The sequence below is a fragment of the Megascapheus bottae genome, chromosome 18 (assembly GCF_031878675.1).
Source record: "Megascapheus bottae isolate mThoBot1 chromosome 18, mThoBot2.hap1, whole genome shotgun sequence".
NCBI classification, from domain to species: domain Eukaryota; kingdom Metazoa; phylum Chordata; class Mammalia; order Rodentia; family Geomyidae; genus Megascapheus; species Megascapheus bottae.
The window spans coordinates 13,385,894-13,530,072 of NC_143526.1; the positions used below are offsets into that span (position 1 = coordinate 13,385,894).

The 144,179-nt window shown below is 39.2% G+C and overlaps 1 protein-coding gene, 1 non-coding gene and 1 pseudogene across 4 annotated transcripts; 1 reads left to right on the plus strand and 2 right to left on the minus strand.

Annotated features, from left to right (window-relative positions):
* Window positions 1-3,476: 3,476 nt before the first annotated feature.
* Kiz (kizuna centrosomal protein) lies at window positions 3,477-87,083 on the minus strand. 3 transcript variants are annotated; one of them, XM_090351919.1, is made up of 14 exons: window positions 86,889-87,083; window positions 79,867-79,929; window positions 76,709-76,871; window positions 69,544-69,636; window positions 62,196-62,841; window positions 60,277-60,541; window positions 35,410-35,503; window positions 27,710-27,875; window positions 26,303-26,368; window positions 18,731-18,787; window positions 14,841-14,945; window positions 8,986-9,082; window positions 4,315-4,358; window positions 3,477-3,626 (listed from the first exon to the last, which is right to left on the minus strand). In XM_090351919.1, the coding sequence occupies exons 1-14, from the start codon at window positions 86,996-86,998 to the stop codon at window positions 3,520-3,522; spliced, it is 2,076 nt and encodes a 691-aa protein (XP_090208045.1). In that variant the 5' UTR covers window positions 86,999-87,083; the 3' UTR covers window positions 3,477-3,519. The 3 variants fall into 3 exon arrangements, with proteins under 3 accessions (XP_090208045.1, XP_090208046.1, XP_090208047.1); XM_090351920.1 differs by lacking the exon at window positions 18,731-18,787; XM_090351921.1 differs by lacking the exons at window positions 76,709-76,871; window positions 79,867-79,929; window positions 86,889-87,083 and adding an exon at window positions 72,311-72,371.
* Window positions 35,750-36,523, minus strand: LOC150050130 (large ribosomal subunit protein uL30 pseudogene; annotated as a pseudogene).
* LOC150050131 (U2 spliceosomal RNA) lies at window positions 61,867-62,055 on the plus strand. The gene has a single exon (XR_016538792.1). It is a non-coding gene; the product is annotated as a U2 spliceosomal RNA (small nuclear RNA).
* Window positions 87,084-144,179: the final 57,096 nt, after the last annotated feature.

Sequence of the window (144,179 nt, forward strand, 5' to 3'; positions counted from 1 at the left end):
GCTATTTAACACTCCCAGTCCTCCTCCTTTTTCTTCCTCTTTCTCCTCCTCTTCTTTTTCTTCTTTTTGCTAGTCCTGGGACTTGAACTCAGGGCTTGGGTATTGTCCTTGAGCTTTTTCAAGACTAGGGCTCTACCCCTTGAGTCACAACACCACTTCCAGCTTTTTCTGTGTATGTGGTACTGGGGAATCAAACCCAGGGCTTCATGCATGCTAGGCAAGCACTCTACTACTAGGCCCCAGTCCCGGCCCCACCCCCCGTCTTATTGACATGATGACTTACCTACACAGTACAGTGTAGAGTACTCCTTACAACTGTGTGCAGTTGTGGCTACCACGACTATTGTCCCACACATGGAGAGGGAAGGTTTTTTTTGTCAGTCGTGTGACTTGAACTCTGGGCCTGGGTGCTTTCCCTGAGCTCTTCAGCTCAAGGTTACTTCCCTGCCCCTTGAACCACAGCACACTTCCCGTTTTCTGGTTGGTTAATTGGAGATAAGAGTCTCATGGGACTTTAGTGCCTGGGCTGGCTTTGAACCGCAATCCTCAGATCTCAGCCTCCTAAGTAGCTAGTATCACAGGCATGAGACACCGTGCCTAGCTTAAAGAGGGAATTCTTTATGACAAGTCACTAGCCTGTATTCTTATCATCTAGGGTTGAAAAATCTTAAGTTAAATCATATGTTAAGGAGTGCATGTTTGTGTTTACTTTACGAATGTTCTTTGGTGTCTTTGATCCCTGCACATGCCATTTCCTGCTTAAGAGGCCTTCACTCTCCCCAGCCTCCATTCCTCTCATATAAACACATCTAGTGAAACTTCTCAAACCCAGAGTATTTTTTTTTTTCATTCACTCCCTGGTACTTGAGGACATACTCATGCTGTAATGTAATACATAGGATGCACCTTTTCCAGCATTGTTGGAGATGAGGATGCTGAGGTCACTTTGTTAGACATTTTCCCCAGTGACTAGCCCAAGAATGCCCAAACATGGAGGAGTCAGAAAAGCCTTGCTGAGTATTACAGTTGTTATCTTAACTATTTAAGAGGCTGAGAATTGGAGGATCATTGTTCTAACTAGTAAAACTATAAAACAAACTGTTCAGGTTAAAAGATAAAGGAATATGGGCACTGTAATCCTAGCTATTTAAGAGGCTGAGATCTGAGATTTGTAGTTCAAAGCCATCTTGGGTAGGATAGGTCTGTGAGCCACTGGTCTCCAATTAAAAAAGCTAGGGCCGGGAGTCTGGCCTAGTGGTTAAAGTGCTTGCCTAGCATGCATGAAGACCCGGGTTCGATTCCTCGGTACCACATATATAGGAAAAAAAAGCCAGAAGTGGTGCTGAGGCTCAAGTGGTAGAGCTTTAGCCTTGAGAAAGTCCAAGGACAGTGCTCAGGCCCTGAGCTCAAGCCCAGGACTGGCAAAAAAAAAAAAAAAAAAAAAAAGCTGGAAGTGGAGCTATGGACTCAAGTGATAGAATGCCAACTTTACACAAAAAAGCTAGGGGACAGAGCCTAGGTTATGAGTTCAAGCCCCAGCACTAGCACAAAGTAAAGAGATACAACTCAAAGCCTCCAAGTTTTTGAGCCAGGATATGTGAAAAGCAAGAGAACATAAAACAAAAGGAAAAGGCTAATTGTTTGTCTGTGGGGGTGTGTAATTGAACTCTGGGACTCAGTAGGCTTGTACTCTGCCATCTAAGTCACAACTTCAGCTATTTTCTTCTTGGCTATTTTTTGAGATGGAATTGAGCTTTTCTGCCAAGGCTGCCTCAAACTGCGGTCCTCCTGGTATCAGCCTTCTGAGAAGCTAGATTAATAGGTATGAGCCTTTGGCACTAACCTTGGATAAAGCTGCTTAAAAATCATACAATTTCAGACAAGAAGAGAACTTAGAAGAAGCCAGAGTAGTCATATGAGTAACTTCAACCCCTAGCTTACCTGAATATGCAGCCTTTTATGGAACTTTTATGCCTCTATATTGAACTCTGCTTCATACTCTCGACTTTCTTGTTACAGCTCGAACTTTACCACTTGAACCACACCTAGTTAGATTCTGCTGGTTAATTAGTCAAGGAGTCTTACAGACTTTCCTGCCAGGGCTGGCTTTTGAACTGCCATCCTCTAGGTTTCAGCCTTTTGAGTGGCTAGGATTACATGCATTAGCCATCAGAGCCTGGCTCATAGCTAACTTCCGATACTGACTCACATGACTTTTAAAATGTGACAAAGGGCTGCACTAAGTTACCGATAGATAACTCTTAAATCATGTATATGTGTGTGTATTTTTTTTTTTTTTGCCAGTCCTGGGTTTGAGCTCAGGGCTTGAGCACTGTCCTTGGACTTTCTCAAGATTAGAGCTCTACCATTTGAGCCTCAGCACCACTTCTGGCTTTTTTTCTACGTATGTGGTACTGAAGAATCGAACCCAGGTCTTTGTGCATGCTAGGCAAGCACTCTACCACTAGGCCAAACTCCCGGCCTCGAATCATGTATAATTTATATGCCATACAACTTGTCTGTTTAGCGCATAAATTCTATTATTTCCAGTCTATTTCTCAACTCAGTCTAACAACCACCTATCTTTTTCTTTCTATGGATTTTCCTAACCTGGATCTCGACACTCTTCTCCCCTGCCCCCACCCCACTTCTGTCTCCTTTTCTTGAGCCTTCCTATCCATTTATTATCTATCTATCTATCTATCTATCTATCTATCTATCTATCTATCTATCTATCTATCTATCTACCTACCTACCTACCTACCTACCTATCTCTCATTTTCCTCTCTCCTCTTCACCCCTTCTCTTGTAGGTAGTGTGTTGCTAAGGCTGGCTTCAAACTAACCATCCTCCAGCTGAGCCTCCCAATACTGGAATTAGAGGTACATACTACCATGCTCAGCTTACCTTAGACAATTCACACACATGCATTCAGCTTTATGTTGTATGTGTAGTATATAAATAGCTTATTCTTTTTTGTGTTGATACTGGCACTTGAACGCAGGGGCTGGGTATTGTCTCCTAGTATTTTCACTCAAGGCTGGTACTCTACCACTTGAGCCACAGCTCCACTTCTGGCTTTTTAGTGGCTAATTGGAAATCAGAGTGTCACTTTACTGCCTGGGCTGGCTTCAAACCATGATCCTTAGATCTCAGCCTCCTGAGTATCTATCTAGGACTGTAGATGCGAGCCACCTAGCTAATAATTCTTTTTTAATTGAGGGATACTTGTTTGTATATACCACATTTTATTGATCCACATACCAGGTAATGGACATTTGTTTCCATTTTTTCTTTTTGTGGTGTTGAAGAGTAAACCTTAGGTCAGCATTTTGGAGCTTCATCACCAATCTTGCTAGTTTACATACACATCATGAAATTTTACTTGGTGACTGGTTCCAAGTTTTTCCCTTAGATAGTAAAAAAAAAAAATTAAAAGGATGTATTTATGTTGGAAATCAAATAAAAACACTTGGTTTCAGTCTGTTTAATGCCTTTATTTTCAACAGATGTTATAGCTCATGTGTCATAAAAGTCATCAAAGTCATCAATGGATGTATTGTGGTTTTGGGGACGTAATGCAGCTTCAATTTCTGAGTTGCTGTCATCAGACTCCCCCCAGAAGGCTGGAAGAAAAAAATATATAACTATTTAACATTTCCATGTTCTGATTACAGTTTGTGCAACAGCCCAGTAGGATTGGTTACTTAAGGCACCATTCTGCAAAAGACCTAATAGGAATACCAGGTCATGTTCCAGATTTGGCGTGGCAGAAACACATGTCATTACTGTACAAATTTACACACTTTTACCATGTGTCCTCTGCAATGTCATTGAAAAATCCATGCAGAATACTTCCTTTCCCTTCTGATGTGCCCAACTCCTCATTACAGGATGGTGATTTAAAATCAGGGTCAACACAGAAATTCAGGTTACCTAAGCTATTCTACCAGGCCTCTGGTCTTTGCAAGGGCAGAGCAGAAAAGGATGGCAGTGACAAACTTGCTTAAAGTAGCACCTGGATACAGTATCATTTCTTTGGGAGGTGATCTTAGGAGCCACAGAGAGCGATCTAGGATGGAGAGGAAGCCTATAAAAGGTGTGTTCACCAGTGCGTGCTGGCAGTGGACACCTGGCATCAAGTGTGCTGAGGCCCCTCAGAGGACCTGTGGAGAGCTCTCCTCATATTGATTGTCCTGCTGAAGCAAACACTTCACAGTCCTCACTTGAGGACAGAGGATACTAATATGTGTCACAAACAGCATTTTTTGTTTAAATGTAAAATAAAACTTGGTGTCTGATTATTTCTCTTACCATTTGACTTTAAGTTGGTCCTTAGCTTCTTTTCATTTTCATGCCTATAAAATTTAAAAAAAAAGGTTAAAAAATGTGACAACCAGGCTGAGTTGTTTTTCTTTTTTTTTTAAAGCAAGAGCTGTCAGGGAAGAAGGCAGAAACTATCCTTCCCAGATACTGACAGCATCGAGACAATACAAATGCCGGTGGTACACAGAGGCACTTGCTGAGGCATTTGTGGGAGCACTGCTACTGCAATAGCATTCCTTGAGTCCCCTTGTGTGTTCCCTTGCCAGGCTCTTCCCAGGTGCCCTCTCTCCTGGGTATGTATGCCCTCTGTGCTGTGGGTTCCGACTAGAGGATGATCACATGGTTTGGAGGCAAAGGACAACTTCCACTAAGCAGTCCTCTGGAAAACACTGTGTGAGCTTTAGTGCTCTTAGGCAAGTGAAAGTGAAATACTAAAGCAGTGGATTCGAGATGCTAAAATGCAAGGAGATTCTGAAAGGTAAAATATGTATTCACTTGAGGCAGCAATACAAACAGTTTAACAAAGTAGTCCACACCAAACGTGCTGGAAAATTACAAGTGCAATGGACACATACATTTACCTTTCTATCAAACATAAAAACTGTAGCGTCTCTTGATATCTGGTGCTTGCTGACACTCTGCTAGAGATAACAGACTCTGTGGGATGGGATTTCTCAGTTGCCTTTTCAAGAGTTTCTGCGATTTTAGTGTATTTAAAAGCCCTATCTGGGACTCACTAACATTTTTCATTAGTCTTAAATTCTCCAAGGCTTCTGTTGAGGGATGAGGGGGTCAAAGGAGACATGAGGATTACTTGTGTTATACCAGGCACCACAGTAGTCTTCTCATGGCTAGCTACAGCCTTGCTCCTCTTAAAGTAAGAGACTGCACAATCATCTATCCCTTTCTAGTGGGCAGAGTCTGGCTAACCTGCAGCTGGAAGAACTACTGTTTTTTTCATAGTGCTATAACTTACTTTGGGGGTGAGTAGTACACAAACTCCTAGTGAGGTACCATTTTCTAGGCCCAGAATCCCCTTGTAACTTAGTGCCTGCATTAGTAGTGATAGAAGATTCCTTTTACCATCTGAAAGGCAATAGCAACTCTAGAAAAGAAAAAAAAAAACCATGCATCTAGTGCGAACAAATCTCTGTACACTAATTGCTATGTTTTAAAGGCAGTTTGAGGCTGCTTTAATTTGATAAAGTCTGAGCGCCCCCTCATGGTTAATTCTGGACCCTACAGCAGATGCCATTTTCAGCTGCTTAGGTCAACTTGTTAACTTCTCATCAAGTAATTAAGAAATTGTTCTTATGCAAACGTGCTCTATGCAGGAAACACACACACACACACACACACACACACACACACACACACACACACACGGTATGATGAAAATAATACAAAATGTGAAATATTTAGGAAACTACAATCTCAGGAGAACTTATGACAAATGAAAATTTGCTAAGCCAAAGATGGAGATGGGCATTTTTATAAGGAAATCTAATAAACTTCCAGGAAAAACTCTATTTCAGTGGACAATAAGTTTCTCTTGATCTTTATATTATCCTAGGGAAAACAGGATAGGCTAGAGAGGATATCACAACCCCATCAGAACATCAATTGCAGGTTGGCGCCCTCGGCTGGCAGCTCCCATGGTTGCAGGGCTGGCAGTAAATGCCACCCACGAGGGCTTGCCAGGGTGTGGTGGCTGAGTAACTATTGCTACTTTTCCCTCAGGCATTAAAGTTGCAAGTACCCATTCTTGTCTTTGGCAAACATATTATATCCACTCAATGCTGAAGTTACAAGGCAGGAATCTATAGGCTAAAGTTACAAGGCAGGCTGCTAAAGTATACTCTCCATTGAATAAATGGACCTGGGAGAGTAAAAACTGCTTCCTGAGGAAGGTAAAGCAAGACAATGTTTGCAGAGGAGAGGAAGCTCTGGCATGCACCCATGAACAAAAGGGAACAAGTGGTCTTTACTCAGAGGACAGCTTCCTATTAGAACTCACTCCTTCGTACATTATGCTTTTCATCCCCACTCAACCACAAAATGATTTTGCTGAAGCAAATACAATGGTAGAAAAAATTTACACTGAAAGAATCTTTAATAATAAACTGTTGCCGATCTGCCTACTTGCCCGTGATTTATAATACAATAAACATCGGATTCTTTATTACGGCTTATACACTGAAGCCGCTGCTCTGAAAACTGGATTATGAAAGCCCCCGGACCCTACTACTACCACCACAATGAAATGAGCATGTATAAATGTGCTAAGAGTATCTCTTTGCATCTTTTATAGCGTGTGTGTATTAATCTGTAACACTTATTAAGAAAGTCATTGCTATGCAAAGCAGCACCCAATCCCTTTCTCTGGCTTTTCAACAGAGTGCACTGTTTAGCCAATAGGACGGACCCTCTGGCCCTCATTCTGCATTCATCACAGGCAACATTTGCACAATGTATCTCTCAAAGGCGGCTGAAAAGAAGGCCTTAATACTCATGTAAACAACTGCAAACCAATTACTTAATGAATCAGGCCCACACATAATGAGGTGCAGACAAAGAGCTATAAATGCATTTTTGCGCCCAAGCCGCTGCTTTAAAGTAAAATCCCTCAGCTGTAGTTTGGGTTTAACTAGCACATCATAATTATTGTCTCTAGGACATCAGAGGAAGCCATGTTTTTTTTTTTTTTTTTAGTCCACTAGGGTCTTTTTTTTTTTTTTTGAGATTGCTCATCAGCTCACTGACAAAATAGAGCAAAGAAGAATTTTTAAAAGTGCTACAGCAGCGCTGCACTGTTATGTTTATTCTCAAGTACTGGGTTTCGAGACCACTTGTAAAAGCAATAAAGCACAAGGAGTGACTGCAGTAAGTGGGATCCTTAAATGTAAGCCTCTAAGAAATTTCAGCAAAGCCAGGCACAAACAGCAAAACCAGAGCTCTCCAAAGCCCAGGGTGGGGTATGAACAATACCAAACCCAGTACAAGAAGCGAGCTGTGGCCAATAGCTCGCCAAATCATGTACTTGATGCCAGACCTTTCACTACTGGGTTATTATCAAGGGTGCCTGGAAGACCTTTTGTGCTTTTGCTTTTTGTTTTCTTAAAGTGGGTGATGAGATTACTTATGAATTATTAGGAAATTAATTTCATGTAGAAACAACAATGACAAAAGGCAAAAGACCTCTGCCTTAATTTAGTAGAAAAAAGTTAAATGTTAGTTTGGTGAAATATGAAATTACTAAACTGAGAAAATTCTACAAAAATAGAATCACTTTTTTCAATGTATTTAAAAATTCAAGGAATGTGTACATGTGTGTGTGTGTGTGTGTGTGTTTTCAAAAAGAAGGCCCCTAAAAAAGATGAAGATGAACTTGTTTTTCTAATATCTCTAATGATATGAGACAAACATTAAATAACACATTCCTTTACAACTCCTCATATTGAGCCAAATGATACCATTAAACCTTGAACGCTAGCTGTAGAACTGACTGGCCTTTAAATTAAAATTCTTTTAAAAAACAGTCATGACAACGTGATACTTCAATACTTCTGAATCTAGTTATCACCCACTTTCTCCAACAATATGGATGGAAAGCCAGGCATTGAAGATAATCATTTCTGATAATTAAATAAAGATTTTGGATACTCATCAAGTTTCTAAAAGAAAGGATTTTATAAGACCAGCCTCATTTTAAGTGTTCTAAAAATATTGTGATGCTTTTATAAAATATAAATGAAAGTGTTTCTCCCTCCCTCATTTTCATTTCATTTCAGTATAACATTTCCGGATGAGATCATTTAATGTCGTAGAACATTACATGTACCATTAAGAAATGTAAAGGTCTTGTTTAAAGATTTTCTCAGGGTCAAGTAGTAAATTCAAATGTAATACAATCATCTAATGCACATCACTTTAATGAGCAAAATATCACAAAGAGAAATTTACTGTGCTGTTTTAAATGATATTTAGCCCAAAGTAAAACAGTACATTTCATCAGATGATTGTGCCCATACCATCTCTAAATTCTTTCTCAGTAGCTTGAAGGCCACTGCATGATTAGTATTGTATGTTGCTGGCAAGTTCAGCACCCAAATCTTAAAACCCAATGCTTAAAACATGCAAGTACTATAGTTTAACAAATATGAAAAGAAAAAATTTGTTCTTTAAAGGCATCAGAAAAGAGAAAGATAGCCTAAATACTTAGAGAAAAAAAAAAAACCCAAGAATACAAACACTATATCCACAATTGCTAGTTTCTGTATCAGTCAACACAGAAAGAAACATAGCACTTTATTTCTTTTAAGGCCTGATGTTTTCTCTCTGCCCTTTTACTGACAACCTCCATTGTGCCGTCTCTAAGCAGCCCTACTGCGAGCAGCTGTAGACGCTAATTTGTGGTTCACTGAGGTGTCAATTGAGTCTTAAACCAAGGAAACAACAGCTGCAATACAATACTTGGCTCTGGTGCAAATATTTTCAAAGGTAGACTAAAGTTTCAACTGCTTTTTAGATAAACAAAAAAAACCCAAATCATAACCCTCCATCAAGTAACACAAAAAATAATACACAGCCAGAGTTTAATTCATTGTGGACTGACATTACTCATCTTGTTGCTATTCAGAAAGGCTTTCAGGACTTTACCTTGACAAAGGACTTTCTTCACTACATGAAAAACTAGCTTTCGGAGCAATGCTGTTACTTGTCTTTGTCTTGAATGTGCTGCTGCCAATGTTCAAACCTGTGATAAGCACAAACAGGGAGGAATGAGAGCAATGAAACAAATGGATGAAATGTGGCCTCCCAGGAACTTTGGTAAAACAAAAGCCAACAGAGGAAGATGCCACAGAAGGCATGGGAGCTGGAGGCCAGGGATGAAATACTGACAGAATACTAACAGGAAATGGTGGGGTTTTCTTGTGGTACTTCAAGAGAAGCAACATAGAGTAGAAAATGAAATCAGACAAGCAAGATGCACCACACACACACACACACACACACACACACACACACACACACACACACGCATCTTTAAAGTGGCACAGGGTACAAGATAAATCGTATTGTATGTTCTACAGGCAGCAATGGTTCACCAAGATAATAGGTCCTGAGAACCAAGTGTCAGAAATAACTGACACTCTCGGATGACAGTAACCCACTCCACCACCCTTGCACCCCTTTGCTAAATCCTCTATTTTCTACCCCACAGAAGAAAATGAATTTCCATTGAAACCCATCAAGGCTACTTTCCTATCCTGAAAAGGGCAAGGAAGAGGACTCACAAGAAGAGGACTCACAATATCTCTTTCCCTCAGGGCTTGGGGGACTGACCCTACTGTTTCTAGTTAGTGGGAGATTCCCAGATCTCTGCTTTTTGACTAGTTTTAGCCTGGAGTGTTTCTGCTGTCTGCAATCAGCTTAGGAGCCAGATAGAGTACATGGCAGTTTTGCAAAGCTTCTAGCCTGTATCCAGTTTGTCTGCATGTCACCTCTGCAGCAAAGAAATTCTCCAAAAAATTCTCTAGAAAATGTCTCCATATGTTTAAAAGATCAAGGGCTTTGGAATATGAAAACTAAGGTTCATGTATAGTCTAGATGCAGAGACCTCAAAGTCTACTCAGAAAACACATGAAGCATGCAATGCTTAATAGTTAACTGTGTAGGGAGGGAGGAGGATCCTAAATTTGGAGTGCACATCTCCACCACTAACTTTTAATGAAGTTTCCCTTCACTTTCCCAGTTGGCTTCCTAGTTCTCTCTGCAGTTTAAAGAAGTCTCCAGGACTAGACAGTTGAGGTGGAAAGAAAATGTACAACCAAATTGAAAGCATTAGAAGTATTTGTGTGATTATAAAGCTAGAAAATTTGGGATCTTTCAAAGCATAGTTTCATTTCAGTATGGAATAAGGGAACTGAGTCTAGGAGTGCTTGACTATACAAGCTGTAAAGTATCATCTCACTTATGAATAAATTAATGATTATTATAAACTAATTATTAATAATCATCAATAGCAATAGATTTTAAAATTTATAGTACTCAAATTATGTTGTCTACGCCCACATGCTCATGGGGTACTGCAAATCAAAGGAACATTTTTAATAAAAAATTATAGAATATTTAGGCATGAACAATTTGAAAGACTTGTGTAACAAAACTTATGGGATGCAGATAAGTCAGTAACTAGATGTAAATTTATAGCTTTGAAATATACTCTTGGAAGAAACAAAATTGAAAATAAATGGTTTAAAAGTTGACTACATGCCCAAGGCTAGGGGCTTACAATTGTAGTCCAAGCTACTCAGGAGTCTGAGATTTGGAGGATTGCACTCAATCTCAGTTCCCAGGGGCAATCCCAGCGGAACAGTTCAGTAGATTCCATTTCCAAAATAACCAGAAAAATAAAGCAGGGCTGGAGGCATGGCTCAAGTGGGCAGACCACTAACCTGGCAAGCAAGAGACCCTGAGTTCAAATTCCAGGACTACACACAGACAAAAGTTTAAAATAATAAAAGCTAGTGAAAAGAATGAGATAATTCATTGAAAGATTTTTTTGCATAATTTATGTCCCACAATAACTAAAGGGGAGTATAGATGTTTCTCAACTTACAGTGAGATTTTGTCCCGACAGACTCATCATAAGTTATAAAATATCATCAGTTGAAAGTGCCTCATATATTGAACATCATAGCTACCCACAGACTACACTGTCCATTACTGGAGTTTACCCTCATGTTGGCATAGCTGACTGGGATTGGGAGCTCACAGACACTGCCCCGCACTGAGAGCGCATTGCCCTTCATATTGCTACTCTAAGAAAAGATCAAAGTTTCAAGTACAGGTTTTATAGAATACTTATACTTTTAAAAATTATGTCCATTGTACAAATTTAAGGAATATAGTGTTCTAAGGTGATCCACGAACACAGCGTGTAATATCAAACCCAGGGTAGTTAATATGTTTATCTTCTTTTTTTGTCGGCTGTGGGGCCTGAACTCTGGGTCTGGGCGCTGTCCCTGAGCTCTTCAGCTCAAGGCTACCACTCTACCCATTGGGCCACAGCGCCACTTTCAGTTAATTGGAGATAAGAGTCTCATGGACTTTAGTGCCTGGACTGGCTTTGAACCCTGATCCTTAGATCTCAGCCTCCTGAGTAGCTAGGATTACAGGCATGAGCCACCATCCCCAGCATGTTTTCTTCTTAAACAATGAAAATTAGTATATAATTGATTGTACGTATTTAGGGGATATAATGCAGTATCTCTACATATACATCTAATATATAATGATGAAATTAGGATAATAAACATTTTCTTTGAAGCTTTTGAGTATCTCTTCTATCCAACAAAATGTATAATAGATCCTGGTGAGCTATAGTTACTGCTCTATAGAACAGTGGAACTTATTACTTCTATCATATTTAGTAACTTTTTTGTTATTCCCTAGTCCTAGCCTCCTGTAGTCACTATTACATGTTCTCATCCACTTTTTTTTTTTTTGCCAGTCCTGGGCTTGAGCTCAGGGCCTGAGCACTGTCCTTGGACTTTCTCAAGGCTAGAGCTCTACCACTTGAGCCTCAGCACCACTTCTGGCTTTTTTCTATGTATGTGGTACCGAGGAATCGAACCCGGGTCTTCATGCATGCCAGGCAAGCACTTTAACCACTAGGCCAAACCCCCGGCCCTCTCATCCACTTTTTAATAAAATTTCCAGATATGAGTTTCTCACTCAGAAAGAGGAACTTGTCTTTCTTTGCCTGATTTATTTCATGTAATATTATGTCTTCTAGTTCCATTGAGATTGTACAAATAATAGAATATCATCCTTTTATGGCTGAATAATATTCCTTTCTGGATATATAGCACATATATGTCCATCTGTCTGCTGATGGGCATCTAGGTTGTTTCCATATCTTCACTGCTATAAATAGTGAATGGTATCATTTTTATGCCATCATGAAGTTGGAAAATCTAAGCTGAGTCTGTAAATTAGAGGCCATCTATATTTAATAAATAGAAATTGTAATAGTTGTTATTAAATCCTTAGTTTTTTGTGACAGGGCTGGGGCTTGAACTCAGTGTATGGGTGCTATCCTTTAGCTTTTGTGTTCAAGGATGCTCTATCACTTGAGCCACAGCTCCATTTCTGGCATTTCTATGGCTAATTGGAGATATGTTTCATGAATTTTCCTGCTCGGGCTGGCTTTGAATTGCAATCTTCAGACCCCAGCCTCCTGAGTGGGTATGAGACACCCAGTATCTGGCTCAATCCATTTTTAATTAAAAGAGCTTTTCCTCTAATATTAAGACTTCATAAACAAGGATGTCAAATGTCTGGGACTTCAAAAATTCATTTTTTGTTTTCTTGAGACAAAATCTCTTCATATATCAAACTTGTGATCTAGTTGTGATCTCAGTTCAGGTATACTTTGAACTTGTGATGTTCCTTCTGTAGCTTCTCAATTACTGGGATTATGTGCCACTATACCCAGCCAGAAATTAATTTTTAAATAGTTCTGTATAGTCCAATATTCCAAACAGATACATTCTCTGGCCTAGGTTGATCTCTTCTGCCTCTATGAAAAATAAAGATATTTTTCCAGCCACTGAAAGAAATAGAGAAGGAACCAAGAATTCAGCAGTGACATGTCATACTTCAGAAGCTAAGTCCCTGGAAGACCTTACTAGCATTTAGGTACCCTCTTTTTAGCAGAAAGCAAAAATTTCGACAAGTAGGGAATACCATCTTCCGCAGGAGTGCTGCTGATATGTTACCTCCAATACTATTCTTCAGAAAAGAAGGCATGGCTTTGGACAGATTCCTGCTATAGAGAGTCTTTTCAGTGACCGCACTTTTGAATAACAAAATACTATTGGAAGGAATATCTAAAATCCTCAGAGGAACTCAATTTTATTTTTAGATTAGTAAGTGGATTGCTTTGTAGAATTTGTTAAAAAGGCAGCTAAGATACCACAGTAGTATATTATTAGAAACATTTTTGATTTTTCTCTCTTTGTCATTTGAAGTTCAAAAGCTTTGTAGCTTTTTTTTTTTAATATCTCACTTAGAAAAAGAAAAAAGACAACTTGGTTTTTGAGATTGACTTTTTTGGGGGCATATGATTATGTGTGAAAGGGAAGAAAATGAGTAAGGCCCCTTTCCCTGACCCTCCTGGTAAAGGCCACCTGGGGAGAAGGGAGCTGCTCACACTAATGTCTGCTGTACAGTGTTCATCTTCGGATGACCTCTCTTGGTGCCAGGGGTCTGAGGACATGGAAAAATGAGGTATCTGGAACTACTGTCTTCCTGGACCTGTGAGTGGCTAATTGCCTTGTTCTTTCTAAAGATGCTGGACAGCTCCCAAGTGTACTTCTTGTGAGGGACTGGTTGTTATCCACGTGAAACAAACCTCTGTGCTATAACTTGCCCTTGCCATTTATTTCCCCAACATTCATTATGGTCAGAGGGGTTTCTTTGTCTCCCCCTTTAAAACAAATGAAAAAACTATACACAGATAAATGATAGGAGGAAAGAACACATTCTTTGGGTTTTTATTCACTGATGATGGGGAAAGACTTAGGGGAGAGGATGCTTAAGAGTTGGCTAGTGTTAAATCTTTTTCAAGTGATGACTTCCTTTTTAGGACAGAGGCTCTGTTGATACCTCATCAAACTATGATGACTGTATTTCCAGGGCTTAAGTCATAACCACATAGCATGCGCCTCCCTGAGAGCTTTTCATTCCTAGGCCCTGGGCTGGGGCAGCAATAGCTCACTTCAGTCTCAAAACAATACAAATGAGTGCATTTTATAGCAAAAAAACCATACCAACAGTACAGGAATTTATCTAGGACTCTGTTCTCCAAAGTTAGGTAGTTCTGATGCACCATAAATACGTCCCTTAAAAAAGCTATATGTTTAGGGAGGAAACTTTTTCTTTGAGAAATAGTATATTTGAGACTATTAAAAATCTAAATATAGACCGGATATTATATGATTTTAATAAATGTACAACAAAGAGTATTAGAAAACAAAATCATAAATAAAATCCTCAAAGAGACTACATTTAAGGTTTATCATTTAGTTTTCCTGAGACTTACAGCTTTTTCACTGTAAGAACTCAAACTCTTCCCAACATTCTAGTTGAAGGAGATCAGTTTGGGCACAGCTCTGCCTCCTTGATGATTATGAAACTAAGAGATGTAGATTCGATAGTAGATCTGGGGCATTTGTGGCAGTGGTTAATGAAAAGTCTTGTGACAGCATGGCAAGTAAAATCTAGGGGTCTCTTAGGGCTATGCCACACTAGGCCCTACAGAAGGAAAGGCTCTTCCAAATGCTTGTTCATCCTTGAGGATGAACTCACTCATTTGGACTTAGGGACAACTTGTTACAAAATAAGCTCTAGAAACCTTTGAAGGATAACAGCCTTTCCTCAACACAGCAATGGCTGGTGCCTGTCCCTAGTTACTGGGATTAAGTAATGAATAGGCTCTTACTCACTTGAAAATTGTGGTGCTGAAGCATAGTCCTTTTGAAATTTCTCTTCAATTTGATTTGAATTATCCAGAAGGGTAGATTTCTTCAGCAACTGGTAGGTCTTTGTTTCTATGTATTAACAAAAAACAAAACATAGAAATATTGAATTTTTTTCTGCTTTCATATTACTGTTTTAAAAGCCATAATTACAATAATACATATGCCATATCAGAAAAACAGGGATGCTATATTTTTGTGTTATTGAAGAGCGACTCATACAAATATTGAATTTTGTACTGCTCAAAGAGGTTTCTTAAAATCTCTCCTATGATGCTTAACACTTTTTAAATGAATGGAAATTATTTCTGAGTTGTCATGTTTTTTTCAGAAATTCTGAAAATAAAAGTCAATGCATGGCCAGGAGTTTGGCCTAGTGGTAGAGTGCTTGCCTAGCATGCACAAAGACCCAGGTTCAATTCCTCGGTACCACATATATATATATATAGAAAAAAGCCGGAAGTGGTGCTGAGGCTCAAGTGGTAGAGCTCTAACCTTGAGAAAGTCCACGGACAGTGCTCACGCCCTGAGTTCAAGCCCAGGACTGGCAAAAAAAAAAAAAAAGTCAATGAACATAGTAGGCTTTAATAAAGATGAACTGTAAGAGTTTATCTGAGAGAGCAAATTTAAACCTATTGTTTAAAAAGTCTGGATAGTTTCCCTTCTAGGCCTTGCAGTTCTAGGAATAAACAAACACTTCATAGTTGTCAGGTCATTTAAGGGCACTCCTTGCCCCTGCTCTCCAGCTCCCACACTACAGTGCTGGTCTCTGGGGGAGGGCCAGGTGAATGATGAGAGGATCAAGAAGCACAGCAGCAATAGGGTCAATTCAGAGTTCCACAGCTGATAAGATCTAACCCAATGGGAAGAAAGGGAGTGTGTCTGCAGAGATCAGATCCAGATACCCAGTGAGATCAGCAGCAGATATTCACAGGGCCCTCTTGGACCTGAAAGGCTTCTGATAGTATCTGCTGTAAGCTATTCTGTGGAAGTAAACAAATTATGTGAAGGGCTTGAATGACACAACTTTCCTATCAGCATAAGTCTTGAGGATACCTGGATGAAATGGATACTGGAGAATTCAAGTCTTAGTATATACAAAGCAAAACAGTATCCCCATCCACATCTTCAACATGGCCTCAAAAAGAGCCCTGCAGTCAACGTGAGAAATCAGTTGAATTTCTGCTTTAGCTAGCTTTATTTAAGAATTTAACTATGGGTTGCTTAATACTGGATATTCCTGTATCTGACTTTAGTATCTGGTGTATTATATATACATTTATTTGCTTATTTGAATTAGGGAAAGGAAGGGGAAAAAGAAGATGATGAGACAAAGGACAAAGGGTGAACTAATGTAACAGGGATATTCATAAGACAATATGTTGGAATGAACTTTAAAACTTGGGGGGGGAGGAAAGTGGGAGAATAACATGGAAAGGGATAACAATGTTTAAGAAGTAATGTACTTACTACCTTACAAATGGAACTGTAACCCTTCTATACATGACCTTGAAAATTAAATAAGAAAAAAAAGAAAGAAAAATTGAGGGTCAAAAATACATAATTGAGGGCTGGGAGTTTGGCCTAATGGTAGAGTGTTTGCCTAGCATGCACGAAGACCCGGGTTTGATTCCTTGGTACCACATACATAGACAAAAGCCGGAAGTGGTGCTGAGGCTCAAGTGGTAAAGCTCTAGCCTTGAGAAAGTCCAAGGACAATGCTCAGGCGCTGAGCTCAAGCCCAGGACTGGCAAAAAAAAAAAATACATAATTGAATTTATAAAGTATCACATACAGTGCATACAGAAGGGCGACTACTATTTTTGTGGTCTGTGTCTATGTCTACAAAGAATACAATGTAAGGACTTGTCTAGGAAAGAAAGTGCTTCCTGGCAGAGGAATGGTTCCCAAAATGCCCTGCAACACTCCCAATTAATCCTACATTCACATTTTTCAGATGTGTTGTAAGATGACTTGGGGGGAAGGAGAAGGTATTAATAAAAGCAAAGATGAAGTGTCTGATTCTAGTGGTAAAGAATCAATATAAAAGAGGTGAAAAAGTTTTTCTCCTTTTCCCCTTTGAGGTATTTGGGTTTGAATTCAGGGTCTGCATTTACTAGGTATCCCTTAAGTGATATCTCTGGCCCTGAAAAGCATGATCCTATTTGCACTTCCTTGTAGTTGGACCGTACCACTAAGACCAGCTTTTGCTTTCCCACTATATCCTTTTCTTGGGGGAAGGGGTATTTTGAGATGGAGTCTTGCTGTGCAGACTAGGCTAGCTTCTATTTCTTAACCCTGCCTCAGCCACTCAGGTGCTGGGAATACAGGTATACACCACACTTGGCTCTTCCTTTCCTTCCTACAGGACTTGGGTTCTACCATTAGGCTTTCCTTCCGAGGCTTCACAGATCTATATTCTGCTAACCAACAGTTTTGGAGCATGACCAAAAGAGGAAGTGACTCTGGCTAGGTGGTTTGAATGGGAAGGGGAAGCCCTAGAGGAGGTTGGGGAGCACACTCCTGTCTACAGAAAACAGTTCATCTCTGGTGGTAGGCCACTGTTGCCAGGTAGGAAAGTAAGCTTGATCTTGCCAGACTTTTGCCTTTTTTTTTTTTTTTTGCTTTACATAAAGCACAGTACCCAAAAGAACATATTTGTATCCTAAAAACTAGACGTTAGAGAGCAATTTTTGTGTTTACTGAAAGTGGCACAAGAACACTTGTGGGAAAACTGTAAGCAAAGAATAGAAGCTAAATGCTAGGAAAGCTTTCTCACTGAAGGGGGTTGAGACCCTGAAACATTATCAAGGGAGGCAGCAACAGTTGCATGAAGATTTTAAAGTAATGGACTAGGTTTCAGCCTCTTTGGAGGCAAGAGTGTACTTGCCTCTCGAATAATTCTGACATCCTCTTGAAACTTCCTAGAAGACTTAAGATGCCAACTTCAGAGTGCAAAAAAGACAAACTGGTGGACATTTTGGGGGCAAACTTGTGAACTACTTGTGGTAAAGGATGATGGGCCATGGTTCATATGTTTTCAAGGAGAAAAAAATTTAGTCTTTTTAGCTACAAGTAAGCTGTAAGTCTGAAATTTTGAGGACTGAGTAGTGGTTAAAGGCTTTATGTGATTTTTCTAGCCTGTGTCTTAGAACTTGAAAGAAACACTTCTTCCTGCTAGTAAAATGTTAAACTCTCGGAAAATTATTAGGTAGCAAAAAAACGATTAGACAAAGCAAGCACTTCTGAAGAATCCAATTATTTTCAGCTGGAAAGTTCTTGTATATAAAAACAAATACACATGCATTCTCAAGTTTTCAGCTTTGAATCTCAGTTAAACATCTATTATATATACAGATGTGTCAAGTCTTAGTTCAAAAAATAGAAAATATTGCAGTTTGAAACATAAAACAAGGCAAAGGGTTCCCCTCTGTGAAGTAACCAGCTCTAAGAGATTAAAATTTATCCTGTCTATTAATTCCAGTCTGAGGACACAATGAAATCAATATATTTTCCCCTACTTCATTACATAGCTGCCAGAATCCAATCATCTATCTTTCTGCAAAGTACTGAAGGATGACTAAGACTATTTTTTTTTTCTGATAAGCGTTTTGTGTTAAGAAATACTGTAGACACAGCTAGAAAGAAAAAAAGGAAAACATGCTGAATAAAGAGAGGTAGGAGAGAGATGAGGTTGAGAAAAAAAGAAAAAGCCTCAACTTCTTATCTTTTATTCTCTTTTATATGTAAATGTACACCTGCTAAAATACTTCTAAATCTACAAATAAAAAGAAAATATCTGATGAACAAGTTCTTTTAACAACCCATTACAAGAGCCAGATAAACATGTGACTCACCATCCACTAAGGGTTGTCTGGTGACAGGGAAATCTGCCCATTGCTTTTGCAGAAATCCTAATGAAAAAAAAAAAAAAGACTTGAGCCCAGAAAGGAATAACAAAGAAAGAAGCCAATAGCTAGAAAAACCAACCTTGAACCTACAAAGAACAGGGCATCTTCAAGTAAGGAAGAATAAGCACTATTCTTATATGAAGTGGGCAGAAATTTTTAAATTAAATTTTAAAAGAATTTTTTCATGCTATTACTTTTCATATATTTCTACACATTAAAAATGTTTTTTTCACATTATATTAGATGCACTGCTGATGTGTCAAAAACCAGTTGCTTCTGTAAAAATCATATGATTTATTTCTTAAATTAGTAAAAAAAGGCAAATGTTATAATTTCAAGTCCATAAATCTAGTAATCTGGAGGGAAAAATAAGAAAATATTAGGATATGGATGTTTTTGCAGTCTTAAAAAACAGCAACCACAGAAAATTCATCCATATTTAGAACTTAAAAAAACAAAGGTCACAAGTCTTTGTGAATGTGAGATATGCATAGGTTTTGATCCATAATGAGAATTTTCATATCCAGATTTCTTTTTTTTTTTTTTTTTTTGCCAGTCCTGGGCTTGAGCTCAGGGCCTGAGCACTGTCCTTGGACTTTCTCAAGGCTAGAGCTCTACCACTTGAGCCTCAGCACCACTTCCGGCTTTTTTCTATATGTGGTACCGAGGAATCGAACCTGGGTCTTCATGCATGCTAGGCAAGCACTTTAACCACTAGGCCAAACTCCTGGCCCCTCATATCCAGATTTCTTATTTTAATTTAACTCTACTAGAAGACTCAGGCCTGTAAATCTACTGCCAAAATTCTTCTTTGTGGTCTCACCAAGAGGGCTGGAACATGAGAAGAAAAACTGAATTCACATGAGCTGTATAGTCTTAACTTCTATGAAGCAACTCAACAATTAAACCTGAAAGCAATGCAAAGCCTGTAACTAATGTTTAATGAATGTTCCTAAGATGAACTAAAAGTTTTATGTTTTATTTTTATTTATTTATTTATTTAGTTTTGTGAGTCTTGGAGCTTGAACTCTGGGCCTGAGCACTGTCCCTAATCTCTTCAGCTCAAGGCTACCACCCTACCCCTGGGCCTGGGTGTTGTCCCTGAGCTCTTTAGCTAAAGGCTACTACCCTATCCCTGGAGCAACAGCTCCACTTAATGTTTTCTAGTGGTTAATTGGAGATTAGAGTTTCAAGTTCTTTAGTGCCCAGACTGGCTTTGAATCTTGATCCTCAGATCTCAGCCTCATGAGTAGCTAGGTTTATAGGCATGAGTCATCGGCCAGCTGTCTAACTAAAACAGTTTTGAGGGTATCACATTTGGCTTTCTCAGCTTCTCATCTACAAATCCAACCAGACTGCCACTGATAGAAGGGAGGGGGCCTAGGGGATATATGTTTGTACTGTTGTGCTATTTTCTTTGTCATTATTTCTTAAACAATATAGTATAATGACAATTTGTATAGCACTTAAATTGTACTAGGTATTATAAGTAATCTACAGATGATTTAAAGTATTGTAGGAAGATTTGTAAATTATTCATAAATACAAACCATTTTATATATAAGGGGCTTGAGCTTGAACAGATTTTGGTATCCAAATAGGTCTTGGAACCAGTCCCTTACATATACTAAGAAATGACTATATTTCCTATGAAAATTTACAATCAAACTGCTTCTCATTTTGCACTGTTTAATCATGGGAGGTGAATTTCAAGTCTCAAATTCATGGAACATGTAATGCTTTAAAGCTTGAGTAATCTTGATTAGAAACTATGTTTTATTAGCATAATTATATAGCTTCTGTTTTTACCAATGATCAAGTGTAAGTCCCATGCATGCTAATAAGCATTGTGCACTAGTAGTGAGCTATACCACCAGTCCTCCATAGTTCTTTTTTTTTTTTTTTTTTTTTTCAGTAATGGGACTTGAACTTGGGGCCTGGCCACTATCCCTGAACTCTTTCTGCTCAAAGCTAGCATTCTACCACTTTACCATTTTGAACTACAGAGCCATTTCCAGTAGTTTTTTTGGAGGTTAATTGGAGATAAGAGTGTCACAGACTTTCCTGCTTGGGGTGACTTTGAACCATGATCCTCAGATCTCAGCCTCCTGTGTAGCTAGGATTACAGATGTGAGCCACCAGTGCCTGGCAACTAAACAGGCTTTTGAAAACAATATTTTTCACAATTGGGACTTGAGAATCCATATAACAAAAAGTATTATGAATAATGACACTAGTATTATCTTTATCATTTATAGTAGGACAACTGAGGTCAACTGAATGCCAGAAATGTAAAAGAGGGGGAAAAAATCACTTTTATCATCCATAGTGAGTTGTATGCCCCTCTCATTCTGTTCACCCAGAACCTCAAAATGTGACGTATCTGAGATAAGTTCTTACAGATTGATTAAGGGGATCAAGATGAAATCATTCTGTATTTACTACTAAATGCTTGTCATGGTCTTTTGCCTGTCATGAGCTTAAAGTCAGGGCCTGGGAGCTGTTCCTAAGTTTTTTTGCTAAAGGCTAGTGCTCTACCACTTGAGCCACAGCTCCACTTCTGGCTTTGGGGTGGTTAATTGACGATAAAGTGTTTCACAGACATTCCTACTGGTTTTGACCTGCAATCTAGGATTACCATAGGAAGGATTACAGTTCCATAGTTCTGAAACCTGGAATTTCAACTGGATGTGTTATAAAGTCCCCCTCGCCCCATCTCCAGATCCTATCTAACTGATTAAGTGGCTTAGTCAAAAGAACCCACATGGGAATCTACTGTGCAATCACTGTGGACTCTCAGTATAGATAAATTCATGTTCTTGAATAGAGAATTCTCTAGTCAACAGCAGTCCTGAGAAAGGCCACTTTAAATAAACTTTGCCACCCTACAATGTAATGAGGAATTCTTGCTACTGTAGGCAATGAGTAGCAGGTCCCATGAAAGAGGCCCCAGCAGGCTGACCTCTATCTCAGGTTTAGTGCCATATGTACTGTGGTGGACAATTCTGCAGCATACAGTGGTCCCTGGTGTTATACAATTTGAAAGTTCTCAGTCTAAAGTATAGCAGATAACAAGTCTGTATTAATTCTCATCAATAAAGCAATTCTGGTACAAAACAGTTGAAGCACATTCATAGTAAACTCTAGGTACTTGCAATGATACGTCACTACACTTTGATAAACCAAAGTTGTCACTAAAGTCTTTCTTCCCCAAGATAAATCCAGCCATTAAGAACAACTTGGCAATTGTACATTTTCATTTTTTTGTCAACTTGATATAAAACTCTAGCAATGATTATACCAGTGTAGTGGCTCAAGCCTACAATCCTATTTGGGAAACAAAGATAGAGGATCATGGATCAAAGCAGAGTGGTCATAAAAACTCAAGAGACTCCATCTCAATGGCTTGGCATGGTTATGGCTGCCCTGTTATCCTAGCAACAAGGAAACCATAAAGGCTGGGCCCAGATCAATCAGTATCATGAACCTGTCATCCCCAGTTATGCAAGGAAGCACAAATAGGAAAAATGTAGTCTAGGCTGGCTTAGGAAATAAGTCAAGACCTCATCTCAAAAATAACCAGCAGAAAAAGGAGCTAATGGAGTGGCCCAAGTGGTAGAATGCCTACCTAGAAAGCCTCAGGAGCCAAGACAACCTCCAGTACTTTCAAACAAACTCCTCCAGGAATAATGATAGTATTTGGGGGGCAGTTTCTAGACTCCACGTGACACCTTGCAAATCTATGTTGACCTCCTGGAAAGATTCTCTATGGAACTCTGGAAAATTTCAGAGTATCAGCGAGGAATGGCACAGTGAGGCAACCACTTTCAACACAGCTTGACCAATAGAACTGGTGTCAAAAGAATGTGACTGAATGGACATTCTTAGAGGCTTAATCCTCTTGAGATAATAGCCAAGAGCCCTTTTCACATGGAGCTTAAAGAGATGAATTTTGCCAGGGTGGGCACGTGGGATGGGAAAAGTGGTAGTGGAGTGAATGATTAAAAGCGGTAGCATTCTGGATTGAATCAACAAACATTTAAGAAGAGTCCTTAATGTCCCCATTTTTATTCATTTGTTTGACATATTAAGTGTCTACTGTGTGCCAGATACTGTGTCAGTTCAGGATTTTTATGACATGCAGTATAAGCTGTATTGTTAGAGAAAAGTTAAGCCTAGTATTGAAAGGTAAATTTAGTGTTAAATAAAAATAAAATTGCCAGTGCAGGGAATGTCACCTTGTGGGTACAAATTGCTCAAAGGGAGACCTTCTCTTATCATCTTGTGCAGCACCACTTTCCTCCTGCCCTGAATGTTTTAACTGGCACACTATCATGTGCATATGGTCTCAGAGGCCCAGGCAAGTCAGGTCTGCCTCACTTTACAGGGCATTCCTTTTAGTACAACCTGCAAATCTTAGCAGAGAAAACTTGTCCCCTTACAATGATGACTAACAAAGCAGACCTTTGGAGGAATAAACTCTTTAAGGATGAGTTGTGCCTACAAGACAAGTTTGGGGACACAGAGCAGATAAAGGGATATTAAAACATAAGAATGCTGATATATTTGATTCCTTTGGGACAGAACAAGAATCACAATCTCAGCAGTGGAAGAAATGTCAAGTCCCAGAAAAAAAATTGCTTTCACAGTGCTCTTCTTAAGAGACTCATACCTTGAAGATACTTACCTTGGTTTGGCTGAAATATAGAACTAGAACATTATTTTGCTGCTGTACTACTCTCTATAATTACATCCAGCCTTGTATGCTGTAGCCTCTCAAAATCTAAAGATAGCTACTGTACCTTTCCTAGGTTAAATGTTCCCCCAAAAGTGTACATTCAGAGCTTCTATCATCAACTTCCTGCATCTGCCCTGCATTTCACCTCAGCTTTCCAACTTCTCTGAAATGGCTACAGAGCAGACATATAGAGGGACCCACAATGAAGAAGTGACAACAATTTTGAGTTGCTGAACATTACTTCTATAACCCTCACTCAATTCCTGGAACAGCTTTTAGTAAGTAAGTGGCTTTCAATCCTAACATATGGGTGCAGCCACACAAGCATAACCCGAAGTCTCAATTGAATGCAATCTCCTCAAGCCAGGTGTGGTAGCTCATACCCGAAATCCTACCTACTCAGGAGGCTGAGATCTGAGGATCAAGGTTCAAAGCCAGCCTGGGCACAAAAGGACCTGAGACTCTTATCTCCAATTAACCACTAGTAAACAGGAAGTAAGGCTGTGGCTCAAGGGATAGGGTGGTAGCCTTGAGCTGAAGAGCTCAGGGACAGTGCCCAGGCCCAGAGTTCAAGCGCCATGACCAACCAGTGAAAAAAAAAGAAAGCAGTCTCCTCCTGCTTCTTTTCTCATGAGTTTACTTTGTGAAGTTCCTTTTGATTACATGGTACTGATTTAGAAATATTAGGGATTGTGTGACCAGTACAGAAGATCAACAATGTTACTAATATCCACATATTATTATAATACATTAAGGATGATATACATCTAGTACTTGTTTGGAATTTTTTCAGATGCATAATCTCACTTACACCTTAACACAATCTGTCAGGTAGTACAGTTGCTTCCCCTATATAGAAGGGTGGAGAAACAAAGCAGGAGGTGAACCAGTGATGCTGATGCCAAAGCTTAGGCTCAGCTCTTAACACCCCAGGGGGATAGCCTCTGGAACAGTCTTTTCCTTTGAAATATTATAGAAGAAATGCAACTCATACAAACAGAAATGTACCATGCAAACAGGAAACTCAAAGAGAACTAATAGAAAGAGATGGGCAGACCTTAAGTCAATTATCTACTTGCTTTGCCCTCCCCCAAAGCCAAGTCTCTATAATTATGCCAAAGACAAAAAAATAATAAAAGAACTTCAGATATCAAAGTAGCTGCAATGATAGACGCAAATGCTATTTAACAGCAACCGTATTAGATACAGCAAAGGTATACGAGGCCTCCCAACATGAACATCAAAGGAGGTCAAGTGGTGGAGGGGGACATGGAGGGCAAGGATGGAACAGTAATGTACTAACAAGGAAAGAGCTTTACTGAGTTTTTTTTTCATGGTCTTCATAGTTATTTTTTTGTATGTCTGATGCTTTGACACACAACAGATACGAAATATTATCCTTTAAAGTTTCAATAGGCAGGTTGCTGAAATTACAATTTCTTTAAAGATCTTGTCACCAAATAGCTCTGATTACTCCTAGGCACACCACCATTTCTGCATGAAGCAAAGGAAGGTTTAAAACCTTATACTGAACTATTGTCTCGCTTAGCGTTTGCACTGAGGTTGGGAATGCCACAGCAAGGAAGATTGTGAAGAATACTGAAAACAGAAGTAAGAATGAATAATTAGGTAATCTTAAGGTTACTGGCATGAGTTTTTAAATTGTAGGCTCACAAGGAATAAGACTAAATGAAATAAATTCATAGGCCACTAGATACTTGTACATTCAAAGGTAAATGCAAGGAAAACATAGCCAGATGATTTGATTATCTGAAGTTTCGGAATTTTCTATATTTTTCCTAGTAATGAAAAAAATCAAAAAAGAGACTCATATAATAGTCTCATAATGATGAATACAAACACAAGTAACATCAAAGAGACTTTTAAAAGAAAATAAAATCTCTGTATTTTGTAACAAAATATTATTTGGCACACATAATACATATAATAATTGCCTTATAAACCTCCTTTTTCAAAAGTAGAGTTTATTACAGAAATTGAGTTTAAAAAACTAATTATCATGCCATGAATTGTATTGTCATATAAGCAAACCACTCTTTTCTTATAAACAAGAGCAAATTATCACATATGCAGATGCATGTCTCAGTACCTCCAGGCAATGCTGTATTTACGAGCATAAATATTTAAAGTCAAGCCTTTGAATTTATAATGAAGTAGCATGGCACTTTACAAAATAAGGTACTACTAAATTTAGATGTACAACAAATAAGACTCTGTTCAGAATACTAATTACTGCTGTTGATATTCTAAACCTAAAATTAGAAATGGTATCATTCAGATTCCATCTAAACATACCTAATACATGCATGGAAATCTTAATAGGTGTTGATGAAGCCTGACTGGTACAATTCTTAAATTAACCGAGGCACAAGAAAGCTTTCTGTGTGGCACTTTGCTTTCCCCTGCACATACCCTCAATTACTACAGGAAAGAAAAAAAAAGAATAAAATCAGAAGCATCTATGATTTGTCATATTCTGCCTGGGTGTTCACTGGCAGACTGACTATTCCCACACAGATGCAGGCACTGAAAGGCTGTACTATGAAAGACATTTACAGGTGTAACTGTGTAACACCAAGAGGAAGAGCTCATGGGTCACTGTAGTGTATGTTAAGGTAGTTTCATAACGTATGTATTTCTTATGATTCATCTCCTGCTGTAGTATGCAGTTGTTAAATATACTAGCTCTCAGTGGACCCCACAAGCCACTGAATGTTCTATTTATGTACTTTGAAATGATCAGGCAACAATAGCTTTACCTGTGATTGGAACTTCTGCAGAGATGCTTTCTTCCTTGCTCTCATCTCCACAGTCACTTAAAACATCTAAAAATTGAACACATGATTAAAAAAAAGATATATCCAAGTTATAAAACAGATTTCCCCATCCCCTTGATGCTAGGGAGCAAATAGAGAGCCTTACAAAATCAAGGCAAGCCCTCTATTACTGATAGACACCTCCAGTCTCATATTTGAGAGTTTAATAGCCATTTCTTTTAAAAAAATTTTACTTATTGTTATGATAGAGGTCATGTGCAGCTGGATTACAATTACATGAGTCAGGTAATGAGTACATTTCCTTTCATACACTGTCTTCTGTTCCCCCATTCTCTCCCAGACCCTGCCTGCCATCTCTACCCATGAGTCGAATAGCTCACTTACATAGGGGAGCTTCACTAGTGCATTTTTTTCACCCCTTTCCCCTCAAGTTCTGTGCTCTCCTTGCCATCTTCCAGGAGATATACACATGAAGACATTACACATAAGGTAAAGAGACAGAATCATCAAAAACTAAAAACAAACAGTCTTTTGTTTCATATCTTGGAATTCATTTCATTTGTATGTCATTGCATATAATATGAAAAGGCACTTAGGAATTGTACCTCTTCTGGTCTCACTGTGTGTGAATATCTAGAGCCCTGTATAATTTGTCATATCCCACTGCACATCTAACTTCTGTATATTAGAGAAAACATGCACAATTTGTCTCTATGAGCTTGGCTTACCTCACTTAATACATCTAGTTCCTTCCATTTCCCTGCAGATGACATTATTTTATTCTTTCTAATGCTGTGTAAAATTCCATTGTGTATAGGAACCACAGTTTTTGGATTCACTCATTTATTGTGGGACATCTGGGCTGTTTTAATGGCCATTTCTTTTACTTTCAATGTCTCTCCACTTATTGGGTTTGGTTAGTTCACTGTCTGAAGAGTACTGCCAAGTGATTAAGTTTAAGATTCATAACTTTTAAAAATTATTTTATTTTATTGCAAAGCTGATGTGCAGAGAGGTTATAGTTACATAAGGTAATGAGTACATTTCTTGTAGAACAGTGTTACCCCTCTCCTCCATATCCTCCCCACACCCCCACCCCAGACTCCCTTCAGCCCCAAGTTGAACAATTCATTTCCAACACAGTCTTGTATCACTGTGCACAACTTAAAACACTTATTTTATTGGAAATACAACAGGACTGCAGACCTACAACTAGGTTTCTCATTCTAGTTAAACAAGAACAGAAATATCTATTGGAAGGTGGCATAAAACAATATTATACATCTCAAAATCAAAATATCCTCTAGTTATAGGTAAGCCTTGAGAAAGAGGATGTTGTATTGACTCTGAATGCCTTTTGCTACGGACAGACTGTTTAACAATAGTTACCTTGTTCCCTTGTAGGAACACTGCTGAGCCTCAGAGGGGGTTTTGCTTCCTTTATTGCACTATTGTCATTCAGAATAGATGGCAAGCTGCAAGATGATTCATTACTATGAATAGCTGACCCATGGTCACTCTCTTCAGAAGGAGCTTTTTTCAATAATGCTGTTGCCTATAGTGTTTCAAAGAAAGCACAAAGAAATCACAACAATTTGGAAACACATTCTTGTTGGTTTCAAAGATTTAGATTTTAAATATTACTTTAGGTTGAGCTTTACTTAAAATTTGTTTCCTGACATTAACTGAAATTAAAATGTCCTCAAGATGAAATAACAACTGGTTCTTTTCAAAACAATTTAATTCTATGTAACAAATGTTACTTAAAATGACTTGTTTTTTGAGGAATGAATCTCATGTAACATGCAAGGGTTCTGATGAGATCACCTCCACTGATCTGAGCTTTTATCTTCCTTTGATAGGCTCACAAGTCAGAGCCCTAGAACACCTTTCTGAAAGAAAGATTTATTCTCTAATTGCATGAATCCGGTTTCCTAGAAATGCAACAAACAGCTGGTTTAGACTGAAAGAGAGATTTGAAAAAATATTTTGATCTTGTGGTTCTCTCAACCCCCTAGGCAGTAACAACCTCTTAACTTTTCTCCCAACATGGAAGATTACAGGAAAACTTGATGGCTGAGGAGTCTTCACTATGCAAAAGGTAAGTGACCTGATTCTGAACCCTACTTTTAAATCAAGAATCAATATGATTTGCACTTTCCTGTAAGTTGCTGGGGAGCTCACCTATTACACTGCTCATCTTTTTCTCAAAGGGCACTAGATTGTCTCAGATTTTTATCACATGCAACTGGAGAGGTGAAGAAAAAGGAGGAATGAACAGGACCTGACTTTTAATTTCCAGATCATCAGTTTGCCCCTAAGGCATAAAAAAATGCTGGTAACAAGGAATAAAGGCTTAGGAGAAAATCACTGATCACATCACCCTACTGTCAGACTGTATGCTTTGTTCACTTCCTATTACCAAGTGGCAATCTGCCCTGGAACAGAAACCCTGATGACCTTTCATCTGATGATGATAGAAAACATATGGCCAGTGTCTGACCTAACCTGTGAGAAAAGGACTCATGATTTTATAAGCTAATATAAAGAGCAGAACTGGGCAAAACTTCACAGGTCATCTATGTTCTATGAATATGTAAATAAGAAAGAAATTATTTAGTAAATGGGGGAGAAAGGAATAATCATTTCTTGTGACTAACATGAGCTAGTGAAGAATTATTAAGGCAGAGATGAAAAACCCGGCCTTGTACATTCAGCCATGACAACATCTGATGTCATGCCCTTTAAGCCCTGACATCTCTCAAAGCTCTTGCCCTCTGCCCTCCCTAAAAGTTGCTGGCCTCCTTGTCCCATGGCCTGTGATGGAAGTGATAGTAGCTGATTTGGGGGAATGAGGTTTCTAGTCCATGGTGAAAGGACTTGATGTTAAGTTAGCTTTGCAGCTAGATAAGATTTTCTTGTGGTATAGTTTTAGTGAGCAGGGGGTTTTCTATTTGTATAAACTAGTCTCTGGATTTTACTCCAGTTGTGATAATTATCTATTGGAATAACCTGCTCACTATTCCTATTTCTTTTTTCTTTATTCTTTTTCTTTCTTTCCCCTTGTGGGTCATGGGCTTGAACTCTGGGCCTAGGCACTGTCCCTAAGCTCTTCAGCTCAAGGCTACTGCCCTATCCCTTGAGCCACAGACCCACTTCCCATTTTCTAGTGATTAATTGGAGATAAGAGTCTCACGGTCTTTAGTACCTGGGCTGGATTTAAACCGTCAGCCTCCTGAGTAGCTAGGATTACAGGCATTAACCACCGTGCCTCGCTAGCTAGCTACTCCTATTTCTGAAGACTGGGATCTGGCATAGAATCCTGTCTTGAAGGCCAGGCCTAGGCTCATCCTAGTTGCTGGCTGTCATCCAGCTTCTCTACTACACTTGCTTCTGAACTCTGCCTAGGAAGAGAAATGCAAAGTGCAGACACTTCTTCCTTGAACTGCCTTCTCTCAACTTTCATTGTACTATCTGGATTGTAAAGGGAGAATAGTGAGTTTCCTCCTATCATGATCCAGTCTGTACTCAGTAATACTAAGTATATAGAAATTTTACAAAAATGAACAAAAGAACTAACCTAAACCCTGTAGTGAAAACTATAATTTTCATTTTCTGAGGTTTAAAATAATCCATGCACTCTGAGACCCTCAATTATGTATTCCTAAATCTTATTACCTTACTATAATAGTTATAACTAATAATTTTTGACACAACCTGTTAATAGTCATAGTGTTAACACATATTTTAAGAATAAAATTGTTAAAGGACTGCAAGTTTTGTGCAAGTTTTTGGTTGCACCTTCTACTGTGAAATTTGCAAACAATGTAAAGATTAATAGGGTTTAAAAATGAATTCAATATCTTTTTTTTCAGTATCAATTCAAAGATATTTTAAACCATTTAAACAAGCACTTTATTATTCTTCTCCTCCTCTGAATGCCAAAATGTTTGAGCATTTGCATGTTATCGGGATCAAAATGGAGTCACATATGTCAACTTAATAAAAGAGAGCCAGGGAAGCATAAAGGAAAGCCCTTATATTTGTATACCTATGACATGAATGATGCAAGGAATTCTCCAAAACTGTATTATGCTAAGTCTCCCTTATTAGTGGATTATACATAGTTTTGCCAAAAGACAATTTTAAAAATCAAAAGGAATTTCAAAACCAAAAAATTTACGTTCCTGTGCCTGCATGCATTATACACCGTCACTGATGTGAAGCTCTTGGACAGTTCTGAGAGCTTTGGAGCATTCAGCCTTTTTTTTTTTTTTTTTTCTCCATCAAGGTTTCCTTGGAACTACTGAATCTCAGATTCTTGTACAAGTGCCTGCATAAGCTGCTTGCTCAAGAACACTTGACTAACAATGACCATTTCCACTAATGAGTTAACACACCCTCAATAAGCTCCTCTAACCAATGCACTTTTACTTGTGTGGATATTGCTTATAAAGTTTCCCTTTTGCCCAACTGCTTTTGCATGTACTTACTCATGGTTCATCAAGTTTCTCAAAGATAAGCACTTCACAGAGATTTTAGTTCATGTCAAATTGTAACATGAGAATGGCTGGACCATGGAGGCCTCAGAGAAAGCAATGGATTTGCCTAAAATACCTTTTGTAAAGATTTTGTAATATAAGCCACTAAAACCAAATATTAATAAAAAGATAGAACAAAAGTCAGCCTATGCAATGACCAGTTTTGGTTTTTAATCAAAAACAACTTCTGGGTGGGGACTGGTGGGGACTGTACAATCCTAGCTGCTCAGAGGGCTGAGATCTAAGGATTGTGGTTTGAAGCTAATGCAGTAAGAAAGTCCCCGTGAGACTCTTATCTCCACTTAACTACTCAAAAACTGGAAGTGGCATTGGCTCAAGTGGCAGAGCACTAGCATTGAGTACAGAAAGGCCCAGGGGACAGAACCTAGACCCTGAGTTCAAGCCCCACAACTGAGAAAAAGAAAAGAAAACAGCAACAAAAATATTTCTGCTGTCAGGAAAGCATCCATAAGACATTCTCCAGATAGTATTTGTAGGTTTTTCAGAAATCTTCATTTCTAAGTACGCCCCTGTTTGAAAGAGCTTGCATGAAAGTGAAGATACTAACTCAGGGCTAAAAAGGGACAAAAGTCCAGAGAAGAGTTAACAAGATGCTTTATATATATCACAGTGGGACTGAATAGGTCCTGCAAAAATGTAGCTTACTCTCTGAAAATTACTGCCAAAGGACCATTTTTCCATGAGCTTTCTGATAGTACCTATGAATCAACCATGCATAGGTTAAACGTACTTGTTACTGATAACATCTTCCTTTGCATTAAGTATCTTTTGAGTTCAGGAAGTAAAACTGGAAAGCAATTCACTGTTTTCAGAAATCTGAAGCTTAAGTTTTTTATTGGTTGTGGGGCTTGAACTCTGGGCCTGACCTCTTCAGCTTAAAGCTTAGCACTCTACCACTTGGGCCACAGCACCACTTCCAGTTTTCTGGTGGTTAATTGGAGATGAGAGTCTCATGGACTTTTGTGCCTGGGCAGGCTTTGAACTGTGATCCTTAGATCTCAGCCTCCTGAGTAGCTAGTATTACAGGCGTCAGCCACCGGCACTCAACTTCGTGGAAACAGGTCTTGGGAATTATATCACAGGACACAATGATACCTGCATGATGACTAATGTTGATAAGCTCAATATTTCAGATCTTACTCCACACATATAAATCACTATGGATTATAGTTAATAGTATTCCTAACATTTCTGGCTAAGTTCTACCAGAATTTCCCTCAAAGTTCAGTTTAAATATAAATCCTCCTATGTTTGAGACAGTAAGAGTCCCCCCAGGCTGACTTAATTTATTCCCAGAAACTTATCAATTGCAACACTCAAATGCATAAATAGGTAAAACTGTTAATGGAAAAGATTTGTGCCTAAAACCCCATTATGAAAATAAAAGGTAAAGACCAATCTGACAGAAATGTTGCAACAAAATGTGCAAATTGGTATCTTAAAAGTTCTTATGTACCAATAAGAACTAGTAGGAAAATGAACATAGAACATGAATTGCTGAATTATAAAAGAAGACATACAAATGGCTAACAAATAGGTAAGTAAATATTTGACCTCAATTATAACAGAAAGGTCAAATGAATAAAATAAAACTGTATGTCATTTTCACCTCTCAAATTCATTTTTAAAAAGTTGATAGTATTTAGTTTTATAAAGAACTCAAAGAAATTACTTATTTGCCCATTGCTTCTAACTCTGATGACCCTTCTAGAGTGAGGAGAGCTAGTCAGCAATACATAGCAAAGGCATGAAAGATATTTATTCCTTTGACCTGCTACTTCTCTGTACCTAGGTATTCATTCTAAGGAATTTGAAAAAGCTGAATTGTACAGATATTCTCTGAAACTTTCTTAATGAAGGACAAATTGGAATAAATTTAACTGATCCATAGGTGATTACAAAAAAAATGAGTAGGGGATCTAAAGCCATTTGAAATGATGTAAAAGAACATAAGAGTATAAAAAGGAGATTGACTTTGTGCCAAGTGAGAGTAATGCATACAAACAATGCAATGTAATGCAATGCAATGATATTTTAAATAGCAAAGATCATATATTTCAATATGAATGGACATATATAGATAGAATCAGGAAAGTTTTTTTCTTTCTATCTTGATAGTTCAAAGATTATTTTTCTTTTTCCTGATTAGTTTTAAAGAAAATACATGCTAGCTCTAAAAGAATCTGACTTCTGCAAAGGTAGTATAAACACCAAGAGAAACAATGTGAAATAATGTTGATAAAATTACATTTTCCTCTATATGTAGGCCAGTGCTACTAATACAGCTATAGGAAAGCAAGAGTGTTAACAACCATGACCCCAGACAGCAGAGGACATGGATTTAACTACTTCTTCTTCTTCTTCCTTCTTCCACATGGGCACTGAAACTAATTTTTTGGTGTTCAAAGAAGAACACAGGGATCATTACTTAAGTTACATTAAAGTTAAAGGAGATGATGGGAATTTATTCATGTAGCAGTGAAAACAAAGAAATAAATATGAGCCAGCAGATGAGTATTCAGGAAGAAAGGAACAGAAAACAGTCCATGGTTTAGTGAACATGGTTTAGTTCATGGTTCCTAGTGAACATAATTAGAGTATGTGTGTATGTGTGGTGGGGAAAGGGCGGGCTGCATGCACACACGTGGTACACACTGGGGAACAGAGCCTGATCTATTCTGAGTGACACCAGCAAGCTGCTCTGCTATGGCAAACTTCTCCCTGAGAGAAACAGACATCACTTGGGAGACAAGGAATATTAAGCCACTTTGTATTTTAATGAAGCATCTAACTCATTTTCCCCCACATAAAGTAATTACAAATCTTTCTGAATTAAAAGCATGTAGCTCAATTATGTAATTGCCTAATAGGTTATGCTGGCCCTGTCGGATCTTATCTGGTCTCCAGGGGACATAATCTGAGTTTCTGTGGCTTTGATGATGTATTTACTCAAGAGAAAGGATTGACTGGAGCGGACAGCACAGGGACCCACAGGTAAACATCATTTACATGTGGTTGTTTAATTAGCCACTTACCCAAGAGATCAAAGTAAATATTTCTGAGCTTCATTAGAGTCCAAATCAAGTAACTACTATTAGGGCCTTCTTACATTTGAAAATTACTTATTTTTAAGATTATTATCTACAGAGAGATATTGAACCCATAACATTGATTAAATGTTCACATTGTTTCAATATACAAAAACAACTCAACTCTCAAAGATACATACAAGGATGATGAGGGCTGAAGCCATAACTCAATGGAGGAGCCTGTACGACCCCCTGGTTCAATTACCAGCATAATATCAAATGATATACAATCCAAAACAGTTTTAGAACCCACAAAAGCATTCAAGTTTACAAGTCTTCTCTTGCTGATATAATTTTGTTAACATTATTTTTTGTTTGTTGTAGTACTGGGGTTTGTACTCGTGTAACTTGTCAGAATGGCACTTTACCACTTGAGCCATGCCTCCAGCCCAATGGGTTTTTTTTTTCAGTTTGAAGGAAGAACAAATATCTCCTGGTGCTTATACCATGTTCAACATTGTCACAGATCTTCTCATGTTAGTTTTCCAACACTGAAGCCAGTATAATGAAGTAACACAGAAGGAGAGGTGAAGTGACTTGCCTAACACACATCTGCCTGATCCTGCAGGTTCTGCTTCCGATTCTATATCATCTTGTTTCCTTTAGAGCAGGTAAGACAATGAACTAGACATAAGTAGAATCAGCCCAATGTTTTGATGTTACTTTTGGAGATGGAGTTTGGTGGATTTTTTTTTTTTGTCCAATATGGTCTCAAATAGTGACCTCCAAATATTGGCCTCCAGATAATTGGGATTATAGGACTCAGCTATCAGCACCCAGCTTTTATTTTGCTAACATTATTCTTTGGGACTATGCATTTCTTCAGCCTCACCTAAATGTTTGAGACACTACCTGCTTATAATGTTTTTATGGATAGACAGACATTAATTTATTGGTAATTTTTATATTTGTCACTACAATGAGATTGTACTGACTTAAAAAGGAACTGAGGAAGGCTTTTCCAAGTAGCTTGACTTCTGTTACTGAAGATGTACTTTTTATGAGTCCTTCTAAGTCATCTCGTAGAAGGAGTGGGAGGAAGACACATCTTATTGTTTCCTTCAATAGATCTGGATTCATTCCTCTGTAGAGTAATGAATCAAAACATGCTCACTGGTGGCCAGGAGTTTGGTCTAGTGGTAGAGTGCTTGCCTACCATACACAAAGACCCAGGTTTGATTACTCGGTACCATATACATAGAAAAAGCCAGAGATGGTGCTGTGGCTCAGTTGGTAGAGCTCTAGCCTTGAGAAATCCCAAGAACAGTGCTCAGGCCCGGGACTGGTAAAAAACAAACAAAAAAATGCTTGATGGCACCAATGATTTTTCAGCATTTTAAAGTACAGAATATAGGCAGAAAACTAAGATGCTAAAAAAATTACTAATCATTGTCAGTAAGTCCACTTTTTTGATTAAGAAAACAGTATAGCTACCTACCTCTTCTTCCAGAGAATTGCCACATTCTTTCAAAGTGGCAATATGTTGATCCAACTGTGTCTTCAGTACACCCCAGTCTGGTGCTCGGTCAGATCTATAGGGCAGAAACAGGTGGCATATTAAAGATCTGTAAATGTACGTAGTACTGGATTACTTCTGAGTTGTATATTCTTTCAAGGACTAATACTCCATGTAGGAAAAGGAGAGTTTACCCAGGAAAAGTCTAGAAATGAATAAATTTTTGATAAGAAACTTTGAATCCAAATATCTCTTTGTTTAAATATTTGGTTATGATTTTTTTTTGTTTGCCAGCATCCCTGTTTATTAACAGATCCAATTACAAAAATAGCGTGGCGGACACCTCAGTTCATCCTTCTAATAAGCCTATTGATCTGATTCTCCCTGCTGCCAGCAACTCCACCTTCTACAAAGTGGTGGTCGTCTTCATGCCACCTCATGGAGAAGATAACTTGAAGGGCCATAGGAAGTTATTTGCTTTCTTGAAGCATTTTCCAACAGTAATTGAGCTCATGAATCAGATCCTTCATGCAGATGATGCCATATTTACCAAGAGATCAAGCAATCAAAGCGTTATCTGTTAAGGCAATTCGCTTTTTATTGATTTTTGCCATAACCATGCTTGTAGATGAGCTCGTTGACTGACTTCAGGTTTGGGTAACCCCATGCAATATATGGTTCCACAATCCAAAGCATATTAATTGAAGACTTATTGAGCTTCACAAAGGTACCGTTGAAGATCTGGCGGAGGTGAAGAAGCTGCAACACCTTATGGACTTTTGGACTCACACCACTGATACCTTGGATTCTGATGACAAAAGCCAATTTAGGCTATGCAGGTACACAGAAGTTGCCCGCTGTTCTAGCCATTCTAGCCATTCAGATCTCAGTTCTGTACATTTGCTGGTATTCCTTGATAGTGCTTAGCTTTCCCATAGATGAGCTTCCTCCTTGCCTTTCAAAGCATCTTTTGGGCACATTTCTTTCTCAGGTGCTTTATTTTCAGCTCAGCAAAATTTCTTCGCTTTTTCTTAAGGGTTTCTGGCACAGGAGGAACCTTCTTTTTCTTTTCTTCGGCACCCTCCATGGTTCCAGCTGGAAAAGAGCTGGTTATGATTTTTTTATTGCTAACAAGAATCTTCAACTTTGGCTACATACAGAACTACTTGAGAAGTTTTCAAAGTCCTACAGAATCTAATAAAATTGATCCATGCTTTGGCCTGGCCAATGAGGCTATTTTAAGACTAACAGAGATTCCAAAGTGTCACCATGCATTGCGGAAGTATAATTTGAATGACAAATCTCTTAAAAATCTAAGAGAAACAGACTGCATTTCCATCCTGATAATACTTTCTTCTGGTTATTTTTGCTATGTCTTATTTATAATAAAAAATGGAGATACTGGGCCGGGAGTTTGGCCTAGTGGTAGAGTGCTTGCCTAGCATGCACGAAGATCCGGGTTTGATTCCTCAGTACCACATACATAGAAAAAAGCCAGAAATGGTGCTGAGGCTCAAGTGGTAGAGTTCTAACCTTGAGAAAGTCCAAGGACAGTGCTCAGGCCCTGAGCTCAACCCCACGACTGGCAAAAAAAAAAAAAAAAAATGGGGATACTATTAGAAATAAGTTAAAAAGGACAGATGAGAATGAGAATCATAGTCCTCATTCTAGGATATGTGTAGATATGTGTAAGAGAAGCCTGGAACATATTTTTGTACCAAAAAGGATGCTTTCAGAGATAAAAAGATTAGTGTCAAAATGGCTTAGGCAATCTTAAAAGGGCTCTGCCCGCCCTCCTCCCAGCCCCATCCCTTACAATCTCATTTCAACTCATTTTGTTAAACTGCCTTTTAAGTTTTCAGATGATTTACTTCCTGGAGTTTCACTACTGTATATACTATATATACTTCAGTCAACTAAATTGTGTATACAAGTATATGTCTTTGTGTGTGTTTACATAAGAGGTTGTATTTTGGTCTGTGATCCACATATGAGAGAAAAATATGCAGCCTGTCTTTCTGGACCTGGCCTACTTTGCTCAATGGGATGTTTCCCAGAACCATCAATTTCCCTGCAACTTAAGACTAGCAAAATGTGGATAGTTGGTAGATCTGAGTGACAGGCATACAGAGCTTCAAATATTTAAAAATTATCTAAGTAAAAAAAAATCAAACAAGCACATTTAAAAAGTGTAGTAGTCAGGTGCTGGTGGCTCACTCCTGTAATCCTAACTACTCAGGAGGCTGAGATTTGAGGGTCATGATTTGAAGCCAGCCCAAGCAGGAAAAGTCTATAAGATTCTTATCTCCAATTAACTCCCCCACCCCCAAAACCAGGCTCCCGTCCCCCCACCCCCAAAAAGTAAGTGGCCCTATAGCTCAAAGTGGTAGAGCGCTAACCTTGAACAAAAAAGGGCAGAGGTAGTGCTCAGGCCTCGATCGAGTTCCAAGCCCCACAACAGACAAGAACTTGTTTTTTTTTTTTTTTTTTGCCAGTCGTGGAGCTTCAACTCAGAGCCTGAGCATTGTCCCTAAGCTCTTCAGCTCAAGGCTAGTGCTCTACCACTTGAGCCACAGCAACACTCCCAGTTTTCTGGTGGTTAATTGGAGGTAAGAGTCTCACAGACTTTCATACCCAAGCTGGCTCTCAACTGCTGAACTGCAATCCTCAGATATCAGCCTCCTAAGTAGCAAGGACTACAGGTATGAGTCATCAGTGCCTGGCTTGAAAAAACATTTTTTTTTTTTTTTTGCCAATCCTGGGCTTAAGCTCAGGGCCTAAGCACTGTCCTTGGATTTTTCTCAAGGCTAGAGCTCTACCACTTGAGCCTCAGCACCACTTCTGGCTTTTTCTAAGTATGTGGTACCAAGGAATCGAACCTGGATCTTCGTGCATGCTAGGCAAGTACTCTACCACTAGGCCAAACTCCCAGCCTGAAAAAACAATTTTTAAAAAATATTTTACTCCTTATTTATTTATTTTGGCAGTCCTGGGGCTTGAACTCAGGGCCTAGCCACTGTTCTTAGGCTTTCTCAAAATTAGCACTCTATCATTTGAGTCACAGCACCACTTCTAGTTTTTTCTATGTATGTGGTACCAAGGGCTTCATGCATGCTAGGCAAGCACTCTACCACTAGGTCATGCCCTCGTCCCCACAAATTTTTTTTAAGTATAGTAATGTCTGACACTCTGAAATGTATAGAAAAAAAGAGAATGATGGATGGATAGAAGGGAAGACAGACTAATAAATATGGGAATGCAATACAATATCAAGAGTAGTATATGGAAGGCAAATATATCAATGTTCACCCTGTATGGCTCCTTTTATTTTTCTGTACAGTTGAAATTTTTCCTAATGGGGAGAAAAATTAAATCTAGATACAATTAAGAATCTTCTTTTTTTTTTTTTTGCTAGTCCTGGAGCTTGAATTCAGGGCCTAAATATTGTTCTTGGGCTTTCCTCAAGGCTAGCGCTCTACCACTTGAACCACAGCACCATTTCCAGCTTTTCTATATATGTAGTACTGAGGAATTGAACCTGGTTCTTCCTGCATGGTAAGCAAGCACTCTGGCCAAACTCTGCTTTTTTTTTAAATTTTATTTCTTTTCTCTTAAACTCTTCTTTAATAAATCTGAATTATCATGATCTTTTTTTGATCCAAGCCTGGTTTCTTTCCAAGTATCAATAAAATGGGATGAGTCGTTAGAATCCTTTAGTGAAGCTTCTGAAGATGATTCTAAGGCTCCTGACTCGTTTGACAGAAAACTCCTTCAGCAACTACGTTCCTGCCATACAGAAATGATGTCCTTAAACACTACACTACGCTAGTGGATTTAGTATGCCCTTGTTTCTGGATGGTTGGGTAAATGCCAAGTAGTGGAATTGCTGGGTCATAGGGGAGTTCTATGTTTAGCCTTTTGAGGCACTGCCACACTGCTTTCCATAGTGGTTGAACGAGTTTGCACTCCCACCAACAGTGTAGTAGTGATCCCTCCTGGCCACATCCCCTCCAGCATCTGTTATCATTCGTTTTCCTGATCCTGGCAATTCTAACTGGAATGAGGTGGAATCTTAGAGTTGTTTTGATTTACATTTCTTTTATGACCAGAGATGTTGAGCATTTCTTCATGTGTCTATAGGCCATTTTTGTTTCTTCTTCAGAGAAGACTCTCTTTAAGTCTTTGGCCCATTTTTTAATGGGATGGTTGTTACTTTGGAGATTAGTTTTGGAGTGATTCAATTTTTTGAGTTGTTGATATATTTTAGATACGAGGCCTTTGTCTGTTGTTTGGTTGGTGAAGATCTTCTCCCACTCCGTAGGCTTCCTAATTAATTTACTAGCTATGTCCTTTGCCATACAAAAGCTCTGCAGTTTAATGCAGTCCCACTTATCCAGCTATTCTCTGATTTGTTGTGATTCTTGGTCCTTATAAGTTTCGACCTGTGCCAAGGAGGCCTAGTGTATCTCCTATTCCTTCCTGTAAAGTTTTCAGCACAACAATGTTCATTGCAGCACTATTCACCACAGCAAAGATATGGAACCAACCTAGATGTCCCTCAGTTGATGAGTGGATCAACAAGTTGTGGTATTTGTACACAATGGAATTCTATGCTGCTGTCAGAAAGAATGACATTGCCCCATTTGTTAGGAAATGGAAAGACTTAGAAAAAATCATATTAAGTGAAGTAAGCCAGACTCAAAGGAACTTAGGCTCAATGGTTTCCCTCATTCGTCATAATCAGTAGAAACCTTGGGCTCTACTAGCAGAGATCTGCAATAGAGCAAAATCTTGATACATAAGGCCATATAGTATGAAGCTAATTGAAAGGACCTCCAGGATATTGAAACAAAAGCCATATAATGAATGATTGTTGTCCTTAATGTACTATGTTGTCTCTCATCTCCTTTGCTGTCCCTTGGGTATCTCATATTGTTACAGTATCTCACTTTGTTATCTGATATATTGAATTCATTTGTATTCGGTTATTTGAAATTTGATAGGGAAGGGGGGAAAACCAAGACGGGTGGGGGGAGTGGGGGGGAGGGTAATGGGTACCAAGACATGTGAAAGGGTATCAATGTATGTGAATTAATGCACCTTCTATCTGGAAAATATCATGTAACCCTTTTATTAATTACAATAAAAAATTTAAAAAAAACATACTACACTACGTTCCTGCCATACAGAAATGATGTCCTTAAACACTACCGAGGTCATTGTTCTGACTATATGCAAATGAGCAACCTTTGCTCCAGTGTTTGGTTTCTCATTAGATGTCTCTACTGGGAAAATAATACTGACTATTGGTCATCATCAAATTCTAGTCTATTCATCAGGTATATGTCTTGTAATAAGTAAGTTAATTATGTGTCTGGCTTAAAAGCAAGTTTAATTAGGATGAATTATTTAAATTAGTCATGTGAATTAAATTATGAGAGAACATTTTCTCTGATGACTAATCTATGTGATTTTTCTGTGGAAGCTAAGCCAAGGTTACTGTACTTCAGCCACCTGCAACTACTCCTTGATTCTGGCATGAAATAACTAGCTAATATTTCTTCTAGTTATTATATTTATTTCCCAAGAAAGGACAAAAACCAATAAGCTGACTTGCTCAGGATCATACTGCAAAAAGCTATTAAAGAAAATATAGCATTTAAGATTTGTGATTTCACAACAGCGAAGCCAAAACTAAGCTTTCCTATAGATATATTTCAGGACAAATGAAGAAACTGGTATAAAAACCATGGTTAATGTCTGAATGGAGTCTTTCCGATGGAGTCACATAAACACACTGTGATGGTTAATCCCTAAATTCCCTAGCTGATAACTAGATTGCTTACCACATTAGTAAAGCATATCTCTAGGCATATCTGTGAAGGTAGATATTATCAGAGATTAGATCATAAGGGCTCTGAGTGGATTGATCCCTGATAGATGCATATATATGTGGACATTATTGGGAAATGATTAAAAAAAAAAAAAGAGCTGGGGCCTTGCTGGAGGAAGTACGTTTCTGAAGACATGTAACTAAGGGCATTATCTTGTTCTGAACCCTTCTGGTATTTTTGTTCTCTGCTTCCTAACTGGAATGATGTGAACTGCTTTGCTTGCTCTGCTCTCCCCACTGTAATGGACAGGCAGTCTTGAAACTGTGAGCTAAAATAATTTTTTCCTTTCTTTAAGCTGTTTCATTCAGGTATTTTGGCCACAGCTATGCCAAAGTAACTAATACATACGTAAAATAAGAAAAACTTGTCAAGTGGCATAAAAAAATGAAAGGAGTTTTTTTTCATATATTTTTATTGTAATTAATAGAAGGGCTACATTATATTCACCAGATAGAAGGTGCATTAAAGGAGTTTTTTAAAACAACTACAAAGTCTACAACATCAATGCCACGTAGCAAAAAAAGCTTGATATCAGGTAATTTATATAGTCCTTTAATCAAAAATATAATTAAAAACTACTTTGAATCTCCTGTAATTAATTTATTATACTTGAAGCAACTGCTAATCACAAAACTACTATTTAAATAAAAGGACATCGTAAGTAAGCTGATTTATAACATAATTTGACCCAAGTTTTAAATGCAAAGTAACAAATATCCTTAAATGTCTTCTAAAAATAGGCAGAATATATTTAAAAGTATTTTATATAGAGCTCAAAAAAACTAAACCCTCAAAAAATAAACTCTGAATCAACAACCCAATTAATAAATGTGCTAGTGACTTAAAGACAGATTTCTTGAAAGAAGCAAATATAAGACAACTAACAATAACAAATGCTGGCATTGATGTGGCCAAAAGAGAAATCTATTACATTGTTGGTGGGAATGTAAAATTGTTCACTCTGGAAAGCAGTACAGAGGGTCCTTGAAAAACTAAATACAGAACTATCATGACTCTATAATTCCACTTCTGGGTATTTATCCAACAGAGCACAAACAAAGATATATACTAACTCCACCACCACAATCATGTTTATTACAGTATTATTTACCATAGTCAAGATATGGAATCAGCTCTGATGTCTGTCAATGGATGACTGGATCCACAATGGAATTCTACTCATCCATCAGAAAGAATGACATTGAACCATTCCTAAGGAAATGGAAAGACTTGGAGAGGATTATGTTGAATGAAGCTAAGCCAGACAGAGAGAAGCACAGGTTGCGGTTTCCCTCATTAGTGGAAGTAAGGACACTGGGTGGGCATTCAAGTAGTTGTAAATGAATTAACTGAAGTATAACAAAATCTGTGGAGAATGCAAATAGTATATAATTCTTTAGAAAATCTAAGTCAGAGTCTAACAAAATGAGCACTAGGAAATGGGTACTTTCACAAAGGGATTCAAGAGGAAGGGGAGAGTAGAATGATTGGGGGAAGTAAGTAGGGTGCAGACAAGAATTCACTGGATATGCTAAAGAATTGAGAAAAATAAGGGAAGGTGTAAATGGAGGGGGTAAAAATGTTGAAGGGATGACACAGATCAAGATGCACTGTATACATATATTGCTTTGTGAAATGGCAAAAATTCAATAAATAACTTAAAAATTAAGGAAAGTAAGGGAAGGGGTGGAGTGAAAAGAACAGGTAAGAATTAAAAGGGGTGACATTGCTCAAGAGGAACTGTATTCACAAACTTCTCTGTTAAGTGACCACTCCTTTGTACAACTACATAAAGAAAACATAAGTACATATATGTACATATATACATGTATATACACAAACATGATATTTGCCAGTAATGGAGACTGAACTCAGAGCCTGAGCACTGATCTTGGACTTCCTCAAGGCTAGACCACTTGAGCCACAGTACCTCGAACAGCTTTGTTTTTCCCTAGGTATTTGGTACCAATGAGTCAAATCCAGGTCTTCATGCATGCTAGGCAAGCACTCTGACACTAGGCCAAACTCTTGGCCCTAAAAAATATATTTTTAAAAGTTTTTACAATTGTAATCCAAACAATATAAGGTTGACTCAAATTTACAGTCTGAGATTATAAGCATAATGACATCTGAAATAAAGATAATTAGGTGCTCCTGGAAAAAAAAAACAAATGATAGGTAGTCTTATAATAAAAATATGAAAAACATATTTTTCATCTGGTAAAATGTTTTTCTGATGGCAATAATTTTAACTCAATTATCCAAATGACATAAATCATTTAACATTCATAATTATTAAACTAAAAACCTGGTGCTTTACATACTAACAGCAGACCCTTAAATATAAAAGTCTTTGAATAATTTTTTTTTTTTTGGCAGTCTTAGGGATTGAACTCAGGGCCTGAGCACTGTCCTTGGACTTTCCTCAAGGCTAGAGCTCTATTACTTGAGCCACAGCACCACTTCTGGCTTTTCTATGTATGTGGTACCAAGGAATCGAACCTGGGTCTTTGTGTATGCTAGACAAGCACTCTACCACTAGGCCAAACTCCCGGCCTGAACAATTAATTTTGGTATAACATAAATCAATAATGATGACAGTGCTGTTTCTGTCCTTTTGTGAGCAGCAACTCAACTTTTTGTTTTCTGCAGCACTTAGGTTTGAACTCAAGAGATTCATGCTTGCTAAGCAAGTTACCATTGAACCAGACCTCCAGCCTGATAAGCAGGAATTCAAAGTCTTCGTATCATCTTTGGGGGTATGCTCTGGGTAGATTAAAAGTACAGATATGAACATTGGCACTAGTAGCTCACGCTAACAGTCCTAACTATTCAGGAATCTCAGATCTGAGAGTTGTGGTTCAAAGCCTTCCTAGACAGAAAAACCCATAAGGCTCTAATCTCCATTTAGCCACCAAAATGATAGAAGTGGAGCTGCAGTTCAAGTGGCTGAGTGATTCGCTCTGAGGAAAAAAGCTCAAGAACAGTGCCCAGGCTCTGAATTCAAGAACCTCATGGACTTTCCTGATGAGGCTGGCTTCAGACAGTGATAATCAGAACCAAGGCTCCTAAGTAGTTAGGATTATTATAGGAATATCAAGCATAATATAAATTTGTCAGCCTGAATAATTTAGGATAATAGTTTCAGTTGTGCAGACAATTAAAAATGTATATGTGCCTCTCAAGTCACATGCCACAATTCTGGTTTATGCCAAAAAGTATACGAATAGATCATAAAAGATAGTAAGAAAGAAACAGATCAGTTAAAGAACCTTACAATATATAATTATTAAACAATCTACAAAGTTCAGAAAGACTCCTTTCAAACTAGGAGTGCTATAAAACTGTAGTTGCGGTTTTTTGTTTTTGTTTTTTTTTTTTTTGCCAGTCCTGGGCTTGAACTCAGGGCCTGAGCACTGTCCTTGGGCTTTCTCAAGGCTAGAGCTCTACCACTTGAGCCTCAGCAACACTTCCGGCTTTTGTCTATGTATGTGGTATCAAGGAATTGAATCCGGGCTTTCGTACATGCTAGACAAGCACTCTACCACTAGGCCAAACTCCGGGCCGGACTGCAGTTCTTTTGTATTTGATGTGATCCAAATGTGAAAGAAAAAGCTACTGGGAAAAAAAGCTTATTTCCAGTATCCCTCATAGTTCAGAGACCACTAGTACAGATGTAGAAAGTAGTATAAAATGGAACTACCTAATCTGTTGAAGTTTGTTGTGTCAAGGTCTCTTTAGATGCTATTACCCTTCTATCCACCCTATGATGAATTCAAAGTACACTAGACATAAGTTGAATTTTCCTCTAAAGAATACATAATTATCCTATTTATACTAACATAAAACAGCCTAGATGGCACATGAAAAGGTAGACATGGCGTTAGATAGAGGCTGAGTTGCTTGTTCTCTCCGTCAACAGGTCCCAACACAGAGGCTTCCACAGACAAGCATTTACTAACTACTCTGGTAATCATTTGTTTTGTTAGTAAACAGAGCAGATGTATTTTAGTAAGAGGAAATACAGTCAGTCCTTCCCTCCAGGACATTGGAAATATTTTTGCGATGAATTAGATACCAGTGCCTATTACATATTGCACATATCATATATTTTGTGATAGTAGAAACTAAACAAATAGCCCAGATGTCTGAGGCTGTAATAAGAAACTCAGACCAGCTGAAAAATGAGTGGAGGATGTAGAATTGACTTCTGACTGAAGTAGTAAAGACAACCAAGAATCTTGGACCATATAGTCCATCTACCTGGACACTACTCGCTCTCTCCGAGAGAGCTGAAATATCAGCTTTATAACTTAAGTAATAACTAAGGATGATGGGTCTCAAACTGGAGGGAGCAGAATTCCCTAGAGGGCTTATTAAAGCACAGATTGCTATGCTCTATCCCCTAGAGGTCCTGAATCTGATGGGTCTAGATGGAGTTTCAGAATAATATTTCTTACCAAGCTCTCAGATCTTATTGATGTTCCTGGCCCACAGATCACACCTGAAGAAACAGCTTTATACTGGACTTCTATCTAGGGCAGACATTTTTTTCTAAGTTAATTTTTTTTTTAATTTCAATTATTGGGCCAGGAGTTTGGCCTAGTGGAAGAGTGCTTGCCTAGCAGACACAAACAAAAGACCCGGGTTTGATTCCTCGGTACCACATACATAGAAAAAAAAGCCAGAAGTGGTGCTGAGGATCAAGTGGTAGAGCTCTAGCCTTGAGAAAGTCCAAGGACAGTGTTCAAGCCCCGAGTTTAAGCCAGGACTGGCAAAAAGAAAAAAAAGAAAAAAAATTTCAATTAGCATCATCTTATATAGTCATATGTACATAGCTACTGAACTATTATGATCCTCTTCTAGAACTATCTTAGACATTTTCTGCAAGTGAGGGAAATCATGGAGCCTATGATTCTTTGGGTCTGGTTTATGTCACTTAGCATAACTTTTTCAAAGTCTTTCCATTTCTTTATGAATGGGGCGATATTATTCTTCCTGGCTGAAGCGTATTGAATTCTATTGTATATATACCACATTTTCTTGATCCATCTATCTACTGAAGGGTATCTGGGATGAATCTATATCTTAGCTATGGTAAATACTGCAATGAACATAGTTGTGCTGGTAGCCTTGATGTATCTTTGTTTGTGGTCATTTGGCAAATGTCTAGGGCAGAATGAAAAGCTTGGCTTGGACTTGCCAAAAGGCTACATACATGTAACATGGTTGTTCACTTGGGTGTACTAATATATTACTCAAAGGCTACATTTCTCTGGCTCCTCCCAACCAAAGTAAGTACTTTTATGTACTCTTTAGTCCATGTACAAATATAGATTTGATAAGCATTACTACTAGAAAACAGTCAGTAGCTAAATCCTCACAGCAATTAGAAACAAATACATTCACAAATAGGTGGGAAGTTCATGAAAAACTGAAAGTGATGCCTCTAAAGTGTCTATTCATCTACCCTGAGTGCTTCTTTCCGCCCCTCTACCCCCCTCTCTCCCTCTTCCTCCTTCCTCTGCTTTGACACCTTGAAGTTTTGGGAACAAGAATGCCTATCTCACCACAGCAGTAATTCCATACCCTGACTTGACTAATTTGCTTTCATTACTGCCAACTCCAACTAAGAGTCTGGGAAGCTGGTAAAGGACAGCTGCTCTGCAAATTTCAAGGTCTTCTTTCAGAATGCCACGGTGATTATAGAGCCTATAAAACAAATCAGGTGCTGCTAGACAGGTTTATTTAAGTACAGACTGTCAGCTTTTAGAGGCTATGGTGGTTCTTTCAGGTTTACTGAAATACATCTATAATGTAATTTAGCCATAAAAATGCAGAAACTAGCCGGGTGCAGTGGCTCATGCCAGTAATCCTAGCTACTCAGGAGTCTGAGATCTGAGGATCAAGGTTCAAAGCCAGCCTGGACACAAAAGGACCTGAGACTCTTTATTTCCAATTAACCTCCAGAAAATGGGAAGTGGGGCTTGGCTCAAGGGTAGGGCAGTAGCCTTGAGGTGAACAGCTCAGGGACAGTGCCCAGGCCTATTTCAAGCCCCATGGACCTCCCCCCCCACACACAAAAATGCTGAAACTATATTGTCTCTCAATAAAGATGTAAAAAAGACAGTTCAAAAAACTCATTTGTGTGTTTGTGGCAGTTTTAAATCCATCTGAGGAAGTAACTATTAACTCTTTGATAGCTTTTAATGATGTTTAGATCCATAGCTGGGCAATCTTACTCCCCATTCCACATAACTGATAGGAATGCCAGATTATCTTAAAGCAGAAAAGACTAATATATTGTCAATCATAACAAAGTTAGATCTCTACAACTCATGAAATTTACTTAAGATGGGCCAGGTATTTGGCTTAGTGGTAGAGTGCTTGCCTGGCGTGCACAAAGACCCAGGTTCGATTCCTTGGTACCACGTACACAGAAAAAGCCAGAAGTGGTGCTGTGGCTCAAGTGGTAGTGCTCAAACCTTGAGAAAGCCCAAGGACAGTGCTCCCTGAGCCCAAGCCTTGGCTTGGCAAAAGAAAGAAAGAAAGAAAAAGAAACCAGAAACTTGTCTAAATATACAAAATTAATCATTATTTTTCAATTCAAATCCTCATTCAGTAAAATTGTCTATTATTAATAAAAATAAGAAGGTTTGGCTACTGATTAGGTTAAGCCTGTCACTATTATCATAGTAGCCTTTACATATATTGGACAGTTACTACCTTTATTTATTTAGCCAGTCCTTGGTCTTGAACTCAGGACCTGGGCACTGTCCCTGAGCTTCTTTTGCATAAACCTAGCAATCTACCACTTGAATCACAGAGCCACTTCTGGCCTTTTTTGTGTATGTGGCAGTGAGGAATTGAACCCAGAGTTTCATCTATGCTAGGTAAGTACTCTACCACTAAGTCACATTCCCAGCTCAGAGCTACTATCTTTCAAAACATGTTTATTGGGGAAATATAATTCTAAACTGATCTGGAAGAAAATTCCAAAGACAAAACAGTGTTTCTATGTTAGAGCTGCTGACTACTTCTTAGTTTGGAATATTCAACATAAAACTCAAGAGGAAAATAAATGTGATTTACAAAATAACTGAAGAAGTAATATGTTACTTTTCAAAGTATTACTCATTGATAATTAATACTATAATTGGGTAAGTTAAGAATCTATTTAAGGGTGGGAGGGAAATGGGGACCATGTCATGAGAAAGGGTATCAATGTTTGTGAAGTTATACACCTTCTATCTGGTAAATATAATGTAACCCTTCTATTAATCACAATAAAAAAAATTTGAAAAAAAAAGAATCTATTTAGGGCTGGGAGTTTGGCCTAGTGGTAGAGTGCTTGCCTAGCAGGCACGAAGATCCAGGTTTGATTCCTCGATACCATATGCAGAGCAAAAAGCCAGAAGTGGTGCTGTGGCTCAAGTGGCAGAGCCCTAGCCTTGAGAAAATCCAAAGACAGTGCTCAGGCCCTGAGCTCAAGCCCAGGACTGGCAAAAAAAAAAAAAAAAAAGAATATTTAATGATCATGTGCCTGATATCACAAAGATGAAGGAGATGTTGTCTGACTTATGTACTAGAAGGGTAAAGTATGTATCCAAACTGCTCTGGGAATGCCTGCCTGCTAGATACTGATCTTGTAAGACTGCCATTAAAGTTTCCCTTTTACAGTGCTTGACTATAATTCATGTCTCTAAATCCACTCTTTGAATTTAGGCAGGTGAATGTGTTTCTCATGCCTATATGAGAAGCTACTAAGCTTTTCTTCAACCATATCATACCTTTTGTATGTTTTCCTATGAGGGCCACCTTTTGAAATGGGGACTTAAATTTTATTTTAAGTGGCAGTACAATAGGTTAGGCTACTTAGGCTTGATTTTTTGTCTATGAAAAAGTAGTCTGAAAATAGTATGATAATTGCTGATATAGTGATAAATTTGATGACATAATTTTTAAAGTTTTATAAAATATTTTACTATAGTATTAATAAGGCTAAAGAATTATTAAACCTTGTAGTTGGTCACAGCCAAAATGTAACAAATGGAAATTGTACTTCAAACCTAATAACAATGACAAAAAGCATCATTTAAAGAGGTCCAGAAGGGATGAGCCAAAATGTTACAGAAGGAAACTGTACTTCAAACCTAACAACAACAACAAGAACAAAGCATCATTTAAAGAGGTCCAGAAGTGAGTAAGAAGCCAATTTAGTAACAACCACAGGTGTACGAATGGGACAAAGCAACTGACCTGCTTCCACTTCCAATGTCTGTTGAAAACTAGTTGGGAATTTCCCTTTTACCTGGTTACATTCTGGCTCTATCTTTCTTCATCTTGTTTCTTCTATGAACAGATTTCCCTTTCCACTCTCATTGCTCCTCCCTGACTCCCAAAAGCTGCCTGCCATGGTCATCAAGGTTTGCGGAGGAAAAAGGAGCTCTGCTCTCAGCAGTTGAATTTGGAATGGTTCCCAACAAGAAGAGAGGGTTTAAGGCTGGAAAAACTAGAAAATTCTTCCTAAGGGAGCTTTGCGTGCTTTTCACTGCTTCCTCACATTGAACTGTTCAACCTCATACAGGAAAAACACTGAAATATATCCTTTTGCCTGAAGCTTTATCTTTTGTTAACAATGGAACAAATTAGGCTATAATTCTTTTCTAGATGTGTCTCCCCTCCTTCCTGTATTCTTTTGGCATATGCGCAAAAACATATGAAAGCAAAATGAACATATCTCCTTGCTTCATAGCTATTTTTAAATTTAAAAATCATCAAAGTTTCTTTTGCCTCTATGAGTTTGAACTAACAGATATAGCTGCTGTCTCAAAAACTGTGTAGGTTAAAAAACAAAAAATAACCTAACGGTAGTTCACTGGAGCCCCCAGAGACTCTGGCTCAACTCCCCTGTAATGGCTGGTCAGCGTATTTTTCTTCACAGATTTAAAACAACCAAAGATTTATTTTCTCATTGTGACTTTCCAAATGCCCTTCAGCTCCATGCATTCAATCTTCACTTCTTAAAATTCAACACTGCTTAAAAGAGTGATGCTTATTTAATAACAGTTGTGTCTACCATCCTTTTACCTGGAATATCTAGGCTTATTCAAAAACTTGCAGACTACACAGGGTCCTTTTAAACTACATTTCCCATTTTGAACACTCCCAGCAACTAATACCATTCTTTTTGCTTCATGAAATAGCTGATTTTAGTGACTAACACAGGACCCTTCATGGACACAGTCAGAATTTGGTGAATAAGTTAACAAATGCTCTTTAGATGGAAAAATGGAGGGACTGATGACAAGATTGTTAAGTAACACATATATGATGGGGATATTCAAAGGGACCCCCCAAATAGAGAATCCTTCGCTCAGTATATATTTGCTGAGAATCCTGTTCTCTCCCCACCATGGCCTGCTTGCTTTCATATGGAAAATAAACTTTTCTAGATCCAGGATTCTGGTTCTGTATCTATGTAAAAATAACCAGTAGGAAAGGGGCCTGTAGCAAGGATATAGGGAAGACATTATGCAGGGCCTTGTTCTCGACTGTTACTCATCATTATGTCCTCCTCATCTGGTCTGAGATGTTTTACTATTAGTACCCTGTCATTATAATGTCATTACACCTTAAAACTGGATCCCTTGCTCATCTCAGGGTTTTCTAAGATGATCATGGATAACCCCATATACAGGGTGACTCTTGAGACAGGTAATTCTTTCACGATTTTCCTGTAGATCACTCTCTATAGGCTCATCATGGAGAGGAACCTTATGTTCCTTCCAATCCTCTTAAACTTTAATAGAAGCTTGTGCTGACATTTCCCCACTGAAAGCCTTTCTATTTTAATAAGCTATAGTTTCATTAGAGTCTTGCCTTAATTTTTCTCTTGATGGATACAAAACTGAGATAGCTGTATTAACAATGTAGTTGTAAAAAAATGTCTTTCTTTTTATATTTCAAGACACATTTTATCAATTTTCATTTACTACAATTGAATCATAATTTAGTTGAGATATTCTAATTTCCTTTGCTTTTCCTTCCACCCCTTGCCAGCTCACTATCTTTTTTTTGTCAGTCCTGGAACTTGAACTCAGGGACTAAGCACTAACCTTAGACTTTCTCAAGGCTAGAGCTCTACCACTTGAGACAGAGAACCACTTTCAGCTTTTTTTTTTTTCTATGCATGTGGTACTGAGGAATTGAACCCGGTCTTTGTGCATGCTAGCAAGCACTATATCTCCAGGATAAACTCCAGGCACCAAGCTCACTATCTTATACTATATTTAGACCTCAGTGCTGGCCAGTGCTGGGCATCTGGAACTCTGACGGACAGTTCTAGCTTTATCCAAGCAAAAGCAAAATTTCATCTATTGCCAACAGGGTAATCTAAACAAAAGAAGGATTTGAGCCTTAAACTAAGAATATATGGTTTAGACATAAAAGATTAGTTTGAAACAATCACTCCATCAAACACTGGGTCTGGTTTTTACATTTTATTCCCAAAGTAATGTATAGATTACAATAAATACGCTTTTAAAATCTGCCTAGGACCTGTGAAGTTCCTCAAATTTAAACAGATAAAGCAGAATATACTCATGGGCCAAGCATATAAGAGCCACAACTACTATAAAATCTAATGAGCCAAAGCAGATGATTGTTAGTCAAATCTAGAGACACTATTTCAATTTGTTTGGCTTACTAGTTATTTGAAGCTATTTTACTCCAACACTAATAAGGCAAAATCTGTATGGATCTCTCACCCTAAGGTACACAAATACAACTGAAATCACAGGAGAGGCTGACTGAAGTACCACCTCCATAAGGATGAGAATTAAGATTTAAACAGTGTAACAATCAGCTAGAACTAATCCTTTTACGGAGGTGTAAATGGCTTTTAAGGACTGAATTCCAGGCTGCTAGCTTTAGTGAAATAGCTACAGACAAATATTACCCAAGAGCAATGCCCACCAGCCCTCTAGCTCCAATGAGTATTAATAAAAGTGTGATAAAGGTAAGGGTGACTTGTTTGTTTTGATATCAAGTTTCCTGGCAAAAATTCAAGTACATAAATAAAGCACATAGGAATTGGCACCCTGGGAAAATAAACTGAATACAACTACCTCAAGTCTAACATCAGTTGACTGGAACAGCTCTATGTGTGGCCACATTGAAATTTGTACATGGGGTTTTGTTTGCTACACAAAACTCTTATAGAAAGGACAAACATATACATAGTTAAACAGTATTTTTCTTTTAACTGTCTGTCTTACAAACCCTATGTTTTGGTGACTACCTCGGTCCCCATTGTGCAGCTCCCTGGGTGGTCTCTTCCAGGGGGCCACTCGAAGGGAGCACAATAACCAGAAAAAGGGAAGGAGGGACAGCAACACAAAGGCCAATAGAGCAGGGCGGTCTGCTGCAGACTGCAGACCAGAGGTCAGCAAACAACTCAGCTTCTCTTTACCCAAGAAACAAGGGCTCCTTCTCTTTACCTGGAAAAACAGTGTGATTAAGCTGACAGCTTGAATTATGGGTTACATTTTGCAGGGTACTGTTAGAGCTAAGGTCTTGTCGCTGTAGTAGGGATTGCACAAGCAAACGCCTTGTTTCCCCCACACTTTGGCCTCCAAACAGACCTCATCATTCTGTTCTATTCCCATTCTTAGAACCCGCTCCTCCCATACCACTTTTTTGTTTTGTTTTGAAGTTTCTTAATGAGGAATGTGAAAGCCTGGGAGACGTTATAATAGATGTTTCCCTCCATCCTTAAACAGAGACAAGCCTGAACCCATCACATTTCTAGTCACCTACCAAGAATTAGTGATGGCTGCAGACATACATTAAGAAATGAGTATTTTCAGTCTACTCACTTTTTGAAAACTAAGGATCCCCCACACTAAACACAGTGCTTTTAACCCTATGTTTTGGTGACTGAGAGGGTAAAGACTGGATATTTTTTCCATTTGCTTCTTAAGGTTTCTTTTAGAACAGTGCATTAGTATATGTGTGCAACCACTAGAGTGTTGTGAGTCTCCACCTGAGATACAGCAATGTTCAGCCTAAAATAATCTTGCTTTCAATATCTGTTGAAAAGGGACTGTGCAGAGTAAAAGTTTTGTACAACTTTATCCCTTTTTCAAATTTAATATAGTTGAATCCTGTATTTTGGAAGTTTAAAGATACTATAGGAATATAGTACTATCTTCAAATACTCATTGGAAACTATTATAACCAGCTCTGTAATTAAACTCTAGAAGGTACTTGTGGTCAAAAGGAATTTGCTTGTTATCAAGGTAGAATCAATTGGGAGTAGGGACATAAAGACTGAGGTAGTAACATAAACATCAGACTTTGCTGTGTTTTTACATCCCTCTGTAACTCTCCCAAGTACACATGTACAAACACACACATATGTATGTATACACACATATGTATGTATGTATACACATACACACACACACACACACACACAAAAGTGTATAAGAAAGGAAATGCATCTCAGACTGGATTAGTGTGGGTTACACTACTAGAGTGGGTCCAAAGAAAAGAAAAATCAGAAAACATGACAGTATTGTCATGAGGCTCTACTAAGGGCTTACTGGAGGCTAAAACCTTAGAAGAGATACAGTGGCAGAGGCCTGTAAACCTAGCATTAGGGCACAGACTAACATTACAAACAGTCCAACAAAACAAAACAAAAAGATCCTGAAATAAGGTAGCATGTCACTTCCCTAGGGGAAGCAAGTCTCTATGGAGGCTAATTAACTGGTGAATTGGAATGGGTTCCAGTAGGGTCTCTAGGGATAGTTCAATTGAGTATGTCATGTTCCTTCCAATGTTCTGAATAGGTTATGAGTTCACCTTTAAGATGACCAGAGAGGGTATCTTCAAAAGGACTAAATGTTTGGATGTCAGCATTTATTTCCTGATACATGAATATGGCTGCTGAAAACAAAAACATGCTGATTTATGATTGAGTTAAAGAGAAGAAGTTGAATCAATTTATTGCTCAAATTCTCATTTATCTAAAAAGCTGCTAAAAGAAAGCTACAGATAAAAAGAAGAAATGAGAAAGTGGAAATCACTATGGATAAATAAATGAATGGTAGAACACAAACAGGCAGAAACCATGAAAACAAAAAATAAAAGCTAGCTAGGTACTGATGGTTCATGCTTGAAATCCTAGCTACTCAGGAGGCTGAGATCTGAGTAGTACAGTTCAAAGCCAACCTGGGAAGGAAAGTCTATAAGACTCATCTTGAATTAACTACCAGAAAACCAGAAGTAGAGCTGTGGCTCAAAGTTGTACAACTCTAGCCTTGAGCACACACACAAAAAAAGAGTGCAGGGTGCAGAGTATTAGTATTAGTATACCCTAACTCTGGGTATGCACACTTTTCAAAACAATAGACATTAATTTGAAGCATGTTCATGATTACAGATAGGGACAATTATGTCCAACACATTTCCATGTAACAGAGAGCCCAGTTGATTTGCAAAGAGCATCAAGGCTCATGACCCCACACTGGAAAGGGATTCAGCTGCTCTGGAAAGCAGAGCTTTACAGTGATGGAGGAGGCAGAATATTTGAACCCAGAGAACTTTTTGCAAACATAGCGGGAAAACCTAGCTCAGACCCTGGGTTCAAGCCCTAGGACTGGCAAAAATAAAAAGGTGCAGGGAGTGTTAGTATACCCTAATTCTGGGTATGTACACTTCTCAAAACAGTAGACATTAATTCAAAGCATGTTCATGATTATAGATAGAAAAAGACAATTATGTCGAACACATTCACATGTAACATATAGCCCAGTTGAGTAGCAAGAAGCATCAAGGCTCATGACCCCAAATTGGAAAGGGATTCGGCTACTCTGGAAAGCAGAGTTTTTAGTGATGGAGGAGGCAGAATATTTGAACCCAGAGAACTTTTGCAAACATAGCAGGAAATACTGATATATGCCACTTAATATAAAAATAAAAGTCTTATAGTATGTATAGGTATGTAAAAATCAAACCATTAGCACATATGTCCATGATAAAAACAAACATCAAAGCTAACAGTTCACAATTTATATTTTTTTTACTTGTTTTTCTCACTTAGTTTATTATTTACAGGAAACAGCTACAGAAGGCACCAAAACTTTAGTGAAAAAAATTTAAATTTATTTTAAATTACTCAATTTTCTTTTTGCAAGGCTGGGGATCAAATCCAAGGTCTTTCTGGTGTTAATCAAGTATATCCCTAGTCTTAGAAATAGATTTTTTTTTTTTACAAAATTCTTAAAACTTTCCTTTGCCTCAAAATTTGTGAAAGACTAATTTGCTCAATCACAGAACAATCAGTTCAACTGGACTCTAATTTAAGAACCAATGAAGAAAAGAAGACAAACTCTAATCTCACATTGTTTTAAGCAAATTCAAAAAAAGTCCATCTAAATGACAAGCAAATTAAAATGAAATTATACTAACAAAGGAAACAGGAAAAAAGGACAGTTTTTAGAAGACATGAAAGACACAGGACTGAGAACTATTCCTCATATCTCTCGAACCTACGAATTCTTCCTCCCAGTCAGAGCTCAAAATAATGAGATTCTGTATGAAACAGAATATAGCCTCATTTTTTTTGTTGTTTAAAACTTAGCTAGTTTTATTCACTTGGCCCATCTGCATATACTCCTTTCACCTGAAAGGCAGCTTTCCCATTCTAGTCATCCAGCTTGGACATCTTTTTTCAAATACCACATTAAAATGAATTTGGTCTTTTGCAGTTTGAAAATGTGTATAGCCCAAGTTATGTGTGGATTGTATTTTTACCTGCTAGAAAATTCACTTTAAGTCTTTAAAAGAGTATAGTTTAATAATATTTACCATTGCATTTTTATGAATACCTGGTTTAACTATTTGAAACCTTTAAAACAGTTTCTTTCTTGTATTATCACAAAAGAAAGAAACTTAGTCTTTCCACAGCCTGCCACCAACAGTTCAAAGACTGTTCAAAGGTGAGAACTATGAGTTAAAAAGAAAATGAAGGGACATGGGCCATTTGGAGCTAAAAAAGAAGAAAGGGGAACGTGCTTTTCCTTCCATCCCTGAGGGGACAAAAGTGATGTGATTTGCCAACTAGCCACAGAGAACAGAATTCAATTCTGCTTATTTATTACTTACGGGGGTTTAAATTCAGGGTCTCAGACTTGCTAGGCAAAGGCTCTACTACTTGAGAGTTACCAGCTAAATTTTCCTTAGACAGTTTGGTTTCCCCTTTTTCGGTTACAGCTCTACCACTGTTGCTTAGTTAAGTTCCGAAGCTAATTCCAACATTTCCTGAATGCGAGTTGGTTTTTTCATTTGTTTTGGTGCCAGTCCTGGGGGCTGGGTACTGTCCCTGAGCTTTTTGGGGTTTTTTTTGCTCAAAGATAACACTCTATTACTTGAGACAAAACTCCACATTAGTTTCTTGGTGGCTAATTGAAGAAACGAGTCTCATGGATTTTCCTGCCTAAACTGGCCTCAAACCACAGTCCTTAGATCTCAGCCTCCTGAGTAGCAAGGATTACAAGCATGAGCCACAGGCATCTGACCTGATGCTTGCTTTGACTTATCTCTTTTAGTTAACTAGAATACCTTGTAATTTTCTGTTGTAAAACAGATATGATATACTAAGTAAACAGACCTTCCGAGTAACCATCTGGTTAGTAGAGTGTTTATTGTAGCTGTCAGCGCAGACATGAGAAGCTAAAGTGTCCTTGGGTATTCTCCCTTTTGTTTCCCCACTGTCTTTGTTTTTTCCTACAACTTCTTAAACAATATCTGATAGGCATAGGATGTTGTAGGGGAGAGAATATTCTGCACTTCATGATTAGATCTTATTTAGTGAACTATGCTCCTGAGCATCTCTTACAAGAGCTTCTCAGTCATCTCATCCCCTTTGCTGTGGGTCACTCGTGTCTTTCTGACTGATGTCACAGCCTACAGTGAGATGGCTGGCAAAGTGGGCAACAAAACCTTTTTTCTTTTTCTTTTTTTTGCCAGTCCTGGGGCTTGAACTCAGGGCCTGAGCATTGTCCTTGGGCTTTCCTCAAGACTAGAGCTCTACCACTTGAGCCACAGTACCACTTCTGGCTTTTTTCTTTTTCTTTTTTTTTTTTTTTTTTGCCAGTCCTGGGACTTGAACTCAGGAACTGAGCACTGTCCTTGGGCTTCCTCAAGGCTAGAGCTCTAGCCTTGAGCCACACCACTTCTGGCTTTTTTCTAAGTATATGGTACTAAGGAATCGAACTTGGGAGTTTGTGCATGCTACTACGCAAGCACTCCATCACTAGGCCAAACTCCTGACCCAAAAACTTCTTTTAACATCTCTACAGACAGCGTGTGATAATGACAATGATTCTCCTTTACTTTACTTTCGACTATGTCTTAAAACAACTTCCCTAAAAACCAGCTAAGAAATTTCAGAAATGTAAGCCAAAATAGTGACAAAGAAAATATTTTAACTTTCCATTATGGTGACCAAATACCTGGAAAAAGAAACTTAAGGAAGTATTTATTTTGACTCATAGTTTCCAAAGGTTCAGTCGGTACCTGTAGAAATACAGTATGTCAGGGAAGTAGGAGTATGCAGCAGAGATAAATCATCCCATGACAGACAGGAAAGTAGAAAGAATGCCTATGAAGCTGGCTTTCTCCTTTTTCTCCTTTTAGTCTATCTATCCCAGCCTAGGGGATAGTATCAGCTTCCATCAGGGCAGGTCCTTCTCCTTAGTTAATCCTAAGTGTCTCTGAAATACCCTCACAGACACTTCTAGAGGTGTGCTTTACTAATCTCTTAAGTGCTTTTCAATTCAATTGAGTTGACAATAAAGATTAACCATCACAGGAATGCCTAGGTTTCCCAGATCAAAATATATAAGCTAACAGAGGTACAGGTAAGATTGTGGAATGACATGCCAGGCAGAACATTGCCAGGCAGAACACTAAGAGTACCAATAGCTGCACCTACTAGCATTGTGTTATTTTTTTTCCCAAAAAGTATAGTATTATTTTTTCCAAAAATATAATGTACAGGGCCGGGAGTTTGGCCTAGTGGTAGAGTGCTTGCCTAGCATGCATGAAGACCTGGGTTCGATTCCTTGGTACCACATACATAGAAAAAAGCCGGAAGTGGTGCTGAGGCTCAAGTGGTAGAGCTCTAGCCTTGAGAAAGTCCAACGACAGTGCTCAGACCCTGAGCTTAAGCCCAGGACTAGCAAAAAATAAAAATAAAGTGTCCAAGGACAGTGCCCAGGCCCAGAGTTCAAGCCCCAGGATTGGCAAAAAAAGGCTGGAGTCTATATGAAGACAGAAGGGTTCAGGTACTATGTTGAGAGAGTACAGGTCATGATCAAGAGGAACCAGTGACAGTGCAGAAGAAAACAGTCAGCTGAGGACAGAGCCAGGAAGACATCATCATATCTGAAGAAATAATTTATGAATATACTTTCACTTACCTATAAAGTATATTTGAGATAAGTTGTAAAAGAATACTGCTCTAACTTATTATTCTAAGCTATATGATTTCTAGCAGCAAATCTTTCTACATGTAATAACTTCCCTCCTATATATAACTTTTAAAAAAGGGATAAATTAAATTCTCTGAATGTGCTTCAATCTATTTTCACATTTTCATGACTCTTAGGAACCAAGACTTTTCACTTAGTTTGAAAGATTGCATTACATCCTACTTTTAGTAAACACTCTGGGCGAATACTTTGTTCAAGTTTGAAGACAGGAACATAGCATTTCATCTGTTTATCTGAGTCCGGAAGGCTCTTCTTTTTCTAATTAATCTAATTTGCACCTTGAGCTTCTTTATTTAACCTTATAAAATATGATCTTTGATGACACTTCAGCTATCTAGGCAGTAGAAAGCCATGGGGAAGACAGCTCAGAGTGGTAGTTAACAATCCTGATTCTGGGCCCAGATGACCAAATTCCAAGTACACTAAAATTATTTTGTGACTGTTACTTAACTCTGTGTTGATACTGCCTCACCTGTAAAATGGGTATAATACAGAATTAAACTAATGATTATGAATAAGGCTCTTATGAAAGATCCTGGCACAGAATCTGTACAGGTGTATATTTCCATTATGACTGGGATTTCAGTGGCAGAACATAAGAAGATTAAGAACATGAATTCTGGCATCAGGCTTCCAGTTTGGACCCTAAGGGTATGGGTGACCAGCTTTTTGAACTAGTAACGTTATTTAATCATCTTAAACAAATGACAAAAACAGAGCAGATTAAGTAGATAGAGAAGATAAGCACAAGTAATTTTTTTTAAGTGCTTGATGATAGGGGGTGAGTAGGTAACTCAAAACTTTAACAAAGGATTATTTGGATATAGTCAGAAACCACCAATCACCACAATTCAAAAATACAACTTTTAAAGACACTGCTATTTGAGCAAGGCACTGGTGGCTCACATCTAAATACTAGCTATTCAGATGGCTGAGATCTGAGGGTCAAGGTTCAAAACCAGCCCAGGCCAAAAACTTCTATGTCCAATTGAACACCATAAAGCTCAAAGCAGAGAAATGGTTCAAGTGGTAGAGTGCTACCCTTGGGCAAAATAAAGCTCAGAGATAGCACACAGCCGAGGATCTGAGTTCAAACCCTAAAACTGGCACACACACAAAAAACTGCTACTTAATTAAAAAAAAAAAAGAAAGAAAGAAAGAAAGGAAAGAGGAAGACAGAGAGAAGTAGAAGAGGAAAATAATAAGTAGAAGGAAAGAATAAAGAAATAAAATTAGATCTTATCTAAAAGGCTACTTACAAGACTTAAAAAGACCTTATCCAGTCATAGCCAAGTGCTCAATAAAATTATCCTAGTGATTTGGTTTCTAAAATTGTACACAATTAAAAACAGAACAGTAAAAGAGAAAAGAGAAGTAAAACAATAGCTTACTGTTTTATTGGTGAGTTAACAGAAGATTCCTTTTTCAGATGATAATTCTTGTTTTCGGTGGATAGGACATTATTTTCTTGCTTGAAATCTTCTACCTTTATTCTGTTCCCTGGATATGGTGGTGGTTCTGGCGTCTCCAAAAATGAGTCATTTTCACTGAGAGAGATGGTAAGGTCATTGCTACTACACGAACTTTCTTCCTCCTGTTCTTCCAGCATTTTTCTGAACGGCCTTTCTGACTGTAGATACCCGTGTGCAAGATGATCTGTAAGAGGGAAAATGGAGAGATTACTGCTCACTAACTAAAGTGACAACTGAAGAAGCACAGAAGAAAAAAATTCATCAGTTAAAAACATACAAACCATTTACAACCAAGTTTAGTATTTAAAGCATGAGCTGGGGAAGACTCAAGTGGTAGAGTACATGCTTAACAAGTATGAGCCCTTGAGTTAAAATCCTAGTACCACCCAAAACAAACAAAACAAAGGCATACATAACTAAAAAAATCCTCAAAAGTATTTTTGTGTGTGTATGCGCGCAATGCCAAAAATGGAAACCGGGGCTTTATGTGTGTTAAAACATGTACTCCACCACTAAGCCATACATCCATCCCTTAAAAATTCTGAGACTGCTGGCTCACTCCTATAAGCTACTCAGGAGGCTGAGATCTGAGAATAATGGTTCAAAACCTGCCCAGGGGCCGGGAGTTTGGCCTAGTGGTTAAAGTGCTTGCCTAGCATGCATGAAGACCCGGGTTCGATTCCTCGGTACCACATATAGAAAAAAGCCGGAAGTGGTGCTGAGGCTCAAGTGGTTGAGCTCTAGCCTTGAGAAAGTCCAAGGACAGGGCTCAAGCCCTGAGCTCAAGCCCAGGACTGGCAAAAAAAAAAAAAAAAAAAACCAAAACCTACCCAGGCAAGACAATCCGTGAAACAATTAACCTCCAAAAAGGTCAGAAGTGAGGTTATAGCTCAAGTGATAGAATGGTAGCCTTCAGCAAAAAAGTTAGTGCCATGCTTTCAGTTCAAGCTCCAAGATTGGCATAAAAAATTCTTTTAAATATTTTAATGCACGCATACACACACACACACACACACACACACACACACACACACGCAAGCGCGTGCGTGCATGTGCACACACACTGTTACTGGGGCTTTTAAACTGAAGGCCTCATGCTCTGGCAAGGGCAATCATAGCAGATGTACCACTACTTGAGTCAAACATCAACTTCTTGCCTTTTGCTAGCTACCTGGAACATCTCGAGCTCTTTTTGCCCCAGCTAATGTCAAATCTGAGTAATTAGGATTACAGGTTTGAGTCACCAGAGCCTAGCTACAATATTTTAGCGAGTTCATTTTCAAAAATATTTCCTTGATCGTGGGCTGGGAGTTTGGCCTAGTGGTAGAGTGCTTGCCTAGCATGCACGAAGACCCGGGTTCAATTCCTCTGTACCACATACACAGAAAAAAAAAGCCGGACGTGGTGCTGAGGCTCAAGTGGTAGAGCTCTAGCCTTGAGAAGATCCAAGGACAGTGCTCAGTCACTGAGCACAAACCCAGGAGTGGCAGGAAAAAAAAAATGTCCTTGATCGCTTCTTGGCCTTTTGGATAAGATCAAGTGTAGTATCTGTTCTTATCAGTTTAATATCTGATACATCCTCTATCCGAGGACAATATATTAAATGGATTTTTGGGGAAAAAATATTTCCTTGAACACATTTAAGACCTGAATGAAATGCACCAACAAAGTCACTGTTGTTGGTTATTATTACTATTATTTTTGCTAGGTAGGTGTTCTACCACTGGAGAAACACGATTGCCCCTCATGAGAGAGAGAAAATACAAGCATAATTACTACCACCCAGAAAAACTAAGCACTAACAAAAATCAGCAAACAAACTCGGCCTCTTATCCCACCTGAGAAACCTTCCCAGGCAGAATGCTTCTCTTGAGACCACTTATTTTCAGATGCACAGTGTTCTGAAACTGATACTGCGGAGACTGGTGGGCTGGCTCTTTCTTCCTTAACTTCAATATGTTTCTGTGTCAGTATTTCTCCCTCTGATCCTTCTGATCTGCTGGAACTGTCACACTTTAAATCAGTGGTTCTGTTCTCTGGACTTAATCTTTCCTGTGAGGAGGAATGGAGTTCAGCAGACTTTTTGCCTTCAGATAAATTATTCTTGCTATGATGTGTGCTATTTCCTATCTGTAAGCAATGAGTTTGTTCCTCCTCAGACAATAGACTGGCTGTGACTGGCGTTTTCTCACCAATCTGAAGAGATGTCTTTCCATCTATTTTGTCAGTCTTCTTTAAGCACTGTGTGTCACTATTAGTTTGTACTACACAGCTGTCTGTCACATTACAGCTCTGGGCTGTCTGTTGGTGTGAATGTGGGTCAGGAATTGAAAAATTCTTTGTGGGTTGGGGAGATTTCTGCTCTGTACTGAAATCTCCAATGCTTGAAATGGCTGACATTTGGCGACCCATAAAGACTGTTGCTGGTTGATACAACCCTCTTGACATGGATGTCCCCAAGTTGATTCCTGGCTGCATCACCTCCTGCAAGAAGACATGGAAGTATACAAACATGTGGAGTTAGGTCATTTTCAAAAATGAAAGGAGGTAAAAGGAAGCATGACCATGAAATAAGCACCTACCTTGTTTGATAAAATAAATGTATGTTCTCAATGCAACTGAACTATATTATTAAAATTAAACTATTACATTTTATTACATATATTTACCAAATAAAAATTAACAAACAAAAAGCTTGTATTTCTTAAAAGCATGCCCCAGAACCACAAAGGAACTACAGTGGATTTCCTCTATCTAGAGCCTCAAGCCATCTTCTTTTTCTCGTCAACTGGATTCCCCTATGATTCTAGACTCTCTAAAATCAGATAATTTTCACTTATAGACCATGGAACTACAAAAGTACCATATCAAACCAAGCAAAAATGACTAGGAAGAGAATACCAAGGAATATTGGAGGTTTCAAAATTTTGACTTCAAAGCCAGCCTGGAGTAGACACTGACTCAGAAACAAAACTCATTAAAAGAATGAGAGACTGAGAGACAGACAGACAGACAGACAGACAGACAGAGGAAAAAAAACCTTTCAGGGCCACATGTACAAAAATATCCCAATTTGTAGTCAAACTATAAATGGTATCAGTCTTCCTAAGTAACCTCAAGTGACTTAAGAAATTTAAATCATTGTCATGTCTATAGGAAGAATAAGCATATAGAAAAAAGGAAGAGAGGTAAAGGAAAGGAAGGGGGAAGAAGAGAGGTAGAGAGAAGAAAAGCAAGGAAATGAGATTAAAAGAGGGAAAAGGAGAGAAGAAAAGGTAAGGGGAAAACACTGATTCAGCAGCTTGGATAAGGGAAATGGTAAAAAGCAGAATTAGAAGTAATAAGCATGAAGCCTCCATAGAGTTAAATAATTTTCTTTCAAAGCAATTTCACAGACATAAGAGCATTTACTTCATAGAGGCATACAATTAGGGAGATATATCTTTGCAAATGAAAAAACTGAGGCCCATATAATGAAAAACAATCACACACACACACACACACACACACACACACACACACACACACACACGAGCACGCGCATGCACAACAATCCAAGTTTTGCTTCCTTCATACTATTTCTTCTATTTCCAAGATAAAAGAAGACAACCTTGAAGTCAACAAATCAGCAGAGATGGCAGAAAAAATGGTGGACCTCTGAAAAATTATTTGAAAATTCTCTGCCCCATAAAAGAGATAACACTGGAAAAAATGTTCAGTAACTTAGAATCCCTTTTTAGAACTCTGAAAATTTACCAGGCTTGTAGCATTTGGTGAGAGAGAGAGAGAGGAGGGGGGGGGAGAGGGGGAGAGGGAGAAGGAGAGGGAGAGGGAGAGGGAGGGAGAGATAAGAAAAACGGCAAATCTTGATAGGAACAATAAGCTTCATGGTACTTTAATCCCTCACTTTACTAATCACTCCTTTCACAACAAGCAGGTAGAAACTTTAAAACCTGTACTCACAGGAAGAGAGAAAAAGGGGTAGCATTCTTGTCTGGCAGTTCTTTGGGAAACTCATGGAAAACAAAAAACAAAAACAAAAAGAACTTGTCTTTACTTGAGGCAGCTCTGCACTTACCCAGTATATAAATAGCTTTTTTTTTCCTTGGGGAAGTTTGTTGAAAATAGAGACAACTGTCTGATACAAAAGCTGCATAAGGTTGTAGTTAAAATTCAGGGCAGATAGTAGTCTAACAAAAAATTTTGAAGGAAAAGCTGGTGAAAGGAATACCCACCGGAGGGAGGGTTCTAAAATGCTCCCAATATATTCCTAGTAATCTAAATAGCCATATGGATATAGATATGGATATGGTCACAAAATGGTGACATGAATTTCTAAGCTCTCATCTGAGCATAATAACTTAAGGCTCTGTTGTAGGTTACAGGGAAGGTATAAACTTGTCAGCTGAGTATTTCAGGGGTACTACATATACAGATGGCCTCTTGGCAAAAACTGAGAATTCTAGTTGTACACATGTAAAGAAAGCTTTGTCTAATCATTACCTGTTTACTAAGTCTACAGAAACTTCAATGACTCTAATTAGTTCAGAAAGTCACTAAACAAACAACAAAGAAACTAATTCTAGTGAGGAAAATTTAGTTGTTTTGAAGTGTTACATTTTGTTAATTGTGCAAGTTGCAACAAAAATAATTAGAAAAGGAAACAGAAAATTCTAGTTCTGACATAGGGCAGGGGGGAAAAAAGCAACAGAAATTGTCCATGAGAAGCTCAGGAATTACATATACCAGATAAAGACATCAAATTAGCTATATTAAATATAGTCAAACAATTAAAGGAAACCATGTCTAAAAAACTAAGATGTCTTCTTTTTCAGTAGTTAATTGGAGATAAGAGTCTGATACGGCTTTCTTGCCCAGGTTGGATTACAACTATGATCCTCAAATCTCAGACTTCTGGGTAGCTTGATTACAGGCATGAGCTACTAGTACTCAGCAAGAAAAACTTTTTTTTTTCAAAACACAAAATATTTAAAGTATGTTGTTTCAAAGTAAAATACTGGCAATTATATACCTATTTTAGTTTATAATTACAACGATTTCAAATTAATATATTCTTTTTCCATTGTTCACCTATAAAAATAAATTTCAAATAAAACTTTAAAATAAAAATAAATCTTAAATTAAGAGTTAATTAAATCATGTAACTTCTTATAGGTTTAACTTACATTTTCAACTTCTTTTTGGTCAGTTTTGATAGTACCTTTCTGAGAATATGTCCAGTTTATCTAGGTGGTCTAATCTTTAAATAAGATTTCCCTTATAATCTTTCTTATTTGTGAAAAATCAGTAACAAAATATCCATTTGCATCTCTAATTTAAAATTTTTGAGTCTTCTTGTTTTTTGAGAGAATCTAAGGGTTTGGTAACTTACTGGGTTTTTTTGAGGGGGGGTGCTTTGTTTTGTCTTTTTTTTTTTTTTTTTTTGGTAAGTCTTGGGGCTTGAACTCAGGGCAATGAATGTCCTTTGGCTTTCTCAAGGCTTAGTGCTCTACCACTTGGGTTACAGCACCACTTCTGGCTCTTTCTGTTTTCTGTTCTGAGGAATAGAAACCAAGGTTTCATGCATCCTAAGCAAGCACTCTACCACTAGGCCACATCCTGGACTCTCAACTTGTTGAGAGTATGAATTTTTATTTCTTCTCTTATGTTTTCCTCCTCTTATTCAACTCTGCTCTCTTCATTTGCTGTTGTTCTTCTGTCTCCCTTGGACTCCATTTTCTTTTTTAAAATAATGTGTGGGTGTAGATCTTTTTGAGGTTATCATACTTGAATTGAGCTTTGGGGGGCAGTTTATTAGAGTTCAGAGTCTCATGGACTTTCCTGCCTGGGCTGGCTTTGAATCATGATCCTCAGAACTCAGTCTCCTGAGTAGCTAGGATGATAGCCATGAGCCACAGACACCTAGCAAAAGGTAACTTTTTTTTTTTTCTTTTTTTCTTGTCAGTCCTGGGCTTGAGCTCAGGGCCTGAGCACTGTCCTTGGACTTTCTCAAGGCTACAGCTCTACCACTTGAGCCTCAGCACCACTTCCGGCTTTTTTCTATGTATGTGGTGCCGAGGAATTGAACCTAGGTCTTTGTGCATGCTAGGCAAGTACTCTACCACTAGGCCAAACTCCTGACCCAAAGTAACTTTTTTTTAAATACTCTGTTTCTTCCAATCTTGACTAATAAGATCAAAGCTAAATTTCTTTAAGGAAAGGCCTTGTCAACCATTCCCAACTATTGTTTTGGTTTATTAGTCTCCAAATCAAAATAAATTTAAGAAGACTCTACACTAGTCTGTTCCGTTATAATCTGTTTGTTTGAGACTGGATCTTGCTATAACAGCCTACATTTGTTTCCGATTCACTATATTCTTGCCTCACCCTTGGCTCCCAAGTGTTAGAATTAGAGACAAACACCACAATTATGTAATGTTATACTAAGTGTCTGTGTCTGTACATACATAAATCTTTAGAACTGTACATGAAACGCATTAAAAATCAATGTAAATGTTGACTATGGATCTGAACTCTTCCCAACCAGCTACTTGGACGGAACTCCAGAAGGAAGCAGAATCTGTCTTCTGAAATAGGGCACATACCTTGCTCAAAAAGAATAGCTATCACCTCTTTCTCCTTTTATGTTGGTGGGCTACTATCCCTTACCATTATCAGTCACTTGCCATTACAACCATTATCGCTCCTCCTGTCTGCCCTGACCCTTATTTCCCCAGTTATATCCTGTGCCACACTGTCAGTTTCATCTGCAGCTGTAAGCTTGTGATGGAATTGCTCTGCTCCCAAGGCCTTCCTTTATCTACTCTAACACACATGCACGAACATGTGCACTCAACAATCATTCCAAGTATAAAGATTCACGATGTACCTGTCCAAGTTCCTCAATAAGCTCATTAGATTTCAGCCTGACTGGCCCACTATCCTTTGGCCTTTCCTGTTCCTGCTCCTTTATTCATAATATCTCCCAACCCTACAAAGTCCACATGTTCCTATGACCTGTGTCCTACTCATCCTTCAGTGCCTACTAGAACACTATCTTCTTTACCAAGGTTTGTGTTACTTAGTGCAGAGAAAGCAGCCTCATTTTCTCATTTTCCTCCATGTAGCTCAGGCCTGTTCTCTGTAATGGTACTTATTGCATACCATTCTCTCCATCAGAAAGCTGTTTTGTGAGAAGCACCTGGAGGGCAAGAATTGTGATATTATAGAGGGACCTACAGTGGTTTCTCAAATAAAACAATTATTCAATAACTACACTAAATTCAGTCGGTGATAATCTACCATGCAATAGGAAAATCTCTGGAGACCAATGATCCTGGGTACAGAGACTAATTCAAGTGATTGTCCAAAGAAGAAGAGCTTAAATTTTCAAGAAAAAAAATATAAGATAACTCATATGGTAAGGATTTGTTTGGAAAACAATATTAATAATGATTGGCTTAGTTAAGGTCTTACTGTAGTATATTTACCTTTTAATTGAACATTAATGAAAAATTAGATAAGGCAAGACAAGATGTAAGTTTCTCCACATGTTATCTACTTGATTTCTACATGTAGTCACTAGGAAAAGCTTTTCAGATGATACCTTTCTGAATAAAGAAAATACTTCTATTTTATTAAATGAAGACTTCATAACTACGTCCAAGGTAAGGAACTGGTAGTATAAATAGAAAAAAAAAGAAAACATTCTCCCATTAAGTATTACTGACACTGTCATACTGACAGTACAACAGTGACTAGACACGTAAAGTGTGTCTACCAGGAATGGTATAGGGAGAACAAACTGGTTGGTAGATTAAAAATACACCAATTATTTTATGACCAAATGTCAAACAGAAAAACTGCATAGATTGTTTAAAAGTCTATCTCATCATACCACATTTGGCCTACATCTAATAGCATATAAATCTCTTATCATTAAAGGCCTTTTTATATAGGTCAAGGTTGCTATGGCTTGGTGTTTTGTATCTAACCATTTAAAGAATGCTCTATAGTCTAGCTTTTTAACTTTTTAATCTTGAGGAAAGAAAACTAAAACTTCCTATAAACTCAGATTAATGCCTGCTAATGCACGGAAGAAAGAAAAACTAAAGCCTTCCTCCTACTATAAAAACAAAATAGTGTGGCCTCTGTTTCTTTTCTGATAAGAGTCTTAAATACCAAACAGTTAACTGCATAATAACATTTACTGGCAGCCAGGCAGCCTGCTTAGCAGATATATAAAGCAGGTAAAAGGAGAAAAAGTTAATTTCTTGGCTGAATGATTCCATCGGTAGCTATAGGGCAAACCTGAAAGTCTTTTAGTAAAGTAGCAGTTGATTCTTCTATCAATCTGTAGCACACATACTCTTCCAAGGAAAGCATTAAATATGAAAATCATATCCCGTTATCATCTGTTTCCAGCTTTCAGCCCAGTAAGCTTTCCTTAATGAATGCTGCAGCCTAAGGAACAAGCACGCTGTTGGCTTCTCTGAATAATAGAGTGATGCTACCATTTTTGCTTATTACAATATCGACTGGCTGAGGGGGTTTCACACATAGTCACAAGTGACTACTCTTGCCAGCATGCTCCAAGTTATTACAAGATGTTTTTAGACATTTCATCTAAAAGAGCTTTACTGCTTTTAGTGAAGAAAACATCTATGGTCTTGAACAGAATCATTTATATGGAGATAGGCAGAAGGATTAGAAGCCTGCATTACGGCAGATACATAGCAGAATTTATTTAAGTATTCCTTGCCGGCCTTTTTGTCTATTGCTCAGATATGCAATCTTTTCTTCCCACTTTCTCTTTGAAAAGGTTCAAATGTATAAAAATATATACACAAAGCAAAAAATAAAAATGCTACATTTAGTTTAATTTTTATTTAAAGCATTTCTCAAGCTAAGAAAAAGTATTTTATTATTATTACACAACATAATTTTGTAAGCTAATAAAAGAAGAAAAAAGCATAATTTTGTCTTCTAATAATATTGAGATTTTCTTTGGAATCTAAATGTTAACCTCAAAATGACTACTTCATAGCAGACTTAATTCGATTAGACATTAAAACAATATTATAAACAAAATTAATGACAAGTTCAATAAAAAATCTTTATATTATCTTAAAATATGAACATTCAGAAACCATCTGTAAACAGAAAACATTATTTTAAATTTATTACCTTTTCTCTGTCTTCATCCTTTAGTTCATCTTTTGTTTCCACAGTATCTTTTGATAGCAACTGCATGTTCTTAATTCGTGTCTCATATTCAATCTAAACATGAACAAAGTTTGATTTTTGTGGTAGATATTATTTCAGCTAGAACTTGTATGTAACTTTACAACATAAAATGAATTTACTCTCTGTTGTATAACTACTTCCTTTGATGGATGTTTCCAAGAAACTTTATTTATCTTATGATGCCTTAAAAAATAGATAATTAAACAAATAACATACAGAAATTCAAATTCTTCCAGGCACTGGTAGCTCATGCCTATAATCCTATAATCAGAAAGCTAAGAAATGAGGATTGTGGTTTGAAGCCAGACCAGGAAGGAAAGTCCATGAGATTTTTATTTCCAATTAACTACCAGAAATCTGAAAGTGGAGCTATGGCTCCAAATGGTAGAGTGCTAGCCTTGAGCAAAAGAGCTCAAGGACAATGCCCAGGACCTGAGTCCAGGAGCCCTGATGGACCCCCTCCCCAGCAAAAAAAAAAAAAAAGAAAAGTGAAGTTGAATTTTAGGAAATATTATATGCATTTTAAAATAAAAGTTTTTTCCCTTAACCTTCCACCAATTTAGAGATTAAAAAAAATCTTGGTACATACACATATAATAACAACTTGACACTTTAAATATGGTGTCACAAAAATCTAGTTACTTGGTTATAAATGTAAAACATTAGACAGTGTTTTCTTTGAAAAGTTTTATCCAACACAAAGGGGAAATTTCAATCCTATTGAGTTTTTATCTACATGCTATCTATATAACAGCATGGTCTTAATAATCATAGCAATTGATTATAATATTTGTTAGATGATCAACTTAAAAAATTCCATTTTCTAGGAATAAAAGATAGTAATTAGAACTATAAGAAGTTTGCTCTGGTACTAATAGCTATATAAAGATGTCTGAATCATTACCATACCATAATTGATGAAAATGGTTCAATCATTAAATAACTTTTTCTTAAACGCAAAGGATGAAAAAGCACTTTGAGTTAGCACATTAGCAACTCAAAGCCTGACCAAAAAGAAGTCAGTGATTGTGGTCTATTATGGATGAGTAACAGAACATTTTCTAAATTAAGCAGTTATGCAAGTAATTAGAAATGCATCTGTGAGATAATCAAATTACAAAGTGGTGTTCTTAGTTCTCAATCTGAGGGTAAAATAGACCTGAGCTCTGTTTAGATACATCTTTTAAAATGTACAAGAAAAATAATGAAAACTGAGCTATTTTCCTCCCAGTATTTTTACAGTACTATATACACTTGCAGTTTATGAAAGCTAAGGTGTTTTTAGCACCTCTAAAGAATGCTATTAACATGATAGAGACCAGTAATGATCTAAACAGTTACCTACTCAGTTTCATAAAGCTAATAAAAATGATGAGCTAAGAAAAAGGAATAAACCAATTATAAAACAAAGTTTGATCTCTGCATTCTATACCTACCTCTTGAATTTAAGAAATGTTTTATTTTTAGGCCCAAGTATTTTATTTATTTATTTATTTATTTTTTGGCCAGTCCTGGGGCTTGAACTCAGGACCTAGGCATTGTCCTTAGACACTTTTTGCTCAAGACACTCTGCCACTAGAGCCACAGCACCACTACCAGCTTTTTCTGTGTATGTGGTAGCAAGGAATTGAACCCTGGGCTTCGTGCTTGCTAGGCAATTACTCTACCACTAGTCCAAGCTCCCAGCCCCGGCCCAAGTATTTTAAACATTCATAGTTTAAGAGTCCCAAGGGATCAGGGATAGGTTAAAATATAAACATAATATATAAATAGAGGATGAACCAAAATTCTTTTTTCCGATAATTCCTATGATTATAAATGTTCTTTTCCCCTTTCTCTTTCCTATTTCAAATAAACATATACACTTAAAAAATATTTTCTAGGATTGCAAAGCTTAGTCTTTCAGTACAGGTTGATGGTATAGCAAAAGATATTTAAGATCAGCTGGCCCTGCTTTCTCATATTATAGTTAATGAGCACTGATATTTGTATACACTGTCTAATCTGGTTCTTAAGTAGATATAAAAGACTGCACTAAGATTCACAGTTTTGTTTTGTTTTCTTCTTTTTTTCCCAATATATGCATTTCCTCTTAGATGGTAGACTTATTTAATCAACATGTATAAATATTAATCAAAAGGAAAAAAACAAACAGGAATTTGTCCTTCAGTAGTCTGAAGGCCAGGCCCTGGCCATAAAATAACATCATAATCCTTAGCTGAAATCTGAATGAGAACCCAAATGATTTGCTCTCAAATTCTATCCCTTTCAGCACACCTAACATTGTGTGGAAACTTTCCAGGAGAATTTCATCTTTAAGTAATGGCATTATCTTTAAAATGCCACTGATATTAAGCACAAATTCTGCCTGGAAAAATACAGGGTATAACCAATACCATATTAGTTCTCGTGAAAGTGTTCATGGTTCATAAGAGAATGAGACAAAATACAGAGTTAACTTTCAGTCAAGGAAATAATCTTTTTGTTTTTTGTTTTTTGCCAGTCCTGGGCTTGAGCTCAGGGCCTGAGCACTGTCTTTGGACTTTCTCAAGGCTAGAACTCTACCACTTGAGCCTCAGCACCACTTCTGGCTTTGTCTACATATGTGGTACCAAGGAATTGAACCCGGGTCTTCGTGCATGCTAGGCAAGCACTTTAACCACTAGGCCAAACTCCCGGCCCCCAAGGAAAGAATCTTAATGCTTACTTAGATCCATATTCTAGATCAGACACTCAGATCCACAAATAGTAACACAAGGAGCTCAAAGTGGAAAAACAGACATACATTATTAGAATAATGGTAACACTATGATGGAAGTCCTGAGGCAATTATGACACAGACATAAGGTAGGACAGGAAGAAAAGACTTATAGCTGAAACAAGAATGGGACATAATGTAGTACTGCCAAGGAAATGCAAATTGTTTAGCAGATTTAGAGTAGTGTGTGTAGACAGAGAAAGAAAGGAAGAGGAGTATGTTAAGTATGAAGGAGATTAAGATGTAAAGAAAAGATACAGAGTAGGAAGAGACTGGGACTTGGGGGAGAAAAAAGTTACAAGGTGAGGCAAGGAAGAGGCAGAAAGACAGGAATAGAAAGAGGGAAATACTGAGGTTTTTTTGAGTGTGTGGACAATGAGCTGTGAACATCTTTCTCCAAAAATTTCCCTGATGTCACTTAACAAAGAAAGTAAAGATCTAATTCCTGGATGAGGAAACCATAGGAGGAAATGAGTGGTTCTGTCTGAACTAAAGTCGCTACGAGACACTGGTGCAGCAGAGAGCAGTGGAAAGAAATGGGAAGACATTAAAAAAATCAAATCCCCTATGAGCCTCTGCTGACTGCACAGCTTGCTGAACTACGAAAATCACTGACATCACTGGCTGGTTTTGTACTGTAGGAAGGGACTGAGATGGAAAAATAAAGTCTGGGAAGCCAGAAGAATGGGGCCAATTATTTGCTAAAATTCAAACTCTCGTTGGCCATGATTACAAATGAGAAATTTCCCTCTAAAGAAAACCATCTTCAAACCAGAAATGTGGCAGAGTGCTTGCCTAGTATGCACAAAGCTCTAGGTTCAATCCCTTGGTACTACATACATACAAAAAGCCAGAAGTGGTACTGTGGCTCAACTGGTAGAGTACTACCCTTGAAAAAGCTCAAGGACAGTGCCCAGGCCCTGAGTTCAAGCCCCAGGACTGGCAAAAAAAAAAAGAAAGAAAGAAAAGAAAGAAAGAAAAAAAGAAAGAAAAGAAAAGCATCTTCAAGAAGTAAAAAAAATTTTAAAAATATCTTGGTGAGAACTGTTGTTGATCCTGTTTTTAACCTCTCTATTTCCTATGGCTTTTGCTACTTGAAAATTTTACTAATATGGATATTGTTTCCTTCATTTATCTGCTCTTGGCAAATTACAATTTCCCTACTAGGATAATGAGCCTGTTTTCCATTCATGAAAATGAAACTACCTAAATCCTAAACAATTGAGAAAATGCAATTTAAATACATTACAATGTCCTATTATTAAAAAAGAAGTAAAAAAAGTAAAAGAAAATAATAAAAAAAGAGAAAGTAGGAGGGAAGAAGAAAATGCTATTTGTTATAGCAGAAAGTCAGCAAATAGAAGACAAAATAGAAAATCACCTTCACATCCTCTCACATAACTGACTCAGGTTAGGCTCCTCAATAAATCCCAGAACTATTAGATAAAATGTTAGTGAGAGACACATATTCTGATGGTTCCAAGCCATACCTCCATAGATTATTTGTTAATTTTCAAAGGTGGGGTAGATACCTTAAAACAGACACATCTGAAGACTACCATCTTAACCAATGAATCAAAGTCCAACTCAATGGGACTATTAGACACCAGGGAACTCTTTGATGGGATGTTCTTGTGACTATTTAAATTTACATTAACAGCCAGATTAATTGTGAAAATACAGTATTCAGTATCACATTTTAAGGGTTTCACAGCCATATATGGTTAGTAGCTACTGCTTTAGACATAAACATAGACACAGGATATTTTTATCACTGCAGAAAGTTGTACTGAGCAACGCTGGTCTCAAGAGCAATCCCAACTTACACAAAATAGAGGAGCATACTGTGACGGAAAATAGAGGCGAATACTATGCCAGTAAATGGTCAAATTCAGAATGTCAACTGGCTTGTCTTCTTTTAAATACCCAATGTCAGGGCTTGGAGATATATACTCACTCAGTAGAAACATGTTTGCTTAAGTATGCATAAGGCCTGAGTCTTATTTCTCAGAATCACAAAAACAAACAACAAACCCATAAACCAAAGTCTTAGAAAAATAAAGAAGGATACAGGCCTAAAGAGTTAAAGTAACCAATAACACAAAATAATATGTGAGTCTTTGTGGGCTCATAATTCAGAAATACAAGATAATTTTGAGAGAACTAGGGAAAGTTGAATATAAGCTTGATATTAAATGATACTATGAATCTTTAATTTTCTTAGTTGTGATAATAGCATTAGATCCTTGCTCAAGTGTTCAAAAGACACCAGATTCACTGTCTCAGGAAAATGAAAATAACACATGCCTAAAGCAAATATAAAAATATTTATAATTATTACATTTAAGTAGAGGACACATGTGTTTGCTATGATAATTCTTTTACCTCTTCTCTGTTTTTGAAATTGTTCAATATAATTAGGCCAGGGAAAAACTGCTAGAGCAAAAAGGGAATGGGGAGATGAAAAGGGAAATACTGAAATAATATGCTCCTCTAACTAGAATAGTTACGTTAACTTGGGTGACAATGTCTGAGTATGCAAATGGTAAGAAAGAAGGGATATCTTCTAGCCTTCTACATCTTGCATAATTTTGGAACAGCACATAGCCAGGCACTGGAATGGATTGAAATGCCAGTACCAGAGAAAGCTCAAAAAGTATATATAACTCCTAGGGCCATATCTACCCTTTAGTACCTCTGCCAATGTACTCCTTGACAGGAGGCCAACCCTCCACAAAAAGATTCTTTAGAGAATAAAAGTATTCTTTAAAGAGAGAAGCAGTTTCAAGAGGACACCTTAATCCTGCTCAAATTTAGTCATTCTGCTAATTAATGCCATGAATCCAACCCTGTACCAGCTACTTGTACTATAAATATTTCATTTACTCTCCAACTACAGTAGGAATATTTTAAAAGTCCTTCGAGCAAAACTAGCCACGGTTACCCCAAAGAGAAATCAAATATTTAATCGCATGTATAAACAACTGAATATTAGTGACTGACACTGATCTGAAAAAAAGTATTTTTAAAAAGCATATTACAGAGCCAGGAGCATGGCCTAGTGGTAGCAGGCTCATGTAGCATACACAAAGCCCTGCGTTAAATTCCCCAGAACCATATACACAGAAAAAGCTGGAAGTGACATTGTGGCTCAAGTGGCAGAGTGCTAGCCTTGAGCAAAAGTGTCCAAGGACAGTGCTCAGGCCTTGATTGAAGCCTCAGGACTGGAAAAAAAAAAAAGCTGAGGGTGGGGGACACATTACAAGCCAGGTACTGATGACTCATTTCTATAATTGTAGTTACCCTGAGATCTGGAGGATCACAAAGCCCAGGCAGCAAAGTTCACTAAATTATCCCATTTGTGGGTCAGGTGGTAGTGTCACTCTAAAAAGTACAAGGCATTAGATGCAACCATTCCAGTTCCACCACCATGAACAAAAACAAAAACAGAAACAATCAACCCCTAAGACCCTGCATTCCCACTCCTGAGCATTTACCCTAATGATCACAAACAAGACCACACTAAAGGTACTAGTACAACTATGTTCACTGCAGCATAATTTACCATAGCTAAGATATGGAATCAGCCCAGATGCCCCTCAGCAGATTAACAGATCAAGAAAATGTGGTATAAATACACAATAGAATGCTATACTTCCATCAGAAAGAATGACATTACCCCATTTATAAGGAAATGGAAAGACTTGAAAAAATAAACCCTATTAAGTGAAGTGAGCAAGACCCAAAGAAACATAGGCTCTATGGTTTCCCTCATTTATAATGATTAGTATATGTCTAGGATAGTACTGGCAGAGGTTCACAAAAGCCCAAGAGCCATGTACATACAACCATGTAAAATGATGCTAATCAATAAGACCTCTACAACATGGAAACAAAAAGGGTTTTCTTGTTGTTTTCCTTTTCTTTTCTTTTTAGTGTACTCTTTGCAGTTACTTCTTTTCTTTTCTTTTTTTTTATATCCTCTGGTTTATTCCCTGTGGTCACTGTTTCTGATTTCTGTACCCTTTGCCTTGTATATAAGTTTATCTGATTTGGGGAAGGGAAGAGGAATCACAGAAATGGTGGGACAAAGGGTAAACCAATGCAATAGTGATACTTATGAGGCACCGAGGTGCAAATGAACTTTACAATTGTGGGGAATAGAGGGGAGGGAAAATGAGAGAAAATGAGGGAGGGGGTAACACTTCCAAAAGAAATGTACTCATTATCTTACTTATGTAATTCTGCTGTAATTCTTCACTTTCACAATAAAATAATTTTTAAAAAAACATCTAAAAATAAATTAAACAAACAAATAGCAAAAAAAATGACAAAACAAAATGTCACCTTAAGTTTTTGAAGTTTCTCAGTATTTGTAGTAAAGCGTCCTACATGAGCTTGGAAACGCTCAAACTGCTTTAAATATTCTTGGTTTCGGATATGAGCCTGCTTTTCAGATTCACATATCTCCTTGAGGTATTTCTTTAGTTCTACATACTTCATATTAACCCTAAGAGAGAAAATAATAAACAAACTTGTAACAATGGAGTTAAGATTTTGACAAACCTAGGGAGAACTTAACAAAACTGTTCATGTGCCACTGAAGGTATTTTACCCAAAGCAATAAAGCCCCAAAGAACCAATATATATACATTTTTAGAAAGAGGGGATTAGGGCTGGGAGTTTGGCCTAGTAGTAGATTGCTTGCATGCATGCATGAAGACCCGGGTTCAATTCCTCTGTATCACATACACAGAAAAGCCAGAAGTGGTGCTGTGGCTCAAGTGGTAGAACTCTAGCCTTGAGGAAAGCCCAAGGACAGTGCTCAGATCCTGAGTTCAAGCCCAGGACTGGCAAAAAAAAAAAAAAAGAAAGAAAGAAAGAAAGAGGGGATTAAAGTGGTACCAATAAGTTCCATTCTGGTTACTTTATGGCATAACTGTCATGAGATATGTATACAATATCACACGGTAACATTCACAAAGTAACGTTTTGTATGAATTTATTTCTTAAAGTTGAATGTGTGATTTTAAGAATGATGTCTACATGGTCAGGTTTAGATGCATAGCATAATGAGCACTGTTTATATGATAATTTTTTAAAATATTTTGCTTCTGTAGATAAAGAACCATGGAAATCCATAAAATTAAGAATTTTTAAAATATAAAACACAAAAAGCCCTCATTAAGGAACAATAGAACATGTCTTTGACATTACAAGTTATTAAAATATTTTTTCCATATATTTCAAAATATTTGATAACATATGGACTATAAGAAAACATTTAGAGACTCTTATCCAAAGTGGAATATTTAAGGCATGTTACATAGCTCAGCATACCAATATTGCTAATTCTAATTTGCTTCTTTACAAGCATTTAAATTATAGAAAGTATTTTTCATATAATACTTTATTGGTTCAATAAATTATTTAACATTCTTTCATCAAGAAAAATAAGTACAAATATCAAAACAAAGATTAGCAAAGATAATAAGCAACAATAGACCTTTAGTCTCTAATTCTAAGCTGATAATTTTCAAGAAATCTTCATTGTAATAATAATACTGTGCTTTGATTGTGGTTAGAGGACATCATTTTACTTTTTGAACAAAAAAACCCCCTAAGACTCTGTGTTGGCTGTCCTGAGGTTTGAACTTGGAACCTTGCACTTACTTAGCTTGTTTGCTTGGCTAGAGCTCTGTCACTTGAGCCATTCCTCCATTCCAGCTTTTTGCTGGTTATTTAAGAGAATCAAGGTTCAAAAGCGAGTCCAGACAAACAAACCCAGAGATTTTTATTTCCAATTGACTATGAAGAGCTGGAAATGGAAGTGTTGCTCAAGTAGCACAGCATCATAGCTATGAATGGAAAAAAACTGAATGAGAGAACTAAGGCCCAGAGTTCAAGTCTCAGTACTGGCATAAAAGGAAAAAAAAAAATATATATATATATATATATACTTTCACATGTATATGTAAACACATATTACATATAGATATATATGTATATGTACACATATACATAGAAATAAGAGGACTGGCTGGGCACGGTAGCTCACACCTGTAATCCTAGCTACTCAGGCGGCTGAGATCTAAGGATCATGGCTCAAAGCCAGCCCAGGGACTAAAGTCCGTGAGACTCTTATCTCCAATTAACCACCAGAAAACTGGAAGTGGCACTGTGGCTCAAGGGGTAGGGTAGCAGCCTTGAGGTGAAGAGCTCAGGGATAGTGCCCAGGCCCAGAGTTCAAGTCCTATAACAGACAAAAAGAAAAAAAACGAAAAGAAATAAGAGAATTTCTGGAGAAGTGGATCAAGTACTCTAGTATATGCCTAAGAAGTATAAAGCCCTGTACTATCCAATCAATCGAAAATAAAAATAAAAGAGGGTGCTGGTGGCTCAAACCTGTAACCCTAGTTACTTATGAGGCTAAGATTTGAGGATCAAAGTTCAAAGCCAGCCTAGGTAGGAAAGTCTATAAGACTCTTATCTCCAGTTAATGACCAGAAAACCAGAAGTGGCACTGTGGCATAAAGTGGAGTGTTAGCATTTAGCAAAAGAGTTTAGGGCCCTGAGTTCAAGGCCCATAGCAAACAAAAAATTAAAATTAAAAAACAAAAAAGTAAGGCTGGGTGCTGGTAGCTCACACCTATAATCCTAGTTACTTAGGAAGCTTACATCTGAGGATCTCAGTTCAATGCCAGCCTAGGCATAAAAAGTCCCTGAGACTCTTATCTCCAATTAACCCCCAGAAAACTGGAAGTGGTGCTATGGCTCAAGTGGTAGAGTGCTAGCCTTGAAAAGCCAAAGGACGGTACCTAAACCCTGAGCTCAAGCCCCAGAATGGGGAAAAAAAAAGTAAATGCTGGGTGGGTGCTAATCCTAGCTATTCAGGAGGTTGAGATTGAGATTTGAGGGTCATAGTTCAAAGCCAGCTCGGGCAATTAAGCATCAGAGAAGCAGGGAGGTCGGGGGTTGGAGGGAGGAGCTGTGACTCAAGTGGTAGAGTGCTAGCTTTCAACAACAAAACTCAAGGATAGCTCCCAGGCCTGAGTTCAAGTCCCAGGATTGGCACCAAAATAACTTGTGCTTATTGTTTTTAATATACTATGTGAAGTTATTTTTTTTACTCTTTTTCCCCCCTTGTGGCTTATCCCCTGTTGTCGCTGTATCCAATTTTGGTATCTGATGCATTTTATATACATATACTGGTTTACTTGAATCAGCATGACAGCGATATTCACAAGATAATATGTTGAAAATGAACTTTAAAACATGGGAGGGGTGGAGAATGGGAAGTGGAAGAAAAACATGGGAAGGGATAACAATGTTTAAGAAGTAATGTACTCACTACCTTACGAGTACAACTGTAATCCCTTGATACATCACTCTGATAATAAAATAAAATTTAAAAAATTTAAAATTATAGAATCGATGACATTAAGGATTCAATTTCGATTAACATATACAAATTGACCTGAAATTGTCCCACTGTCATCCCTTACCTGCATATATCAGACTGATTATATTCATTAAGTTTCTTTTCCAGGTCTAATCTCTTCTGTTCACTATAATACAAAAAGAAAGCATTTTATAAATCATTACATTAGTAATAACCTAATGAATTTAGATCATGATTTACTTCAAAAATCACACCTTTGTGGGAATGCTTCTGTAGTCTTTCTGAGAAACAGAAAATGCCAAATATGATTGAAAGATACAATAACATTTTTCAATTACCAGGAACAGCTAGAAAACAACAAAAAAAAAGTTAAGATTCTTCTAGTCAGCCAGCCATAGTGGTACATTTCTGTAATCCCAGCCCTTGAACAGCTGAGGCAAGAGGACCACAAGTTTAAGGACAACCTGAGATATACAGTGACACTCTACTAAAAAACACAAAAGAACAAAGAAATGAAGAAACAAAAAGGGGGAACTACTGTGGAAAAGGGCTGAAAATGGGATCTGATGATGAGCCATGTGTTGTTCTAGGGCTAGAGACTAACATGGTGAACAAGCAAAAGACCCAAGCTTAGGGAGGTGACATTCCAAAGGAAAGACTGGCAATAAATATGCAAAATAAAATATGGCCAGTATTTTCTGAGTCAGTGGTATTTGAGTGCTGAGCCTAAACACTTAGGATTAGTGGCTTGCTTTGCAACCAATAAGCTTGCACACAGCCAAATGACTGTTAGAAAGAGGCCTTAGAAAATCAACCCTGGCTTCTCTTAAATCGGATGAAGACTATGTCTCCTAAAAGTCACTTAAAATTTGGAGGATTTTTTGCTTATAACTTTGTAATACCACAAGTACTTGTGAGCTACTACCACTAAAGACTTAACCTTCGAGCTGTGATGTTCATGTAAGTGTTGGTAGTAAGCTAGAGGATAAACCTTGAGCAAGAGGTCAAAAATACTGAACCACAAAGGCAGAAAACAGTAGTAGTAAAACAGAATACAGAGCCACTCATTCCTAAGGAGTCCTTTCCAGGTTCAACCACAAAAGGTTCCACTCAATCACCACCAAAGTTTCAACTCCAATCTCACCTGAGATGTTAACTTAAATTAACTAAAGGTCACATTAGCTAAAGATCACAAGAGAAATCACTTAGTATCTGAGAGAATACTTGACTGCCAAACAAAAATAAACTGGGTAACTTCCTAAAGAAAAGGGACATCTTTGTTAGCTCTTCTGTTTATTTACCTTCAGACATTCTCCCCTTTTTTTAAGTTATCCTCAAATTTAATCTAGCTACTCTAAAGAGTTATACCTCTCCATTTAACCAAAATTATTTTCATTGGAAAACAGGGTCCAAAATCCAAACACAGAATTGCTGAGAATTACAACTGATCTTCTAATTGGGATGCCTATATTATTAACAAAGAAAAAACTATGAAAAACCATTTTTTGGAGGGGGGGGGGCTAGTACCAGGGTTGAACTCAGGCCTAAGTGCTGTCCCTAAGCACTGATAAGGACAGTGCTCTATCATTCAAGCCACAGACCTGCTTTCAGCTTTTTGGTGGCTAATTGGAAGACGAAAGTCTCACAGACTTTTTTGCCTGGGTTGACTTTGAACTATGATCCTAAAATTTCAGCCTCATAAGTAGCTAGGATTAAAGGTATAAACCATTGGCATCCAACTGAAAACACATTTTTTTGGTTGTTTTATTTTTTTGAGAATAATTTCACAGATGATTATGTTCTCATTAATAAAACTGATTCAAAGGGAAGAGATGAAATAAAAATGCTGTAATTGTTCCTACATTACAAATTTCTGTTGGAATCTTTAGTATGAAACCTTGGGGAGGGAGGGTATGCTTGTTCACTAATACCAGGGCTTGAATTTAGAACCTGAGGCTTTTGTTCAGCTTTCTTGGCCACAAACAGGGTTCTACCATGTGAGCCAAACCTCCAATATGACATTTTGGTGATTAACTGTAGATGAAGTCTCTTGCAACCATGATCTTCTAGGTTTCTGCCTCCTGAGTATCTGGGATTACAGCTATGACTCACTAGCATCCAGGTATCTTTGAGGTTTTATAACCAACTGTGTGTTTAGATTATGAATAACAATAAATAGTGTAGGCAACCAAAAGACTTTTGAATGCACCTATGATCCTGTACTGCAGTGTTCCATCAAAAATAAGTAATTGGATCTGGTAATGAAGAACCAGCAGATGGACCCAGAGTAAAGGCTACCCTCTAGAATAAATACATACTTTAAGAAGTTGTTCAGAATGTGAGAGATGGAAAAACTTGAGGGACTGTTCTAGACTAAAAGATACTAAAGAAGCTAAAGATACAATGCAATCCAAAAGTAACAGGAGTATCCATTGTTAGGTAACTTTGTGAAATTTGATGAGGGTGGTACTCTGTGAATTGGCATATCAAGATTGAAAATGCTTTGAGAAAGTATAGTGATTACATACAAAAGTTTTCTGGACTCTTAGAAATATATGCTGGGGTTTTTAGGAGCAATAAGCCATCATATCTGCAGTTCTCAAATGGCTTAGATTAAAAACAATAATTTTAATAAGTAAACAGAAAGAAAAAATGAAAATGTAGTAAAAATGTTAGGAGTTACACAATCTGAGATAAGTATTAGAGGTCTTAGTTTCACATCTGGAACTTTTAAACAAGCTTGAAGTTATTTAAAAGTTATTTTCAAGATTAATCAGTAATAGAGTGGGAACAAAACGGCTCTTCTGAAAGCCATTATTTCCCAAATAAGTTTTAAGAATGAATTTAAATATGGCCATATAGAATGAGACTAAGCAAAATGAACTCCAGGATATGGAAACAAGAGGGTTTTTTTTTTTTGTGATTGTTGTTCTTAATGTACTATGTGAAACTCTTTCTTTTCTCTTCTTTTCCCCTTATGGTTTAGCTCATGTTGTTACTGTATCTGAATGTGGTAGCTGGCATATTGTATTTGTTTATTTGAAAAAGGGAAGGTAAGGGAAAAACAAGATGAGTGGGAGGGGATTGGGGAGAAAAATTGGGAGAAAAACATGGGAAGGGGTAAGAATGTTCAAGAAGTAATATACCCACTACCTGATGAATGTAACTGTGATGTCTTTGTTCACTCTGTTCTCTCTGTAGTGGATGCAGATACCTGCTTATCACACTTCCTCTAACCGAACACTTTATACATTAAAGAGCACCATAGCCAAACACCTACTGGCCCTCTGTTGCACACAAAATATGGTAATCTTGTAAACTCTTCATAGCTAGCCCATTTTCTAACCCCTTTATCCATACTACAACACCAGTGAATGCTAGGTCTTTCATACCTGTTTTAAATGTAAGGCTTAGAAAACAGAAACTTACTTCAATAAAAAAAGCAGAGGAAGGCTTACTGGCAGGATTACCTTCCAATTCCTATATATTAAATCCCTATTTCAGAATTTAAAAAAAAAATAGCTCTGAGAGGCTTTTATAGTGTCTATTCCAGTCAGCTGCATCTTCATCTGGATTGTTCAAGTTTTACAGGGCTGAGTGGTCCTTATACACTCACTTTCCTACTTTTACACCACTTATTCTACTTTGGCCTCAATACCACAATTTTCCATCTTCTTCAGCTTTACTAACTCAATGTCAATTTCTGGACTTTGGTATGGTATGTGACCCTGAATCAATGTTGGCATTGAAGAAACTGGGAGTGGTTAATGGAACTTTGCAAGCATGTTTTCATATATAAAAAAAATTATACCAGTCAATTCCACTTACATGTAAAAGCAAGTATGGTAAAAGCCATACTTGTGTGCCCTCCAAACACTGCGACAAGTTACTTCCTTAGATTCTTTAAGATTCTATTAGTGATTTTCACCATAATGCAGAGAAAACTACTTTTACACATTTTTAAAAAAATCTGGACTAACATTATACCTACAGGTAATACACAGCAAAGATGACTTGAGTCCAAAAATATCACAGTTACATGGGAAAGGCCCAGTTAGTAGAGCAGCTAACATTTCAATGACTACCTATAAAAAGGATGAGAAGGAGTAGTTTTTGTTGTGGTTACTGTTATTGTTAACCTTTTAATTTCTCACTCCCTACAAGTTTCTAGACTGACAAGGCATCAAAACTACCCATATCACAAACTTTGAAATAATTATGGAATTTTAGAAGATAACGGTGCCTGTGTTCATTGGTATTGTTTTTCTAAAAAAAAAAAATACACACAAACACTCAAGTAGGATAAAACATCAATCATTATGCACTGCTGCATACAATTACAAATTTCAATTTTTCAAGTTTTTAATCTAATAAAGAACAAACACTCTACATAGTAGTGGGGTCTTCTCATTTCTGGTAAAGACCAATGGACCAAGAGAGGCCTAATGACTTCATCAAGGTTTCACAGTCAATTATGGATTAGTTCAGGTTCTTAGTGAAGCTGTGTCTATATCTACAGTTTGTTACTCCTATCTGGTATGTAATGTGCATTAATTAGTTATGAATACTTAAAATGAAAAGTGAATAGACACAGAAACAGATTTGTACTGACTTAAATTTTTTTAATCAGCTCTAAATGCAAAACCATGAACAGGCGCAAAATCTGACTCAGATTTCTTAAGTAATTCTAACAGTCACCTCACTTAATAATTAAAGCAGTAAGTGTGAAACAAAGTGAATAATTATTATATATTACTGTACCATCAGGACCATAAGCAAGTAGGCGTTTCTAGCACCAAAAATAATTCACAATTAACTAAAAAAAAAAAGTGCCATTTAAGCCAGTAACATTTTAAGATTAGATTTTCAACTAAGAGATACAAATAAGTAAATGCAGAGAAAAACTCGACCACTCTTCAAGTAGAACAGGCATTAAGACAAAAGCATGTTTAAGTGTGTTGAAACAAAGAGGCTTTTGTGCATCATTTGTTTACAATAGATTTTTAAAAATTACTTTTGCGGAGATGATCTTACTATGTAGTTCAGGCTAGCCTTGAACTCATGAACCTCACAGCATCCCAGGCACTGGGATTACAGGTATTCAACACCACACCTGAATCATAAATCTTGCTTTTTGATTAACAAGTATATGCCAACAATATCTTCCTAGACATTATGGAATTCACTTTCCCAGGTTCACTAGAAAGTGATCATTATTTAGTGACATTACATGATTGGCTACTATATAAACCATGGGTGCTGGTGGCTCACACTTCCAATCCTAACTAATTAGGAGGCTAAGATCTGAGGATCACAGTTCAAAGCCAGCCAGAGCCAGGAAAACCCATGAGACTCTGCAATGACCTTCCCAAAAGCTGGAAGTGATAAGAGTGCTAGACTTGAGCAAAAGAGGTTTGGGACAGGACCCAGATTTTGAGTACAGGCCCCAGGACTGGCAGGCATGCAGGCAGGCATACATACACACATACATACATACATACACACACACATACATACACACACACACATACATACATAGCATTTCTAATTCTTAGATACTAGCTAGCTGACTGTGGGATTTCGGCCATAAATTCATCAAATATTTATAAAGCACCTCCTCCACCAAAAGTATCCCATTACAAGCTAGAGAGGATTCCTTCTAGAAATCTCAGTCTAGGCAAAGAATAAGACTCTTAAGCCCTCCTAGAAGTATTGTAAGAATGATGAGGGCACAAAAGTTAGGGAATGGGGCTGGGTGCTGGTTGATTTGTGTCTATAATTTGAGATACTCAGGAAGCTGAGATCTAAGGATCAAGGTTTAAAGCCAGCCTGGTCAGACAAAGCCATAAAATGCATATCTCCAATTAACCAGAAAAAAAGCCAGACATGAAGTAAAGCACCAGGGGTAAAGCACCAGCCTTGAGCAAAAAAAGCTAAGAAATGGTGCCCAGGCCCCGAGTTCAAGTCCCAATAGGGGCATGAAAAAAAGGAGAGGGGAGAGATGGAGGGAGTAATGGGGAGAATAGGCAAGGCTCTGCAGAGATTTTTATTAAGTGGCCATCAAAGTAATTAAAAGGTAGTAGATCAGAAAGAAAAGACGTAGAAAAGAACATAAATACTGAACAACTGAGGAGGTGCTTCGTAGTTAATAAAAATTAAATCTTGTACAAGATATGTGTAATCCCCTTTTCAAAAAAAATCACTTACTTCTGCCTTTACACATAATTACTATATTGTTATCATTTTAGAATTGTCACATCCACAACTCTCTGTTCACTAAAATGATTTTGTAACTTTTAACACTCATTAAATGTTTTGTTTATCAAGAGATCCACAAATCTATTTCCTTTCTTGTCAATTAATGAGACTGCTAACTACAGTTAATTTAGCAGCTAAATAAGAGTTCCAACAACTTATCTTTCACCTGGATTATTTATAGTCCAACTGCTTTATAATTTTCTTTATTTATGCACTCTTAGATCTAGCTGTTTTCAGCCATTCTCATCTTTTATGTCTTAATCAAAGACAATACCAACCCTAGAAGCTGACCTTCCCTTACTGGAAATTTCATTCCCTTGCTGGGAAATCTAAGCCAGTGTTAGATGGTTTTCCTTTTCCTTTTTTTTTTTTTTTATTTTAGAAAAACTCTCCTGCATTTTAATAGGGCGCATGTTCCACAAACACACACTATCTGTCTGCAGTCTGCGTTCCAGGACCTGTCACCAGTTGCTGCTTGTCAAGTTGAGATGACAATTTGAAGAGACAGTGAGGAGGGGCAGAGTGTGGAAGGGAACTAGAGAATTTCACGAGGCTTGATGGAGAGTGACAGGCAGGAGAACTCCCACTCTCACTTCTGGGTGAATTTAGAGACGTGTCTGTATTCTCCCAAGTAGGGGCTCAGCTTTAGTAACCCCCCCTCTCCATACCCGGGGCATTTATGGTAAACTTGGCCCTCCAGTCCCCATTCGAAGCTGATGGGACATCGCAGGTGGGCCTGGAGTCCTGGTGAACCCCCAGTGAAGGGCGTGTGATGGAATAAGAGACAGCCCCCCCCCAACCCTCAGTGCCGGACTCCCTGTCCGCCCCCCCACACACACACACATACAACCCTCTCGGTGGCCGTACCTGACCCGCAGTCGGTGTTGAAGCTGGCCCACCCTCTGGTAGTAGTCGACATTCGACTGAGACGCGGACGAGGCGGAAAACGGTTGCATGTTTCCGCCTCGGCCCACCATGCCCGCCCCCACAGTCTCGAGGAAGCCGGTGGGCCGGAGTTGCCTAAGGAGACGGCCCCACCATGCACCGCGGGTAAACACGGCGCCCAGTCTCTTCTGAGAGGCGGAGCGCCGCCGAGGGGCGGGACAAGATGCCGTGGCGGGCGGGGCTTCTCCAAGGGGCGGGGCAAAAATGTCATGATGGGCGGGGCGCCTGGAGGCGGGACGCAATGCTGCGGTGGGCGGGGCTCCAGGAGGGGCGGGGCGGAGATCTTAACCGGGAGTCTGGACTGCTGCTGGCGCTGCCGACCCGCTTCCTAGCCCGCGGGGCGGCTGGCTTGCTGGTGGCTGGTGAGCCTAGGTGCCCTTGTCTTTGTGCCCAGGACAGCTGTGTCTCCATCTTTCAGGACGCACACAAACTGCATTCAACTAACACTGTACAATCCATTGCTTCTTTTCCTTTCCCCCCCTCCCTGCTTTTCATCTCAGGATTTGAGGCAGGATTTGTTTTTATATCCGCATTTAAAAGCAAATTAGAACATTAGGGGAAGAAAAAAAAAAAAAAAGAACAGAACCCCATGTTCTAAACAGCTGTGCTCAGTTCTGGCAGTGGAGCAACTCTAGGCTGATCTGGAAGATGGGTTTAATGCTCCAGTACCATCCGGGATCCTATGAAGGAGAGGGCAAGGTTCTTAACTTTGCTTGAGAGACAGATACTTATATAAGAAACCCAACTCCGATCACCCCACAGGATTTTCCAAAACAGGCCTCTGGAGTCAAGACTGCCTTGACTCAAATCTGCTTTTCCACTGCCCTACTGTGGACCTTGAACAATTAACCCTCCCAACAGCACCTGAATTGCCAGATATTTAAACTATGTTCAAGCCGGATTAATTTGGCACTGGATTGGTTTATACAGGATGATGGTTTATAAGAAGACCTAGCACATAATAAACATGAGGTTTAAAAACAAATCATTATCAAAGGGGTAAAAAATATGTTTCTTTAGTCAGTTATTCTTCACTTTGTGTGTGGGGGGGGGGTGTGCACGTGCACGTGCATGCGTGCATGTGAACACGTGCTCATCCTGGATCTTAAAGTCAGGGCCTAGGCAGTGTCCTTGAGCTTTATTTTATACTCAAGACTAGCTATTGACCACTTGAGTCACATTTCCACCTTCAGCTTTTTGCTAGCTAATTAGAGATAAGAGTCTCGTGAACTTTTGGCTTGGAATAGCTTTGAATTGAAATCATGAATAGCTAGGATTATAAATTACAAATTATAACTATACTGACATTAGGCTTTATTCTTCACTTCCTTTGGTTTCTATCCTTGGGCATTTTTATTTATGTGCAAAATGTGACTGGAACTGAAAAATTGGGCAATAAAAAGAGCAACAGTGTAGTAGCAAGCAGTATAAAATAATTATTTTATATAATATAAAATATAACTTATATTACATAAAATTATGATTGACTTGGCTTTTCACATCAAGTCTAAGGCATGAGTACTGATAGAAATCCTCATATCATCTGCTTAAATATTAAAAGTTGTAAACCAAGATAACAAGCTGCAGGTAAAATAAATGGTCTCCTTCTTTGACCAATATACCTTCACATGAGCCTGGAAATTTAGGATAGAATTTAGCTCTTGGACTCCTTTCCTAGCCTGCTCCAGTCTCAAACTTGCCTCATAAAGGGTGTCACACACAGTCAGGGTACCTTATAAATAAATGACGTTTGTTGGCTGACAGTTTGGGAGACTAAAAGTTTTCAATCAAGTATCCCTACTGGTTTAACCTCTGAGAATGGCCTTATAGCATCTGGCATCAGAATAGGGCCTGTGAAAGGGATCACATGGTGAGACAGGAAGCCAGAGAAAGAACCAGGAGTCAGGCTTGCACTTGTATAACAACTCACTCTCAAGGAGTCCTACTAAATCTCTGTTAATCCCATTCAAGGGGAGTATGTGCAATGATGCAATTTTTGTGTGGCACTGTGTCTCAAGTTTTAACATGTCCCATATGTTCAACATTGCCACAGTAAAGTCCAAGCTTCAAGACATAAACTCTGTTGAGACACACATCAGTCATACCCAAACTGTAACATCTCTGAAAGCCAAGGGCCTCATCCAATGGATTGAAATACGTAGGAGAAAAGACTGATACCCACAATCTAATGAGCCAATTCCCTTAAATAAATCTCCCTAGCATATTCCCTATTATATGCTGGTAAAGTCTGACTAATACAAGAATAAGCATAAGCTTAATAAGAGTATTTTGCTTAACAAGATTTGCAATAGCTAATTTAAGATAATAAGAAATAGGTGAAAGGCGTGGAGTGTGGCCTAATGGTAGAATGCTTGCCTAACATGCATGAAGCCCTGGGTTGGATTGCTTGATCCCACATACACAGATAAGTTGGAACTCAAGGGGGAGAGTGCTATCCTTGAGCAAGCTCAAGGACAATGCTCTGGCCCTGAGTTCAAGCCCAGGACTGGCAAAAAAAATAAAACAAAATAGGTGAAAATTCTAGTAAATAACAAAATCATACAGGAGGCCTTGCTTTCAGTCCTCAGCAATAATAATAATAATGTCCTCATTGTATTTTGAATTATATAAGCCAACAATTATGAAAGCTAAATAATAGCGCAGTGTAGAATAATAGGATAGCAGAAGAAAAAATAGAATAATAGTTTACTGCTCTAGCTAGAGGGAGCACTTAAATGAAATGGACTCACCATATCATGCAACTCCTTCATGCCTATGGTTTTCATAAAAGTCCTAGAATTTGTGTTTTAATAAAGTCTCCAGGATTATAGCTCTGTAGACAAAGGGAAATTCTCACATGTGACAGAGATGAGAAGCACCAAATCCTTGTATCCTTTCCTCCTGCAAGAATAAACCATAACTGGCTGGACCCAACCAGGGCCAGCTCAGCATTCCTGCATTCCTGGGTACATGCGTGGCAGGCTGTAGGCACTGACATCACACATGAACAATCTTTCAATACTAAGATTCTCCTCAAAAATCATTTGGTGGATTTCATAATTGTTTGCCACTTGGATACACTTCATCAGGGTTCAACAAGTACTCCTAGCTACAAGGGTTAGAAACAAAGGGACACTCTAGGATTCTCTTATGATGATGCACTCACTGGCAGGTTAAAACTAAAGAGTTTTGCATAATAAATGCTATTTAATTTGACAGCTATGTGTTTATGCTTAGAAGATGCTATGTGTGTGTGTGTGTCTCTGGGTACACAGAGAAAAAATGTAGACTTCATTCATTCCCGGGGCATATCAGTGGTGAAGCCATATGGAACATCCTCCCTACTCCAGCAAGCACTTACCGTTGTGTCCTTGAGAAACGGTTGAATACAGGGGTTGAGAATTTTGACTCAGGTGCTTCATGTATCTGCTATATTACTATACCTCCTCTTCTATGCTGTGTTACCTTGGATAAATTGCTTATCCTTGCTGTGCCTCAAATTCTTCTTCACTTGTAAAATGGTCATGGCAACAGTGACTTCCTTTTAGGGTTGTTGAGAGGATTAAATGTGATGAACGGCGTGATGCTCTTGGAATCATGCCTGCTGGATTTAGCTCTCAATCAACGCCAGCTAGTATTATTTCTTCAAGAGGCTAGAGGAATATCCCTTTGGGAGGCAGAGAGAAGAGTCTGTGGGCTTGGCCTCTCTTACCACATCTGCCTACATTATTCCATAGTCTAGTTTCTTTTTTCTCTTGGCTGTCTTCCAAGAACTCACCTATATTTCTTGATTTTTTTAAATTGTTGCAATACATCAGGCAAAATTCAACTATGAAAAAGATAAACTGTTAAAGAAAACTCTCATCTCTGCCTCTAGTAATGCAGTTTCTTTTTTACCTTTTCCATATGGTGTTCCTAGATTATTCTAAGTTATATATCTATGTCTGTCTACACATATATATGTATATTTATGGTTTCCTATATATAGCTATTATTTAACATATTTATGTTATATATAAATATATGGCACTGTTTTTACATAGTGTTCTGCATCTTGTGTGCTTGCTTAGAATATCTTGGTGAGCTTTCTCTGTCTGTATTCAAAGAGCTATAGATCTACTTCAAAGGTGTGTGTGTATGTGTATGTGTGTGTGTGTGTGTGTGTGTGTGTCTGAGTGTGTGTATGTGTGTGCATGTATGCGTGTGCTGGTCCTGAGGCTTTAACTAAGGGCATTTCTTAAGGCTAGCACTCTACCACTAAGAGCTATCTCTTTCACCTTTTTGGTGATTAATTCGAAATAAAGGCCTCAAGACTTTCCTGTCCAGGCTGGCTTTGAACTGTGATTGTCAGCTCTCAGCTTCCTGAATAGCTAGGATTATAACAGCTACAATGAGTTTCACTTCTATAGGTGCTATAAGAAGGGATTTTTCTTAGTCCTTTCTTGATGAGTGTTACTATTGTTTCTTATACTATAATATTGGCAGTGGTAGGTTTTTTTTTGTTCTGATGCTTGAACTCTGGGCCTGGGCCCGGGTGTTTTCCCTGAACTCCTTTTGCTCAAGGTTAGCACACTACCACTTGAGCCATAGTGCCATGTCTGGCTTTTTCTGTGATTTAACTGGAGATGAGACATTTCTGCCAAGGCTGGTTTCTAAGCATGGACCTCAGATTCTCAGATCTTCACTGGTGCCTGGTGCCGTGGTGGTTTTTGTTTTTGTTTTTGTTTTTGTTTGCCAGTCCTGGGCTTGAGCTCAAGGCCTGAGCACTGTCCTTGGACTTTCTGAAGAATAGAGCTCTACCACTCGAGCCTCAGCACCACTTCCAGCTTTTTTGTATGTATGTGGTAACGAGGAATCGAACCCGGGTCTTCATGCATGCTAGGCAAGCACTTTAACCACTGGGCCAAACTCCCAGCAGTGGTGGTTTTTAATGCAGTTATTCTCTCCCTCTCTCCCTCTCTCCTTCTCTCCCTCTCTTTCTTCCTCTCTCTTTCTCTCTCTCTCTCTTTCTCACTCTCTCTTTCTCTTTGTGTTGGTCCTGAGACTTGAACTTTGAACCCAGATCCTATCACAGCTCCACTTCTGGCTGTTTGGTGGTTAGAGATGAGTCTCACAGAATTTCCTCCCCAAGCTAGCTCTGAGCCACAGATCTCAGATCTCAGCCTCCTCAGCAGCTGGAATTACAGGCATGAGTGCCTAGCACTAATTCTATTTTTTCATGCCTTCTAAAGCTTGCATCATTAAGTAAGACTTACAAATATGTTCTACTACTGAAGGAGCCTCCCTTTGTTTCCACGGAATAATTTAATACCCTATCTAGTATTAATCCATTCTCTCTCTTCAAGACAATCTCCTTTCTAGGCTTCAGCGTCCTGCACCACGTGCTCCACATCAAATATTAGTAATTTATGCTGCTGCTTAAAGATATTTACAATGACACCTGTAATGCCTAATACAGTTGGAGCTGCACTGTTAATATTGATTACAGACTTCTGAATATTGTGTTATCAGTGCTTCAAATATATCATCCCATATAAGACTTAGGTTCATATTCTAGCTCTGCTATTAACTAGTATGGTCATATGACAAATGACCGGTCCTTGTTTTACTTCTCAAACCTTAGTACCAAGACAAGGTTTTGGAGGGGCTATTTCTGAATTATTTAGGAAGTGGTTGCAAGAGAGGGGACGTGAGATGCTATGGAATGAAACAGATATCAGGGCTTCAGTGAGTGTAAACAGTCATGGCTCAATTCAGCTGGGGATCTCTAAAAGACCATGGAGGATGAAACAGAATCCCTTTGACTTAAGGGATGTGAAAATGGCTCCACTCTCCTGTTTTCTAGCTGGGGATTGAATTCAGGGCCAGATGCAAACTAAGCATGTTCTTTACCATTATACCCTCTACTTAGGAGAAAGTAGACTTTTTAATCCACTCACGCCCATTAATTATGGATGCTAGGTGGCTCTTGAAGTGTTAAAGCCAGCTATGGTTTGATTGCTTATGTCCCTCCAAAATTCACGTGTTGAAATGAAGCCCTCAGCATCTGACATTGAGAGATGGTACCTTTGGGAAAGGATTTGGTCATCAAGGCAGAGCCTTATGAATGGGACCAGTGCACTTATCAAAACAGACCAGTAGGAGATAATTTGGCCTTGTGAGGAAATAGCACCCTCTGTGGTGCAGAGAGTCCTTACCAAATCTGCTGGCACATTGCCCTTGAACTTCCAACAAAAACACATTTTCTGTTGTTAATAAATTAACCAATCTATGGTATTTTGTTATAGCAGCCCAATTGGGCTAAGACAACTTCCTAGTTTTTCAATTCTTCCATAAACTCAAGCAGAGAGTTGGGTGATATTTTGGGTTCTTTAGAAGCTCTGAATAAAACCTCTGTGGTAGGCCAAAGAAAAATGGACTGTGATAGAATCTACTGTTTAGAAAAAAACAAAAAGAAACATGTACAATAGGAATGTAGCCCTTATTTCCTTACTGAACACTTCATGATAGATAACAAATAAGAACTTTGTTGAGGGGGGCCGGGAGTTTGGCCTAGTGGTAGAGTGCTTGCCTAGCATGCACGAAGACCCGGGTTCGATTCCTCGGTACCCCACATACATAGCAAAAAGCCAGAAGTGGTGCTGAGGTTCAAGTGGTAGAGTGCTAGCCTTGAGAAAGTCCAAGAACAATGCTCAAGCCCTGCGCCCAAGCCCAGGACTGGCAAAAAAAAAAAAAAGAACTTTGTTGAGCATATTAGGTCTAATGGATACTTAGTACTGGGGGCAAAACAAAAAGGGTTTCCATGAATACTTAGGATATGAATCAAAGGAATATGAATATGTAGTTAGTATTTTCTGTGATTGAGTTCCTAATTCAGTTCCTGGGTATGTCTTAGACATGTAGAACTCTATCAATCAGAACTATAGCACAAAGTAACCTTTTTTTTGGCCAATCATGGCTTGAATTTAGGGCCTGAGCCCTGTCCTTGGGCTTTCTTAAGGCTGGAGCTCTACTATTTGAGCCACAGCATCACTTCCAGGTTTTTTCTATGTATGTGGTACCAAGGAATCAAACACAGGTCTTCCTGCATGCTAGGCAAGCATTCTACCAGTAGGCCAAACTCCCAGCCCAAAGTAACCATTTTTACTGAGACTAAGAGGGTTTATAGTCCTATAAATATCATAGAAGACAGAGAAATAATATTGCTATCTATTGCTATCTACATAATGAATGTTCTCTTAGAAACTAACAGAACAGCAAAAAATGATTCAATAATTAATATAAGCTATTTTTTAAAAGCTAAAAGAAAAGAAGAGTGGGAGAAAAAGCAAAAACCAGGCTTCACAACTCTGTTTCTCTTGCCTTGCTGAGAGCTAACAAGTGAGCTCCCCCAGGTGTTAAGATAAAAGATCAACATACATAAAATAAAAAAGTATAAGATTTAAAATTTTAAAAAGACCATTTGTAGTCGTTTTAAAAACTACTGTAACAAGTAATACCTGGGAGTAACATTTAAAAAGTAGGAAAAATTTCTTTGGGTTCATAGTTTCAGAGGTTTGAGTACCACAACTCATGATGACCAAGAAGCAGACAGTGTGCCTATCTTGGTGAGCTTCTTTCTTCTCTCTCTCTCTGTAGATAAAAACTCCATGTAGTCCAGACCTGACCCAACCTCCCAAGTGCTAAGTGCTAAAAGTATTAGCTTGTACTACCACATCAACTTTAGCTTCTTTTTTCTTCTCCTTATATTCCATCCATGCCCCTACCTGCCCACACCCTATTGGGGGGCATTATTCCTTTCAGGCCATGTTTCCCCTCCCAGTTACTCTCCTTTGGGAACACACTCAATGATATATGTAGAAGTATGCTTTACTAATCTTCTAGGCTCGTCTCAATCCAATGGACAATTACGATTAACCAGCACACGAGTCCAAATAGGTTATGGTTTGAATATGTCTTTCTAGCCCCATATTGAAATTCAGTGTTGACAGGTGGTTGGAATTTTAAGAGATGATTATGTCATTAGGAGAGATTAATGCGGTCTTTGTAAGGCTTGATTAGTTGCCTTGAGAGCCAATTGTTATTAGATGAGGACACTTTTGCCTCTTCCTTGTTCACCTGGCCACCTTTATGTTTCCTGCTATGCTATCAAGCAGCAGGAGACTCCTACCACAGCTACTTAAGCCATATCATCTCCTTTTATTATAAATTACCCAATGTTAGATGTTCTGTTATAGCAACAAAAAAATGGAATGAGAGGGGCCAGGAGTTTGGCCTAGTGGTTAAAGTGCTTGCCTAGCATGCATGAAGACCCGGGTTCAATTCCTCGGTACCACATACATAGAAAAAATGGAATGAGAATGAAATATTTAGGGATAAATATTTCATAGGTATAAAAAACTGAAAACTGAAAATTAGTGATAAAAGTTAGAGAACAGGGCCCGGAGTTTGGCCTAGTGGTAGAGTGCATGCCTAGCATGCACTCTAGATTCCTCAGTACCACATACGTAGTAAAAAGCCAGAAGTGGTGCTGTGGCTCAAGTGGTAGAGCTCTAGCCTTGAGAAAATCCAGGGACAGTGCTCAGGCCCTGAGCCCAAGCCCAGGACTGGCAAAAAAAAAAGTTAGAGAACATCTATGTTAGGGAAGTTAGAAGATAGTGAACATTCAATGGAGAGAAATAGAGTCAGTACATTCAAAGCTGTGAAAATGTCAGCTTCCTTCAACTCAGTTAATATAATCAATAGGATTTCAATAAAAATCCCAGTAAGTTTTTCTTGTAAAAACTGACCACATGATTCTAGAATTCATATGAAAATACAAAGATCTTAAATAGACAAAAATATGTCCTCTTATTTAATATTGTACATTATTTCATATTTTGCTTGCCTTGATATTACAAAGTACACATTATCAATTTAATAATTGGGATATTGACTATCTAGCTCATTAACAACTCTTGGGAATCTGAGAACAAAATGTCAAAAAAAACACACAAAAAAACCCTGGGGCCGGGACTTTGGCCTAGTGGTAGAGTGCTTGCCTAACATGCATGAAGACCTGGGTTCAATTCCTCAGTACCACATACATAGAATAAGCCAGAAGTGGTGCAGTGGCTCAAGTGGTAGAGCTCTAGCTTTGAAAAAGCCCAAGGACAGTGCTCAGGCCCTGAGCTAAAAACTTAGGACTGGCCAAAAAATAAATAAAACAACCTTAAAAGGCTAACCAGTGATAGGATACTCATGGCACAGGTGATAAAACTGAGGCAAAGAAATGCATAGTTTGCATGCCCCTCCTCTTATGAGTATTGCTGCAAGATAAATTATTTTTCACTGGCTCCGGGTTTACTGGGCTCATGTGAATGGTTCTTGCTTTGGCTTTTACCAGCCAGAGTTTTCCAGAGAGCAGATCAATTACTTTATATGCATGTCTGTGGACAGACAAACACAGTTGGCTCTCTGAATCCTTGGGTTTTGCATCTCCTCTGGGGAGAGTCAGCCATCTGGGGATAAAAAAAAATTCAGGAAAACTGTTTCAGTGCAACTGATATATAGTATTTACTTAGAACTACATGGATTGCATCTATAATAAATGTATGTAGTCTTTTCTCCTTGTCATTATTCCCTAAACAGTATAGTACAGTATAACTACCTACATAGCATTATGGGTTTTCTTTGGTATTGTAGGTAATCTAGCAATGATTTTAAGAATTTAAAAAGATGTATTGTTTACATGCAAATATGATACCTCTATATATAAGGGAATTGAGCATGGACAGATTTTTGTATCTTTGGAGGAACCAGTAACAAAACCCAGGATGATAATTGTTATTATTATTCCTCCTCCACCTCCTCTTTTTCCTCCTCCTCTTCCTCCTCCTCCTTTTCTTTTTGTGCTCCTTCTCCTTGTCCTGCTTCACCTCCTCCTTGTTCCTCTCTCTTTATCCTCCTGTGCGTATATGGGTATATGTGCCTGTATGCACATAAACATACATATGAAAGGACTAGCTTATGCTGTTGCAGGTTTTGGTAACTCTGAAATCTTTATGACAGACTGCTAGGCTGGAAACTCAGGCAGATATTGATGCTGAGCTTGTGTGTGTGCTTGTGTGGTGTGCACACACGATCCACTACTGGGGCTTGAACTCGGGTGCTGGGTGCTTTCTTTTTAGCTTCTTTGTTCAAAGCTGGCCCTCTACTACTTGAACTACACCTCCATTTCAAGATTTTTGCCAGTTACTTGGAAATAAGGGTATCACAGACTTTCCTGCCTGACTGGCTTTGGGCTTTGATCTTCGAGCTCAATCTCCTGAGTAGCTAGGATTGTAGGCATGTGCCACTGGCACCTAGCTTGGTACTGAAATTCTGAAACAACTCATTCTTCAGAAAACCTATTTTTCCTCTGAATATGTTCAACTGGTTGGGTAAAACCCATCCATATCACTGACAATGAAGTGCTTTACTTAAAGCCAAATGATTTTTTATATGTTAACTACATCTACAAAATTTTTTCATGTCAACCATGCATTCCCATTAAGCAGTTGGGAATTATAGTCTCTTAAAGTAGATAAAAACTATTAAAGAGTCTCTGATTTAGTTCCAATCAGATGTGAACTGAGTTACTTCTTCTGATGGCTCGCCTGTGATGGAATTCCATCCTGACTCTACCAGAGGATGTTAAGATGATGCTGATGGTTTGCTAGGATCTCATTTGGGCTGCTGAACTTCACACTTATAAGACATTTCTCTATGTGCCTTGCAATGGTCTCATTCTGAACAAGTATCCCAAGAAATTAAAAATGGAGGCTGCCAGATGAGTTAATATCTATAGCAATATCATGTAATTTCTACTGTGTTCTATTAGTCAAAGTGATAATAGGGTGCACATAAATTCAAAGAGTGGAGACATACATCCTGTCTCTTCATGGGAGAAAGGCAAGGCTACATTGTAGAAAAGAACTCATTTGGGGGCCACAAATGGCAAGTTTCATTTCTATATATCCTGAATTGCCACCCAACTCTGTCTAAAAATATTCTTTGGATGTAGTCTGCAACTGATTCCTGTAAGACATGGGAAATTAATGCCTAACATTAATTGCCTAACATTGCTCATCCAGTGACTGACAGGAGTTGGATATTATAATTCTCTTGCCATGCAAACAGATGCTATACTGCCTCCTTTTAGCAGGATCCTGCTAGTTCTTCTAGCAAGAATAGTTCCAGTACCTAAAATGAGAAATGAATGACCTATCCAAGATCATGGCTAAAAGTTAGGACTGAGTTGACCCTCAGTCAAGAGGAATTGTCCACATTGTTTACTCCAAAACAGGTTCAGAAAATCAAACTCTAAATTTATTGAATGGTGTGGGGAAGGAGATGTTATATGTCAGCTATCTTTAATGTTTGTAGCACTGGACTCAGGGTCAAGAAATGTGGGATCTTGATTTTGCTGTGAATTGTGAATGCATATTATATAACTTTCCTGAGCCTTAGAAAGAGAAGTTACATTCTCATCCAAGACATGACTCTAACATTCCAGTAAGAGTCACTGGATATGCACCGAAGCAGTATGATAGAGAAAATTTAGCAAATTAATGGTTCTTTTTATTACTTTGATCCCCCCACTTTCATTGAGTCCAGTCAACAAAACTCTGATTTAATTTTTTGAATGTTTATTATATAGCTTTGTTACTCATTCCACGTTTCAGAAAAAGACAATACCATGCCTTCTAATTCATACCATCTGGATAATTGTGGTTATGTTTAGAACCTCCAGTTTTAAAGCAAAGTCTTAAGATGAAATTTTTAGCTGGCAGTGGCCAATGGCCCACTTTAACTAGAAAGTGCTCCTGGGATTGAAAGTGATCTTTCAGTCTCTGAGAACAAATGTCTCCTTCATTACAACACAGATGGAGGCATGAACTGCCTGGATAAAGATACTCAAGATATGTATTTTTTTCTCCATTGGCTTATGAAAAAAAAAACACCATCACCATATTATGCCTCCCTCCCCTGACCTAGCTTCTGTAGGGTTTATGAGTTTCACCTAGCTGTGTGTGTGTGTGTGTGTGTGTGTGTGTGTGTGTGTACTGGGTTTGATACCTATCTCTTTGTGTGTTAGTGAGTAGGATAGAAAGATGCAGACAACAGACTAACAGAAAAAAAAATATATATCCCATGAATAGTTCTGGATACATTCAATTATCAATGCTATTCTGTAATAAAACATTCCCATAAGGGTCAGGATTTATATGCTCTACTAAATTCAGTCTGGTAAGAAAATTCAATGTCATTTAATGGCTAAGGAATTTGAACCTGTCTTGGGTTGATATTTATTTGTATTTTTGAAAGAAAACAATAGGATTGGATTCTAAGGGTTGTTTGCAAAACTTTGGCTTTGCCAACCTAGAAAATTATAGCCCCAAAACTGGCTTTGGAGGAACACCCAGTCCTGGCTAATTCTAAGTTAGAGGAGGTCTGAACATGAGGGTTACATTTTTTCCCCAAAGATTAATTTCAGACTAGGTATTAAACAAATTTTAGCTGTCAGAAGTATATTACATTCCTCTTTTCAGAGATGAGGGGGAGCAGATTTCCTCTGTGTTTATTGTTCTGCTATTCTGTTAGAACCTGAATACTGGGTGGTCAGCCTGCTATGGTGTGACAAAGACCACTTTTTATGAGCTTTGTGTTGTGTGTAATCAAGTCATACATCAATTTTAATTGGCTTATCCATTTAACAGATGCAATAGAAAAATGAGGAAAAGAGGGGAAAATCTAGAAAATATAACCAGCTTCTGAAGACTTCAGAGCAAAAAATAAATAAATCATAGATGACTTAAAGAAAATGAAACCCCCAAACTAGTTATTTAATTGAAAAGAAATCCATTTTATTTTTCTTAGTATTTGTAGTATGTGGAAACCCAGGGGAGTTGCCTTTGAGTTAGCAAAAAGTTACCCTTTGAAATGACTTCAATGATGTGACTCCAGAAGTATTTCAATCGCATTAACGTCACACCATCCACGATGGGTAATAAAGATGCATCGATTCGGGTCAAATTCACCCTCCTGAAAAACTGCAAATTAAGATGTGGATTATATACACCGCTGGCTGTTTTAAGCGTCATGATCAAAATTCAGGGTATTAAGAACAGGAGCCCAGGAGGAATGTTCTTGGGCTTTTGACAAAGTATTAACCAAACTCTGACGCCCAGCCTGCGCTTTTCCAAATCTTTTATTCCCGAGCAAGAGGCTCCATCCGTCCGCGAGGGCCTCACAATGTTTCCTAAGAGTGATTTTCAAAGTCCCCACCACCCAGATACAACCCCCAGAATGATTCTGGGCTGTCAAAGACCCGAGGATGCAGCGTGTTCAGTTCTAATAACTCGCGTGATGATGATTAATGAGCGGCTTGATCATTTAATATCTCATGTGATTAAATTATAAGGCGTGGGGGAGGGGAGCTCCTGGCTCCATCGGACGCTGGGGCAGACGCGGACCAGCCTGCTGGTCTGGGCTGCGCTCGAGCCGCGCTCTTCCTTTGGCATAGTGTCTGGCCAGCCTCGCAACCACGGGTTCACGCCTTCCCAAGGTCAGTGGGTCTGGGAAGGGGAGGGTGGGTGGATGCCAGCAGGAAGGAGGGGTCGTTTGAGCAGGAGGGGGGGGGGATATAGATCTGACCCTTTGGCTCTTCCCCAGCAAAGAATCCCGAGGCGTGGGGGGTGAGGTGGGGGTGCTGGAAGGAAGAGAGGGGAGGCAAAAAAAAAAAAAAAAGGCCTCAAGCAGCGAAAGATCTGATTTTTTAAATCCACTTTCTTTCTGCCACAGAGCCTTAGATCATTTACAGAGAATCCCTGGAACAGGGGCTGAGGGTTCGGGACACACTTGGTCTCCTCCTGCCAATCCCCCACCCCGCGCGCACTTTGACCTGGAGAGGGTTTTCTAGTAGACAGGGCCCAAGTGACACTCCCCCCTCCCCCCCTCCCCGGCACACACACACCCCAACCCCTTCTCTTCCGCCTGAGGACCCCGGCTCACCGGTTTCACAGCAGCCCCGTACAACCAGAATGGTTGTACGCAGACGTTTCAAGCTATTGGCGAAGGCGCGAGACGCCGCCAAAATCGTAGGTTCCGAATCTCCGGGTTTTCTGAGCTTGACTCTTCAGGGAATAGACGTGGGAATCGCTGACAGTTTAGGGAAGGGATTCCTTCCTTCTTTCCTCGCCACGCTTTCTTCCTTTCTCTGAAAACAACAACAACAACAACAACAACAACCCAGAGTGGAAGCCAGGGCCACTCAAGAAAAGGGGCCGATTGCGTCCCCACCCCCGGCTGCCCCACCGCGCAGTTCTGCCGGGAGCCAAATTTAGGTGACAGCTTTTCTTTGCTTTCGTGCAGATCGCCTCCGGCTCTGCGCTGGGGACAGCAGGTCATGGGTGGAGGGGAGGGGGAGTGGATCTGATAGGCCACTGTCTTTATTTTACCATCGCATTTTAGATCCAACATTTAGCTGGGAGGGGAGACAGGCCCTTTCGGAGTGGGTTTGTCCTGGAAGATCTTAAACAACAACAACAAAAACAAAAACCCGCACTCCCAGGACTTTGTTGAAACAGGAGCTGAAAGGTGAAAATTAAAGATCCACGGTCCGAGTTCTGTAGTTCTGAGAAAAGCCCTGGTAGGATTTTCAGCTAGAAAATGACATCCAGAAAGGGACGCCGCTCTTTTCTTGAGGGGAGAAAAAGGAGAAAGTGCCCAGACACGCGGTGTCTGGTGTCCAGTGTCTTGGGCTACAGATGATGCTGGCCGAATCTCCCAAGAAAGCTTCCAGTAGCCAGTTCCTTGGATATGCAATTAGGAACAACTCTCTTCCTCATTTCCTACAAAATAACCAAAGAAGGGAGAAATATAAACAACCAAACAGGCTTCTATATAGAGGTCACAATATGAAAAAAACATACATTCGTATGAATATTTATACTATCAAAGCACTCAAATGCAGCGAAAATAAACCTGCCTAGATAGAACAGCAATTAAAAAAAAAAAAGAGGCTCCACTTGAAATGCCTGTAATTAGAAATGGATGTAGGCTGTGACTATAATTTCAGAATGCTTGGTACATACATATCTCTCTTGAGGGGAGAGCGAAAAAGTAAGAAAGAGGGGCCAAGGAGAAGTATCCAGGAACTGCAGTCATACCTTTAGTCCAGTGTGGCTTAAAATCTGGAAGTCCCTCTCCTCCAGACCTACATCCACTGCTCTGCCGAGGGCACCCCCTCAAAATGATTTGATGGTAATTAAAGAGGGTTTATGGCCAAAGCTGTTGAAAGTCACAGGCTCTATAGATAGAAATGATTTTAAGGAGAGGCAGTCCTAGGACATTACCTATGTGCAAGCTGGCATTTTACTTGTGACTACTGACACCATTTGCAATTTTTGTCTCTGTAATTTGAAGTCACTCCTTCAATTTGCTCTATATCTGTGCTTCTTTCAGACACAAGCTGAACCCTGTATCCACTTCTACCCAAGCCGGGACTGGACCCCACGGTGGACAATTTTTAAAAATTCCAGAGCCAACTCCCAAATTAATTCCCAGAATTAATTCTGAGTTCCAGAAACTGGATAGAGAAGGTCCTAGACGGAAGCAAACAGAAGCAAATCCTCGGAAGGAAATGACCTTGCATTCTCACTATTAACTAGGGATGGGGAAGGCCTGCGGGTCCTCAAACTGGTTTCATTCCCCAGATTATCTGCTGTTTGGTACAAGGATTCCAAGCTACCGAGTCCCAAATTTTGGAAAGGAAGAAGCGTTGGTTTTATTCTCTTAACCACAAGAGCTCTTGACTCTAATGATTTGGGATACCTGCAAAATAACGTAGAAACCGGTGGCCCACTGAATTGATGGCATAGTTCAGGGGCGTGCCAGGACACCATCTGTGTGGCCCCTTTCTGCCTCCGGAGTGCAAGTTGTCCTGCATTGATTTCACCCCTCACTCTCCGCCCTGCTGCCGAACACCATTTAGGCCAAGATCGGGTATAATGGGAAACACCATCAGCAGACAATTACCCTTTCAGAGGATTCACTTCTCCTCACAGACACTGTTATTTGAGAAATAGGATCATTTGATTTCATATTGCACTAAATAACACCCAGCCGGTTCAAATTGCCAGCTTCTTAAAAACCGCCCATCGGAATAAATTGCAGCGGCCTCTTTTGCTTTTCAGGGCAATATGATGAGCATCGGGGAGAACTTTTTTTTTTTTTTTTTTTAGAGCTAAAAGCCATTGCTATTGGCGATGGCAAAAAGTATTCGGCTTCTTAGTTCCCTGCCGCCTCCCCGTCCACCCACCAACTTTGAGGTGGTTCAACCACTTGGCTTTGGAATTAAAACGCACAACCTCAGATATCCCAAGGAAGCGGTTCAAGCCACAAGGAGTGTTAGAAGGACGGGCTGGTGATCTCAGACACCGATTTTTGTGTGTCCTACCACGCTATTTCTCAGGTTTTGTGCATCTGAATGGCTGCGCGTCTGGGACTCCGTCTACCCAGGCGCACTCCCTGCAAGTTCTCGGGTCTGACTGAGAGTTTGCTGGATTTCAAGGCCCCGTACCCACCATATTCTGCTAACTGGTGTGCTCTCCAGCTCAGCCCAGTATTGGCACCCCTTTGCGCATCACGATGGGTGCCAAGCTCGGAGTCGCGGTTCTAAGGGGCCGCAGGAGGGAGACGTGTTGTGGGATCAGCGTGGAGTACCTAGAGAGGGAGACTGGAGAGGGCAAAAGAACCAGTAGCAAACTGGAGTTTGCTGTACGCCCTCCACCAAACACACTTCAGTGTTTCAAAGTCCACCACTTGCTGAGGTTTAATTGACACTGAAAGGCAGCTGTGCAGTTGATGCGGGTGATCCACTTGCTCCCATAAATATAGATATATAATAATGATATGTTGCGTATGAAATAAACTCTTCCTGTGTTTATATATGCAAATATACATATGTATATGTATATACGCACATAAAAAACACAAGATCTGTCTCCTTGGTTCTTTATCGCCAAGAGGCAGGGTGTATTTGAGACCACCAGGGCTCTGGCAAATCTCTCGGTTGAAGTCTTTCTCACATTTGTGTTAATGAACTTCTGGAAGGCGGATTAGATTTTTTCCCTAGCTAGGTGTCTTGAAAGCAGGACTCCGGAGGCTCATTCGCTCATGCATATTCCGGACGTGAGTCTGAAGGTCCCGTTTAGTGGGTTTAGCGACCGGGAGCCAACTGGTCTGGGCCTTTGGGTCCCTGGTGGAAGCCTTTCCCCTTCCTTGGCACTGGGAGGAGCCAAGGAGCAAGGAGTTGTGGGTGTGTGCCCAGAAGGGAAGGTTCTCCGAGCACTGAGAGTGGGAAAATGAGTTCCCCTCTCCGGGGTAGGCGGCAGGTTTTCGCTCTGGGTCAAGGTCAGCAGTGGCTGGGAACACGAGAGCGTCCGCCCAAGATGGGACGTCGGGCGGGCGGGGGGAGGGGGGGCTTCAGCGCGTGCCTTCATCCTGCTCTTGGCCTTGTCCTGCAGACCTTCGGCCGCGCTGATCCTTTTGCCACTCCGCCCCTCTTCCTCTCCGCACATAAGTCTGTCCAGCGAGGCGCAGGGGACCCCACACTAAACTCAGAGTCACGGACCTTCGGCGCTGCGCTGGGAATCTGGGGTTGAGGGGGGGAGAACGCAGTGACACCCAAGGTCCCATGCCACCAAACCTGCGGGGTCTCAGGGCAGGCCTTCACAGTCCAGCCCAGCCCGGGGGCGGGTGGGGGGCGCGCCCCGGGTCTGTCCTCGGCGCGCACCCGGGGCAGCACTCCGCCCACCCCGTGGGCGCCCCGCAGCCTCCAGACACGCCCCGCGGCGCGGGCGATTCCTGGCAACTTCTCCACTTTTCGATCAGTGGAAAGGCAACAAGGTGGAAACACTTTCTTGTGAGGTTTCCAATCGTAGAGACTTTTCCAAGAGGTTTAGGAACCGAGTGGCTAGATTCTTCGGAGATTCGCGGTGGGAATGGTGGGGGAGGGGTGGACGGGTCTTTCCCGGCTCCCAAGTTTCATGGCACCGAACTGATGGAATGACACCGGACCGACCAAGTCACCACTCAGACGTGGGGCCGGGGCCCCGGCTCGGGCAGAGGCTGCCCGGGCCGTGGAGCGGACGGGGCGCACCGGAGGACCCCGGATCGCGCTCCAGAGACGACGTGGGTGGGCCACTCCCTCGGGGCACTCCTCTGCCGTCGCTCTCGTGTGGGGACCGTGCCTAGGCATCGGTTAAAACAGAGTTGATCAGCGACCCCCCCCCCCCACTGCCCCCGGTAGCGATTGGAGTCCGCGCCTGTCCAGGCCTGGGGAGCTCTAGGTAGAGGCGGTGAAAGCCAGTCGTCGCCGCCGCTTTGGTCAGCACCGGCGGCGGTTTTGGCGAGGGCTGGCAGGTCAGACCCTTTGCTCATTTTGTTCCTCCCCCCCCCCCCGCACCCCGTTCTTTTCCTCCCCGATCCTCCCCCCAATATCCAGTCTGGGCGGGTGCGCTTCCCTCCCCTCGCGCGCACGCCCCTCCGCGTCGCTGGTTTACCAGGCCGTTTTGTTCCCGTGTCGGATTCCGGGGCCGAGGGGCTGTAATCGTGCTCTCCTCCAACCGACGCTAATCAAGTAATTTCCCCGTCCCAGCCCCATCAAATTGCTCTTTAGCTGTTGAACCGCGGAGTTTTGCTCGCCTTTTCACATGCTAATCGCGCCCATTCAGCGGCTCTCCGTGGGGCTGTGTGTCGCGGGATAAATCTCCTTGTTTGCCCGCTGCATGATTAATTGATATTGTTGTCTGGCTTTTGTGGGGACGCGGAGGAGCTGAAAGGCGACGCGTCGTGGTTGCGCCGGGGGCCGCCGGCTACAACGTCAGGCTGCCGAGGTCCCGGCGAGGTCGGGCCCGGGCGCTGATGACATTATGCGCCCGATTTGATTTTCCTTATTAGAAAGATGATGAAAGACTTGGGAGACCCCCAGTCTCCCAGCCCACCATCCAGACACAGAAGCCACACCGCGCTGTAGCCGAGCGCGGACAAAGCCTGGCGTCTGCTCCATTCAGGGAAACGAGTGGGTGTCACTCCTCGACGCAGGACGCAAGGCCATCTTATTTCGGCCCACCCGGGATTGCAGAGGACTTGCGGGTAAGAGTGCAGTGTAGTGGGCTGAGTTTCCAAAACGAAGAAGAAGAAGAAGGAGAAGAAGAAGGAGGAGGAGAAGGAAAAGGAGAAGGAGAAGAGGAGGAGGAGGAAGAGGAGGAGGAGGAGGAAGAAGAGGAAGAAGAAGAAGAAGAAGAAGAAGAAGAAGAAGAAGAAGAAGAAGAAGAAGAAGAGGAGGAGGAGGAGGAGGAGGAGGAGGAGGAGGAGGAGGAGGAGGAGGAGGAGGAGGAGGAGGAGGAGGAGGAGGAGGAGGAGGAGGAAAGGTTGTTGAAGGTTATAAAGGTTGGGTTACATTCTTTAAAAGAGAAGTCTGTGGAATCCAGAGCTGGTAGGCGGCTATGAATTTGGAGCTTTCGGGTTGGTGGAAGCGCGCCCTACAGGCACCAAATAGGCAGTGCCCACCACCCACTGACCTGAGTCCTAAGGCCAAAGGCAAGGTTCCATTGGACAGCACGGGTCCCGGCTCCTGGCGGTGTCCCGACTCTCGCCCTCAGGTGTGCAGTTAAACAACACATTCCTCCGCCCCTCGCACCCTCCCTCCCACCCGCTCTTCCATACCCTGGGGGTTTATCCTCCACCGACATCCCCAGAAAACTTGGAGATTCAATTAAACAATTCCATTTACACAGTACTCCTGCCGCCTGCTTACGGCAAATATTTTCTTTTTCGAGTTCTTAAAATGGAAAAAAAAAAAAGGAAAGAGAAGAAAAGAAACGGTCTCGCCTTCGCTTTCACTGCGAGCGGGGTAATTGATAGGAGCCATCAGAGGTCAGAATTTGCATAAGAATTAAGAACAGTAAATTAATTTAATATTCCGTGCACATCTCCAATTATTCCTGGAGACCTTTGTCTCGGTGGTTGCCAGAGAGGGGATTCAGCTGCTCTTCAACCAAACAACATCTGTGCGGTTAATAATTTGATAAACAGCTCATACAAATAGTTTCTGAATTATCTGGCAGCCCAACGACTATTCAGTTAGAAAACGTTTTTTTGGCAGGGTCTAAGTCCTCTGAGGGCCTCAGGCCCTTGCCCTGACCAGTGTCGTCTTATCTTTTAAACATCAGCAGACACCAATGTGCAAAATAAGTCATTATCATCAAGTAATAACCCTAACCTTAAACACACACACACACACACACACACACACACACACACACACACACACCTGACACCCTGGCTGGGCCATCCACACACACACACCTGACACCCTGGCTGGGCCATCAGGATGGTGGCAGGTCGTGAGTAAAAAAGATTCAGAGATAATTATACAAAGGTGGGGAGGGTGTTGAATAAAGAACAACTAACCTGGGGAAGAAATGGGTGCTGGGGGTGAACAGGAGAGGGATAAAGAATTGTTTCCCTCTTCTGAATTTGAGTGACTGGCCTGTTCTACAAAAACAGCTTTATAGCTAGATTCTGGAAGAGAGACAAAGTAGGTGGTCAGAAGAAGCCAACATTCTGTAACATTACTTCTAGTATATCTCATTAAAAAAATCCCTACATGCAGGTATTATTTATAAACAAATAAATAAATTCATTAACATGAACAGAAGGACAACAAACCAGTAATGCATTATTTTGGCTCAGTGTAGTCCTCGATTGATTGCTCCCTATCCATTTATCCTTCCTATCTTCATTCATCCCCAGACAGTGCACCCTCTTCCTGAAAGCTGGTTCCTACAAAAGCACAGGTATTGAGAAGGCATAGATAGGACACTCATCCTACCAGACCTCAGCCAAAACATTAAATTGGCCCAGATAAGAAGGCTGCCATCCTCTCAGAACGGCCCCAAATTTAGATACTTAACCCTCTTCACTAGTTCTGTCTCTATCACTAAAGATTTCCCGGCTCTGATTATCTTTCAGCCATGCATGGTCTATTCCTGGTACAGTCTAGAAAGCAACCATTTGATCTTGAATGAGACCCAGACTGTTGTAATTCTTACAACCTGTGCCTTGTAGTCCTACTGACTACAAATCACTGTTTACCTTGGAATTGTTCTATAGCAACTTCAATATAACAGGATGTATGAGAAGGATTTTTAATCTCTGTCTATACAGTCCCACACATTTGATGAATACGCCTCACACATGCAATATTCTTTCTATTTACTACACTACTGACAACCTAAGTACTTGAAGCTACTGAAAACTACCCAGAAGTTGTGAGTGATGTCAAAGCAGTAATATGATAGAGCTTTGTCCTTGTACTCTAATGAGCCCTGGATAGCACTGAGCTTTAAAGACAGGCAAACTCTTCAGGATATAGGTCTAAATATACAGCTTTACAATGAATACAATGCTTGCCTGGGCTCAATTTGAAGAATTACTTTTTCAGCAAACAAGTCATTGTGTCACACAAATAGGACAATAGTATTTCTCCTAGGCACATTCATTTCTATTTTTAACATTTTATTCTTGCATTTCATTAGATTTTTTTTATATGGAACTATAGACACTGCAGGGTCTTGCAGGCTTTTATATGAATACAAATCATCTGTTATTTATGATTGGAGGTCTCTGTCTACAGCCTTTTATTAATTTCTGACTTTGATTCAGACTTCACTAGTCAACAGAATGATTTGAAAACATTTCTTTCCTTAAATGGAGCATTGTCAATTCTTTTGGGAGCCATTTTAATTTTAAACACCAACATATTCAGTTTCTTAATCTGCAGCTTTGGTGTTATTCATTTTTATGCATACAACCTATCCTCTTTGGCAGTAGTTCGTTTATGCTCTGTATTTATCTTCTTTACATTTATTTGACTATTTTTCAAAGTATTATATGTGCAGAAAGTGGCTATTAAACAAGAAGGCAGAGAAATCTGATTATATTTTTGACTACATAAGTAAAGACACAGAACATGAGACTTTTGAGAATTTTTTTTTCTACTAATGAGCCCTCTCCAAATAAGCCGTCTGGATACCATTAAAGTTGATGAGTTTGGAAATATTATCCTGATAAATGTTTGGCTTTTTGGTGATTAGACACATATTTTCAACAGTCCCCTAATTGAGGCCGGAGTCTGCATTTAGAAGGTTTATGAGCAAAACGCAAAATTGTTACAGAAAAAATTCTGGTGCACTAACTTCCTGTGTAGAGTTTGAGGCGATTGCTACTCATGGTCATGTACACTAAAACTATGCAGAACATAGTAAAAAGTGATATTTGATAACTTAAAGAATACTAGTAGGGCGTGGTGGCTCACACCTGTAATCCTAGCGACTCAAGAGGCTGAGATCTGAGGATTGCAGTTCAAAGCCAGCCTAGGCACTAAAGACTGTGAGACTCTTATCTCCAATTAACCAATAGAAAACCAGAAGTGGCACTATGGCTCAAGGGGTAGGGTGGAAGTTTTGAGTTGAAGAGCTTAGGGACAGCTCCCAAGCCCAGAGTCCAAACCCCAAGACACACACACACACACACACACACACACACACACACACACACACACAAAGATAACCGGTGTGAGTGTTTTTAATTGAACTGAACTGTAAAAGATACATACCATCTACTGTGGGAAGAACTAAAAACACTAACCAATGGATAGAAAAATGATTTATTGAAAGAGTCCATACAATCTTAAAGCAGGTAAAACGATGCTGGAGAGTAAACCAAAAGCTTTGAAGGTAAGTGGTTGGCATTGATCCATGCCTCCAGACTTCCAATTATTATTATATTTTTGTCTGAGGCAGAGACCGGCACTCAGTCTCTGGTGCTTTCACTTATTGGCTGGTGCCCGATCACCTGAGCTATGCCTTCAATCCCATGCTTATTCTTTTTTTTTTTAATTTGAAAGATACAGTTACGGTGAACAACAAAAGTAAGTTTGTACATATTTCACATCCATTGACCTTAAAAATATAGTCCAAGAGCAATGACTCAATAATCAGATACACAAGGTTATGGACATGGTCTTGGAAATATAAACATAACTACATAGACATAAAAATCTATGATGGGATATATACACTTTAGACATAATGTTATATTATATAGATTGATATGTATGACATACAAACCCTCATCTTAATTTTAATAATGTTCTAAAAATCTATGTGCCAGTGATTGCATATAGACATTGCCTTCTTGAATACTCGTTTGTTAAACATGGCATTTGAAATATGATGTAAAAATCAGTGTTAAGGGGCCAGGAGTTTGGCCTAGTGGTTAAAGTGCTTGCCTAGCATGCATGAAGACCCGGGTTTGATTCCTCGGTACCACATACATAGAAAAAAAAAAGCCAGAAGTGGTGCTGAGGCTCAAGTGGTAGAGCTCTAGCCTTGAGAAAGTCCAAGGACAGTGCTCAGGCCCTGAGCTCAAGCCCAGGACTGGCAAAAAAATAAAAAAAAAAATTAAAAAAAAATCAGTGTTAATAAAATCTTTAAAAATATAGTTCTTGTACATATGGTCAGTTTAAAATAAAAATCTTTAAGAAATATAATTTGAGGGGGCCTGGAGTTTGGCCTAGTGGTAGAGTGCTTGCCTAGCATGCACGAAGACCCGGGTTCAATTCCTCGGTACCCCACATACATAGCAAAAAGCTGGAAGTGGTGCTGAGGCTCAAGTGGTAGAGCTCTAGCCTTGAGAAAGCCCAAGGACAGTGCTCAAGCCCTGAGCCCAAGCCCAGGACTGGCAAAAAAAAAAAAAAGAAATATAATTTGAAAAATATTAACAAGGTACCCATGGCACCTGCAATTATACCACTCAGGAGACAGATCTGATGACTCTGGTTCAAAACCAGCCAGAGCAACCAAACTGAAAGTGGAGATACGGCTCAAGTGATAAAGTGCAAGGTTTGAGCTAAAACGCTCAAGGACAGTGCCCAGGCCCCAAGTTCAAGGTCTGGGATGAGGGTGCACGTACACACACACACTCACACACACATACACACACAAGCACAAGCACAAGCAAAGTAGAATTCCCCAGTGCCCCAAACCTCAAAGGCTACCAGCTTCCCCAGAGAAGAAGCTACAGTCCTCACCATAGTGCTAGAGCGACAACAATAAGAAAAATAACCCATAAAAGTTTATGTAGGATTCACTTAGATAAATCTGTCAATTCTTATTTTCCTTTAGTTTTCCGGGGGGCGGGGAACGGATGCTGGTCCTCAAGAACAGTGCTTTACACTTTACCACTTGAGCCTTGGTTTCACTTCTGGACTTTTTTTTTTTTGGTCAATTAAAAGTAAGAGTCTTATAGACTTTCCTACCTGGGCTGGCTTTGAGTCACAATCCTCAGATCTCAGCTTACTAAGTAGCTAGGATTACAGACATGAGCCACCAGTGCCTAGTTTATTATCCTCTATTTTAGTATTTAAATGAGCTCTACTTATCCATCTAGCATCTCTGTTTGTGATACTCATTAAAAAAGAATAAGTTTTGTGGGCATGTGGGTGAGTGGAAGCCACAGAAACAAATTCAGGAGTGGCTATAAGAGTCTTTGGATATCATGAATGTCAGCTAGTTTTCTGTTTCTTTCCTTTCCCTCTGCTGATCTGGATGACAATCTGGCAGGTAGACTTGCACATAACTTTAGCAACACAATTCTACATCATTGTGATTGTAGATTTGCAGGATTTTTAATATATAGTTGTATTTAAGGAAGTAAAAGAAGCAGGTGACATTTTAAAATCAATATCACGAGAGAATTTGAACCATCAATGAGCCTGGGAATGGTCAAGGAAGGAAGAGCGTGGTGGTTCATGACTCTCCTGCAGAGACTCAGGAGTTGGAGATAGGGAAGATAATGGTTTAGGGCCAGCCTTGTCAAAAGTTAGGGAGATCCCATCTCAATAAGTCAAGGATAATAGCGTGCACCAATCATCTTAGTGGCACAAGAAAACATGATAGGACAATCACAGTCCAAGGCTAGTAAGGACCAAAATGCAAGACTTCACCTGGCAAATAACCTAAATGCAAAACAGGATGGGCCTGGCTCTGGCACTAGAGTGCTAGCTAAAAGCAAATAAATACATAAAAGGGAAAAGGAAAATCACAGGCATTAGTGACTGTGGTACTCCTTTGCTACTTGTTTTGGTGGAAAGGTCCAATTCAGTGGACCTATGATCCCTGGGTTTATTCTGCTTTGTGACCTCTATAATGAAGATAGATAAACCCTGCAGAATGCCATAACCATCAGCATCACATTGGAGAAGTACTATAGTCTGGTTGTAATGTAAATGAGACTACAAAGAAAGAAACTACTGAGTAGAAAATTTATAGTTCTACTAACTATAGACATTTGGGCAATTACTTCAACCTGTGCCACAGATGGCAGCCTACTATTTCTCTTATTTTTTTTTTTTTGGTGTGCCTTTAGCTGCCCAGTAGAACTACATTTCCTAACTTCTTCAGCAGCTCCTGTTTTGCAGCTCTTTGTGTCCCCTGTGGCTTCCATCTCACCAGGGCTTATCATCTCATAGTGTACCCATCTTCCCACAGAGACTCTTGATGTGTAGGAATGATGCTGAAGGCGTGTGTTCCTAAGATGACTTTCTGGAGTAGAGTCTGCTGATGCTCTAGGGACTGTCTTATAGAAAGAAAGACATTTTTTTTTTCAGTATTTTTTTTTTTTTTTGCCAGTCCTGGGCTTGAGCTCAGGGCCTGAGCCCTGTCCTTGGACTTCCTCAAGGCTAGAACTCTACCACTTGAGCCTCAGTACCACTTCTGGTTTTTTTCTACTTGGTACTGAGGAATCGAACCCAGGTCTTCGTGCATGCTAGGCAAGCACTCTACCACTAGGCCAAACTCCCGGCCCTGACATTTTTTATTTTGATTGACCATCTATCCACATACTTTGGTTTACTTTATTGTAGCATCTTGTTAAAGTAATCTGCTCCTTGGCTTTATTTTTCTTAGCTAGAAATTGAGATTATCTTAGTTTGAGTTTCTCCAAAAGCAAGTAGCGTTTTGAAAATTCATCTCAAGAAACACTACTAATGGAGTTGAAAGAGAAAGGAAAGCAACCGTTCAAGTACATTATATTAAAGTAAATTAACATTGTGAGCAACTAGAATTTAATTATATTAAGGAAACTTGGAGAAATATAGAAAAATTGCCTTGTAGGAAGTCTATATGAAACTGGGATATCTATACATGAACTTCCCTTAGTTATTAGCTGAGGGAGCTATTTTCTAGAACCTTGACTTCTACAAACATAACACAGGCAGGGTAAACTTCATGGGGAGAAAATGAACAAACAAACAATCAAACAACCGAATAACTAGCTCCCAGGCAATGAAACACAGGTCTGGTGATTGGACAGTTTGCTGGTACATACTGGCAAAGAGCCAGAAGTTGGCCTGTTGGCAACCCCTGCTACAGATCACTTTGACTGACAGACTTGAAAAATTTGTTCTTATTTTATCTATGCCATTTTCATGTGGAAACAGTACACTATTTAGGGTAGGGGGTGGTTCCAGTCCTGGTAGCTTGAACTCAGATCCTGGGCCCTGTCCCTGAGCACTCTACCATTTGAGCCATAGTTCTGCTTCTGGCTTTTTTGGTGCTTAATTGGAGATAAGAGTCTCATCAGCTATCCTGCCGTAGAGGGCCTTGATGATTCTCAGATCTCAGCCTCCTGAGTAGCTAGGCTTACATTTGTGAGCTGCTGGCACCCAGCAACTCATGACTCTGGTACTGTCATTTACTAATACAGTATTACTTGATGATTGCTGCTAAATTAGTTACCCTCAAAACACAGAATTAAAGCAACAATGATTTGCTTTTTTCCACAATGCTATGGATCAAGAATTCAGGCAGTGAATGACATCATTCCATTTGTAAGAAAATGGAAAGATGTGGAAAAAAATCATATTAAGTAAAGGAAACCAGATCCAAAGGAACATAGGCTCAATGATTTCCCTCAATTGTACTAATTAGTACATATCTAGGACTCTCCTAGCAGAGCATTGCAAAACCTAGATGTATAAGGTCATATAGGATGAGACTAAATGAAAGGATCTCTAGGACATGGAAACAAGAGCTTTATCTTGTGTGATTGTTGTTCTTAATGTCCTATGTTACTTCTCTTCTCTTTTGTTGCCCTTTGGTCAATCTCGTATTATTACTGTATCTGACTTTGTTACCTGGTATATTGTATATATGTTTATTTGAAATAAGAAAGGGAAGGGGGGAAAAGATGGTTGGGAGGCATTGGGGGGAACTGGGGACAATAACATGAGAAGGAGCATCAATGTGTGAGAAGTAATGCATCTACTATCTGGAGAATGTAACTGCAACCCCTCTGTAAGTTACTCCAACAATAAAAAATTAATTTAAATTAAATTAAAAAATTCAGGCAGGATATCCTGAACACTTGTCCATGGAGGGTCAGACTTATTCATGTGGAAATTCCAAGATGGCCTCTTTTCTTCCAAGGCTTCTAGTTCTTCTGCCACATATTCTACACTTTTCATCAACATGACAGCTTGGCCATAAGAGATAGGTAGTGGGAGCTGTTGGTCTTTTTTAAGGCCTGAGTGCAGAATGTTACTTGGGTCTATTCTATTAGTCAAAATAAGTTTGGGCCAGATATAGGGAGATGGAGAATTAGATTCATGGAATGGAAGGAGCTTTTTATTTGACATATTTGATACTGCTTAGCATACCTACTCATTTCTCTCCACCTACCTAAATTTCCCAACGTTTGGGGATAGGAAGGCATTCCTTTCATGTTAGTGTAAAGGGATCTACTGCATCTCCCCACTGAAACTCTTAGGACACTTCTTATTATACATGTCTTGTGACACTCTGTTGCTGCTTTTCCTGGCTCTTTTAGGAGAGACTCTAAAGATTATTGCTCCAAAACTATTTTGATCTGTTGAAGCACCTCACTATCTCTCAATGCATGTTTGTGAAAAGACAAAGGACGCAGAAATAACTCCTGGATGTAGAGAATGACTGTCCTGCATATGCCTTTGCATGGAAATCTAGATCAAGAGCTTATTTCTCTTGCTTTTGTCTAGAATTTCTAACTACATATATTGAAAACCAAAATTTTGAAATCCTCCTGGCCCATGTAAGACTTAAATGATATGCACATCTATTATGTAGGAATATCCATGTTTGTGATTGGAGTAAGTTTGCTGGAAGGTGCCTGAAAGGCTTTTCCTTGTCAAATACCATGTTTTTGAGAAACCCTACCATACCATTTCTTACTTTCAAATATGCCTTTTTCCAAGCACTACTTGTTGGGGATAGAACTGGGAGGGGGGTATAAATCCCCACCAATGTGTACATTTATCAACTCATGCTTACACTTCTTTTCTATCTTGCTGTTTATGGAATGATGCAATGAAAGCTATGTATTGAAGATTAAAAAAAAAACTTGACTTAGTGCAAATTCACAGATGAGAGCAATGTTTCTCATTCTCTCACAGAAGAAAAGGGGACAGCGAACATGCTGGAAGACTTCAGGTCACTGATGCTGAAGAAAGCCGGGAGAAGGAGAAATCCTTCACTCCTCACTTCAGTGAGGTCAGTACTCGAGGAGATAACCAAAATAATGCATTATTCTGGGATTTCAAAAATATCTACCATATTTTCCTTTTTTCTTAGTTGATAAAACCAATAGAATTTATTTGCAAATTTCTTCTGACCCAAGATGTAAGAGTAAAATAACTTCACGGTGGACACTTCTAAATTCTTGCTCCCTTCCTGCTTTGTTGGTTACTTTCATCTAAGCTCATATCTTAGTCTAATGCTGATTTCCTATCCCATTTCTACTCTCTCAACTCTAAACAAAGCGAGAAAATGGAAGTAAGAACCAAGAGAGGATTCCAGAACTAATGAACAGGTTTGTGTGAGTTTGTAGGCAGTGAATGGCTATTTCTCAAGTCTTTGGAATCCAGTCTCCCATATTGTAACTGGACTTTCAATTATTAGGTTTCCAAACTCAAATCAACTATGGGGAAATAGGGAAATGAACTATTGTGACCCCAAGATGTACGTTTAAAATATGCTGGTTTTTTTCTCTAATGAAATCATTAAAACCATTAAATTAAAATTAAAGTCAAAAGTTGACAAGATGTCCTCAGTTGCTCCTACTGATTGGTGGGAGCATTTCTATAACTCCCCAAACAGGTTCTTCTTGGAATCTTTACTCCCTTTTTAATTAAATGGCTTTGATTGTCCTTTTCGATCAAAGCCTTATTTTATCAACCAGAGACAGCTTCCTTCCAGCTCACCTAAGGCTAAGGATGTCAGGTGTGTCAAAGATGATGGTTTTGATGTATTATCATAACTAGTCATTTCTATGCATTGATGGATTGTGTACAGCAAGTATGCTTTTTTGGTTTTTGAAAATCTATAAAGAATGTTTTCTACCTTAGAGGTGGCAGAACACAACATGGGCACTGCCATAGCTCACTGGTGTATTTAACTTTTGACTTTATCAATAGCTTTGTGACTTGACTACATAAGAAAACTTTTTTTGCTGGTGTTGTTGTTCTGGGGCTTGAACTCAGGACTTGGGCACTGTCCCTGAATCTCTTTGTGCTCAAGGCTAGTGCTCTATCACTTTGAGCCACAACACCACTTCTGGCTTTTTGTATTTTATTGGAGATAAGATTATTATGAACTTCCCTGCCCAGGCTGGTTTCTAACTGTGCTGCTCAGATCTCAGCCTTCTAAGGAGCTAGGATTACAGGCATGAGCCACCAGAGCTTGACTTCTTTTTGATGTTTGAAAAGTTTCTCAACTGTAAAACTGGAGCAGCAATACCTAAGTCACATAATTGCTGTGAGGAATATATAAGTAAATGCATGCTGAGTTTCTAGAAAGTTACTTGTCACAAAGTTGTACATAACTTTTATTTACTTTTAAAAACTAAATTGTTAGTTATACAGGGGAAAATTTCATTGTTAGAAAAAACCTTGTAAAACTTCTTTGCTATCTTTTGATCATGTCACGATACCACTTTGTGTGTATTTTCCATTTACCTTGTGTTTTGTTTTTTTTTCTCCTAACAATAAGGAAAAAGTCTCAAAGACTGCTATCTTGCCTGTTGAGGAGACTATTTTGGTGTTAGTTTGGAGGAATTTTTAGTCACAAATTGCCTATATACTAGGCATTCTCCCATTGCTACATCATTATGCTCTAAATTTATAAGGAAACTCTTTTCTATTTATCCGGTTCCTAGTTCCTAAGCGTTGTCCTTTTTGTCATTCTCTAAGCCCCAAACCACATTGAGACTTGCTCCTCAGATAGGAACCTAAGTAAATAGTCCTCTTGTTCCATCTTTATCCTTTGACTAAACTTTTCCAAGTGCAATCCTGACTCCAAAAATAAATCAAGAGTAATCCTTCCAATCATTGTCCTCTCTTCCAAAGGCTATTTGTTGGTTGATGATACTACAGAATTTACAGTGTCCTTAAACATTGGAAGAGAAAACATCTCTCTCTTGACTCCAATTTACTTGAAGCACCCTGAGAGGGTGTCTTTTATTTATCCTTTTCGGTTAGTCATTTGTCAGAAAGCCAGGACTAAAGGATTTCAGAAAGAAAAAAAAATAATTCAGTATCTTTATAAAATTCCTCTCCAAAAATTGGAAGGAGAGATGGGAAAATGTTTCCGGGAAAAAATTAAAGAAAAGAAAGATAACACAAAAACCTGGGAAATGTCTGGACATGAATGCACTTTCGGATGTGACCTTTCTAAAGGTAGTTAGAATTCATTTCAGTCATCACTGCCAAGGATATTAGTTTCCAGAAAAAACAGAAGCAAGTTTCTTGGCATTTGATTTGCTACAAGCTGTACTGGAAAAACCTATGAAACAGCTGTGTACTTTATGGAATTGATCATTTAAGTGTAATGTTTTCTTTGTTATTATTCAGTTGAGATGGCACAGACATTTGGCAACCTCCCCCAACCAATAGTCATAAAAATAAGTGAAAGTTGTCACTTCACAACATGGTTAAAGTTATGGCAGTAGTCACCAGTGGAGAAATGGAAATCAAGTGTGTTTGTGGAAGGCACTCAGTTTCACTTTTTTGGGGGGGGTGTTGGGAGGGGAAAGGTTTGTACAATCTCTTTACTGAGTTTTTAATCAAGTTGCTATTCCACTCTTCTTTTTATGGAGCCATAGAAGTGTCTGTAATGAAAGATTAAAATGGTCCTGTGCGGTGGTTTTGCAGTGGCTCTGCCCAAATAAAATATGACACCTCTCTCGTAGGGCTTGTATGTAAGCAGAGTGAGCTTGGGAATAGGTCATATTATGTTCTCTTTGGTGCATACTGATTGCAAATTGTGTGACATCCTAGCTGCCATAAAAAAAGATTGTGTGTGTGTGTGTGTGTGTGTGTGTGTGTGTGTGTGATAGAAAGAGAGAGAGAGAGAGAGAGAGAGAGAGAGAGAGAGAGAGAGAGAGAGAGAGAGAGAGAGAGAGATCAGATTTCTTTTCTCCAAATGATTATGAACCTCATGCATTGCAAGTAATGGAGTCACGATACTCAGATTTCTTGCAGCAGAGGTACACACACACACACACACACACACACACACACACACACATTTACACACTGACAGGCTAATGGCTACTTTCCCAAAGAGTGGTTAGAAAAGAAGTAGTAAATGGAACTGCGTTGATGCCAGGAGAAGACCCGGGCAAAGATCAAGATACCCGGCAACATATCGGATAACACATAATTGGAGGGTCACAGCCAAATGAGTGTAGTCACGCATCTCCGGGCAGGCCTTTGCCGGTGATAAAGACACTTGTAAACAATTCAGTCCCAGAACATGGCAATAATATGTTGATCCGGCGTGTAATGAGGTGTTCCTGGAATCAATAAGCAGTCATAGAGAGCAGGGAGCAAGGGCAGCGACTGTCTTTTTGATGACCTTTCCTCACCACCGAGGACCTCATCTCCCCTGAAGAGGACTTTTCTCATTTTGTAGCAAGCTCCGAGTGTCAGAACTTCCATTCGCAGCCAGCAAATGAACAGCCAAGCCCTGCATGCTAATGAAGTCCGGGCTATTTTGCACCTTTTCATCCGCACATTATGCTCTTGACTCTGGAGAAGGTGGGAATTAGGCCGGACCCCGGTGTCAGACTGCCTGATGGCTCGGCTCCGGAAAACTGGTAATTGAAGCTGATGACTGATGCGAGGGAGGCCTGAATTTGGAAATAAACAGTTTCAAGCACTGCATGTCATTTCTAGAGAGACTGCTGAGAGAATGGAAATGAGCTCTGTTTCTTGAATCTAATGCAGTTTCTCAGCAGGAAAAACACCGTCTTTTAGACAACAATGCCAGTCATTAAGATTTAAATGTTCTGGCCATAATAGATAGAACCACAAACAGCACTTATGTAAATGTCTTTCAACATCCAGACCTACATTTAATCCACGCCCAAGAAGATAACTGTGTGGGAAAGTGGAACCAAATGCAACTCTTAGCCTGTAAATACCATTCATGAGGAGAGAGAGAGAGAAAAACAGTTGAAATTGCTAGCCAGCATGTCACAGCCAGTTGCCTGTCAGCTCTGGCACAGGCAACTCCTTGTTGAGACAATGGAAGCAAAACACCCAGAAAGCTACACTTTGGATGGCTATTGTTTGCACTGCTGTATTTCATTCCAAATAATATGCCACCCCTTTTATGTGAAGATGGCACTGGTGTTTTGTTTTGTTTTTTTAAACCTGTATCTAGGACCTGTATTTGGTGAATCTCCATGCTTACTTTTATAGTAAAAGCTCAAATCTGGACCTCTTTGCTTATAATTCATTAAAAAGAAGTTCTGTCATTGATGTAACGGTATGGCAAGTCTCTTAACATTATTAGATGTTAAGAGCTCTGTTAGATCCCCTGAACATTATTAGATTGTCACAAAACCCCCAGACCAAACATAGCCAGTTAAGCCCTTTCCCACCCCATCTGCTGAGATAAATTGGACATTGTTTGCTATATGCAAAAAAGAAGGGCTCATAACCCAAACAGGATTGTGTGCTTTAAGAGGCTTTAAAAATCATTTTTACTAGACATGCCTCCAGCCTGGTTCTTCCTGTGCAGGTAAAACACTGTCAGAGAAAAAATTACGAGCGGAGAGAAGAGGAGAATGAGGCCATTGTTATTTATCATGGCAGGCTGGAAGTGATTCATGAATAACCATCCGTTTGTTCTCTTCTCACTTCCCTTCCCTACCCGAAGTCAGGTTTTGATATTTCAGGCCTTTTTCAATTTAATGGTGACATACAGGATTCTCAGAGGCAGTCTCTGGTTTGTTAGAGACATCAAGACTATGAGCACAACTTGAGATGGCTTGGATGTTATTGTCACTTCGGTTTAAAGGTAGCAAACCTATCTCACAAAGGATCAACACTGAATTATTTCAACATTTCAAAACTATAGATAAGTAATGCATTTCTAATAGCATACTTGTGGATACTAGATGGATCAATGAATATTCAGCAATTCTTTGCATGAACTATATGAAACTCAATGAGAAGAAGCAGGTTAAATCTTAAACACGTGCATGCTTGTGTGCACATAGACCCACATCTCCCACCCTTCTCCAGGCTCACCTAAACCTTCATAAAGACAGCGTTATTCCGATCTGATTTGATTCCCATGCCTCGAGGGATTGTCCACCATATAATGGTCTGAAAAAAGGGAGAAGTTGTGGGTCACTAAAACTGAGTGCTATAGGCACTCAGTGCATTGAGACACATACACTAGGAACTCAATGTTTATATAATGACTCCTTCCACGTGCAGAGAAGCACTGATTTTTTTTTGGGGGGGGAAGATTTTTATCTGTATATCCTTATTAGATTCCCATCATAAGCTTACAGAACCCAGATCAATTTATTAACATAGAAAAAAAGGAAGCTGGAGAGAAATTATGTGATTTTTTTTGTAAGATCAATAGAAAATACAATGATAAGGGCACTGATAATCCTGGTGAGGTCAGGATGAGAACTTTTTGGTTTTAAACATTTGTTATGTTTTTCTTTTCCATATTTCTACCAATTAAAAAAAACTTCATTGTTAGGTTATTTTTACTCTAATCATTCACCAGTACTACCTCTTGCTAGGAAGTTGAAGTTATTCTTACCTGGAATCAAGGCTTGTAACTTCAATTGTCCTGAGCAGGAATAATAAGACCTAAAATTTTCCAATCTTTTTATTTTATTTTATGCCAGTCCTGGGGCTTGAACTCAGGGCCTCGACACTATCCTTGGGTTTTCTCAAGTCTAGAGCTCAACCACCTGAGCCACAGAACCACTTCCAGCTTTTTCTATATATATATATAGTACTGAGGAATCAAACCCAGACCTTTGTGCATGGTAGGCAAACACTCTTACCACTATACGAAACTCCCGGCCCCAAATTTTCCAGTCTATTGGCCACTGATATAGACTTCTATTATAGTACCATCTCTTTGGTGTGGAGATGGTGCCTGGATAAGGAGTGACTCAGTATAGTTTAAGGGTCAGGATATGGACTTCACTTCGGTTCAAATTCTGGCTCCTTCATTATATCAATATTAACAGAAAAGCAGAGTGAGTTTGCTTATATAGCTTGAATTCCAGAAGTAGGTTCTCTAGGGTGGAAGGGAAAAGGCAGTCCAGGTGCCAGATTCCTTTTGTGTTTTTGATTCCACTTCTGTTAGGAAAAGTCGATCTCTGGGTTGCCCTGTGGTTCTATGGTATAGTTCACACTCCCAGCCAGCCCTCACCTTTTGTCTATAACTTACTGGCAAGAACTTAATTGTATGATTATGTTTACCAATAAGAAAATTGGAAAACGTGGCTTTGAAGCTGGCCATGTTGCTCTTCCCATTACAATCTGGGTTCTATTACTGGAGAATAGAATATACATCATGGAATTAATTTTCAGGCTGATTTTTGCTGCCATGTCCATTAAATGTGTGCATTCAAGCTAATTACCTAACTTGTGGCTCACATCGGAAAAAAAGTAGTGATCCTTCCTCACTATTACAAAAATGGACGAGTTATGTTAGAGTCTGGATCGAAAGTATTTCCTAAGGCCAATGCGTTTACTAAAGGCCTATTTCTCAGTCCACTGTGTTAGTAGGAAGTGGTGCAGCTTTAAGAGAATAGGCCTAGTGAATGGCTTTTAGGTTATTGGGAGCATCCCCTTGAAGAGGATTGTAGGATATCAGTATCTTCCTATTTCTCCTTGTCCTTGTTTCTTTGCTGTCATGGGGTTAGTTGAGGGCACTACCATCCCATTCCATGCTGACATTGTTATCTCAACCCTAAGTCACAGGGTCAACTGACAATAGACTTAAACCTTTAAAATTACCAGCCCAAATCAGCACCCCCTCCCTTTATTTTGTGCCAGTCCTTGGGTTTTAATTTCAGGACATGGGTGCTGTACTGTGCTGAGTTTTTGTGCTCAAGGCTAGCATTCTCCCACCCAAACCACAGCTCCACGTCTGGTTTTCTAGTGGTTGGTTGAAAATAAGAGTCTCATGGTCCTCTCTGCCAGGCTAGCTTCGAACTTTTTTTTTTTTTTTTGGTCAGTCATGGGGCTTGAACTCAGCCTAGGTGTTGTTCCTGAGCTCTTCAGCTCAAGACTACTGCCCTACCCTTGAGCCAAGTCCCACTTCCCATTTTCTAGAGATTAATTGGAGATAAAAGTCTCAGGTCCTATTGTGTCCAGGCTGGCTTTGAACCTTGATCCTCAGATCTCAGCCTCCTCAGTAGCTAGGATTACAGGCGTGAGCTACCACTCCTGGCTTAGCTTCTGAACTTCTATCCCCAGATCTCAGCTTGCGTAGCTGGGATTGCAGGCATGAGCTATCAATGCCCAGCCAACCTATTCTCTTGATAAGCTGATTAGCTCAGGTATTGGTTGCATTGGGAAACTGATTAACACAGTTGTGAAGACAAAATGAAAGAGTTCACAGTGCAGTCCCTGGCACATAATGATAGAATATAGTAAACCAAGAAAATATTCTCAACCTTACTGGAGACATTCCAACAGAATGCTGTTTCTCCTACTCTTCCAACAGACAAGAAGTAAAGTGAATAGTGAGGTGTAGGTTGGCAAGAGCAGGAGGAAATGGGCACTCACACAAGCTACTAGTGAGATCTAACTGGGAGCATACTTTGGAGGGAAGTTTGACAACAAGCCCTCTTCCTAGGAATCCAAACTAGATAATTAATTGCACAATTTACAGACACTATCTTGACAAAAGTCACTAAAGCACTGTGTATATTGGGAGTGAGAGCGGGGCTTGAGCATATCCAAAAGGGGAATGCATAATTACACCGTGGCTCATCCACGCCATGGCCATCTATGTAGCAGAAGGAAGACTTGTTGGTATGTAGTAATGAGAAACAGAAGAGAAGAAATGCCAATACTTTGTTGAGGAAAAGAAGCTACAGAGTGATACATAGAGTTTGATGTCTTTCTGTCTCTGTGTGTACACATATAGGTGGATAGAAAGCTGCAAGTCCATACTCGTAACTGTATACCTAATGGTCTGGAAAAGTCTGCACCAAATGAATGAGGATTGCTTCTGGGACTCTGAGAAGAAGAATGTCCAAAGATCTTTCCACGGTGTGTGTGTGTGTGTGTGTGTGTGTGTGTGTGTGTGTGTGTGTGTGTGAAACCCTGGTGGGTTGATCTCAGGATTAGGGTATGGGTACTCTCTCTTATTTTTTTCTTCATGGCTGGCACTCTGCCACTTAAGCCACAGTTCTTCTTGTGGCTTTTTGGTCATTGATAGGAGGTAAGAATCTCATGGATTTTTCTGCCTGGATTGGCTTTGATCCTCCGATCTCAGCCTCTTGAGTAGCTAGGATTACAGGCATGAGCTATCAACACCTGGCTTCTTCCTGAACTTTCTATTGAACTTGTTATGTTAGATGAGAACTTGGCTATTATCTTTCTTTCCTAGGTAGGTCTGTTGTATTTTTCTGTTGGTCACAATTAACAACTTTCCTTTCCTTTATGCTTTCTAAGGCAGGCCTCTACGCATGTACTGCTACTTCTACCTAAACAAAAAACAAAAACAAACAAAAAAACTTCTGCTTTATGTAGATGATAAGAGACAGGTCACTTTCCTGGTTGTAAATGTTTTCCCCTTTTTGTTCCATCTGAATGCATTTTTATCTTTCATTCAATCTGCATCACTTCAATTAGAGTACAGAAAAATAAAATCCACATGGGAATCCTTGTGTGTGTGAAATGGGAGCCTCATCAAATATTAACCCCCATACACGCATGCACACACACATACATAAAACCAAACTCAGCACCTGAGTCTTCTTTATTTATCCTTATAACAAGGGTGAGAGAGTCTTTGAAATCCTCCCTGGATTCCATGTAAATGACCAAGGCAGTTAGGTGGCAAATAATCTTCAAAGCAGGCACGCTTCCAACAAATGTTTGCATTGATTTCATTATTTCTAAAGGCCGATTGATGTCAGGAAGAACAAAGAGATAAGGCAAAAATAGTCTCTTTGATTGCTGCCCTTGTATCTCAGAGAGAGAATGTGACTTGGGGAAATTTTAGCAGGGCCCATTGGGGATAAGGATAAGAAATGAAACTTCCATAGTGGTTGGCTAGTGTGGTAAGGACAAGCTGTGTCATGAGGTCAGGCATCCCGATGTTCTAGCTAGTTGTTTATTATATTGGAGGATTAAGTTGCTTATGAACAGATTAGATGCTAGGGTGTTGATCTTAACCATAAAAAATATACCAGGAAACAACAAAAAAACAAGGAATGACAAGAAACAGAAATGATAAGAAAAGGCTACAATCATCCAGTTATCATGACCTAATAAATACTAAACCATCTCTTTGTAATTAAAACTTGTATTACTTTAGGCTCTCGTTTGTCTGTTTGTTTTGTGCCAGTACTGGGGCTTGAACTTAGGGCCTAGATGTTGTCCCTTAGCTTTTTTTGCTCAAGGATAGTGCACTTGAATCATACATGGAGGTATGGTTCAAATGAATTGAACCATAGCTTCATTTCTGGCTTTGTGGTGGTTACTTAGAAATAAATGTCCCATGGATTTTCCTGCCCGGATGTCTTTGAATCATGATCCTTACTTCGTAGCCTCCTAAGCAGCTAGCATCAAAGACATGAGCCATAGGCACCTGGCAATTCTTTATCTTTTAATGTTGTAATGTTGAATATTTCAGTTGTGAGAGAATGACTTACTTGGGATAGATAGAAGAAATCCTCTCAAAATCTTTCTATAGGCCAGGCATAGTGGCAAATATCGACATTACTAGCTACTGGGAGGCAGAGATTGGGAGGATTGCAATTTGAGGCTAACATAGGCAAAAAGTTAACAAGATCCTATCTCAATCAATAAGCTAGGTATGATGACATATGCTATGGTCACAGAAGGTAGGAGTAGATAGAAGGATCCTAGTCAAGGCCAGTCCTGTGCAAAACCTCCAGATCATATTTACTAAATATCTAATGCAGAAATATGACTGGAAGAGTGGCTCAACAGGCACCTGCCTAGCAACCAAAAGCCTTGAGTTCAAGCCCCAGTGCTAAAAAAAACCAACCACTCAACTTTCTATGAAACCCCTTACTGTTACACAAAAGTCTATATTGATGGGTACATCCCAAAGATGCACTGTACCCAACGATTCCATGGGCATCTTCTTGGCTTTGCTATACTGTAGATGAAGAAATTCATGCAAATTTTCAGCATGTGTTAAATGAGGAAAGGATATCAGATACCCAGAGGTCTCTTAGCAAGTGACTTAGGCAGATAGGTGTGGGATGGATAGACAGATCAGTGTTTTGTGGGAAAAGACAGAGACACCGAGATAGGAGGATTATTTTACAAGGAAAAAATATTTTTTATTATGGAGAAAATTATCTTATCCTTAAAGACAGATGTGTTTTTACAAAATTTTAAGGTTGAAAATATTTTTGAGAAAACAAAAGGACCTGGAATTTTTTTTTTTTTTTTTTTTTTTGCCAGTCCTGGGCTTGAGCTCAGGGCTTGAGCACTGTCCTTGGACTTTCTCAAGGCTAGCACTCTACCACTTGAGCCTCAGCACAACTTCTGGCTTATTTGCTATGTATGTGGGGTACCAAGGAATCGAACCCGGGTCTTCGTGCATACTAGGCAAGCACTCTACAACTAGGCCAAACTCCCGGCCCCAAGGACCTGGAATTTAATGGCTTTGGCAAAAGAAATTTAATTTATCCATTGACCTGACTTTTATGAAAGGACTAATATTCCATGATGAATTTTACCAAAACCACAGTGAAAACCAGACAGGTGATTTCTATTTTCTTGTACCCACATTATGAAAACTAAACAACAACAACAACAACAAAACTCAAAACCCACTAGGCAAATTAATTTTAAGTACACAATCCTTTTAGCTTAATATAATCAAAATATTTTCATGCCAATATGTAATCAACATAAAATTATCAATGATATATTTTGTTTTCTTCTTGTTCTATGGTTTTGAATTCCCAAGTACATTTTGTACTTACACAAATCTTAATTTGGGCTGGGCACCTGTGGCTCACACCTGTAATCCTAGCCTGAAATCCTAGATTTCAGGAGGCTGAAATCTGAGGATCACCGTTCAAAGTCAGTCTGGGTACTACAAAGCCTGTGAGATTCTTATCTTCAATTAAAAAAAACCAAACAAACAGAAAACCAGAAGTGGCGCTGTGGCTCAAGGGGTAGGGCAGCAACCTTGAGCTGAAGAGCTCAAATAAACAACAAAAAAGAATCTTAATTTGGATCTGATCTAGTTGGAAAAAATGGCTTGACTCGTATCTCCAGTCAACCACACACAAAAGTTCCCCAAACAAACAAATCTGAAGTAGACCTGTGGCTCATGTGGTAGAATGCTAACCAGAGACAGCGCCTAGGCCGGGAGTTTAAATCCTTGGACTGACACACACACACACACACAAGCAAAGAATCTCAATTTAGATACTATATTTTAAATAGTTAAAATATATTCACACTAAAATAATAAAATTGTTTTTAACAGAAAAATATCTTTGCATGCTTTGAAAGTAATTACCATAAAAAATTAGTTCCTCATTCACACTAACTACACATAGGTTGGGCAAGCACATGTGGCTGTTGCTATAGTTTCTGAAAGCACAATTCTGACTACGTGACACCCTTAAGATTTTGTTTTGTCCAAACCTGTCACCAATCATCCAGCAAGGACTTTTTGGGTTAGAGTATTTATACTTTGTGAGCTTTCTGATTCTTACGGGATGAATTATATTCTTCCCTGGAATCCTGGTTGAAGCCCTAACCCTAAGTAGTTGAGAATACAACGGTATTTGGAGAAAGGGCCTTTAAAGATGTGACTGAGGTATAATAAGATCATAAGAGGAGGAAATTTGGACATGCAAAGAGAAACCAGGGGTGCTTGCACACAGAGAAAAAAACTCAAATGATTCCAGAGTGACAAGAGTCCTTCTGCAAATCAAGGAGAGTGGCCTTAGAAGAAACTAAAACTAACAGATTGATGTCTTGGCCTCTAGGCTGTAAGAAATTAACCTCTGCTATTTAAGCCACCTAGCCTGTGATATTTTGATATGACGAATAGCAAACTAAAACAGTGACTCAGTATATAGAAGAATAAATAAAGTTCAGATAAGTGCTCTACCATTTCAAAAGTATGCTTCATCTTTACCTACCAGCTTCGTGGTCCTATGTCAGTCACAAACCCTTAAATTGGTTTTCACAAAACCAATATAAAGAGAATGTAACTCCATAGATATTTTTTTCAACTTATTTATTAGTATTGTTTGTCTGCATATCTTAACTGGCCTTATTTGTAATTTCTTTATTGGTTGATGGGGCAGGATATGTATGTTTTCTGTTTGGAAGGTAGGGAATGAATAAGTCATATCCAAAAATCAAAAATACACAGTTTTAGGCTCATAGTGAAGAGTCTATGCCCATCAGATGGCCCTTTGTCCATCACACACACTGAGCCTCTTCGTGATTGCCAAAGTTCATTAATAACATTTGTGTCTATGCTAATACAATCAGAAAATTAGCAGACTATCTATTTCCTCCCAGAGAGAACAGGGTGATCAGCCATTAGTGATTCACACTGATGAGCCTCCACTAATTGCACAGAATGTAATTAGTGATTATATAATATTTGAGCTCTTGCAACTGTCATTAATGTCCATGATTCACCAGAGATGGGCTCTGCTGAATGGAATATGATTGCTGCATGCTAAATCTAGTTAATCTGAGGTATGTTAATCAGTCCAGGATGTACTTTTGGCAGTGGTTAAAAGCACTGGTGACCTCAGGGAGTGGGGGTGGAGAAATCTTGCTATCTACCAAAGTCTGAATTGCATACAATGGGGAACTCCTTCAAAAAGAGAAATTTAACAATTAAATGGCCTGAGAAACCCAAGGGCAGACTTATTGCATGGTATAAGTTGATTTAGAGTTTTCTGTAACAGATACAGTGATCAAAATATTGTATTGGGCTGGCATTAATTTATGATGAATTTGACTACCAACTCAAATGTATTAAATGTTAAAACTTAAGATGGCTTTGAATTGGATGAAGAACTATTAAGAATTTGATTAAGAATTATTTCTTGAGAACAGGGTGGTGGCTCATGCTTGTAATCCTAGCTACTCAGGAGGCTGAGATCTGAGGATCATGGCTCAAAGCCAGCCCAGGTACTAAAGACTGTGAGACTCTTATCTCCAATTAACCACTAGAAAACCAGAAGTGGTGTGGTGGCTCAAGCGTAGAGAAATATATATATATATTGAACTCAGGGCCTGAGCTCTGTCCTTGGGCCTTTTTCTCAAGGCTAGTGCTCTGCCACAGCACCATTTCCGGCTTTTTTCTATATATGTGGTACCAAGGAATCGAGCCCGGGCTTCGTGCATGCTAGAGGCAACACTCTTATCACTAGGCCAAACTCCCGGCCCATGAAAAAAGAAATAATTTTTGGGCCATGGTGGAGAATGTATGAGGCCCTGGGTTTGATCCCTAATGCAAAAATAAATAGAAAAAAAGAGGTAGAGAAAGGAGAGGAGGAAGAAGAGAAGGAAGAGGAAGAAGAATGGGAAGAGGAGAAAAGAAGGAAAGAAAAGGAAAAGGAAGAAGGAGGGAAGGAGCAAGGGAGGGAGGGAGAAGGGAAGGAAAGAAAGAAGAGGAGGAGGAGGAAGCTGTGGATTAATGCTTTAGAATAAATACTATTACAGAGCTTGGCTATGGTAACTCACCATTGGAATCCTGGGTACTCAATACTGAGGTCCAGAGAAGTGAGGTTTAAAGTCATCCGGAAGAGGAAATTTTCCAAGATTTCACTTTCAAAGTAACCAAAAAACAAACAAACAAAAAAACTCCAGCGCTGGAGGTATAGGGAGGTAAACAAGCCAAGCCAGCACAAGATCCTAAGTTTAAACTTTGGTATTACTAAAAAATAATATGAATAATATTTAGTTTGAATAACCAAAATGCTTTGGACTAGAAAGGTTATGGATTTGGGATTTATAAAATATAATTTAGAGTATTTTTTCATTTACATAATGAAATACTTCAAGGATGGGAGCCATGTGTAAAGATTCATTTATGTTTCATATATGAGTCACGCACATGCATAGGCTGAAGTAATTTTGTGCAGTTTAGTGCACCTGTAATTTTGACTATGTGTTGTCACATAAGGTTGGGCGTAGGGATGTGGGATTTTTCACTTGTGATGCTGTGCCAGCATGCAAGTTTTGGAGCATTTCCAATTTCAGATGAAAGATTCTTAGCCTGTATGGACTATTGTACTTTCTCCCACAAATAAAAATTGATCTAAAAATGGATTCACACAATACATTTCATCAGTGTCTTGAATCAGAGTTTTAGCAAATGTGGATGGCCTCCTCTTTCCCCCCTCTGCATCATCCAGTTCTGCTGCAGCCTTAGGGGACAGTTTTCCTATCCTGATTTTCTTCTCTAGGCTTTCCCCAGAATTGGTGAGATACTTATTCAATCCATTTTTAGGGCAACTTGAAAATGTCAAGGGTTTGACAACTCTGAGCTGAGCTTCACCAACAGGAGATGGGTGTTTGCCTTCCTAAGTAGAAGGATTCTGTTGAGTGTTACACACTGGTATAATTTGGGCTTTAAATGTCCCTCAAAGGCTCCTATATGATAGCCTTTGTTTCTAAGGTGAGTGGCATATTGGGAGGTTGTAGAAGCCTTAAAAAGTACAAGTTACAGGCTGGGAGTTTGGCCTAGTGGTTGAGTGCTTGCCTAGCATGCAGGAAGACTAGGGTTCTATTCCTTGGTACCACATACATAGAGAAAAGCCAGAAGTGGTGCTGCAGCTCAAGTGGCAGATCACAAACTTTGAGAAAGCCCAAGGACAGTGCTCAGGCCCTGAGTTCAAGCCCCAGGACTGTGGAAGTTAGTGGGAGATCTTCTGGTCCCCGAGTACCTCCAGTCTCTCTGTTCTGCCCTCTGTCCCTTCCTTCCTTCCTTCCTTCCTTCCTTCCTTCCTTCCTTCCTTCCTTCTTTCCTTCCTTCCCCCTTTCTTTCTTTCTCTTTCCCTCCTTCCCTCTCTGGGGTGTGTGTGTGTGTGTGTGTGTGTGTGTGTGTGTGTGTGTGTGTGTGTGTGTGTATGTGTGTGTGTGTGTGTGTGTGTGTGTGTGTGTGTGCCTGATTAGGCCTTGAACTCAGGGCCTCACATTCTCACTTAACTTTTTTTTTTTTTTTTGCTCAACACTGTTGCTTTATCACATAAGCTAAAGCTTCCTACTTTTTTTTGTTTGTTTGTTGGGTTTTGGCTGGCTAATTCAAGGTAAGAGTCTCTCAGACTTGTTTGCCTCAGATGGCTTCAAACTGAACCTCAAATCTCAGTTTCTTGAGTAGCTTGGATTATAGGATTATAAGCATGCGCTACCAGCTTCATTCCCTTTCTCTCAGAAACTATGCAGCATGGCTGAGGACTATTGATCCATTGTGGTAGACAATTCACAAATGCTGCTTTTTCCCTCTTGCTTGCTCATTTAATTTCTTTTTTTCATATATTTTTATTGTAATTAATAGAAGGGTTTCATTATATTCACCAGACAGAGGATGCATTACATCACATACATCGATACCCTTTCTCATGTCTTGGTCCCCATTTCCTTCCCCCTACCCCTGCCCCTCATCTTGTTTTACCCCCTTCCCTGTCCAATTTCAAATAACCAAATATGCATATATCGAATATATCAGATAACAAGGTTAAATACTGTAATAATGACTCACTTGTATTGCCTGAAGCCACCTACCTCCCAAGTAAACTCCAAATAAAAATGTCCCATGCCCTGCCCACTAAAATAATCTTCCTTTCTATCCCAATCCAGTACTCTTTCACCCTAATGACTTCCAGTAGCCTCTTTCTATGCTTAACAAACCTTTAGGGGTTCCCTCTTAGATGTATGTGTTTTTGGATTTCTGGGTTGTTTGTTGTTGTTATTGTTTTGCCAGGGAATTTATGTGAATTAAAATCTTTTATACCAAACATAATTTGTGTTTTAAGTCAACAGTACAGATAAATGGCTGTTTCCAGTGTAGAATTAGTGCAGGTTTACAAATTTCTAAGAGCTAAGTAATTTAGTGTGATCTGTTTATTCACAAAGCAATATGGTAGTTATAGACCCTAAGAAGAATAGCAGTTTATGATTTATATGATTGCCTCTCATTTATTTATCCTATATAAATAATAACATTTCTCACATCTTGGCTTTATAAAGTGTTTCCTTGTAGTTGTTTAACTAGATCAAAATTATCTAGATCTGTTTGCTTGTTATAAAGAAAAGTTCTGCTGATTCAATAAAAAAAAAGAGAAAGTGAGAAAGAAAAAAAAAGTTCTATGGAGCAAAAATAATGACAGGAACTTGTGACTTATTCTGTGGCAGGATCTATGTTAAGCTTTCTACTGCAAGATCAATCATTTCCAGTTCCAGATGAGGAAAATGTAACTTTCAAATGCCCATTCAAGTGTTGCCCAGTGGCCCAAGCCCTGTAAGTCATGGACAGGTGATCTGGTTTGCTTTAAGGATTTGAAGATAAGCTTGAAAAGCAACAGCTAAGCTTTAAGCTCATAAACATCTGGAGAGGCAGAGACAAACAGAGATAGATTCATGTTCATTATTAAGGCTAGTTTCACTGGGTATAAAATTCTGCTAGCCAGTTATTTCCTTTCAGTCTCACCTTCAAAGAAACAGTAATTGGAATTATAGTTCAGATAATGTATGCTCCCCTCTTGCTTCAATTCTTAGATAGAATGTAGTGTGAATGTACCATCTGGAGATAAGGTGAAACAGTTGGACACTACAGCCTCATCCATCCCATGTAGATGTGGGGTTTATAACAAATGCTTAGGTTCAGTGAGCCAGGTGGCACCCAAGGCTATACAAGGTACTAGTACAGAAGGCTTTCAGCATGCTCTCAGTTATAGTGCTACACAGAGCATGTGCAGATGAGACTGTCAATGTCAATCTTCTCTCCTTGGAACATTGGTTTGCAGGAGAACCTAAGCTTCTGTTTATCATTGCTGTTCATCTGTGTGTAGCAAACCTTTGTTGCCTGGCTTGTTAGTGTTCTGTCTCATGAATCAATTGTTAGAAGCTTTTCAGAAAAGTTGTCTAGTTTAATAATAATTTCCTGTATGTGCCATTCAGAAAGCATCACAATTAATAGTGAGTTATTAGAAAGTTTCCTTGTGTTCAGGAATAAAAGGATTCTAGTATTACATTTATTGGATATCATGCTGGTAGCTCTGGGCACTGCAAATTGGAGGGGGAAAAGGCAAGAAAAATGCTTAACAATCATTAATCAATGTGATAGAGATCAATCATATTTTACACTTCTTCATTTTATAAATTTAACCTTGTAACTGACATTTTGTGGCATTCTATCATTTTTTTCTCCAACATCTGGATGTGTTGCTTGCTAAGAATGGTGCTGGAAATGCATTTTAGGTGTTGTTTTCTGTTGATGTTATTGTAACTCTTTTGTTAAACCCCTCACCACTCAGACATTTTTACTAATGATCACACTTAAAGATGTCCTCCTTAAACATTTCCTCCTTAAACATTTTCTCAGTCACCTGCTATTGGGAATACAATGGTTTGAGATTTTTATTAAAAATAGCCCTTGATGCATTTCATTACTGAAATTGAATCTAGTAAATACTGCAAAGTAAAACATATTAGAAATATCTGCATTATCAATCAGTTCAGTGGCAAGCCTCTGTAAAGCACCATTTTTTGAGTGTGTATATCTTTAAATCTTCTGCATTGATTGCTATGCATTTCTAATGCTTTCCTAATAAAGGAAGGACTTTTAATTTACTGTTGTATTTTTTTCTCTGTATTATTATAGCTGTTCTCACCATGAGAAGGGTTTGCTTAAAGCTAGGTAGGAACTTGTTAAAGTTTCTTTATTTTAAAACGTCATGAATTTTTCAATAAGCTGAATAAACTTTGATAAAATACTGGCTTAAAGCCAGGTGCTAGTGGCTCATACCTGTAATTCTCAGAAGGCTGAGATCTGGGGATCATAGTTCAAAGCAAGCTCAGGCAGGAAAGTCCATGAAACTCTTATCTCTAATCAATCACTAGAAAACTGGAAGTAGATCTGTGGCTCAAAGTGGTAAAGTGCTGCCCTTGAACAGAAAAGCTCAGAGATAGTGCTCAGGCTCTGAGGTAATGCCCTATGACTGAAAAAATTAAAAAATATACTGGCCTATTAACTTTAATATCAATTTTAAACATTGCTGAAAAATCACATAGACATTTACTTCTATGTACTACATGCTTACCATATATACATGTTTTGATTATCATTATGACTTTTTATTATTTTCAGCTTCAACCATAGCATACCCGAAAGGTTTATTACAATTGTATATACCTAGTATCAGCAGTGGTCTTCACTATAAGTTTAATCTTTTTTTTTTGTTAAATTCTTCTCAAATAAATTAAACCATTTTGTGTGTGTGTGTGTGTGTGTGTGTGTGTGTGTGTGTGTGTGTGTGTGTGTGTGTGTGTGTGTCCGTGTCTGCCCTGGGGCTTATACTCAGGGCCTGGGCACTGTCTATACTGTCTATGAGCATTTTTGCTCAAGGCTAGCACTCTACCACTTGAGGCACAGCTCTACTTCCAGCATTTTTTGGGGGTGGTCCTTTTTTATTGGAAATAAGAGCCTCATGGGTTTTTGTTCCCCAGCTGGCTTCAAATCATGATTCTCAGATCTAGACCTTCTGAGTAGTGAGAATACAGATGTGAGCCATTGGTGGTCAGCTCATTATACTTTTTATCATATCCTGAGGCTATTGAGAGGTAATAGGAATGGAAGAATCAAATCTATTAGTGTTTCTTTCCTTTGTGCTTACATTAGGATTATATTCATGATTATCACATTCTTTTGTTCCATTTTCTTTTTTATTGTCGGGATAATGTTTAAATGGGTTACAGTAACATTGGTCAGGTAGTGAGTACAGTACTTCTCAAACCTTGATACCCTTTCTCGTGTTTTTGTCCCCCTTTTCCTCCCCCATTCCCCATCCCTGTCATCTTGTTTGGCTATCACATTTTTAAGGCAAGCTCCCACATTAAGAGAGTTAATTAGTTATGGCTATATTATATTATATATATATTTATGTCATCTGTACATTCATTTAATGGGGATCATCAAAGTGTTTTTACTGGAATATTTGGAAAACTACCAAGAGTATGCCACCCAACACTGCAGAGTGACGGAATTCTGAAATTTCCTTGTGGGTTCTTCAGGCACCAATAGCATAAGGTTCTGCTACATGGACTCAGGAAGAGCAATCACATAATACGTCTCAGTAAATGTAATTGCTTTGTTTAAAAAATTAAATCTTATACTGGGTGCTAGTCAGGAGTCTGAGTTCTGGGGATTGTGCTTCAAGGCCAACCCGGGCAGGAAAGTCTGTGAGACTTCTATCTCCAATAAAAAATAAAAAACTACCATAAAAATGTTGGAAGTGGAGCTATGGCTCAAGTAGTAGTGCTAGGCTTAAGAAAAAACAAGTTCAGGGACAGTGCATAGGTCCTGAGTTCAAGCCCTGGGACCAGTACACAAAAAATACTAATAAATAAAAAATGTAAAAACACTTACAAATAGAAATCCTAATGTTTTCATTCATATCTAGTTTATTGCCATGTCCACTTTAATTGGGAAACTTGGGCTTAAGGTCATTTATGTTTCTCTGTGTATACCTGTGTAGCAACAGAAGATTCTATTTACAGATAGACCACTTTCCAGTGCCAAGCACTGTGTTACAAGAGTTTCTTAATAATGTCACAGCAGTTCAAATGACATCTACTGAGTGTTTATCATGGACACCACACTTTGAACACATTCCCTGTATCAACCCTTTGGCCTTATGAATTAGGTGTCCTTTGGTCTTCCTTTATCCCTTCTCTTCCCTTCCCTTCCCTTCCCTTCCCTTCCCTTCCCTTCCCTTCCCTTCCCTTCCCTTCCCTTCCCTTCCCTTCCCTTCCCTTCCCTTCCCTTCCTTCCTTCCTTCCTTCCTTCCTTCCTTCCTTCCTTCCTTCCTTCCTTCCTTCCCATATTGGAATACCTTATCACTTGAGTACTTCAGCTCTGCTTTTTGCTGGTTATTTTGGAAACTGGATCTCACAGACTTTTTTTTATATCTGGACTGGCCTTGAACTACATTTCTCTGGGTGGCGGCCTCCTAAGTAGCTAGCATTGTGGGTACAAGTCAGTGCATAGTGCTTCCTTACTCTTACAGGTGAAAAAGGATATATATATATATATATTTATATATATACATTTATATATTTAATTTGGAAGCTGGTATAGGGAAAGAATAGCTTTCAATACACAGAACTACACAGATTTGCTCACTCCTTTAAAGTTAATATCATTATCATTGTTCTAGGTCCTCTATGAAAATTCTTTTGGTTTTAATGTAATTCTTTGAAAACTAATGAGCATCTGTGTATAGTATGAGCTATCTCATCATTTACCTTTATCAGGGCTTGGAAACAGCATGGGTCTGGAAGTCAGTGTTCTTTTACACGGTTCTATCATTAGTGTCCAGTGGAGTGGGTGGCAAAGCAGACACTCAGATCTTTGGTGAATAAAGGAATGAATGAATTGAAAGTTTTCCTCTAGAGTATATTTTTCTCCTACTGTGTCTTCTTTTAGCATCCTTTAAAACTCTTTCTAACTTTGTATGACCTTGTGAGACCTTGAAAAATGTTAATACTCTTATTTATATTTGACTAAGTTTACCTAATGCTGCTTTTGAGGGAGGATTTCCTTCATAATTTTGCAATTTCCACATAAATAATTACAATAGCAACTGAAGTTCTGGACTTTGTATACTGGAATATTAAATGTCATCTTTAGGACCTATATAATTGTGCAGTCGTGAGTAAACAGTTGGCTAACTCCTGGAGAAGGATTCCCCTTCTATTCCTGTGTAACAGTAATCATTATAGGATTTTTTTGCCCACTTGGTGTTAAAATTGGAACTAGGAGACTCATGCTTGTTTAGGCAGGTGCTGTACCACTGAGTCAAGATAGCAGTCCATTGTGCCATTGTGTGTGTGTGTGTGTGTGTGTGTGTGTGTGTGTGTGTGTGTGTTTCAGATAGGATTAGGATTTTTACCTAGGACCCAGTCTTGAGCCATAATCCTCCCACCAACACTTTCCTACTTGTTGGGATTACAGATGTGTGCCACTACACCTGACTAAATGTCATTTATCCAATTCATTATTTTAATTAGTGCAATTAGGATTTTAATTGGACTTTTGAATGTCTTTGTGGGGTGTATTTGCAAAAATTATTCTAATCATTTCAGAACTGGTCGTTATTTTCCTTTCCTCGCTCTAAAACACAATATTGTTGGGTCATTCCTAGCTTTCTACCCATCAGTCTTTGAGGTGGCTAATTTTATCAGAGTTGCAAATTTTCCACCATACTGAGGTGGCTTAACTAATTGAGACTCACTTAAGAAATTTTATGGATAGTGAAGATTTTGAAGAGTTTTCTTTTACAATGAGCTGCAATCCTCAGGGATTATTTTGTGGAGTTTGCGCATGAGCACAGGCATGTGCACGCATATGTGGACACACACATGCACACATATGCTATTGTTTCTTAAATTCTCATTTTCTGGAAGAGATTCTGTGTGAAAATACTTGGTGGAATTTCAGAGGGCACCAGTTCACAACCCTCCATCTGTAGCACCTATTTGTTTAGAATTATTGTGGATCCCTGGAGAGATTTTTTTTTTTCCTCTGCTGGCTTAGTCTGATACAGTTGTGCTTCTGTAGCCACCAACTGCGAGTGAAAGAAAAATGCATCTGTGCAGAACACATAAGGATTTTTTTTCTTGTCCTGATTTCCTAATAATACAGTATAACAACTATTTACATGGCATTCACATTGCAGTGGGTGTTATAAGTAATCTAAAGATATTTAAAATATACAGGAGGATGTACATATGTTATATGCAAACACCATGCCATTTTATATAAAGGATTAAGCATGTGTGGATTTTGATATCCAAAGGAGTTTTGAAACAAATCTCCGACAGAGAAGAGAGACAGCTATACCTAAATCTAAACCTGCGAATAAACTGATAATCAGCATGAAGGATCTTTTGGATACAGCATCTTCAAGGATGAAGGAATGTCTCTATAACATGGGAACGAAAGTGTTAAAATATGCTGCCTGGATTAGGGGTCTTCCAGCCTATGAGCTGTGCTAGTAAGACTCTTTCCTTTGTCTCAGCATGCCCCCAGCTGGTAGACGGAGCTTACAATTTGCTTTCAAATATCTTGGGCTAGCACACAGGATCTGGTGTTTAAAAGGAAAAGAGGTACATGAAGATTTTTCTAGCCTGCAGCACTCTGGGCAAGTCATAATCTTCTTCGGGTGATCTTTGGACTATTGCAACACGAAAGGATTAGCTATTCAAATAAAATTCCTTCTCTGTTTGAGAACAAGCAATTCATTCAAGCACAGTTTATCTGCTCCAGGCTGTAGTGTTTTACATTTTTTACACCAACATTTTCTCGCTCTCACCATCCCTCTCCCATTCTCAGTAATAAGGGTGAGTGTGGGGGAGGTGGGCAGAGAATGGGGCAGAAATTATGGTCAAGGCCCCCCAGATTGCTCTATTTTAAGCTGAATGATTTAATCTGGTAGGCTCCATCATGAGCTCAGATCTTAGAGTGTAGTGAATATGACACAGGCCATATTTCAGTGTCCTAGCCACACTCCCTTCATCTACCCCAGAGATGGTGTGCAGACAGTGTCTTCACTCAGGAAGCTTCTTGTGTGGGTGTGAGAGCATCCTCTGTGCTCACATATAGGCAGATCAGAAGTGCCACAGAATGAACATCTCAGGAGTGACCCTTGATTCCCAAGGGTTGAGAATAAGTGTAAATAGATTGCAGAGTCCTTGACTTTCAGAAAGACAATTCTCATAGTCTCTCTGAGGGTCCTTACTGTTCAGGAATGCACATAGGTTCCTTCCTGTTTGACTTTCAGCACTCTGTTACAAGCCTTCCTGACATGAGGTCCCAAACAAACCATCTAGACCCAATTCTTTGTCTCAGGCTCTTTTTTTTTCCTTTTGTGCCAGTCCTGGGGCTTGAACTCAGGGCCTGAGCACTGTCCTTGGGCTTTCTCAAGGCTAGAGGTCTATCATTTGAGCCATAACACCATTTCTGGCTTTTTCTATGTATGTGGAACCAAGGGAATCAAACCTTGGTCTACATGCATGCTAGGCAAACACGCTACCACTAGGCAAAACTCCCAGTCTGTTTCCGACTCTTATTTGGATGAACAAATTAAGTCAGCTAGTCTTTTATTGGCTTTGTTTTTGTTTCTGTTTTTGAGTGTAGAAGCTGTCAAAGTAGACCAGAAAGACAGTGGATAAACAAGTCAACCTTTTTCAACTTCCACCCCAGTGTGAGGGGTTGTCTACATTTTTTCTCCTCATTTTAAATCTATTCATGTTCCTGGTTGACAGCCAGCACAGTCCCAACAAGACAATCTCTAACAGGCCTGCCAGAGGGTGTTGACTTCAAAGTAACCAGTTGAGGCTGAAATCTAGCCTGGCTCTGCTTTTTGGTCACTGATTTCTGAGCATGGAGCTGAATCAGTGAGATGGGGAGCTTTTTGTTAATTAGTCCATTTAGAGGGTACACTGGTCATTTCCCCGCAGGGGAAAATTTCTGATTGCCCAAAGATTTTTTTCAGTCTAAGAGCCTTGGTCAATGGAAAATCATCAGTTTACAATTTACTCTTGCTGTTTTTGTCATGAAGACATTAAAGGCTGCCCAGGTGACCTCCCTAGCTGACAAAAGGCCCAAGTCAACTTGGAGGTTCCTTTCCAGGATCTCCTCCTAGAGATCACATGGTAATAACTTGTTATTGTTGTTGTTTGTTTTTGGTTGGTCATGGAATTTAAACTCAGGGCCTAGGCACTGTCCTTGAGCTTTTGTGTTCAAGGCTAGCTCTACCACTTTGAGCCACAGTGGCCACTTCCAGTTTTCTGGTGATTAATCGGAGTCCAACTGACTTTCCTGCCCCATCTGGCTTTGAACTGTAATTCTCAGATCCCAGCCACCTGAGTGGCTTGAATTACAGATGTAAGCCACCAACACCTGACTATAGCTTTTTTTTTTTAATTACTACAATGAAATATCTGAGCCAGACTTTTTTTTCCCAGTCTTGAGCTTGAGCTCAGGGCCTGAGTGCACTGTCCTTGGACTTTCTCATGGCCAGAGCTCTAACACTTGAGCCTCAGCACCACTTTCAGCTTTTTTCTCTATGTATGTATGTGGTACCCAGGAATTGGACCTGGGTCTTTGTGCATGCTAGGCAAGCACTCTATCACTAGGCCAAACTCCTGGCCCTGAGGCAGACTATTTTAAAATGAGAAAGGGCTTGTGGTTCTGGATGTTTATAGTCGAGAGGTCTTATTGGTGCGAATGGTATGATATGACTGTTTCCCCAAATGCATGATAGAAACTAATTGTCAGTGTAACAGTATCTATAGGTGCTTAAGTTATTAAAGTGACACTTTAGTGAATGGAGTTAATACTCTCTATATAAGTCTCTAGACTTCAGCAACATGAAATCATTTTTGTTTCTCTCATTTCTCTATCAGGAACAGTGTTTGTCTTCTTTGGCCTTTTGGTCCCTTCTTCCATCTGAGGATATGGAACAGTGCCAGTTGTGGGAAATAAGGTTTTATCATATACCAACCAGGCTGGTACCTTGATCTTAGGCTTCCCAACCTCCAGTACTTTGGGCAATAAACTTCTCTTCTTTATAAACTATTTGATGTTTCGTTACAGCGGCAGTAATGGACAATTCAGAAGCTAGCAATACAGCTGTAAGCAGACGCAAGCTGCAATGTTCACAGTGCTCAATGTCTGGTCCTGAGTTGACTTTCTGTCTGTTGCTGTTTTGTTTTTCTCCATTCCACCTCTCCTCTTCCTGTGATTACTTTTCAAAATGAATAGCCTTTGCTTCAGGCTAACGTTGAGGGAAGGGGACTATCCATGTTAACATTTCAAGTATGAGATATATAGAAGTCATGCTATTCACATGACTCAGTCACCTGAATTTTTACCATGTTAGTGTGTACACAAACATGCATTGCTTTACTCATTAGGCCGCTACTAGATTTTTGCTCTCTCACACAGAATTATATACCCTTCAGTGAAAATAAACTAAAGTATTGTGTAGTAGGAACTTACCAATGAAAGACTAAGTGCCTAAACATCCACTCTGACTGGTAGCTGGAAATGTCTCCAGTTAATGCTGTACAAAACTATGGGTCCTTAGCCTGGTTCTGTGGGCAGCTCTGGGGTGTGAATTGGCCTCTCGAATTGGAGTTCCCTGAGTCCTATGTAAGTCTTGTACCATATAGTCATTCTACATAGGCTGCTCATGGATTGGCTTGAAATCACCTGGGTGAGGTGGTGTCCCTGCTGGCTGAGGGCAATCCCCCAGGGACTTACACACGCGTACACACACACACACACACACACACATATATGTATATATATATATATATATATATATATATATATATATATACATAATGGGCATTAATATAATTGCCCCATTGGCCCTCCAGGAAGCTCATAGAGCATTTCTAAGCTGGTATTCACTTCTGGAACCTCTAGGAAATAGTGACAAAGTCTTTGCTCTACTTTTTCACCTCTGGGCACCTCTTGGGTTTGTTTCTTTTTTTTTTTTCCAGTCCTGGGCTTGAGCTCAGGGCCTGAGCACTGTCCTTGGGCTTTCTCAAGGCTAGAGCTCTACCACTTGAGCCTCAGCACCACTTCTGGCTTTTTTCTATGTATGTGGTACCGAGGAATTGAACCCGGGTCTTCATGCATGCTAGGCAAGCACTCTACCACTAGGCCAAACTCCCGGCCCTGGGTTTGTTTCTTTTGAGCAACTTTCCCCCCCTTTCTTAATTTCTGTCCCATTGCACTGCATCAGAATTCATTTGTATCATATGTGAGCTTGAGGAGGAACTTACCAGCAACTCTGTTCTTAGTTTTCCCAGTTGAGGAATGGCAACAACTGAATGTCAAACCCATTTGACTCCTCTTTGCTTTTGGCAGATAATTGCAATGAGCAATAATAACGCTGATTGTTATAGAGCTTCAGGGGGCTGACATAGAAAGGCTGACAGGGCATTTCATGGAAAAATGCACTCCCCTCATTTTCCATTTTGAACACATTCAACTGGGTACTGGTGCCAATAATTCTAGCTACAGAGGAGGTTGAGATTTGAGGATTGTGGTTCAAAACCAGCCCAGACAGATAAATCCAAGAGACTCTTACCTCCAATTAACTAGCAAAAGGCCAGGAATGGAGCTATAGCTCAAGTGGTAGAACTCTAGCCTTGAGCAAAAAAAGCTAAGGGACAACCTCTAGACCCTGAGGTCAAACTCTAGTACTGGCACGCAAAATGAAAATAAATCAAACACATTTGACTTGAAAAGTCAATAAGATGACACTTTGTGATTGGAGGAAGAGCTCTCAGGGGGAGGCTGGTGAGGTGGGAGAGAGAAGGCAGGCCACGAAGAACATGTTATCAATCAGCCATCACCGTGAACATCTGGTGAGTGGTGAATCCTCAGAGATACAGTTTTCCCATCTGAAGAGCCACAGTTGGGCTATTTACCCAAGAAACTCTCATTTTTTCCAGTCGTTAAAGGTCACCCTGGAGGCAATAGCTCTCAGTTAATTCTTCCCTGCCTCTGCAGACCTGGAGAAGTTCCCAGGACCAATGACTACAGTCTTCAGTGGAAGTTGATAACTAGTGTGAGAATGAGGAATGCCAACAGAATGTGGACAGAGTAGACTCATCATATCCACTTTACTCATTAAAGAAAACAGTGCATATAGAAATGTTCTAATCATACTCGGGCTCTTAATAGGTCTGGTTGTGCATTGCTATATAACATCATGTCTAAATTTATTGTCTTAATTTCTGGCTACCAGTTTATTATTACTCATGGCTTCTATGGGTCAGGAATTTGGAGACACTTTACTGGGCACTGTAAGTAGGTGGCTGAGGCTGGTGCAGGAGATGGATAGATCTCTTTCTCTTTCCATGTGATCAACCTACATGAGCTTACTTGGGATTCCTCACAACACTGTGGTCTCTGCTGGTAGACTTCCAACACAATGGCTCAAAAATCTGTAAGGGTCGACATTTTAGCTCCCAAGGAAGAAGCTGCATTACGTTTATATTCTTTCCTTGTATGTCACATCTGCTAGACTCTGTTGTTACAAGTGAGTCATAAGGTAGTTCAGATTCTAAGGAAAGTAAATCATATTTTATTTACTGAAAGAAAATTATAGTAAAGGGCCAGAAGTTTGGCCTAGTGGTAGAGTGCTTGCCTAGTTTGCATGAAGCCCTGGGTTCAATTCCTTGGTACCATATACACAGAAAAAGCTGGAAGTGGTGCTGTGACTCAAATAGTAGAGCGCTAGCCTTGAGAAAGCCCAAGAAGAGGCTCTGAGTTCAAGCCCTAGGATTGGCACAAAAAACAACCAAAAACAAAACCAAAAAAACCCCGACAAACCAGAGAATAATAGTAAAGCAGACAATTTTGGAAAATGCAACTGTGTGTGTGTGTGTGTGTGTGTGTGTGTGTGTGTTGTATATTAGAAGATTCTGTCATCTTTTAACACCTTTGAAAAAAATAACGTGCACTGAATAGCCAATAAGCACAGGTCACCACAAATGACTTGATAGGCAGAAATGTACAAATTTGGGGACCAAGGATGTGCACCCAGACATTGTCATTGGACCTGTTACATTTTTCAGCCAGCTAGAGTGAGTGCTTGTGCATTCTTAGATGAGAGAGTATTTACTAATGATTATCAGTAACTCCGGAAATGAAGGAAATCAGTGACACAATAAAAACTCTAATTGCTTGGCAGCAGTGTTTAGGCCTCATTAGGTAGATCTGTAACAGCTTCAAAGAAATAAACTCCTGTGTCAATAGATAACAAGGCAAGAAATAGGTTATTTCCCTTTTGAAAGGTATGAAAGCTTCCAATTGCCTGATATATTCACTTAGTAGATTATTTTCTGTCATCTCAGTTAATTGAATTTTATTCCTCTCTCTTAAAATACTGTCCTTCAAAATTAGGTTATAAAGTTCAGAGAAGTCATATTAGAAATCACGGTCACAGCAGCAGAAATCAAACTTATCTGGACAAAGTTCTCTAAGAAGAAATTTTAAAAACTCAAACTTTTGGAAGGTCAACTTTTCCCCAACACACAGGTTACTTTGATAGTCAAGAAATGTTTTGCAGAATATAGTTTTGTAAGATAGCACCCAAATGAGAATTTGAAATGAAAAGTAAAAATTATTTTTGGTTTCATGTTTCTTTCTTTCTAGATAATTCTAACGAAGATTCTATTGTTAAAAAGTTGTTCCAGATGTGGAAGAATGGAACAGCCAGCCTTGAGTTAAAAGTCAGCCCTGAGTTCAAGCTCCA

Bases quoted from the DNA above. Each gene is read 5' to 3' on its own strand.
- Kiz (XM_090351919.1), bottom strand. From the start codon at position 86,998: ATGGTGGGCCGAGGCGGAAACATGCAACCGTTTTCCGCCTCGTCCGCG. The intron at 62,842-69,543 runs GTAATAAATTTA...GTCTTCTTGCAG, and splicing joins AGGATGAAGACAGAGAAAAG to GAGGTGATGCAGCCAGGAAT. The intron at 35,504-60,276 runs GTAAGCTATTGT...TCTGCCCTATAG, and splicing joins GTTAACTCACCAATAAAACA to ATCTGACCGAGCACCAGACT.